Consider the following 144,179-nt stretch of genomic DNA (forward strand, 5'->3'; position numbering starts at 1 on the left):
TATCATGCATTAAGGACTGAAAGACTGAAGGTGCATTAGAAAGGCCGAAAGGCATTACTAAATGCTCAAAATGGCCCTCAGGCGTATTAAATGCGGTTTTCCACTCATCCCCCTGCTTAATTCGCACCAAATTATACGCCCCACGAAGATCAATCTTAGAGAACCACTTAGCCCCCCTTATGCGAGCAAACAAATCAGTCAGCAAAGGCAACGGATACTGATATTTGACTGTAATTTTATTCAGGAGTCGATAATCAATACAAGGCTTCAGAGAGCCATCCTTTTTAGATACAAAGAAAAAACCAGCTCCTAAAGGAGATGAAGAAGGACGAATATGTCCCTTTTCCAGGGACTCCTTAATATACTCTCGCATAGCAGCATGTTCAGGTACAGATAAGTTAAACAAACGACCCTTTGGAAATTTACTGCCAGGAATCAGATCTATGGCGCAATCACAATCTCTGTGGGGAGGGAGTGAACCAATTTTTGGCTCCTCAAAAATATCACGATAATCAGACAAAAATGCCGGAATCTCAGAGGGAATAGATGACGAAATGGAAACCAAAGGTATGTCCCCATGAGCCCCCCGACATCCCCAGCTTAACACAGACATTGTTTTCCAGTCAAGGACTGGGTTATGAGATTGTAACCATGGTAATCCAAGCACCAAAACATCATGCAAATTGTACAACACAAGGAAGCGAATCACCTCCTGATGGTCTGGAGTCATACGCATAGTCACTTGCGTCCAGAATTGTGGTTTATTACAAGCCAAAGGCGTAGAATCAATACCCTTCAGAGGTATAGGGACTTCCAGAGGCTCTAAATCAAACCCACAGCGCCTGGCAAAGGACCAATCCATAAGACTCAGAGCGGCGCCAGAGTCCACATAGGCATCCACGGTAATAACTGATAATGAACAAATCAAGGTTACAGACAGAATAAATTTAGACTGTAAAGTGCCAATTGAAATAGACTTGTCAACCTTCCTTGTACGTTTAGAGCATGCTGATATAACATGAGCAGAATCACCACAATAGAAGCATAACCCATTTTTACGCCTATAATTCTGCCGCTCGCTTCTGGACAGAATTCTGTCACATTGCATTTTCTCTGGCGTCTCTTCAGAAGATACCGCCAAATGTTGCACGGGTTTGCGCTCCCGCAAACGCCGATCAATCTGAATAGCCATTGTCATGGACTCATTCAGACCTGTGGGCGCAGGGAACCCGACCATAACATCTTTAACGGCATCAGAAAGGCCCTCTCTGAAATTTGCCGCTAGGGCGCACTCATTCCACTGAGTAAGCACAGACCATCTACGAAATTTTTGGCAGTATATCTCAGCTTCATCTTGCCCTTGAGATAGGGCTATCAAAGCTTTTTCAGCTTGAATCTCCAAATTAGGTTCCTCATAAAGCAACCCTAAAGCCAGAAAAAACGCATCCACATTGAGCAACGCAGGATCCCCTGGTGTCAATGAAAATGCCCAATTTTGAGGGTCACCTCGCAGCAAAGAGATTACAATCTTAACCTGCTGGACAGGATCTCCAGAGGAGTGAGGTCTGAGAGAAAGGAACAATTTACAATTATATTTGAAATTCAGGAACCGAGATCTATCTCCGGAAAACACCTCTGGTGTAGGAATTTTAGGTTCAGACATCGGAGTATGTATAACAAAATCTTGTAAATTTTGAACCTTGGTAGCAAGATTATTTAAACCTACAGCTAAACTCTGAGGGTCCATCTTTAAACAGGTGAGATCAGAGCCATTCAAGGATTAGAAGGAGAGAAAGGCAAAGGCTGTAATTAGAGCTGAAATACAACTGATCCAACTATGGAACAAGCATAGGGGGAAGAAAAAAAAATCTACAGACTTCTTTTTTCTCTCCTTTCTTCTGCCAATAACTTTAACACGGGCCGGTCATACTGTCATGATTCCCAATGGCAGGGAAACATCAGAACACAAAAATAACGGACGAGCTCTGGGTGATGGAATCTCGAGCTGACCGTGAGCTAAATCTACCACACAACTAATAGTGGCCAGGGAGCATACCTACGACTTCCTAGATGCCACGCGCCAGCCGGAGGACTAACTACGCCTGGTAGAGGAAGGAACAGACCTGGCTTACCTCTAGGGAAATACCCCAAAAGATGATAGCAGCCCCCCACATGTAATGACGGTGAGGCAAGAGGAAAAGACATACACAGTATGAAAGTAGATTTAGCAAAGTGAGGTCCACTTACTAGATAGCAGAAGGATACAAAAGAGGACTTCACGGTCAACTGAAAACCCTTTCAAAAAACCATCCTGAAATTACTTTAAGACTCCTGTGTCAACTCATGACACAGGAGTGGCAATTTCAGCCCGCAAGAGCTTCCAGCTACAGAAAATAACAAAACTGCAAACTGGACAAAAGATACAAAACAAAAGGACAAAGTCCACTTAGCTGAACAGCAGACTAGTAGCGGGAACATGCAACCGAAGGCTCTGGTTACAATGATGACCGGCAAGGAAATGACTGGAGAGCAAGGCTAAATAGGAAACTCCCAAACACTGATGGGAACAGGTGACCTGAGACAGCAAAGCACACACAAGTCACCAGTACCACCAGCAACCACCAGGGGAGCCCAAAAAGCGGATTCACAACACTAGCCATTAGGCCCCTGACCATGGCACCAAATTCTAAAGCTTCCACACAAGTTCTTCTCTACAAAATCCCATGTGATCTCTAGGCAACAGGCTTCCTGCACTTTCCCCGATATAAAAGCTGCCAACAGTCCAGAAATAACAGGACAGTCCAGAAAAATGGGGCACTTTTTTGCCCAACTTGTAAAAAAAAAATGAAGGCTGCAGTCCCTGAATTTTACTCATCCCATCCTACCCCAGGTATATGGGGAGAGATATCTATTCCTGGGGGAAGGAGAGTTTTTGTGGAGTGGAAGAATAACTTCTGGTCACCTGCAAAAAAACAAACAAAAAGAGATAGACAGGATGACTGAGACATAATTGTCACCTCAGGCCTCTGCCTATCCGGTCAAAGAACACTCTATGCCTTGTATAAATGGTCAGATAGTTAGGAGAATCACCCAACATGTTCCGTGGACACCTGAAAAAGTGAAGGGATTTCTCTCATCGATCACCAAACCACAGAGCAATCCATATGCATTTGAAAATGAGCTGTATAACATTAGTCAGTTACAACCCCACATGGAGAGACTTGTTGCAGAAAATTAAAACAATAGCTGGACAGATTGATGCTTCTGCCATCTGCACAAGACTTATTCTGCCATCTAACCCAAATCAGCAAGAAAACTCCTCTCAAAAAGCATTGGAGTATCCAAAGCAAAATGGGAGAGGTTTTTGCTCCCCAGTCCTGGGTAAGGGTGACAAATATTCATCAAAAGGCGAAGTAAACAGTTAAGGATTACATTGAGAGATTTAGGCCGGCAGTTGAGGAGACAGTAAGGAGCCTGAAGGACCAAGGAATGGGAAAAATGTTGATTGCCATCTTGGTGCCTGGATTGAATAAGGAGACTCATTCATTTTTGATCATGCTGATTGGCATGAGAAGTCAGTCCCAGCACTGAGTTTGGCTAGTTCATTTCAAAGGAATGTTCAAGAAGTGGAGGAAAAGAAATTCCAGAAGGTAATAATTAAAATGCCTATAAACAAACAATGGGAAAGATCAGGCAAAAAAGGGTGTTCCCTGGAAAGGTGGACCTCGTTAAGGTGAAGTGCTACAATTGTGATGAACTGGGCCACTTCTAGAAGCAAGTGTAATGCCCCAAAGAGAAAACTGCAGGAAAGGAGCAATTGACATGAAGGGCTTCCAGTTCTACCACTCATCTCTGAAACTAGGGGTGTGATGCCTTTGTTCACTTTACCCTCTCTGGTATGCTCTTTACCACAATAGAGTGTCTGGTGGACACCGTAGCAGCCTACAGGGTCCTGCAGAAATCTGAAGTCTCTACTCTGAAGGCCACAGGATTAATTGAAGTTGTAGGCCTAGATGGTAAACCCATTATACAAGAAAACAGAAACCCCAATAATGATAGAACTCATCACTTCACTCTCTTTCATCCTATGAGGCTAGTCACTACTCATGACTAGCCGTGAGGCAGAGTGGTCAAGAGGTTCAAGGTCAAAAGCCAGGAAGGTATGTCAAAGACCGAGGGATAAGACAAACACATAGTCAGGGGCAAAGTCCAGGGTCTGGTAATTAAAGTCAGAATACGTCAAAGGCAAAGGGATTATACAAGCGGGTAGTCGAAGGCAAATCCTAGGTCTGGCAATGATAGATCAGAATAACAAAAGACCGAGCTCAGCATCAACACACCACTGAGCTTGAAGCTACAATTGTCAATGATCTGACATTGTCAGTCAGCTAAATAGCCTGGCAATTATCCAGGATGGAAAACACCTGTAGGAATCTAAAACTCAGAACTAACAGCCCGATACACCCCTGCTATCCATAGGGCGGCTGAGTGTCACTCACAGCCAGGGCCGGGACAAGGTACTTTATTTTGGTGACATAGGCAAATTAAGCTAACCGCACCCCCATCATAACCCTGATGAACCCTCAGCTCTCAAGTAAAGGAATGAGTTAGAGACTAAGGTAAAAGGATTCCTTAAGTACCCCTTCTTTTTCACTAAAAACATACAAAAGTAAAAAAAAGTGATGAACTTTAGGGGTGCGGCTCAATAGAGAGTGCGTTTTCAAAGTTAGATATGAAACCAGTGTCGGACTGGGTTGCCAAGGGCCCACCAGTAACATTGACTTGGGGGGGGCCATTTTTCACCTCATACAATTATTACACTTCCCTCGGTCACAAATTTACCTGTATCTCTATATAGTAATAAACTGGGTAGTTTGGTTAATGAATGATAAAATGCTGCTTTTTTTCTGTACAGAGTGAATCAAGTGAATTATGCCAAGCACTGCCCATACAGTGGGGTTGGGGGCCCAGATCTACACAAGGACCCACCGGGGGATTCCCCTGTTACCCTATTGGCCAGTCCGAGCCTGTATAAAACAGTCATTGTTTGTGGACCATTTACACAATACAAGGGATAAATAGCGATATTCATCCCTGACGTCCTATATTTTGCATGTCAGGCCCAAGGACAGTCATGGAAAATAATATGAATTAACTATAATGGAGCTGTTTAATTTCAATTAAAGTTTCCATCATTTGGCAGATGTCCTAATGGAATCTAAACAGAGGGATACAGATATGTATGATTGTTTTTAAAGAAGTACTCCCATCAAATTGTTTATCCTTTTAAAGCCAAGTTCACACGTTCAGTATTTGATCAACATTTTACATCAGTATTTGTCAGCCAAAACCAGGAATGGGTGATAAATACAGAAGTGGTGATTGTTTCTATTATACTTTTGCTCTGATTGTTCCACTTCTGGTTTTGGCTTACAAATACTGAATGTGTGAACATGGCCTAAAGGGGACATCCGAGACTTTCTGAAAAGCAAAGTCTAAGCACTATAACAGGCAGGTAGTTGTTACTTACTTGCTTGTTGTGCCTTTACGCCGTTCTTCCCCAACACAGAGCAGTCATAGACAACTCCTGCCGGAGATTCAGCTACCTCTGCTCTGAGCAGTGGATTCTTCCTCACTCTGCACTGTCAACGAGGCGGGACAGTTAAGCAGCAGAAATCCTGCTGTCAATCAGAATGATGTTGAAAGTCCCACCCAGTGAATAGAGCAGAGTGGAAAAGAATCCACTGATTTGTCAACGTGACGTCAGCAGAGGCCGCTGATTTGCTGGCAAGAGCGGTCTGCCATTATCAGCTATAACCGCCACACCATCCGCCCTTATGAACAATGGCCTATATCATGGAGGGGACCTGCTGCTGACACTGTTATAGGGGAAATGTCTCCCAATTCTGTACTTATGTCCCCCGCTATTGGCCCCTTCTAGGTAAGTCCCCCATGCTGGTATATATGACCCCCCATCCTGTTATACAGTTGTGTGAAAAAGTGTTTGCCCCTTTCCTGATTTCCTATTCGTTTGCATGTTTGTCACACTTAAATATTTCAGATCACCAAATAAATTTAAATATTAGACAAAGATAACACAAGTAAACACAAATGTAGCTTTTATATGAGGGTCTATATTATTGAGGAAAAAAAGTAATCCAAACCTACAGAGCCCTGTGTGAAAAAGAGATTGCCTCTTCCCTTTAAAACATTAATTGTGGCTTATCACATCTTTGGGAAGCGGAGTTCAAATTCCCTTGCCACACCTAGGCCTGATTACTGCCACAAATGTTCTAAATCAAGAAATTGCTTAAACAGGACTTGCCTGACAAAGTGAAGTAGACCAAAAGACCCTCAAAAGACCCTCTATACATCATGCTGCGATTAAAATAAATTTTGGAACAAATGAAAAACAAAGTAATTGAGATCTATCAGTCTGAAAAAGGTTTTAACCCCTTAGTGACGGAGCCAAATTTTTGAAATCTGACCAGTGTCACTTTATGTGGTAATAACTCTGGAACGCTTCAATACATCCCAGTGATTTTGAGACTGTTGTTTCATGACACATTATTCTTTATGATAATGGTAAATTTAGGTCAATATGTTTAGTGTTTATTTATAAAAAATATCTAAAATTTGAGAAAAATGTAAAAAAAATTTGCAATTTTCTAAATTTGAATAATTATCCCTTTAATCCAGATGGTCATACCACAGCAGACCATGAATAAATAACATTTCCCACATGTCGGCTTTACATCAGCACCATTTGTAAAATTTTATTTTATTTTGTTAGCATTTTAGGAGGTTTAAAAATGTAGCAGCAATTTTTCATTTTTTCAAGGAAATTTACAAAATGTATTTTTTTAGGGACTTATCCATGTTTGAAGTGACTTTAGGGGGTCTCATATATTGGGAAACCCCCAAACATGATACCATTTTAAAAACAGTACACCCTGACATATTTTAAACTGCTGTCAGGTAGTTTATTAACCCTTCAGGTGCTTTACAGGAATTAATGCAAAGTGGTATGACAGAAATGAAAATGTGTATTTTTACCACCTAAATGCCGCTAACTTCTGAACAGATTACTACAGCCGTCTGACTCTAAGGCCGCTATTTGGTTGTGAAGTGCCATGGCAAACATCAGGACCACACAATCATGATCTGAGGGCACCAATTTGGATAAAGTGGAAGCTCTCACACTCTGTTAACCATTTATAATGATGTAGTCACTATTTACAGCAGCATCTAAGGGGTTAAACAGATTTGGATGGTGCAAACACTGATCGTGGCAGATACAGCAAGTTGTCAGCTATAGTGTACAGCTGACAGCTGCTGGATTGTCATCTGTATGGGGAGGCTATTCTCTTATATATCAGGTCAGTTAAAAGACGTATTGGCTGTCATTAAGGGGCTCTCAAGCTTTGGGACTCCAGCAAACCACAGTGAGAGCCATTATCCACAAATGGCGAAAACATAGAACAGTGGTGAACCTTCTCAAGAGTGGCATGCCGACTAAAATTACCCCAAGAGCACAGCGACGACTCATCCAAGAGGTCACAAAAGACCCCACAACAACATCCAAAGAACTGCACGCCCTACCTAAGTTAAAGTCAGTGTTCATAAGAAAGAGACTGGGCAAAAATGGCCTACATGGTAGAGTTCCAAGAACTGGGGGCTAAAAAATAATTTTTGTGGGAAACAATTTTTGCTTTATTTTTACGGCTCTGCATTATAAACTTCTGTGAAGCCCTTGGTGGGTCAAAGTGCTCACCACACATCTAGATAAGTTCCTTAGTGGGTCTACTTTCCAAAATGGTGTCACTTGTGGGGGGTTTCCACTGTTTAGGCAAATCAGGGGCTCTCCAAACGCGACATGGCGTCTGATCTCAATTCCAGCCAATTCTGCGTTGAAAAAGTAAAACAGTGCTCCTTCCCTTTCGAGCCCTCCCATGCACCCAAACAGGGGTTTACCCCAACATATGGGGTATCAGCGTACTCAGGACAAATTGGACAACAACTTTTGGGGTCCAATTTCTCCTGTTACCCTTGGAAAAATGCAAAACTGGGGGCTAAAAAATAATTTTTGTGGAAAAAAATATTTTTTGTTTGCACGGCTCTGCGTTATAAACTGTAGTGAAACACTTGGGGGTTAAAAGTTCTCACAACACATATAGATAAGTTCCTTGGGGGGTCTAGTTTCCAATATGTGGTCACTTGTGGGGGGTTTCTACTGTTTAGGTACATTAGGGGCTCTGCAAACACAATGTGACACCTGCAGACCGTTCCATCTAAGTCTGCATTCCAAATGGCGCTCCTTCCTTTCTGAGCCCTCCCATGCGCCCAAACGGTGGTTCCCCCCACATATGGGGTGTCAGCGTACTCAGGACAAATTGGACAACAACTTTTGGGGTCCAATTTCTCCTGTTACCCTTGGGAAAATACAAAACTGCGTGCTAACAATAATTTTTGTGGAAATTTTTTTTTTTATTTGCATGGCTCTGCGTTATAAACTGTAGTGAAACACTTGGGGTTAAAAGCTCTCACAACCCATCTACATGAGTTCCTTAGGGGGTCTACTTTCCAAAATGGTGTCACTTGTGGGGGGTTTCTACTGTTTAGGTACATTAGGGGCTCTGCAAACGCAACGTGACGCCTGCAGACCATTCCATCTAAGTCTGCATTCCAAATGGCGCTCCTTCCCTTCCGAGCCCTCCCATGCGCCCAATCGGTGGTTCCCCCCCCACATTTGGGGTATCAGTGTACTCAGGACAAATTGGACAACAACTTTTGGGGTCCAATTTCTCCTGTTACCCTCGGGAAAATACAAAACTGGGGGCTAAAAATAGTTTTTGTTGGAAACAATTTTTGTTTTATTTTTACGGCTCTGCATTATAAACTTCTGTGAAGCCCTTGGTGGGTCAAAGTGCTCACCACACATCTACATAAGTTCCTTAGTGGGTCTACTTTCCAAAATGGTGTCACTTGTGGGGGGTTTCAAAGTTTAGGCACATCAGTGGCTCTCCAAATGCAACATGGCATCCCATCTCAATTCCTGTCAATTTTGCATTGAAAAGTAAAACGGCGCTCCTTCCCTTCCAAGCTCTCCCATGCACCCACACAGTGGTTTACCACCACATATGGGGTATCAGCGTACTCAGGACAAATTGTACAACAACTTTTGGGGTCCAATTTCTCCTTTCAATACATGGTATTAAGAAATGAGGTATGTGAACTTTTGATCAGGGTCATTTGGATGTTTTGGGTTGTCATTATGATTTAAAAAGATAAAACGCAGTAGATTGACAATAAATGGCTTTACCCAACCACTAACTATGAGTGGAGAAAAAGTTTTGGTGTTATCATTTGTATTCTCTGAAAAAAGGCCAAGAAAGCAAAAATTCTGCCGGGACATGTAAACTTTTGAGCATAACTGTACATGTAACTATGAAGGAAAAAAATGTTTCTTAGCAAAAAAATTTATGTTTGGTTTGGTAGGTCTTCTTATAAATCCATAAAACCGGTGCAATAGTCTGACAACATTATTCACAGATACCGTATGTGTTTCATTGTCTACCTCTTGAGACACTAGTTGCTGTTCCCCATATGTCGTCTTCTTCTGACAGTGGTTGCTCAAATATTTAGGTATCGCTACACATGATCTTCTCATGTCCTTCTGGCAAGAGGCCAGAATCAATAAATGGAAATGTAAAGAGCTCTTGGAGTGTCCGAGTGTGGAATCACTTGTCTCCTGGGACTCACCATGGTATGACGAAAGAGGATCAGGGTGAGGATTCTGTGGTCAAGACTCCTGGTTATTGAGACTGGACCGTGTGGAAAACGGGAAATGCTGGTATACATACTGGAAGCATTATCTGCCATTTAATCGACTACCTGTTTGCACTGTTCGGGCTTTAAGAGTGGTGTCCTGCAACCCCCTGCAAAGTGGGAAAGGAAGTTATGTCTCATGGATGAGCGTGTTTGTTGTGTTCCCGCAGCACGCACAGTTTTACCTGGCCCATGGCCTCAGCCCCTGCAAGCACCATCTGCAGCACATAAACTTTTCTGTCCCTTACTCCACGCCTTGTGCTTTTTTAAATTAGGTATATATTATAAGCTTGCAAATTTTCCTGTATTAATAGGGAAAAGAAAATATATAGCCTTGAAAAGGACTTTTGTTTTTCGGTTACAGCTAGTGTTGAGCGATACCTTCCGATACTTGAAAGTATCGGTATCGGATAGTATCGTCCGATACCCGAAAAATATCGGATATCGCCGATACCGATACCCGATAACAATACAAGTCAATGGGACTCAAGTATCGGAAGGTATCCTGGATGGTTCCCAGGGTCTGAAGGAGAGGAAACTCTCCTTCAGGCCCTGGGATCCATATTGATGTAAAAAATAAAGAATTAAAATAAAAAATATGGATAAACTCACCCGTCCGGGGGCCCCTGGACCTTACCGATAGTAACCGGCAGCTTCCGTTCCTAAGAATGAGCAGTTTAAGACCTTCGATGACGTCGCGGCTTGTGATTGGTCGCGTGCCGCTCATGTGACCGCTCACGCGACCAATCACAGGCCGCGACGTCATCGCAGGCCCTAAACTCCTCAATGAGGAGTTTAGGACCTGCGATGACGTCGCGGCCTGTGATTGGTCGCGTGAGCGGTCACATGAGTGGCACGCGACCAATCACAAGCCGCGACGTCATCGAAGGCCCTTCGCGCGCTCATTCTTAGGAACGGAGGCTGCCGGTTACAGGTCCAGGGGCCGCCGGAGAGGTGAGTATATCCATATTTTTTATTTTAATTCTTTATATTTTACATGAATATGGATCCGATTCCGATTTCCGATGTCACAAAAGTATCGGAACTCGGTATCGGAATTCCGATACCGCAAGTATCGGCCGATACCCAAAACTTGCGGTATCGGAATGCTCAACACTAGTTACAGCAGCAGTATACCTATGGAAGGACTGTAAGGCAATAAACCCTACCTATATTCCTCTAATCCAAAACTATCCCTCCTCCACCAGCTATCCCTATACTGAATGCCGATAACAGCAGTTTTACTAGAGAAAGCGCAGTATGTAGCCCTGAAAAGGACTTTTGTTTTAATGGTGCAGCAGCCGGTATACAAGTACAGCAATAGCAATTAAACACTGCCTATATGCCTGCTCTAATCTCAGCTCTCCCTCCCAGATCCACTCTCCCTTAAATGCTTCCAGAGGACATTGTGCCGAGCATCGCATCATCAGGTCTCATATAAGACCCAATGACACGATGCGGCTGTCCAATCACAGTAATGCCAGTAGCCAACATGGCTATGGCATTACTGTGTATGGCAGGCAATTATCGCATGTTTATTAGCTGTCTAACAGTTGCAAAACATGTGGAGGGGGACTTGAGAAAGGCGCTTGAGGACCCGCGATACTTGACCGATCAACGAGTGTAGCCAAGCACCGCGACGCTTGATCAAAGTATGAAGCCGTGGCGAGCGCGTTTTCTCATCACTTCTAGATACACCTCTGGCTCATAATGTATATAGGGGGCCATGTGTGGTCTCATAATATATGCAGAGGGCTATGTGAGGGCTCATATTGAATATAGAGAAGCTATGTGGGGGCTCCTACTATATATAGAGGCTATGGGAGTTCTTACAATGTATGTAGAGGGGCTATGTGAGGACTCATACTGTATGTAGGAAGCTAGGTGTGAGCTCTTACAGTATATAGAGGTATACAGGGGAGCTGTACATGGGCTCATATGGTATGAAGGGGGTGTCAGCATGCATAATTCTGCTCAATATTAAGTTATGCAATAATTCTTAATATAAAATAATAATTGTAATTATCATGTAAATATTAATATTGAGCAGAATTAATGTCAAAATATACTTTCCCACAGCGTGGTTCCAAGAGCGGTATTTTCCTGTATACTGGCCCTTGGAATACTTCTATGTGAGGACATACGTTCTTTTTTCTTGCGGACTCGCTTTAATACTAGTGGCATAACGACTGGTGTCTGAGTGCCGTTTTGAACTTTAACTATTTTTATTCTAATTTTTACTTCTCGACAACAGGTGGTTGTTGTCACCCAAACAGGCAGCTAGAATCCCCAAAGAACCTTGTGTCTTACGCCAGTAGAATATATATATATTTCAGAATTAATTTCAGCCTATTGATTCCCCCCTCCACATCAGTCACTGTCTGTCATGTAGCCCCTTGGGAAAATTAATTGTCTAACCCCGGAATTTATAGTAACATACAGTTATAGTGTCCTCTCCTATTTACTGGCCATTTATCCTACAGTACATTTTATAGCAATAATGACATTGTATAAAAGTTTTAAGAGGTCAAGGTGGATAATTAGAGTTAATTTCATTTATATGGTAATGAATTGCTTGTGTGGCCTGGTCCCTTTATATAACAACTGCTGCTCCTGTTGATGATGTCACGGAATGTTGTGGTTTCTGGCTCCGCCCCCTTGCATTATGACATCACACACATTGTGTAAGGAGCCGCAGAGCCAACATTCCATTTGACAGTTGCAGACAGCGGAGAGAGAGGTAAGTCGTCTCTATGTCATCTCTTGTTGTGTCCTTCATTCTCTTCTATCATCTATTTCTCATTTAATTTTTATTCATTAAGTAGTCTGTATACTATATAATACAAGCACGTCCAAAACAAAGAGTGAACCCCTCAGATTAGGTGATGTCCAAGTTTTACAGCATCTCTTCCAATAGTAAAGGGAGATGTGACAGGATTTATCTTCAAGTACAGAAATGACAATGACTTCCCGATTATCCATCACATTTTATTGGTTTCTGACTTTCTTGCTCATCAGGTCCATAGATTAGTTAAAATTGAGAGAATCCCCGCAGCCATAACTGGAACATGACGACTTCTTGACTTTTAGGCCATGAATTGTTATAGAATCATGCAAATCTGGGAGATTATAGTTATATCCTGTAAAACGAACACATGTAACCTGGAGATAATTATTGGGAAATTCTTGTACCACACCGATGTATATACATATTAGCACCATAGGTACTGAAACTATTCAAATATTCCCCCATATCGGTAGGATTCATATTGTTTGATGCCTAGTATATTGGGCAATGCACTTCAGTGGAAGCCAGCAGTAACAGCCCACACTTGTAAGGTCACGGAATGTGGTGGTTGTTGGCTCGGCCCACATTAGCTGTTGCTTGTTATGTCTTAGAGCAGGGGTGGGGAACCTCAGGCCCCAGGGCCATTTACGGCCCTCGATGGCCTTTTATCAGGCTCCAAGCTGATTCTCAGGGACCGCGTTCTTGGGCAAGGAGCTGTATTTTGATTGCCACAAGCTCATTATTTTCTTCTTGCTCTGTTAGCACACATGCAGTGTTCACCACTGAACACTGAAGGGCATGCAATGAAAGATTACGTCCTGATACTAATGCCATAGTCAGGATGTACTTTGTGGGCGGACTTTGTACGGCCCCCATGGATGGTATTAATATCCAAATCGCCCTTCGCAGAAAAAAAGATTCCCCACCCCTGTCTTAGAGTGTTGGGATTGTTGATTCTGCCCCCATTAGATGCGTCATATGATGTCAAGGATTGTGGTGGTTGTTGGCTCCACCCACATTAGCTCTTATTTGTCATTTCACCAAATGTTTTGGTTGTTGGTTTTGCCCCCATCAGCTTCTACTTCTGAAGTCACCAAATAGGGATGGTGGCCCTTCAGAAGAGAATGGTTCTTGACTACCTGTTAGCAATTAAAAGGGGCACCTTTGCTGTTATAGGTGAGGAATGCTGCTCCTAGATTGAAGATGCACATGATTCAATAGAGAAACATGGATAAAGTAAAGGAGCTGCAATAAAAAAGCTAGAGATATATCCAAGGAGGGATGGAATCCCTTTTTCTGGATGGGGTTTATCAGAGTTAGGTTAAACATTATATTGTCAACTTTGCTAAAGCCCATAATGGTAGTGATAGGATTGATTGTATTGAGCTTGATTGCCTGGAAATTACTAATGTGATGTGATTCTCATTGCAGGAAATTAATTATACATTGGAGCTACTGGCAGACACAGACAGAAGAGGATCTATATGCAAGAACAATATATGAGCCCTTTGCAGCCCACTAACTCATCATTAAGCACAATATCATCTGCTTTGGATGTGGAAATGGGTCCCCTTACCTCATGGCCCGTGTTCAGTTGCACAAGTTGCAACAATAACATGTACGCCCCTGTCCACCCCTGAATGTAACCATAGGAAGGATGACTACAGCTACAGAGGTGACCGTCTGATAGCCTAGCTCAACTACCCACCTCTCCTGAATACCCTTTCAGCTTTTTGAGACTTGGGTGGAGGACATCATCTCTGAAAATAGGGTCCCACAGCTGCACCCCAACAGTTTGAGCAGCACTCTTAGTTGAGTAAATGCCCTAAGAGCAAAGGGAGGCGCCTAGCCTCTTGCTTTGTGATGACCCACTGAGGATGATTTCATACTCTGGGGAGATTACTCCTGGACTGTTACTTGTGGTGGGATGCAGGTCTGGACAGCTGTCGTCATCCTATTAGATAGATAAGAATTAATATATGTGTGTTTATGCTTTAAAGGGAATCGGTCGCAGCTGAGATGTATATGACCTATTAATATGGGCATACAGGTAATAGAAATGTTAAGCTAGTCCTAACTGTGTGCCTCATGTTAATGGTCCTGTTGTTGAAAAATATTATGGAAGCCTGGAAGAAATCTTTCACACAGACAGTATATAGCATTTCTCCACAACACAATCTTTTTTTTTTGCTGCCTTCTCTTTTGTTATTGGCACTGCAATTTTTCTCATTATATAATTGACCAAAGGATTTAAACTAAATGACTCTTATGAAAAATAGATTTAGTTTGCAAAATATTTAGTGGGAATGTGTTATGAAGCTTTTATGTTTTGGGCATTGACCACTCTCTGGTTATTTTTAAGCATTGTGTTTGTGAGATGATTAAAAGGCACTTAGTGCAGAAATTCAGCATAGCCTATATTTCTATTTCCCATATTTCACATTTGGTGCCGAAATTCAAAAAAGGCCATATTAATAAGAGCTCTACATCTCAAACACATTCCTCAACAATAACCAGAAAATTGCCAATCCTTTTAATCATAGTTTAAAGTTAAGCAAGAATTTACTTTAAAGTTTGTCACCCCTTATATCATAAAATAATAAACAGAAACTGATTTTCTAATAGACTGACATGTCCAGAAGAGATCCCTTATTAGCAGTCACCTCATTATCATAACAGGCAGGATTACAATGAGAGATAACAGAATTCACCATTCACAGTATGTAGTGTCACAGCTCACCTCTTCCTCCAAAATGACATCTGCATGCCACTAAAACATAAGAACATGAATAGAAAACTCTCCCAAAGAAATAGAGCTCCCTATAATGTCTTATGAAATATACAGTATACTGTATATATATATGTATATGCCCAATGTCCTTATCTCCAGACAAGAGAGCAGCTTTCATAAATGTACAGGAAACATAATTCAATAATCTGCAATCAGAAATACAGATTATAAAAAAGATTATCATAATCTGATTTCAATTTAGTTTTAAAAATGTATGTAGCACATTCCCTTAAAGAAAAATAATGAAAAATATACCTAAAAAGAGTATTGGATATTTTAAGAAATGTTTAATAGGTTAGAGTAGAGTAGAGTAGGGCCCTGCCAAAAGAGTCTACCTTGTCGTGGTGGCAGGCTTAAAAAAATCTGTTGGTCAAAACAAAAGCTGATGGTTATGTATGTGATATTGGTCCATGGGAACTGTTACAGTGTAATTGGTTTGAACGGGGGGGCAGAAGAGTTTTTCCAAGGGTGGGCGGTGGGACTGTGGAAAGTTCGACGGGTGGAGGCGCAACTGGGGTGGAGCCCGGAGCCTCAAAGGAACCTGAAAATGTTGCCAGTATGGGGCCCTGAAATTCCTTTTGGCAGTTCTGATCAGGAACATAGCTAGCTTACATGTGATAATGAAACTATCAAAATGGTGAGATATTGTGTAAGAAATGAAAATTCCATTGTCTTATCCTTGATCTTAATATCTCTTGGTACATGTGTATCAGAGATAGAATAATTGTTATTGCTTTCCAATAGTTCCTTCTCCCATTATCCTTACTTTTCCAGTTTCCCCATATTTTTCCTTCATGTTGTTTAACTCCATTTTGTATAATAATTAGAACATTTTCAATAAAACAATTTAAACAAGAAATAGAATATCTGCTTAGTAAAAAAAAATGCTTTTGTGCTCCTTCGTGAACATCATGTGCTAAAGAAGAGCCACGTCCAGCTGTACCAAGCTGAAGGATGATAATGTACTTTATTTGGTCACTTCACAAAAATTCTTGATGATGCCCTTCAGGAGGTGACCAGTTGGCATTGCTGAGATTTTTCTTTTCTCATGCCGAATTAGAATGAGAAAAAAAAATTACAGATCTGCTCTGCCCCATGGTATAACTGTAAGGAGGTGGCGAAGAACCTCATTGCTTCCCCTCTCTCTCCTATGTGATGCTCTCTTATCCCATGCCCTTGTATTATGTGTATTAATGTTTTACTGTAATGTTTGCAATGTGTCTGTGTTTGCCCTGTTTTGATGTGCTGCCAGGTAAGTTAGCTTAGGGAAAGGAACTGGTTAACTTTTTGGGCTGGACTTGCAGCCTCAAGGGAGCTGGAAGCTCCTGCTTGAGTTCAGAGATCCTGGACATGTTTGCCCAGGGCAGAAGCTTAGCAACAGCCGGAGCATGGCCAGACCCCAGGAGGGAATAGAATCTGTTGCCCTGAACTTAAGGACAGTAACAAGGGCCCAGGAGTACTTAAGGGCCCCGCCAAAGGGACCAAAAGCATCCAGATTCCAGCGTAAGGACTACTGCCTCTTTCAGTCGCCGTGGCTGTTGTGGATATGGCCGTGGACAAAGCTAGGGAGAGGGCAGAAGGAATCCAGTGTTCGTACTTTATTCATTTCCTTTTATTAAATTGTTTCCCTGTTGGAGTGCAGCTGTGTCTAAAATGCGTTTGTGCTGCCTATCTCTGTACAAGGTTCGGGGGTGTATACTGACTGTGGCTTAGTTGTCTCGGCTGAGACTACCACCCCAGGCCACCTTGTTGCATAACATCAGGCCTATTGCTTTATGATATGTATTCCACTGCCGCATGTCCATGTTTTTGCATGTCCTGTTCCACAGTACATCTTTATGTGGGACATTTTTTGTATATCTCTGTTTCGCCCCTCACCAGTGTTCATTATATTTTAATAATAAGGTTTTGTAATTTTGCTATTTATATGGACCTAGGTATCATCATTTTTGAACAGTGTTATTTATATGATATATGATGATGGTCATAATAGTCTGACTAGTATTGCACATGGCCCCTAGATAGTATGATATAGGGCAATTATCTTCAACATGTGTAATTGTTATATAAGCTGTTATGGTCCATATGTGGGGTAAACCACTGTTTAGGCGCATGGCAGAGCTCAGAAGAGAAGGAGCGCCTTTTGACTTTTCAATGCAAAATTGACTGGAATTGAGATCGGACTCCGTGTCGGGTTTGGAGAGCCCCTGATGTGCCTAAACAGTGGAAACCTCCCACAAGTGACACCATTTTGGAAACTAACCCCCCCTAAGGAACTTATTTAGATGTGTAGTGAGCACTTTGAACCCTCAAGTTCTTCACAGAAGTTTATAACGTAGAGCCATAAAAATAAAAAAATCACATTTTTTTCACAAAAGTGATCTTTTTGCCCCCAATTTTTTATTTTACCAAGAGTAACAGGAGAAATTGGACCTCAAAAGTTATTGTGCAATTTGTCCTGAGTACGCCGATACCCCATGTTTGAGCACATGGCAGAGCTCAGAAGGGAAGGAGCGCCAGATTTTACTGTTATGGTTTGCAGGTGCCATGACCCACTGGGAGAGCCCATGAGGTGCCAAAACAGCAGAACCCCCCCCCCATCCCCCCATAAGTGACACCATTTTATGAACTACACCTCAATGAATTCATCTAGGAGTGCAGTGATCATATTGACACCATGGGTGTGTCACAGAATTTTATACCATTGGGCAGTGAGGACAAAATAACTACATTTTTACCACCAAAATGTTGTTTTAGCCAAGGATTTTACATTTTCACACAAGAAGTGGGTAAAAATGGCAACAAAATTTGTCCCACAATTTCTACTGAACGTGGCAATATCCCATATATGGCTGTACAGTACTACATAGCCATGCGGAGAGACTCGTGAGGAACAGAGCGCTATATGCCTATTCAATTGAATGGGTCTGTGCACGTCAGTGTGTGCAAAACACGCTGATATGTCAATTTTTTTATGTCAGCACGGACCATAAAACGTCCCGCACACGTGCATACACATAACACACATGGATGTCATCCGTGTGACACGCATCGGCGCCGGGGAAGAAGCGTTACAGTAAGCACTGCTCCCCGTCACCGGATGCTGAACACGGCTCATCATTCTCCCCTGCTCTGCCGGCGATTGGCGCAAGCAGGAAAGAATGAGGAGAGTTACATTTAAGTAATAAAAGAGACAACAGGTGGCGGCTGCTGGGAATATTACTCCCATCAGCCTACCCATGCTTCTGCTAATAAAAGCGACAGCAGGCGCGGCGGATGGGAGTATTCATCTGCCGCTCCTGCACTGTAAATAAATACGGCGTAGGTCCTCCTCTATTTATGATAACCAGCCAGACAAAACTCACAGCTGGGGGCTGCAACCCTCAGCTGTCAGCTTCAGCAAGGTTGGATATCAAAACAGAGAAAAATGACACCTTTTATTATTCTTAATTAAACCATACTTACTGCAACGTCTAATCCAAGCGATGCCCTTGATCTCCTGTAATAAAAGTAAAATAAAAAAACAATATACCCATACCTGTCTGTCGTTCTGTCCCACGCCCGTAATCCATATCTGTGGAATATACAGTTTACAACCTGGACGGTGCACAGATGCCACCATCCCGGATGAAAACCACTGGTGAATGAGCTGCTTGGAAGCGGAGCTTCAGTGACCGGGGGTGACGTCATAGAGGTTACGTCTAGTCACTGATTTCCGTTTCCAGCCGATCACGATGACGTACTGTTCCATCCATGGGAAGTAAGTCCTAGGTCACATGGACAGAATAGTACGTCTGATGGCAGAAAGGGGTTAAGCAAGATGCACCACAAACCAAACAACACCATTAAGACAAAGGAGATCTACAAACAAGTCAGGGACAATCTCTGATGATCCCCTGGAGTATCGTCAAATCCATTATCAAATGAAAAGAACATGGTACCATAAACTTTTGAACCAAAATAAAAATAATACCCCTAAAATATAACTTTTAATATTCTCAAGCACATTAGCACTTTGGATAACGTTGGTGATGGTGTTTCTTTGTTAGTTCCCCTCCTAGGGTCTCAAGGGAGAGCTGTCGTTGAGTGGGGGCGCCATGTAGAACTTAGGTAGTAAGGTAGGGTGAGAAAGAGAAAGATCACCCCCTCACCATATTTACCTCTATCCTTTTTTAGTTCTGTTAAGATTGCGTATTGTTAACATTGTTATTGTCTCCTGACCCTACTAAAAGGGTAATTTTACCTAAGAGTATTAAAGTTAAAAGTTATTTTTTAGGGATATTATTTTTAATTTTGGTTCAAACCTTGATTTATACTCCAGTGTCAATTAGTTTTGGTACAATTTACCATAACAAACTTGCAAAGAGGGCCGCCCACCAAGACTCTCATCCCAGACAAAGACTACATTAATCAAAGAGGAAGCACAGAGGCCAAAGGAGCTGCTGAGTTCCCAAGCAGAGACTGAGTATTTGTCCATATGACCACAATAAGCCGTACATTCCATAGTTGTGGCCTTTATGGAAGAGTAGGTAGAAAAAAGCCTTTACTTACACGCAAAAATTGTAAGGCTCATTTTCAGTTTGATAAAACATGTGGGAAACTTCCCAAATATATGGAGGAAGGTGCTGTGGTCAGATGAGACCAAAATTGAACTTGTTGGCCACCAAGGTAAACGCTATGTCTGGCGCCAAACCAACACAACTCATCACGCTGAGAACACCATCCGTACAGTGAAACGTGGTGGCAGCATCATGCTGTGATGATGTTTTTTGACAGCAGGGGCAGAAAAAAATGGTCAGAGTTGAGGGAAAGATAGATGGTGCAAAATACAGGAATATTCTTGAGCAAAACGTGGTTCAGTCTTTCAGTGAATTTAAACTGGGACGAAGAAGTGTAAATGTTTTGGAGTGGCATAGTGAAAGCCCAGACCTTAATTGAGAATCTGAGGTCAGACTTAAAGATTGCTGTTCACCAAAGGAAGCCATCTAACTTGAAGGAGCTGGAGCAGTTTTGCCTTGAGGAATGGGCAAAATTTACAGTGGCAAGATGTGGAAAGCTCATAAAGACTTATCCGAAGCAACTTGCAGCTGTAATTGCCGCAAAAGTAGGTTCTACAAAGTATTGACTTTAGGGGTGGTGAATAGTTATGCACACTGAAGTTTTCAGTTATTTTGTCCTATTTGTTGTTTGCTTCACAATAAAACGAAAACCAGTAAAACTCCAGGTTGTAAGGTAACAAAACACGAAAAATACCAGAGGGGAGAATACTTTCGCAAGCCACTGTATGAAGCTTTCAAAGGTGAACATACTGTACATTATATGTGGCTGAAAGAATTTTAAACACAATAGTATTGTATTTTTATGTCGCCTTTATTGTCCTATTGAAAGTAAAAAACTTTGAATTAAAATTTATAAAAAATAAACTGAAAGCAACGATATTTTTAAAGTAAAAACAAAAATTTTTTAAAGTGAACCTTCCATGACCACTTAGACACTATTCATTTTTTTTCAGTATTGTCTTGAAAATGCAGACAATTTTTCTCAAACACAAGCAATCATCTTTCCGTTTGTATTGTTCCAAAGCAAGACATAAGCAAAGAAAAAATAAATGTGACTTTTTGCATATGACGCCCATGGTTGGTATGACAGATAAACATTTTTTGAACCCAAGCATACTTACAGTCCAGTGCCTGCCTGCTCCACACTATGAGGATTCACAAGTCTGTAGTCACATAAAGTGATTGCAGACTTGAGCCCAAAGCCTGGACAACCCATTTAAAATCACAAATAAGCAACTATTGCCAAATAGTTTAGTACTAACCAAGAATGCACATGCTGACTGACCTAGTCAGAAAGGCTTCTGTGGTCAGAACAGAATTGTAGGTAGACAATATTAGGGTCAGTAGGACCATCTGATTGATAAGCTATCAGCTACTCATCGACTTGTATAGCAGAAACATCTGCTAAAAGCCTGGTAGGGTTAGGCATCCCTAGAAGTATGTTGGGGTGTTTTTATGGCTTAATGTGCCAATGAACTACTAAAAAAACAAAACAATGGAAAGGAACATAAAGCGACATATTGGGAATTTGTTGGGGATCCTCACCAATCGTTGGAGCTGGTGGCAAAGCTTTATATGGAGACACTTACACATTAGCACTTGACCAAACTTTACACTTAAGATATAATATGAAATATAAACCGTATAGTCCCTTATAAAGTGAGTAATAAGGTAGAAAAGTAATATAACAATAACTAAAATGTCAACTATTGACAATATATTCTTCTAAACCCACCATTATCACCACCAACAAAAAGAAAAAGGTGATAGATAATGTCAGACACATAATCTTTATGATAATTTATAAACGTATTGGTACATGACATGGTATCTCAATAAAAAACACCAATGGAGGATACACTAAAAGAAAATAAGCAAGTGCACCATCTAGTAATGCATCAAAGAGTAGAAATCCTGATTACTTACGTGTCGACTAGACATTACTTAACTGTACATAAAAAATATGGTACTTAAAAAAAATTGTACTAATTTCTGAGAAACCATGTGTATGATAATGAGCACAGATGAAGTATATTAAGTACAGTACTAATCGAATGTTCCCAATTGAATTGAATCACTCATTACAACATCATACGGCAGAGAGTTCCATAGTCTCACTGCTCTTACTGTAAGAGCAGTGAGACTATGGAACTCTCTGCCGTATGATGTTGTAATGAGTGATTCATTACTTAAATTTAAGAGGGGACTGGATACCTTTCTGGAAAAGTATAATGTTACAGGGTATATACACTAGATTCCTTGATAGGGCGATGATCCAGGGAACTAGTCTGATTGCCGTATGTGGAGTCGGGAAGGAATTTTTTGCCCCAATGTGGAGCTTACTCTTACCACATGGTTTTTTTTTAATTTCCTCTGGATCAACATGTTAGGGCATGTTAGGTTAGGCTATGGGTTGAACTAGATGGACTTAGTCGTCCTTCAACCTTAATAACTTTGTACAATTGCAAGGCAGCACATTGAGTTGTCAATGGTTGCAACAATGTACAAGTTCAAAAAATACAAAGATTTAAACCAGTCGATGACTCCTGGGAGCAATAAACTTAACTTTCTCCTGGTAGTCACTCTTTCAGAGGCAGCCAGACAGCATTGTGACGCCATTTACGCAAAGATTAACCCGCAAAGATGAGGAAAAAGCCAATCTGCTAAATGACTTTTTTTCATCAGTATTTACAAAAGAAAATCCCATGGCAGCCAATATGATTAGTGATAATAATTCCCAATTTAATGTTACCTGCTTAACCCAGCAGGAAGTACGGCGGCGTCTAAAAATCACAAAAATTGACAAATCTCCGGGCCCGGATGGGATACACCCCCGAGTACTGCAGGAACTAAGTACAGTCATTGATAGACCATTATTTGTAATCTTTAAAGAGTCCATAATAACAGGGTCTGTACCACAGGACTGGCGTATAGCAAATGTGGTGCCAATATTCAAAAAGGGGACAAAAACTGAACTTGGAAATTATAGGCCAGTAAGTTTAACCTCTACTGTGGGCAAAATCCTGGAGGGCATTCTAAGGGATGCTATACTGGAGTATCTGAAGAGGAATAACCTCATGACCCAGTATCAGCACGGGTTTACTAGGGACCGATCATGTCAGACTAATTTGATCAGCTTCTATGAAGAGGTAAGTTCCGGTCTGGACCAAGGGAACCCAGTAGATGTAGTGTATATGGACTTTTCAAAAGCTTTTGATACGGTGCCACACAAAAGGTTGATACATAAAATGAGAATAATGGGGATAGGGGAAAATATGTGCAAGTGGGTTGAGAGTTGGCTCAGGCATAGGAAACAAAGGGTGGTTATTAATGGAGCATGCTCGGACTGGGTCACGGTTAGCAGTGGGGTACCATAGGGGTCAGTATTGGGCCCTCTTCTTTTTAACATATTTATTAATGACCTTGTAGGGGGCATTCAGAGTAGAATTTCAATATTTGCAGATGACACTAAACTCTGCAGGGTAATCAATACAGGGGAGGACAATTTTATATTACAGGCTGATTTATGTAAACTAGAAGCTTGGGCTGATAAATGGCAAATGAGCTTTAATGGGGATAAATGTAAGGTCATGCACTTGGGTAGAAGTAATAAGATGTATAACTACAGTTAGGTCCATATATATTTGGACAGAGACAACATTTTTCTAATTTTGGTTATAGACATTACCACAATGAATTTTAAACAAAACAATTCAGATGCAGTTGAAGTTCAGACTTTCAGCTTTCATTTGAGGGTATCCACAATAAAATTGGATGAAGGGTTTAGGAGTTTCAGCTCCTTAACATGTGCAACCCTGTTTTTAAAGGGACCAAAAGTAATTGGACAATTGACTCCAAGGCTATTTCATGAACAGGTGTGGGCAATCCCTTTGTTATGTCATTCTCAATTAAGCAGATAAAAGGCCTGGAGTTGATTTGAGATGTGGTGCTTGCATTTGGAAGGTTTTGCTGTGAAGTAAACATGCGGTCAAAGGAGCTCTCCATGCAAGTGAAACAAGCCATCCTTAAGCTGCGAAAACAGAAAAAAACAAGCCGAGAAATTGCTACAATATTAGGAGTGGCAAAATCTACAGTTTGGTACATCCTGAGAAAGAAAGAAAGCACTGGTGAACTCATCAATGCAAAAAGACCTGGGCGCCCACGGAAGACAACAGTGGTGGATGATCGCAGAATAATCTCCATGGTGAAGAGAAACCCCTTCACAACAGCCAACCAAGTGAACAACACTCTCCAGGAGGTCGGCGTATCAATATCCAAGTCTACCATAAAGAGAAGACTGCATGAAAGTAAATACAGAGGGTTCACTGCACGGTGCAAGCCACTCATAAGAATCAAGAATAAAAAGGCTAGACTGGACTTTGCTATAAAACATCTAAAAAAGCCAGCACAGTTCTGGAATAACATTCTTTGGACAGATGAAACCATGATCAACCTCTACCAGAATGATGGAAAGAGAAAAGTATGGCGAAGGCGTGGTACAGCTCATGATCCAAAGCATACCACATCATCTGTAAAACACGGTGGAGGCAGTGTGATGGCTTGGGCATGCATGGCTGCCAGTGGCACTGGGTCACTAGTGTTTATTGATGATGTGACACAGGACAGAAGCAGCCGAATGAATTCTGAGGTATTCAGAGCCACACTGTGTGCTCACATCCAGCCAAATGCAGCCAAACTGATTGGTCGTCGTTTCATCCTACAGATAGACAATGACCCAAAACATGAAGCCAAAGCAACCCAGGAGTTAATTAAATCAAAGAAGTGAAATATTCTTGAATGGCCAAGTCAGTCACCTGATCTCAACCAAATTGAGCATGCATTTCACTTGTTAAAGACTAAACTTCAGACAGAAAGGCCCACAAACAAACAGCAACTGAAAACCACCACAGTGAAGGCCTGGCAGAGCATCAAAAAGGAGGAAACACAGCGTCTGGTGATGTCCATGAGTTCAAGACTTCAGGCAGTCATTGCCAGCCAAGGGTTTTCAACCAAGTACTAAAAATGAACATTTTATTTAAAATTATTGAATCTGTCCAATTACTTTTGGTCCTTTTAAAAACAGGGTGGCACCTGTTAAGGAGCTGAAACTCTTAAACCCTTCATCCGATTTTAATGTGGATAACCTCAAATGAAAGCTGAAAGTCTGAACTTCAACTGCATCTGAATTGTTTTGTTTAAAATTCATTGTGGTATTGTCTATAACCAAAACTAGAAAAATGTTGTCTCTGTCCAAATATATATGGACCTAACTGTATGTGCTTAATTCTAAAACTCTGGGCAAAACCGTCAATGAAAAAGACCTGGGTATATGGGTGGATGACAAACTCATATTCAGTGGCCAGTGTCAGGCAGCTGCTACAAAGGCAAATAAAATAATGGGATGCATTAAAAGAGGCATAGATGCTCATGAGGAGAACATAATTTTACCTCTATACAAGTCACTAGTTCGACCACACTTAGAATACTGTGCACAGTTCTGGTCTCCGATGTATAAGAAAGACATAGCTGAACTGGAGCGGGTGCAGAGAAGAGCAACCAAGGTTATTAGAGGACTGGGGGGTCTGCCATACCAAGATAGGTTATTACACTTGGGGCTATTTAGTTTGGAAAAAAGAAGACTAAGGGGTGATCTTATGTTGATGTATAAATATATGAGGGGACAGTACAAAGACCTTTCTGCTGATCTTTTTAATCATAGACCGGTGACAGGGACAAGGGGGCATCCTCTACGTCTGGAGGAAAAAAGGTTTAAGCATAATAACAGACGCGGATTCTTTACTGTAAGAGCAGTGAGACTATGGAACTCTCTGCCGTATGATGTTGTAATGAGTGACTCATTGCTTCAATTTAAGAGGGGACTGGATACCTTTCTGGAAAAGTATAATATTACAGGGTATATATATTAGATTCCTTGATAAGGCGTTGATCCAGGGAACTAGTCTGATTGCCGTATGTGGGGTCGGGAAGGAATTTTTTTTTCCCATGATGGAGCTTAATCTTACCACATGGGTTTTTTTGCCTTCCCCTGGATCAACATGTTAGGGCATGTTAGGCTATGGGTTGATCTAGATGGACTTAAAGTCTTCCTTCAACCTTAATAACTATGCAACTATATCTCTGCAGGTTAATAGCTTTTGAGGTAATGACAGATTCCCTTTAATTGGAGCTATACATGGTTTCTCGTAAATGAGAACAATCTTTTGAGCGAGCGCCATATTTATACGTACAGCAAAGAAATAAAGTTTGCTGCTCTATCTATTTACCTTCCATGGCTAGTTAGTGCATGTTACTTATATATTTCTCTTACTTTATCCTTCATTGGTGTGGTTAGTTCCCCTTTATTGAGATACCTAGTTATTTACAAAATAATATTTCAATTATTTAAGACATATCTAGCACCTTTTTTCTTTTGTTGGTGGTGATACGCAGTTACTTTAGGTGCCTCTCAATTATTTTCTATTTTTCCAAAGCCTGTTAGGTGACATTTAAGTTGGTATAAACCCAACCATTGTCTATCTCATAATCCAGGAAAATATTTGCCTCTTCGGCGAATTCTTGGAAATTTCTCAAAACGTTTTCCTCATCAGCGTGATCTACCGAATATGGAAAAAAATCACTATAATAAGATGTTTCACATTCTGGGTATGAAGAGGTTTCTTCAGGTCTATCACCAGTCATGTGGCTAGAATTTTTGCCAGAAAACTTCTCTCCTGAGTGTGTACTCCTGTGGGTGGCAAGAGTGGAGCTACTAGAGAATGACTTCCCACATTCTGTACATGTAAACGGCTTCTCTCCTGTGTGGATTCGCTGGTGTCTGAGAAGATGAGGCTTACTGGTGAAATACTTGCCGCAGTCCAGACAGACAAAAGGTTTCTCCCCAGTATGAGTCCTCAAGTGTTTCAAAAGATTTGAATCTTGATTAAATTTCTTTCCACATTCCGAACACTCAAAAGGTTTCTCCCCTGTATGGATTCTCTGGTGTCGAATAAGATGAGGGTTACGAGCAAAACTTTTCCCACACTCCTTACAAGCAAATGGTTTTTCTCCTGTGTGTGTCCTTTGATGCATGATGAGGTTTGAACTGCTGGAGAAAAATTTACCACATTCGAAACATTCATACGGCCTTTCCCCTGTGTGTGTCCTCTGATGCCGGATGAGATGCTGACTATCAGAAAAACATTTCCCACATACTAAACAAATATATGATTTGTTTCTTGTTATGCTTGAGTCGTTTAAACAGTTTTTGTATGTGACCAATGACAGATTGACGTCTGCTGGTTCTCTACTGCTGTCTTTGTTTCCAAAAGGATCCTTTGTGAATGAATTTACTAAGGGAATATAGAAGTCTTTACTAAACTGTTCATTGGTAAATGTTGATTCATTACTACTGTTGGAGGACTTGTGAGAAGTTGTGTTGGAGTCTGTGAAGGTTCTACCAACACATGAGAAAGGTTCCTCCTTAATAAGAGGAGACAGAACTCTAAGATGTGTGGATGAATACATTTTACAATCTTTGAGGCTTCTTTCATCACATGATGCTTGTTCCTTCTTAATATTGGTTTGATATTGCTGTATATGATCTGTAGGTGTATAAATCTGGGGATGCGAGAAATTTATGCCATCATATATGGCTGGTTCTTCCTTAATATAAGGAGAAGGTTCATGATGTGTATGATTTATAGGTGTAGAATTTTCAGGTTCTGCAACATTTTTCTGAAATGTTTCCTTTACATGCTGAGAAGTATATAGTTCAGTATTGTCCTTCGATATTACATTGTTTTGATTTGTGAGGTTTAATTCATCAGAGGAATCTAACTTTTCTTTTATATGAACAGATGGGTATTTTTCTGTGTGATCTTTAGAGGTGTGGCTGTTGGCATCTTTAAGTTGTCCTCCATCACATGGGACTTGTTCCTCATTGCTATGAGTCAATGGATCTTGTTTAGTGGCAGCTTTAATTAGGTCTGAAGGAAAGAAGCACAAAGGTGTTAGTTCAGATCCATTAATCTTCTATATATCTTGGTGATCAATCATCTTCTTACCCAGTGATATTATGGACTGCTGGTCCTCCATCATGATGTGATTGTACAGATTCTTGTGTCCTTCTAAATACTCCCACTCCTCCATGGAGAAATAGACAGTGACATCCTCACACCTTATAGGAACCTGACACACAATAATACAGTCAGACACTTCCCTTGGTACAATGTCCCAGTGTTCCCAGCAGCGCTCACCTCTCCAGTCAGCAGCTCAATGATTTTGTTAGTGATGTCTAGGATCTTCTGATCATTGTTCCTTACGTCTATCATTGATTTATGTGGAGACACCATAAGGGAAGACTGTTCATAATCAAAGACAAAAAGGCACATATATCAGGTCACCAAAACAGGTCTTAATTTTTTAAACATGTTTAACTAATTTTAGGAAAGGTTATCTGGCAATAAACTTCTAATTCATTAATTAAAAGGGTATTCGCAAGTTATTAATTTGCTTTAATTAGTTAGACAGCATGAAAATAAGCAAGTTTTTAATTGACTTGCTTTTTTCTATGTGCTGTCATTTTCCTGCAATGAGAGATTTTATTTTTCCTAGTATAAAGTTCGTTTTCATGGAGCTTGGTCACTTGTACCTGCACAGACCCTGGCCCAGTGTGCCTTAGTTACATTCAAGGAGAGAAGTTAACTCTTCACATACCAGCCACCTCTCTCCAGCCCACTGATTTTTCTACACCAGTTATCTGCTCACCTGCCTCCCCAGCTCCTGACTGAGCTGCCTATAACTCTTGCTCTTATCGATCTTCTAGAATCACAATCCCCAGCAGCCAGGTCACTGCTTTCACGGTTTAGAGCATTTTGCGTGTTCAAATACCGTTCTCTGTTTAAACATAGTGATGGCAGTGTAGCCTCCAGAACAAACCATTTATAGCTGTATGTGTTACAGCAGACCTTGTGCTGAGCTTTATAGTTCTACTAATACTGCAGCTCTGCTACTCACCAGAACTTTTACTCAAGGAAGACTGCCTGCTAGGAACCAAGAAGTGAGGAGACTGTAAGAATACGACATTGCTCTGAGCTGCTCAATAGATAACTTGAGAATAACCCTTTAAAGAAACATTGTAATATCTATATTAGGTAAATCTAAGTAAGTGTGTGTGTTATTTAGTGTGTGTGTTAATATGCTCAACAGCAGCCATCTTCTTTGGTTTCCAGGACTGCTCCGATCCTCTTCTGGGGCACATGACTTCAATTCCGACTTAGTGGATCACACTGGGTTTTATGTGTGAGCCGGAAGTTGCTTTTACAGTGTAAGCCTTTGGCGCAGGAGAAAAAAGGAATGTAGTCAGCTTACCGGTCTTAGACGAAATCCCCAGACCTGCCAACGCCCAGCATGGTTCGGGGTGAGCGCCCACAGCAAATGAAGACAAACAGAGAAATGATCCAGCTGGAAGTGGAGGCAGTTCAGACTTTGTGAGACTTTATTAGACAACTAAAGCGATAAATAGTTCTTCAAAAAGAAAAATGTTTACATAGCAAACACCTGGCACACCAGTGAGGAGGATCAACGCGTTTCAACTAAGATGATGGCGCAGGGGATGGTAACTTAAAGCCTGCCGGCCATTTACAGCCTGGAGCATCACTTACTCTTCCCTTAGGCAGTCCCCTATGGACCACGGTGCTTAGACCGCAGGCCCACTTTTGCTGGCAATCAGACCTTTAATTTTACCTTAGGCTGTGAGTATGTGCATGCAGCATTCACTACTGAATGATGCAATATATGCATCACTGGATTATGCACTGATGCTGGGCATTTGTGGGCAGAGTTAGCTCGCTCCCTGCTCCCATCCCACTCTTGACATGAAGGCTGTAGTCTCAGTGTGTCCTATGTCATGTATCTAAAGCAGTCTCAGCATCTCTTATGTGATGTATACCCAACAGGCCCAGTGTAAATTGTGATATATACACCAGTCCCAGTGTCTCCTATGTGATATATGTATACCAGCCCCAGTATATTCTTTGTAATGTATATATAACAGTCCCAGTATATTCTATGTGATGTGTATATATAACAGTCCCAGTATATCCTATGTGATGTGTATATACAACAGTCCCAGTATATCCTATGTGAAGTGTATATACAACAGTCCCAGTATATCCTATGTGATGTGTATATACAACAGTCCCAGTATATCCTATGTGATGTGTATATACAACAGTCCCAGTATATCCTATGTGATGTGTATATACAAGAGTCCCAGTATATCCTATGTGATGTGTATATACAAGAGTCCCAGTATATCCTATGTGATGTGTATATACAAGAGTCCCAGTATATCCTATGTGATGTGTATATACAAGAGTCCCAGTATATCCTATGTGATGTGTATATACAACAGTCGTTGTTATAACGTAATTAGATCATAATGGGAACTTGAAAAAACAGTGGTGAACATAAATTCCCTTAAAAAAACAAATTTTATTAAATAACTATTTAAAATTACACCACCCCAGTGTTCTCCAGGCAGAAAAAAGAACTCTGCCAAAAATAGCTAAAAGTGACCACGACTAGCGCATACCCTGCAATGTCCTAACTGTCACCTGCCTTGCTGTGGAGGTTGGCACCCTAGATAACGCTTTTTTGGCGCCCCCACTCAACGTGGACTACCCCTCACTGCCCTTTCTCACCCTCATATAAAAGGTGGGAAAACAATGATAAAAGAACAGAAATGAAAAAAGCAAAAAAAATGGTCACAAAAAAAAAAATCAGAAAAACTGAATATAATCAAAATTAGCAAAAAGACCAAAGCAGGACAAATAATGCAATCATATATGGTTACAATCCTTGCATCAACATGATTGCCAATTGCTATTCAATAACAATGGGTATGCTGCCAGGTTCGCCATATACAGATATCAATACGGCATCAAACAGTATCAATAAACAAAAAATAGAATTATTCTTACCGTTAATTCGGTTTCTAGGAACCTTCCACGACGGCATATGGAGGTTGTCTCTTTGCCCTAATGGGGAACAGGAAACACAGAGAGGTTAAAAGGACCTCCCACCTCCCACTTGCCAGTGACTTACAACTGAGACCATAGCACTGGTTTACCTTCAGAATCCCAGAACTAATCCAGGAATATGTATCGGGTGGGAAATTAGTGCCGTCGTGGAAGGTTCCTAGAAACCGAATTAACGGTAAGAATAATTCTATTTTCTCTAGTCACCTTCCACGACGGCATATGGAGGAATACCAACTAATTTGGCACTAGGGAGGGACAACGGCCTGGAGTACTTTACGGCCGAAGGCTAAGTCCTTATTGGACAATACATCTAGTCTGTAATGTTTAGAGAAGGTATGGAGTGAAGACCACGTTGCTGCCCTGCAAATCTGCTCCGGAGATGCGCCTGCTCTTTCTGCCCAGGAAACCGATGTAGATCTGGTTGAATGGGCTTTGATTCCTACTGGAGGCAATTTGTTTTGAGCGAGGTAGACTTCCGTTATAGCTTTCTTGATCCATGTAGCGATGGTACTTTTGGCTACTTTTTTCCCTTTGTTTTGTCCTGAGAGATGGACAAATAGGTTATGATCAATTCTAAACGAACGGGTCAGGTCCAAGTACTGTAGAAGAATAACCGGACATCCAAGGTGTTGAATCTTCTTTCTTCCGAGTTTGCTGGATTGTGGCAAAAAGTTGGTAGGAAAATCTCTTGAGAACGATGAAAGTCAGAGATCACCTTCGGAAGAAAAGACGGATCAAGACGGAGCACAATTGAATCATCTCTTACTAGAAGATAAGGTTCTCGTATAGACAAGGCCTGTAATTCACCAATCCTTCTAGCTGAAGTAATGGCTACCAAAAACACCGTTTTGTAGGCTAGATTTTGTGGAGAACAAGAAGATAGTGGTTCAAAAGGTGGACCTGTCAGACCTTGGAGTACTATATTGAGATCCCATGGGGGAACTATGATCTGTTTTCTAGGATTCATTCTAGTAGCTGACGTCATGAACCTTTTAATCCAGCGATGACCCGCTAAATCTTGGTCAAAAACCGAGCTAAGTGCAGAGACCTGTACCTTGAGGGTACTGGGTCTAAGACCTATTTCTAAGCCTTTTTGTAAAAAATCCAAAATGATGGGTATATTAGGCTTGAGAGGGTCTGGAAGGTTAGGCAGACAGAATGAAGAAAACCTTTTCCAGATTTTATTGTAGATGGCGTTGGTTACCGGTTTTCTCGATTTTTGGAGAGTAGCTATGACAGGGAATGATAGTCCTTTAGCTCTTAATACCTGGGCTTCAGCAACCACGCCGCCAAGCTCCACTTCTGAGGGTCTGAGTGGAGAATGGGACCCTGAGAAAGAAGATCGTGCTTTATCGGTAACATTACCGGTCCATCCACTTGTAGTTGGATAATTAAGTTGAACCAACTTCTTTTGGGCCACAATGGAGCTATCAGTATAGTCGGAGTCCCTTCTAGGCGTATCTTCCGTAGAACCTTGGCAAGGATTGGGATTGGTGGAAATGCGTAAGCCAGGCGAAACTGCCAATCTTGGGTTAGAGCATCCAACCCTCTGGGATTGCCTCTTGGGTTCAAGGAAAAAAAGGTTTTGACTTTTGCGTTCTGGTGAGAGGCAAAGAGGTCGACGTCTGGATGACCCCATCTGTGTACTAACATGTTGAATGTTTGAAGCTCCAGGCTCCATTCGCCAGGATGAATATCCTGGTGGCTTAGGTAGTCCGCCTGAATATTTACAGTACCCTTCAGGTGGATTGCCGTCAGGGACAGTAGGTGTTTTTCGGCCCAGGAAAATATTCGAGCGGAGATCTTTTTTAGACTGAGGGTCCTTGTACTGCCCTGGTGCCTGATATGAGCCACCGTGGTCATGATGTCCGAGTATATCTGGACATGTTGTCCAGAAATCTGATGACTTGCCACTAATAGGGACTCTTCCACAGCTTTGAGCTCCCTGAAGTTTGATGATCTCTCGGTGATCGACTGGCTCCAATGACCTTGATAGGGGACATGGTTTACTATGGCTCCCCAGCCCCTCTTGCTGGCATCTGTTTTGATCGTGGATAGAGGGGATTGAATCCAATATACACCTTTCAGAAGGTTCCTGGGATTCATCCACCATGTTAAGGAAGCTTTCACTCTGCCCGGAGTGTGGATCCTCTTGGTAAGAGTGCCAGGTCGACCATCCCAATTGTCTAGAATATGGGCTTGGAGAGTCCTTGAGTGAGCTTGAGCCCAAGCCACCGACTGTATGCAGGCTGTCATGGAGCCCAAAAGCGACATTCCTTCTCGTAGAGTAGGGGACCTCATCTCTTTGAACTTCCAGATTTTTGTTACTAAGGGAAGTCTGTGATCGTCCGGGAGGAAGGACATTTGTTTTGCTGAGTCCAGAATTACTCCCAGAAATCTCCTTGTTTTTGCAGGTTGAAGTTGAGATTTTTCTAGGATTGGAATCCAACCTAGGGATCTCAGAATCTCTAGAGTGGTTGAGACATGGGATATTAGGGTTATCTCAGTGGAAGCTACTATCAGAAGATCGTCCAGATAGGGCACTATGCAGACACCTTGTTTCCGGATGAATGACACTACTTCTGCCATCACCTTGGAAAACACCCTCGGTGCTGAGGAGATGCCGAAGGGAAGGACTCCAAACTGATAGTGCTCCACCCGATGACTCCCCTGTATCGCAAACCTGAGATATTTTTTGTGTCTCTGGTGAATAGGGATGTGGAAATACGCATCCTTGAGGTCGATGGTTGCCATAAAGGAGTGATGTTCTATCAGAGGAATCGCAGATCTTACGGACTCCATCTTGAACTTGCGATATTTCACATGCTGATTCAGACCCTTTAAATTTATAATAATCCTGACGTCTCCCGAAGGTTTGGGAACCAGAAAGAGTCGGGAGTAGTGTCCCTTTCCCCATTCTGATTGTGGGACTGGGGAGATTACATTTGATCTCATAAGATCCTTGAGACCCAAGGACAATAGACTGCGATCCCTTGATGTTGGAAGGGAAGTGATCTTTAGACCCTGAGGGGGGGGGGAGAAATTAACTATTAAAAGGCCCTCCTTGATGACGTTGAGAACCCAGTGGGAACTGGTGATATTTTCCCACTGATCCACATATTTCGAGAGTCTTCCCCCCACCGGGTCGGAGTCATTGTTTGTCCTGTTGGGACTGCTGCTGCTGCTGCTGCGGGACAAAAATATTTTTTCCCCTACCCTTTGCGTAGCTCCACCTGCCGGTTTTTCCTTTACCTCTTGTTTGAGAGGGCTGAGGTTGTGGGCCACGAAAAAAACGTTTTCTAGGCTGTTTTTGCTCCGGGAGCGCTTTCTTTTTGTCGGTAGCCTTATCGAGAATATCGTCTAGGACGGGACCAAAAACGTAATCTCCTTTAAAGGGTATGGCGCAGAGCTTAGCTTTAGAGGTGATATCCCCACTCCATAGCTTAAGCCAGAGGGCTCTTCTGGCAGAGTTGGAAAGTACAAGGGATCTGGCGGCGACTCCAGAGAAGCGTCTGCCAAAAATCCTGTAGCTTTATGCAAAATGGGGAGGGAATCCAATATCTCGCCTCTTGAGGTACCTTGAGATATGTGATTTTCTAATTTCTCAAGCCAGCAGGAGAGGGCTCTAGCCACGCAGGTGGAGGTGACGTTAGCCTTAAGGACAGACGTAGAAGTTTCCCATGATTTTCTGAGGAGACTTTCGATTTTTCTATCCATGGGATCCTTCAATTGTGAAGAATCCTCAAAAGGGAGTGCAGTTCTCTTGGCGACTCTAGCCACCTGCACATCTACCTTGGGAATGTCCAATTTAAGATCATCCTCAAGTGGAAATCTGTGCTTCATTTCTGAAGGGGTACTGAGACGCTTCTCAGGTAGTTCCCATTCCTGATTAATCATACTGACAATGTTAGTATGAACTGGGAAGCCCACTCTCTTCTCCGATGAAAGACCACCAAACATCTGATCCTGTATGGACTGCGGTACAGGTTCCTCTTCTAGTCCCATGGTGTTACGGACAGCAGAGACCAGATCCTCAATATAGTCTGAGGAAAAAAGGTATTTCCTGACCTCAGCTTTAGGTGATACCGGATCCTCCCAGCCAACAGATGAGGCATGAGAGAGGTCTGAATCAGAGTCGGATTCCACAATCTGAATCTTCCTCTTCTTAGCCGGGGAATGAGGTTGCGGCTGCGGAGGTGGGGGTGGAGGTGTAAAAGCTGCCAGGGAAGATTGTACCTCCTGTTTTACTAGTGAGCGAACCTCATCTAACAGAAATGGCTGCTCAGCTCTTATTATTCTGTCAGTACATGGCTGACAGGAGTTTCTTATCCCAGTTAGGAGGGCATTTAATGGAACAGACAGGGCACTTCTTCCTATTGGCACCTTTAGGGGCAGGTTTTTCTCCCTGAAATATACAAAGGGAGAGAGGGGTGAGGACTTCTAACCCCTGCTACACTCCTCCCGGATCCCATCCCTGCAAACACTCACAGAGGCAGGGGTGGCGCTGGGCTCCGCAGATACAGGGCATGAAGAACCATCCATACTGGGGGAAATAGCCTTACCTCAGTGGTGGTTCAGCAGGCTTTTATGGACGCCGTCCTAGCACCTGCCTCCAGCGATCATCCCCCTCCGGATCCAGGTGAGGGAGCTCTAAGGTCCGACACGCTGGCCGGCGAAACCCGGAAGTACCGGCTTCTCAGTGTATGGGGAAAACCGGAAGTAACGCGTCACTTCCGGAACGCCGAGCCGACAGCATGGAGGAGGAGGATGCCGGGCAGCTCCAGGAGGAGCTCGGTCAGGGAACCCAGGCCTGCTTTGCCCTCGTGGGGGCACGGGAAGGCCAGGAGGGGGTCCCGAGGTACCTGCGAGCAGGACGACGGGAGCAGCGTAAGGAGGAGGCTTGAAGCGACCGTCTGCTGCCCGGCTATACAGGCAGAGCCTGCGAAGGTACCATAGCCGCCGGCCACTACAGCACATGGAAAACCTCTCCCTGTCCCATGGGGAACAGGAAAGATACTGGCAAGTGGGAGGTCCTTTTAACCTCTCTGTGTTTCCTGTTCCCCATTAGGGCAAAGAGACAACCTCCATATGCTGTCGTGGAAGGTGACTAGAGAAAAAGAGAGAAAGAAAGTGCCCATAAAATACTATACTATCCAAAATCTAGTTGAAATGGTTATCTAACAGTCTAGATTATGCCCATAGATGGGGCCCGCAACATCAGTAATCCATACAAGATGCGCCCTTAATATATATAATAGTAAAGATGGAAGACACTTATCCAGATATTGTGCGCCTCAACGCGTTTCCCCGTGGTGCGGTTCATCAGGAGGCCCATCATATATGTCAGATATCAGATGCCATAGATAAAAAGCATAACCGGCGGTTCACATCGGGCGGAGTTATATACCCCCGTCTATACAGTCGCTCCAATCAGCGCCATCGCTAATCAGTGATGGCCGAAAAACTGGGTAATTAGATGTTTACCTGCCATGTCCCAAAGCGGATTCCCAATTGCAGCGTGGGTCCCAGAGTACTACACATGCCCGGAAGTGTTTCCCCCGTTCAGCATGACTCACCACAGCGTACCATCCCGCAGCGTGCGTTCCAGTCTAATGCGCAAGACCGGAAGTGGTATCTCCTTTCCATCTGCCTGTGACGCATAGCGTGGGCCCCAGGGTACTGCGCATGCCCGGGGGTATTCCCCCGTATAATACATATCCCTACAGCATTACTTCTTGCAGTGTGCGTCCCACTACACTACGCAGGACCGGAAGATAAGCCTCCTCTCCATCTGTCTACGATACATATTACCACTGAGACCCATCTGTTAATTCTAGTGCGTACAATCTCATGAGGTCCCGGAATGATCTAATAATGATACCGAACATCTATCATTCCTTATTTGACCCTGTCAATGCTGGAATAAATAGGGGAACCTTTTTCAAGAGAATAAAATTCATTATCAAAGGACAATGGCAGTCTAATTAATAGAAATATATAACCGATACACAAATACAGATTCTGATAAACAAAACCTACAATAAGGCGCATGTACAAACATGCCATAACATGCAGTTTTAATTCAAAGGTATACCCCCCAACAAGAACACATTTCGAGAGCACATAAATGGACGTCATCCATCAGAGATAAGGAACTATCAGATAAAGCAGGTATATGAAAGATATTCATTAAGCCCCTTCGGGGATAATGATTGCAACCTATACATCCATTCTGTTTCCTTCCGTTGGATGGCTCTATCCAGGTTACCACCCCTTATTTTAGGTCTAATCAATTCCACCATATTAAAGGTAATTTCTTTCAAATTGCCCCCATGTACTTCATTCATATGACGGGCAAAAGGGGTGTCCCTTTTATTCCTTATATCGCACACGTGCTCTCCAACCCTTAGCCTCAGTTCCCTAATCGTCTTACCAATGTAATCTTTCGGGCAGGTGCACGTGGCTTTGTATACCACACCAGTTGATTTACAGTTACCAAAATCTCTGATATAATATACTCTACCATTTGCCGCACTGCAAAAGGTCTTACACTGTGTCATCATTGTGCATCTCGAGCAGTTACCACATTTGAAAAAACCATTTGGTTTTCTGTCAAGCCATGTACCTTCCTTTTTGGGCTTCTCATATAAACTGTGGACCAGGGTGTCCCCAATGGTCCTCCCTCTCCTGTACGTGATGCTCGGTTTAGGAGATACCAAGTTACTTAAATTGGGGTCTGCAAGCAAGATCCCCCAGTGCTTGCGAAAGATCTGAAATACTCTGTCCGACTGCCCGTCATATGTACCGATCATTCTGACTATATTCTCTGTAGTTTCCCGATCCCTCTTTACCAATAGGGACTGTCTATTAGTCGTTAATGCCTCTCTGAACGGGCCATCCAACACATTTTTTTGGGTAACCTCTTGCTCTGAACCGCCCATATAGGTCCTTTGCCTGTTTCCTAAAGATCCCCACATCTGAACAATTCCTCCTAATACGTAGGAACTGCCCTTTCGGTATTCCTCTCCTTAGGGGCAAAGGGTGATAACTCGTCCACCTTAACAGGTTATTGGCCGCAGTAGGTTTCCGAAAAGTACATGTATTGATCCCTCCATCCTGTTTTTTCGAAATGGTCAAATCAAGAAAATTTATACTATGCTCATGATACTCGGATGTAAATCTCAAGCCGATCATATTGATGTTAATACTCTCAACAAAACTGCAGAACTCACTTGCAGAGCCCGACCAGAAAATCAGAATGTCATCGATATATCTGGCCCAAAGAGTGATGAACGGGCTCCAACATGTTTCCTCCTCCACAAAGATAAGGGTTTCCTCCCACCAGCCCAGGAAGATATTAGCATACGTGGGGGCACAAGGGCTCTCCATCGCTGTACCCCTGAGCTGGTGGAAGTACTTCCCGCTGAACAGGAAGTAGTTGTGGGTCAGGACAAACGACAATAATCTCAGAACAAAAACATTATGCTCACCGCACTCCACCGCCCTTGTCTTTAGGAAAAGTGTCACAGCCTTCCTCCCATACTCATGTGGGGTACTACTGTACAACGCCTCTACGTCTATCGACGCTAGCAGTATGTCATCTCCCAGTCTCAGTGGTAATATGTATCGTAGACAGATGGAGAGGAGGCTTATCTTCCCATGTGACCATTTTTTTTGCTTTTTTCATTTCTGTTCTTTTATCATTGTTTTCCCACCTTTTATATGAGGATGAGAAAGGGCAGTGAGGGGTAGTCCACATTGAGTGGGGGCGCCAAAAAAGCGTTATCTAGGGTGCCAACCTCCACAGCAAGGCAGGTGACAGTTAGGACATTGCAGGGTATGCGCTAGTCGTGGTCACTTTCAGCTATTTTTGGCAGAGTCTTTTTTCTCCTGGGAGAACACTGGGGTGGTGTAATTTTAAATAGTTATATACAACAGCCCCAGTATATCCTATGTGATGTGTATATACAACAGTCCCAGTATATCCTATGTGATGTGTATATACAACAGTCCCAGTATATCCTATGTGATGTGTATATACAACAGTCCCAGTATATCCTATGTGATGTGTATATACAACAGTCCCAGTATATCCTATGTGATGTGTATATACAACAGTCCCAGTATATCCTATGTGATGTGTATATACAACAGTCCCAGTATATCCTATGTGATGTGTATATAGAACAGTCCCAGTATATCCTATGTGATGTGTATATAGAACAGTCCCAGTATATCCTATGTGATGTGTATATACAACAGTCCCAGTATATCCTATGTGATGTGTATATACAACAGTCCCAGTATATCCTATGTGATGTGTATATACAACAGACCTAGTATATCATAAGTGATGTGCATATACAACAGTCCCAGTGTATCCTATGTGATGTGTATATACAACAGTCCCAGTATATCCTATGTGATGTGTATATATACCAGTCCCAGTGTATCCTATGTGATGTGTATATATACCAGTCCCAGTGTAGCCTACATGATAAATACAGCAGCTTCAGTATCTCTTATGTGATGTATATACACCTATCCCAGTGTGTACTATATGAAACATATATGACAGTCTCAGAGTCTCCTGATGTATCTGCATCAGTCTCAGTGTATCCTAAGCTACATATATGTAAATATTTATATATAAATCCCAGTGTAGCTTACATAAAATATATATATATATATATATATATATATATATATATATATATATATATATATATCTATATCTATATATATATATATCTATATATATATCTATATCTATATCTATATATATATATATATATATAGCAGTCTGTATCTCTTATGTGATGTATAAACACCAGTCTCTGTGTCTCCTATGTGATGTACATAGTGCAAACCTCCCACTGCTCGAGTTCTATAAATGTAACATGAGCAGTGATGAATTTGCCACCTTGAGCAGACCTACAGTGTAATATACATCTGTGTTCGGAACAATTTCCTGCTGCGAGTTCTTTCCAAATCATAGCAAAGAGTTGAAACCTCTCAAGACTGACACAAATCTGGAAAAGCAGTTAGTAACATGATCATTACCATCTAACATCACACTGCACAAAAGAGACGCATTTCCAGTTATCAGATTTGTTGAATTAATTGTTTGACCAAATATACCTGGATTATTTTCAAGTTGATAATTTTGTACGGCCCCCGGAATGATAGCTTAAATATCAAAGTGGCTGTTGGCATAAAAACGGTTCTTAACCCGGGCAGGAGTCTTGTTTTGAAACTCTATAGGCTTGCATTGTAAAAACACGTCCAGCTCGCACATAAACCCCAGTGTGATCCGGCAAGTTGGGAAAAGAAGTAATATGAGTTAGAAGAGGACCAGATAGCAGAAAATAGCAATATCTAAACCAAAATGTGTAAATTCAGCAGATGAGTCCAAATAGGATAACAGGAAACACAGCAAAATGGACTAAAACGTAACTTTTACTCGTATTAAATAGATAAAAAGTGAAAAATGTGTCACCCAAAATATTAAATGTAAAAATGGGGTAAGGTCCTGCAATGAGACTTAACCAAAAAGACCCCAATTAGGATTCCAGACAACTCCGCCTGTACAAGTCTTTGCGGAGTAAACGCTGACCAAAGTATGGTTTTGAAGCCACAACTACCAAAAGTACTAACATATAAGTGGCAGGGCCATACTCCATACAAATGGTTACATGCAAGAAAATTATCACTATTTATTAAAAATTGCAGCAAACATATTGCTAGTGATTAATACAGTACAGCGGTAAAGGAACAATCTCACCGGTTTCAAGATGAAAGGGGCTGGAGCACCGGAAAACCTCTGGTCAGGGAGTAATCCGGATCTTGGTAAGTAGGGACGACAATGCCCTGTCATTCCCTATGGGGCTACAAATATACTAACCCCAGAGCTCCCGCCCTTACAAGGGCAGTCCACAGCTACCCCTGCAATATCATGCCCTGCACTCTCCCTGTAGTCAGTCCCGACGCGTTTCCTCCAAGCCAATCATCAGGGGACCTGCTTGTGCAGAGAGATGAGTGCCTACGTGCTAGAAAAGGGAGACAAATGGTGCTGCCACCCCCTATGCTGTCTTGCAGAGGACCAGATAGCAATCGGTGAGCAAATTAACACACTTACACTATATTACACACCTTACACAGGTTTAGCGAAAAAAAAAAAATATATATTGGGTGAGCTACTTTAAGGGCCTATCCAACATCAGGAAACAAAATTTCTCACTTCTCCGGTCAGCAAGTAGATGATCTCCAGGGCAAGGTGTAGTATCTTCTCTGTCATCTGACTATTCTTTTTGTCCATCGTTTGTTCTTTGGAAAAAGGGTTGATAGCTTTGCCTGGTTTCTGTGGCATATCATGAAGGCACCTAAGAAGAAAGTTTATTATTGTATACTGCTATTTTTGCAGGCAGATAATAATTCTACAGATATCTTCTGAATTCTCCAGGTTCAACTGCAAAGTTTAATTGCAGAATTTGTATTACGCGTTTAAGGAGAATTAGACAGCTTGGAATAGCAAAGCTGTTTACCCCTTTTTTATCTTCCTGCCCTGTCACTCAATATTATATTGCAGCAACATTGCAATTTAAAGGGTTAGACAACATTTACGGTACATTTAATTTTTAAAAAAGCAAATAAAATAAACCACCTATTTTTTTCCACCAGGCACCAAAGCTTCCTTATTTATTATTTTTAAGAGGTGCAAGCATGTGATTGTTGCAGCTAAAAAATGGCTGAGATAACCCCTTTAATGTGAACCATATAAAAATAGTTTGCACAATGCCACGGGCTCACCATAATTTACGGCAGCTTATACAGCTCACTACCGGCACTATGAGCCATGAAATGGGGTAACTTTGAAATGTTTAGATGTTGCGAATAATTCAGACTGGTAGCTACAGGAAGTGTTTATTCAGACAAGAAACAATACATGTAATGGCAGCCAGCTCATACACCTGTCTGCCATGCGCATAATCCCACAGATCTAGACATGGACCCATTCATGTCCGCAACGCAAAGATGTGACAGGCTCAAGAATTTAAACACTGACAAGCATAATAAACTTACAGTACAAAAGTATTGCAATGCTTTATAGAAGTGTTCAAAGGATCAATATTTATACAAATGGAAAAAAAGTCCATTGTATAATATTGATGATTTTTGAGAAGTTAAAATTAGAACTCCGGCTCCTCATGTTGAGTTTCAGGGGTAGTTGGGAGGAGGGTTGGAGAATTGGTGGTTATGAGTGTTGATATATGATTGGTCTGATTGAAGACTTGTTTCTGTTGTTGGTGCACAGGTTTCTCCGATACATTTACTATCAATATTACAATTAAATGCCCTTTTATTGCGCTCACCAAAGTTTAACATAGTTAACTAGTATTTTTTGATTATATCTATTGTTTTACATATTTGGTATCGCCGAGTTCAGAATTGCCCGATCTATCAACACAAAAAAAGGATTAACCTGATCGCTAAACGGCGTAGCGAGAAAAAAGTAAAAATGCCAAAATTACGTTTTTTTCATCGGCGCGACATTGCATTAAAATGCAATAACGGGCGAGCAAAAGATCATATCTGCACCAAAATGGTATAATTAAAAACATCAGCTTGGCACGCAAAAAAATAAGCCTTCATCCAACCCGAGATCATGAAAAATGGAGATGCTACGGGTATCAGAAAATGGCGCAATTATATATATATATTTTTTTTTTTAAACAACGTTTGTAATTTTTTTTCACCACTTAAATAAAAATGAACCTAGACATGTTTGGTGTCTATGAACTCACAATGACCTGGAGAATCATATTGGCAGGTCAGTTTTAGCATTTAGTGAACATAGTAAAAAAGCAAAACAAAAAACAAATGTGGGATTGCACTTTTTCTGCAATTTCACCGCACTTGGAATTTTTTTCCCGTTTTCTAGCACAAGACATGGTAAAACAAATGGGGTTGTTCAAAGTACAACTCGTCGCACAAAAAACAAGCCCCACATGGCCATATTGACGGAAAAATAAAAAAGTTATGTCTCTGGGAAGAAGGGGAGCAAAAAACAAAAACAGAAAAACAAAAATACCTCCGGGGGTTAAGGAATGTGTCCAGTCAACAGCCATGATTTCCAGCTCAAGCATCATTGAGTTAGTAAAGATGGCCTTTCTCCTTCAATAACTGTTGGCTAAACACTCCTTTAGTCGATAGTTTTTTCATCCTGTATGATTAGTTCGGACAAGCATGCATGTGTTTGAAGGGAAAATGGGGAAACCTCTGCCAGTGCCTTATCTCCTGTGAGACAACGGATCCGGCATATTGAAATCCAACTTGCCCGATTCTTCTTTCCTCTTGGAGAGTCAGAACACCCATATACGTTAGATGCTTAGATCGTCCTGCTGAAATTGGAGGGCTGACGAAAGCTCTTCTAATGTGTATACGCTCCTTAGGATAATGACCAGAAACACATTTTACCTACATATGATTGAACAGAAAAAAATGACTTCTCAGCAGCCTTATCAAAGCCTACCTGAGTCCTGTTTAGGTGCTGTAATAGCAAATCAAATGAAATCTGTCACCACCTTTTTTATGTGAGCCACGGGGTTACAGAGCAGAGCCAGAAGACCACAGCATCTGCTCCTACTCCTATGCTGAAAAGAAGCACTCCACCTTATTTTTATATGGTGTACATTTCTTTTGGCAGTACAAGGGTTAATTGGCCATATTGGGAGCTCTGGGAATCTGAGCTCTCAGCTGAGCTAGATTTGGCACTCCTATCCCCTTTATAATCCTGATTTACTGACACACATCGTCAGAGCTAGCTTATGCTGCATGGCTGGGATGATAGTAGTGGTTATATGAGGTTTATCAGTGACTGTTGCTTGGGTTTGTAAATGTGATAATTCCCTTTCCTTCTCCTACTTTGTTTTTTTCCCATCCTCCACTCCACGATGCATTCCTCTGTTATATGTGAGTGAATATTTGTATGCCTGGTATTTTCAGTTGCCCCTGTTCGTGTTGCCTTGTTATTCCGGTTGGTGTACTGCTGTGCACGGTTACTACCCTCTTCCCTGGGTGGAGGAAGGGTTCAGAGTGCAGATACAAGAGATAAGGCAAGTTACATGGCCACGGCATCTTCACCTTCAGAAGTAACCCAGGTAATAAGGCGAACTAGGTTGCCCCCTAGCGTTAGGGACAGGGAAGGAGCCCCTGGTCTAGGGACACCTGGTTATGCACCAGTTCAGACTATATTGCTGTTCAGTCAGTTTTCTTATATTTACTATGTACTATATTTTCTGACTTGAACGCTCCGCCCTTCACCATGCTGTGATTTTAATTACATCCAGACACAGTTGGTTCTGAGCTTCCTATAAAAGCAGGCTTTACCATGTTATTAGCCATAGGTAAGTGTTCACACTAGGCAGTCAGCTCAGGTACCCATCCGTTTTGAGATTACCTTGACGTTTGGTGGATGGGCTCACAACTTTTGGCCAAATCTTGTGCTAAGAATCTCATGTGTTTTTTTCATAAATTTCCCAAGCCATTATGCTATTCACATTTCATGTCTTGCACATTTCCTTGCCTTAGCACAGTAAATTTTGAGTGCAGCCATTGATCTATTTGCTAGGGACACCAGACAACCGAGTCTTGACATTAGCTTTGACTGAATTTTTTTTTTTTATCCATTATGGATCCTATTACTGCTCTGACAGTGCATCTGCAACAGCTCAGTGTGGAGGTGGCATATCTATGCACTTTTTGCAGCTCCCTAACACATCAGGTGTGGGAATCATGACTCCCAGGCAACCCGTAGTGGAGCTCAAGATCGCTTTGACTGACAGGTTCTCTGGGGGGCATGACAAGTTTGTAGTTTTCAGGGAGGCCTATAAACTGTACTTTAGGTTACATGGTTCCTCAGGTACAGAGGAGCAACGTGTGGGGATAATAATCTTGCTCCTTCAGAGGGACCCGCAAGCATGGGCTTTTTCTCTCTCCTCTGACTCCCCGACGCTTTAAACAGTAAAGGAATTTTTTCTGGAGCTGGGTCTTATATATGACGAGTCCTACCGTGTTTCTTTGGCAGAGTCCACACTGTGCCAGCTCCATCAGGGAGACCGGTGATCCACAGACACTAAGTGGAATGACCCTGCACTCTGTAGCCTGTTCTGTGAGGGGCTATCAGTAAGGGTGAAGGATGCCTTAGCCCTGTATGAGACTCCAGTCTCCCTTGAGGTGGCCATGTCTCTGGTTATCTGGGTTGATTGCCGTCTTCGCCAGAGACATAGGGAGACATCCCAATTTGCGGAAGGTCCTGGACCAAGGGAGATCGGGTCTGAGTCATCTGAGGAACCGATGCAGGTGGGTGCGGAGTCTCATCCTAGAAAATAATCTGAAAAGGGGGATTGTGCTACTGCGGCAAAAAGAGCCATTTTGTGGTCACGTGTCCTTCCCGACATCACAGTAAAACAACTGCCGAAAAACTAAGAAGCCTGGGTTGGGGAGAGGTTTGCAACCAGGGTGTACTTATCGCCTCCATGGGTAGGATACAATTTTTTATGTCACCTGAGATTCACCTGGGTGAAATTACGGTGGTTGTGTCTGCATTTCTGGATAGTGGGTTTAACTTGATTGGCTTCCAGGTCTGGGGCCTCAATCCACATACAATGTCCAGACCCATATCTATAATCGCCATCAACTCCGCTCCCTTGAAACGGGGATTTTATTCAAGACGTCCGAGGTTTACATCTTCAGGTAGGGGACATGCACTCTGAAGTAATAGACTTATGAGCTAGAGGATCTGCCCTCTCCTGTGGTTCTTGGACTTCCTTGGCTCACTCTGCACAATCCTGTTGCAGATTGGCAGACTCAGAAAGTGGTAAAGTGAAGTGAGTATTTTCAAGGAGACTGCTATTACATTGATATTAATTGTAATTAGTGTGCTTAAAGGGGCTTGCAGCCTTATGTGTCTTTCACATCTGAGGTTACTTTTTTTGTTATTATTGTTTCATTAGTTCATTTTAAAGAAATTAGTAAAATACAAATTTTATGATTTCGAATTTGTGCATTTCTGTTCACTCCTTGGTGAATATTGTAGTGTAACGGACGGAATATGATAGTATAATCTGACACATTATAAGGCCGGGATCACACATACGTGAGATACGGCCGAGTCTCACAGGTGAAAACCCAGCTCTGGCGCCGGCACTCCGGAGCGGAGCGTGCAGCCGCACAGCAATACATGGAGCTGCACGCTCCGCTCCGGAGTGCCGGCACCAGAAGAGGGTTTTCACTTGCGAGACTCGGCCGTATCTCGCGTATGCGTGATCCCAGCCAATGAATCAGATTGTAGGCGCAAAATGGTTTTCAAAACTGGACCTCAGGGGGGCGTATAATCTCAGTCACATTAAAGAGGGTGATGAGTCGAAAACAGCTTTCAATACGCCTGAGGGACAATATGAGAACCTAGTGATGCCATTTGGGTTAACGATCGTGCCCGCCGTCTCTCAGCATTTTGTAAATGACACCTTTAGTCACCTGGTAGGTAGATTTATGGTAATCTATCTTGATGACTGTCAGGAATTTGATATAGTTGATTCTATATTAAAAAGCACACTGAGCTCTGCTACATCCATTAGGTCTGTGTGAGACACGCTGCAGCTGCGGTTTCCCCCACAGCCCCTCCTTCTCACTGCCTAGAAAGCTTTTCTTCTCACTCTGCCTGCATGTGTAATCCTATACTCCTTCCCCCCTCCCTCAAGAATGCGAGTAAGCAGCATCCAGCTCTTTGTCTGAAACCATGTGCTTCTTTGTGTATCAGAGAGTTATCTAAGATGGAATAATTCGACCCCAGGTAGGGAGATAGGTGTGAAAGTTACATATTTGGGATGTGTCAGGGTAGAGCGACACGCAGTGTTTTCTAATGTCCCGTACCAGAAAAAACTGAGACATACAATATTGCTTACCCAAGATACATAGGCAAGTCATGTTTAGACTTAATAGAACGCTACTCTCGAACCAAGATCAATGGCGGTCATGTCGTCGTGCCACGAGCTTGCACCACCAGTTCATTAAATTACGGAAGTTTTGGTTGTTTAGAAAAGAGGAGTGCTTTCATAACTCAGCCCACTCAGTGATGTCATGACCCAGGGGGGTATAAGATAGAGGGAGCTCATTTTACACTAGTTCTTGCCCAGGGAGCCGCTACAGAGAGACTCTGTGATGCATTTTGATGTCACCCCTTCCCCAAGCCGCATGGTCAGGCATGATAAAACAGATGTAAGTTTATATTCACCTTTAATCCCTTTTATTTTGTAATTGTCTGTACATACGATAATTGTCTCACCTAGTAATATCTTTTTATACCTTTTGTAAACACTGCCTTATCTTTTTTTGGAATAAAAGTTATAATATTTACTAGCTTCCTTTTCCTTGCTCTAATACGTACCTCCAACGTCCTCTGAAATAAATTTCGCTACTAACTGGATTGGCTCCTGACCCATTATTAATCTTAATAGGAGCTAGTGGCAGAGAAGTGTCATGCGCTGGTAGGTAAAGCTGGCAGTGACGAAACGGGGTTTATAAGTGTATTGCTCGGCTGCGGCTGGGAATAATTACATCACCCTCACGGCAGCGTGCTCAATAGCCAGTACACAGCCGGGCAGCCTTTCTGGCGACTAATTATCCTAGTTGCAGTTCCCTGACTGACCTGAGGGTAAGGGGGGAGCTCGAGAGCTGCAAGTTCCAAACTGTAACTGGGATAAATAAGTCCCTGCAGTACGAAGTGGGGGCAACCAAACCCCCCGGTTCATGACAATGACATATTAATTTACTCACCTGACCTTTAGTCACATCAGGTATGTCAGGTAGGTTTTGCAAATACTCAGACAAATTATTTCTCAAACCGAAGAAATTTATGTTTTCAGTTGAGGTCCCTTTTCTAGGATATGTGTTATAGTCCACCGGTTTTCGTATGGATCTGGCTAAAGTACAGGCGGTACTGGATTGGGGTCGTCCTGAGGATTTGAAGGCGTTACAAAGGTTTTTATGTTTTGCCAACTACTATCGTAAGTTTATCAAAAACTTTTAGGTAGTAGCCAAACCTCTGACGGATATGAATAGGAACGGGATGGACTTTTCCTAGTGGTCCAGTCCGGTCAGGTCATTCGATACCTTGAAGAGGTGTTTTGCATCTGTGCCGATCCTCATACAGCCTGACGTCACTCAGCCTTTTATCGTCGAGGTTGACACGTCTGAGGTGGGAGTGGGGGCTGTATTGTCGCAGAGTGTGTGTCTCCTCGTAAATGGCATCCATGTGCATATTTTTCGAAAAAACTGTCGTCTGCAGAGAAGAATTATGACATTGGTAACAGGGAACTTTTGGCAATCAAGTGGGCTTTTGAAGAGTGGCGTCATTATTTTGAGGGAGCAGTTCATCCGGTTATAGTGATCATGGATCATACGAATTTTGTATATTTAGAATCTGCGAAACGTCTAACACCTCTAAATAATCGTGAACCGGTACCTATTCTACAAAAAATTATTATAGCGTCTATATGATCTGATCTTGAAAAAGAGGTTGTTGACGCTCAGAGGGACACCCCCTACTGCCTGTCCATTAGGTAACCTGTTTGTACCTGTGAATCTGAGTCTAAGAATCCTTAGTGAACATCACAATTCGGTCTGGGAGAGGACATCTAGATAATAAAGCCACCAGTGATCTTCTTAGGCCGGTTTCACATTTGCGGTTGTGTCCGCAGCGTTTCTTCCGCAATTATCCGCATGCATTGTGTTTTCCTATATTTAACATTAGGGACGCATGTGTCTGCGATCGGCTGCGTTTTGCCGCGTTTGACGACGCATGCGTCGTTTCGTCGTCTGCGGTTTGGCGCGGTAAACGCAACATGTAGTAATTTTAGAGGCGTCAATTTGCCGCCTAGAAACGTATGCGGTTGTTAGCGCAAGGAATGCGGCAAAAAAACGCATTACTATCTATGGGAACGCATGCGTACACATGTCTTTGCGTACGCATGCGTTTGATGCGCTTGCGTACTTCGGACTGCGCATGCCCATTAAAGACACACCCTCCTGGAAAAATCAAACGCATGCGCATAAAAAGCGCAAACACATGTAAAAACGCATGCAAACGCTGCATTATTTTTAGCATCATGCGTAAGCTGATGCGGATAATAAACGCTGCGTAATCAGACGTTTGCATGCGTTTTTGCATGCGTTTGCGGTTGAGGATGATACACTGCGGATTCTAACTCAAATGTGAAAGTAGCCTTACTCAGTGTTTTTGGTGGCCAGGGGTTCATCAGGATGTCCGGGAGTGTGTAGCCGCCTGCAGTGTCTGTGCGTGTTCTAAGACTTCTCATACTCGTCCGTCGGGGTCTCACCAACCATTGGAAATTCCCAGTAGACCTTGGACTCACTTGTCGGTCGATTTTATCATGGATCTACCAGTGTCAGTGGGGAATACTGTAATTTTGGTGGTGGTGGATAGATTCAGTATAATGTCTCATTTTATTGCATTGTATGCTTTACAGAACGCCAAGTCCTTGGCGCAAATTTTTGTCAAGGAAATTGTAAAATTACATTACCGATATTGTTTCCAAGCTTTGGATGGCGTTTTGCACCCGTCTGGGGATCCATCTGTCATTCTCTTCTGCATTTCACCTGCAGTCTAATGGGCAAACTGAACAGGTTAATTAGAATTTGGAGACTTATCTTAGGTGTTTTGTGTCTGAGAATAAGGAGGATTGTGTTACCTACTTACCGCTAGCCAAATTTGCAGTAAATAATTGTCGTCATGAGTCTACTGGTAAGAGAGTTGAGCGAATTTGCTCGTGTCCCTGCTTATTCGGCATGCTGTAGCGCTTACCGAATAAGCTGCAGAGGGAACCCGGCTTCCTGGATCGCTCCGGCTGATCAGCTGTTCGGCTCCGCAGCTGCATGTGTTGCGGCTGTGTGACTGTCATGACACATGCATGGAGAGCCTGTTTGTTGGGCTCTCAATGCATGTGTCGTGACTGTCACACAGCCGCAACACATGCAGCTGCGGAGCCGAACACCTGATTAGCCGGAGCGATCCAGGAAGCCGGGTTCCCTTTGCAGCTTATTAGGTAAGTACTATAGCTTGCCGAATAAGCAGGGATCCGAGCAAATTCGCTCAACTCTACTGGTAAGTCCCCGTTCTTCGGAGTGTACAGGTTTAATTTCAGTTCAGCTCATTTAATAAGAATCATTCTTCTGGATACCTGGGCGTCCCCTGACGAAGGAGCCTGTGCTCCGAAACGCGCGTCGGGTCTTGACGTGCGGGCCACACATCGGACACCTGTTTATGTACCACCCCGGACCAGGTAATATTTATTTGAACAGCATGAGTTGTCTGCTGTATGGGCGATATCGGCACCATCCTGGTTCAGTTTTTGGTGGGATGTGTTATGAATATAGTAATGGCTGTTTTTTGATGTGTAATATTGTCAGTCCTCCCTGGACATCTTTGTTATTATACTTGAACTCCTCATACACAGTGATTCAGTAGCCTCTTTTTGAGGGATACATGTTGGTGGTGCGGTGTTCCAGGGGATCATGATGTAATGTAGTGCACTATGTTCATTACAGCCATTCTCTTCTAGTGGTGTCCACTCCCCATACTTACATCTTTTATATTTAGGGAGATACTGTTGGGCCTGCATGTTTTGTATCTACACGGCAGTATTCGTGTTGTGACCTGTGCCATTTTTTTCCCTATCTTTGTTCCATGTTTGTATGTACATTTTAATGTTTGCATTAATAAAGGGTTGTTTTTATTGCTTATAGTTTTTGCCGTATGGTCGTTTTTCTTGTGGTTTCCACATCTCTCCCTTATTGGTGGGGATACGGTCCTGAGGAGAGGCTATGGGTACCAGCATCTGACGTCAATGCGGCCAAACTTATCTGGCCTTTTCACATGGCACACCCTGATAAACCCGATCCTGAGGTTCCAGAGGTCCCTCGTAGAAGGGGGGGGTGGACTGTCACGGGGTGACTGCGACAGAGCGGAGCCAGAAGACCACAGCATCTGATTGCTTTAACTCCTGGGCTGAAAAGCACTTCACCTTCTTTTTACACAGTGTAAATTTCTTTTGGCAGTACAGGGGTTAATAGGCCATGTTGAGAGCTCTGGGAGTCTGGGCTCTCAGCTGAGCCACTACTATCCGCTATATAATCTGGGTCCTGACTGACACACATTGTCAGAGGTAGCTTATGCTGCATGGCTGGGAGGATAGGAGTTAGTGGTTATATGAGAAGGCGTATGGTGGGTTTACCATAGTTACATAGTTATTAAGGTTGAAGGAACACTTTAAGTCCATCTAGTTCAACCCATAGACTAACATGCCCTAACATGTTGATCCAGGGGAAGGCAAAAAAAACCCATGTGGCAAGAGAAAGCTCCACCATGGGGAAAAAAATTCCTTCCCGACCCCACATACGGCAATCAGACTAGTTCCCTGGATCAACGCCCCATCAAGGAATCTAATATATATACCCTGTAACATTATACTTTTCCAGAAAGGTATCCAGTCCCCTCTTAAATTTAAGTAATGACTCACTCATTACATCATACGGCAGAGAGTTCCATAGTCTCACTGCTCTTACAGTAAAGAATCCGCGTCTGTTATTATGCTTAAACCTTCTTTCCTCCAGACGTAGAGGATGCCCCCTTGTCCCTGTCACCGGTCTATGAATAAAAAGATCATCAGAAAGGTCTTTGTACTGTCCCCTCATATATTTATACATTAACATAAGATCACCCCTTAAGGTACCTTCACAATAAGCGACGCTGCAGCGATATCGACAACGATGCCGATCGCTGCAGCATCGCTGTTTGGTCACTGGAGAGCTGTCACACAGACAGCTCTCCAGCGACCAACGATGCCGAAGTCCCCGGGTAACCAGGGTAAACATCGGGTTGCTAAGCACAGGGCCGCTTTCCAGCCGACACTGACACACTCAGTGCAGGAAGCTCTGAGCAGCAGCGCGGACGCTGGGGGATGTGACAGACATCAGAGGGTGAGTATGTAGTGTTTTTTTTTTTACTTTTACAATGGTAACCAGGGTAAATATCGGGTTACTAAGCGCGGCCCTGCGCTTAGTAACCCGATATTTACCCTGGTTACCATTGTAAAACATCGCTGGCATTGTTGCTTTTGCTGTCAAACACGACGATACACGCCGATCTGACGACCAAATAAAGTTCTGAACTTTCAGCAACGACCAGCGATATCACAGCAGGATCCTGATCGCTGCTGCGTGTCAAACACAACGATATCGCTATCCAGGACACTGCAACGTCACGGATCGCTATCGTTATCGTTGTAAAGTCGCTTAGTGTGAAGGTACCTTTAGCCTTCGTTTTTCCAAACTAAATAGCCCCAAGTGCAATAACCTATCTTGGTATTGCCGACCCCCCAGTCCTCTAATAACCTTGGTCGCTCTTCTCTGCACCCGCTCTAGTTCAGCTATGTCTTTCTTATACAGCGGAGACCAGAACTGTGCACAGTATTCTAAGTGTGGTCGAACTAGTGACTTGTATAGAGGTAAAATTATGTTCTCCTCATGAGCATCTATGCCTCCTTTAATGCATCCCATTATTTTATTTGCCTTTGTAGCAGCTGCCTGACACTGGCCACTGAATATGAGTTTGTCATCCACCCATACACCCAGGTCTTTTTCATTGACGGTTTTGCCCAGAGTTTTAGAATTAAGCACATAGTTATACATCTTATTACTTCTACCCAAGTGCATGACCTTACATTTATCCCCATTAAAGCTCATTTGCCATTTATCAGCCCAAGCTTCTAGTTTACATAAATCATCCTGTAATATAAAATTGTCCTCCTCTGTATTGATTACCCTGCAGAGTTTAGTGTCATCTGCAAATATTGAAATTCTACTCTGGATGCCCCCTACAAGGTCATTAATAAATATGTTAAAAAGAAGAGGGCCCAATACTGACCCCTGTGGTACCCCACTGCTAACCGCGACCCAGTCCGAGTGTGCTCCATTAATAACCACCCTTTGTTTCCTATCCCTGAGCCAGCTCTCAATCCACTTACACATATTTTCCCCTATCCCCGTTATTCTCATTTTATGTAACAACCTTTTGTGTGGCACTGTATCAAAAGCTTTTGAAAAGTCCATATACACTACATCCACTGGGCTCCCTTGGTCCAGTCTGGAACTTACCTCTTCATAGAAGCTGATCAAATTAGTCTGACATGAACGGTCCCTAGTAAACCCGTGCTGATACTGGGTCATGAGGTTATTCCTCTTCAGATACTCCAGTATAGCATCCCTTAGAATGCCCTCCAGGATTTTACCCACAGTGGAGGTTAAGCTTACTGGCCTATAATTTCCGAGTTCAGTTTTTGTCCCCTTTTTGAAATATTGGCACCACATTTGCTATACGCCAGTCCTGTGGTACAGACCCTGTTATTATTGACTCTTTAAAGATTAAAAATGATGGTCTATCAATGACTGTACTTAATTCCTGCAGTACTCGGGGGTGTATCCCATCCGGGCCCGGAGATTTGTCAATTTTTGTGATTTTTAGACGCCGCCGTACTTCCTGCTGGGTTAAGCAGGTAACATTTATTTGGGAATTTTTATCACTAGTCATTTTGTCTGCCATGGGATTTTCTTTTGTAAATACTGATGAAAAAAAGTCATTTAGCATATTGGCTTTTTCCTCATCCTCATCCACCATTTCACCCAGACTATTTTTAAGGGGGCCAACACTATCATTTTTTAGTTTCTTACTATTTATGTAGTTAAAGAATATTTTGGGATTATTTTTGCTCTCTCTGGCAATGAGTCTCTCTGTCTCAATCTTTGCTGCCTTGATTTGCTTTTTACAGAATTTATTTAATTTTTTGTATTTATTTAATGCCTCCTCACTTCCGACTTCCTTTAATTTTCTAAATGCTTTTTGTCACTTATTGCGCCCCTTACAGCTCTATTTAGCCATATTGGTTTCCTCCTATTTCTAGTATGTTTATTCCCATACGGTATATACTGTGCACAGGTCCTATCCAGGATGCTAATAAACGTCTCCCATTTTCTTTGTGTACTTTTATGTCTCAGGATATCGCCCCAGTTAATTGCACCAAGATCCTCTTTCATCCGTTGGAAATTTGCCCTCCTGAAGTTTAGTGTCCTTGTCACCCCTCTACTACACATCTTATTAAAGCATACACGAAAACTTATTATTTTGTGATCACTATTCCCCAAGTGACCCCCAACCCTTATATTTGCTATGCGGTCTGGCCTGTTGGTTAATATTAGGTCTAGCAGTGCCCCCCTTCTTGTTGGGTCCTGAACCAGTTGTGAAAGGTGATTGACAACTATGAGAGACAAAAACCGATTACCTTTGCTGGAACTGCAGGTTTCTGTTCCCCAATCTATTTCAGGGTAGTTGAAGTCCCCCATAATAATGACTTCTCCTTGAGTCGCAGCTTCATCTATTTGCTTTACGAGGATATTCTCCATTGCTTCCATTATTTTTGGAGATTTATAACAAACCCCTATCAGTAATTTATTATTTTTTCCCCCTCCCCTTATCTCCACCCACAGAGACTCTACATTTTCATTAGATTCACCTATATTATCACGCCGGATGGGTTTTAAGGTCGATTTTACATACAGACACACCCCACCCCCTCGCTTATCTGTACGGTCATTTCTGAAAAGGCTATAGCTCTGCAAGTTAACAGCCCAGTCAAGGCTCTCATCCAGCCATGTTTCAGATATCCCCACCATATCATAATTATGTTCCAACAACATTAGTTCTAATTCGTCCATTTTGTTGGCGAGGCTTCTGGCATTAGTATACATGCACTTGATGTTCCTCTCTGTACCTCTATTCTTTCTGAAATTACTAACTGTTCTAACCCCACCCCCCGTGCCACCGCCACCCCCAACTTCCTTATTTGTGCCCAGGTCTCTATCTGCACTATCTTCCCCTCCTATAAAATGAATACCCTCCCCCCAATCGCTAGTTTAAACACTCCTCCAACCTTCTAGCCATTTTCTCCCCCAGCACAGCTGCACCTTCCCCATTGAGGTGCAGTGATTGTTGCTTGGGATTGTAAGTGTGATAATTCCTTTTCCTTCTCCTACTTAGTTTTTTTCCCCATCCTCCACTCCCAGATGCAGTCCTCTGTTATATGTGAGTGAATATTTGTATGCCTGGTATTTTCAGTTGTCCCTGCTCATGTTGTCTTGTTAGTCTGGTTGGTGTACTGTGGTGCACTGTTACTCCCCTCTTGCCTGGGTGGGGGAAGGGTACAGACGGAGGGCGGATACAGGATAAGGCAAGGTACGCGGCCCCGGACTATACACCTTCAGAAGTAACCCGGAGAATAGTGTGAGCTAGGGTGCCTCCTAGCATCAGGGACAGGGAAGGAGCCCCTGGTCCCGGATCACCCGACAAACAAGTTGTGACAATATGTAAACTACAGTAAGTGTTATATAGTGCGTCAAAAAACTAAGTAAGAATATGTATTTTTTGGTTGTTCATTGGGGGACACATGAGACCATGGTGGTTCTCTGCTGCCGTCTGGAGGCAGACACTAACAATTACAACTATGAAAAAAAGTTGGCTCTGCCTCGCTAGGCTACAACCATCTACTGACAATCATGCTATTCACTTTAGCTTAGTTATCACTAGAAGGCATGCACAGGTCTGAACCTCCAGACCAGTTTCTGCCAAAAATTTATTTTAGTTTTTTCTTTCATTAATCTTCTCTTACGGGCAACAGAAAGGGTTGGGCCACTCTGATTACCCGACAAGAGGACAGAGAGCACAGTTTGCAAATGGGGCACTCTATATCTGCTCTTTTCTGAGATGGCAGGACCTTTTTTCCTACCAAAGCAGTCGGCATTATGTAGTGATGTGTATAGTGCGGACGTGCCTTTGCTTTTTCTTCTACTACCCACTTCGCCCCCAAGAGCAGGCATGTGCATGAAGCGAAGACAGAGCCGAAGATCAAGCTGAAGACCAGGATCATCCGAAGATTAACAACCCGGAAATCATACCTGTGGAGAATACAACATTCATCCTTCATCACAGGCAACTGGTTCCCCTCCCATGCAGCAATGTTTTTTTCCTCTATCTTTCTATATTTCAATAATTTCTCCGATCTTTTTCTGCCTCTTTTCTCCTTTCTGAGGCTTCCTCCATACTCCTCCACTTTCTTGTGATTTAATCACAGCCTAAGTGGCCTTTTGGAGTATCTCCTGGGATAGGGTCTCAAATTTAGTTCCCGGCTTCAGTTGTTGCCTGGTGGAACGGGTAGGCCATGACCCTTCTCAGCCAGTTAAGACACTTGCACAGGTAATTAACCAGCCCTTCAGTGTCTCCACCCTCTCTTCCTTCCTGGGTAACTCCATTTTGCCCTCCTGCACAGTTATACATACCTCCATCAGCATTTCATGTGAGTCTTCTTCCCTCATGTAACAGGACACCGCCTTCAGAGCTCCTCTCCCCTAAAAGACAGGTCTCCGCAACAGATAGGCTGCCTACTCTGGAAGCCCAGATAACCCCCCAGCTAGTCTCCTGCCTCTCCTGACAACAATTAACCTGTTCCTGCCTGTAATTATCTTCTTCATTTTTTTCCTCTAATTTTTAACCATGACTGGCCCCATAGAATGATGTACACTCCAGTACTTGATGGTCGGGTACTTTGCTTGTGTATCCTGTTAGAAAAATTCTCGACAGGCCAACTCGCAGCGACCTGCGCTGCCTGCTATCAGCAGCCTTCAATAAAAGTGTGCTCCCCCTCAGCCTGGGCGATTAACCAAGGTGTATTGGACACTGGTCACCATCATGGAGCGATTATCCATTGCCCACCTCTGCACCGGGTACCTTGAAGACCATCCAGAGTGAGACAGACGCACCTACTACTATGCACCAGCATGGCAGAGCTCGTTAGCGTTCCAAGCCATACAGAACGGCTATCAGACATCCGGATCTTCTGATTTGTCTTCCTTCTTGGTTCAGACAGTCTCTATTATGGTGGTGGGACACGCCCCTAATTTTTCTAGGTTGTTCCGTCCTCTCTCGGTTGGGGAGCAGTCTTCTGTAATTTTACAGTGCAATCAACATCCTGGAACTCAGGGCAATTAGTCTTGCCATAATGAGTTGTCAAGATCAGCTGTCAGGCCTCTCTGTTCGGATCCAGTCCGACAATGCCACCACTGTGGCCAACATCAACTAACGCAGTCTTCAAGCAATATCAGATCTCTCAGATTCTCAGCTGGGCAGAACAAATAATCACAGCTATTTCAGCAGCACACATCCTGAGAGTGCACAACTGGGCCACAGACTTCCTAAGTCCTGTGGGGCTAACCGCGGGAGAGTGGTCCCTACATCCAGCATCTTTGAACAGATCTGTCTTCAGTGGGGCACTCCAGACATCAACCTGATGATATCGAGACACAATCACAATGTGCCACGGTTCGTGTACAGAGCTTGTGATCCTCTAGCAGTAACATCCGACACCCTGGTGATTCCTTGGTCCCAGTTCTCCCTTCCTTGCCTACTCCCACCACTGGAAGCCATCCTCATTGCGCATCTATTACTGTAACTGGTGTAACACCATTGCCTGCGTCATTGCATGGCTTTCCATCCTCTACCATGCAGGGACACCAACTTCCTCACCACTTCTGGGCATGCTGTGAGCTCCTTGTCCTCTGCTTGCTGTACATGTTTCCTTGCAGCATGCTTACGGCACACACACATTGAATTTAATGCCTCAATGGGCTGAAATGAGGAAAACGTGTGCGTATTTGTCGCAAGCTAAACGGATGGTCCGTGTGGTGTCAGAGTTTCTCGCACCCATAGGCTTGCATTGGTGAGTCTCGGACGATATACACGTACAATCACAGCATGCTGCGATTTTACACGCACGTCAAATACGCCAGAGAAAAAATACAGTGATGTGAGCTGCCCCATAGAGTAACACTGGTCCGAGTGCTATGCGATGTTTTCTCACATACCACTCGCCTGTATTCTACGGTAGTGTGACTCCGGCCTAACAGTAATGTCAGAGTGCAGAAGTAGAGTAGTGTGGTGCTAACAATTAAAAAATACAGTAGTGTGGGGTGCTAGTAATGTCAGAGTACAATTGTTCAGTAGTGTCAGAGTATAGTAGTGCTAATAATGTCAGTGTACAGCAGTATAGTGGTGCTAATAATGTCAGTGTACAGCAGTATATTAGTGCTAGTAATGTCAGTGTACAGCAGTATAGCAGTACTAGTAATGTCAGTGTACAGCAGTATAGCAGTGCTAGTAATGTCAGTGTACAGCAGTATAGCAGTGCTAGTAATGTCAGTGTACAGCAGTATAGTAGTACTAGTAATGTCAGTGTACAGCAGTATAGTAGTACTAGTAATGTCAGTGTACAGCAGTATAGTAGTACTAGTAATGTCAGTGTACAGCAGTATAGTAGTACTAGTAATGTCAGTGTACAGCAGTATAGTAGTACTAGTAATGTCAGTGTATAGCAGTATAGTGGTGCTAATAATGTCAGTGTACAGCAGTATAGTGGTGCTAGTAATGTCAGTGTACAGCAGTATAGTAGTGCTAATAATGTCAGTGTACAGCAGTATAGTAGTACTAGTAATGTCAGTGTATAGCAGTATAGTGGTGCTAATAATGTCAGTGTACAGCAGTATAGTAGTGCTAATAATGTCAGTGTACAGCAGTATAGTAGTGCTAGTAATGTCAGTGTACAGCAGTATAGTAGTGCTAGTAATGTCAGTGTACAGCAGTATAGCAGTACTAGTAATGTCAGTGTACAGCAGTATAGTAGTACTAGTAATGTCAGTGTACAGCAGTATAGCAGTACTAGTAATGTCAGTGTACAGCAGTATAGCAGTACTAGTAATGTCAGTGTACAGCAGTATAGTAGCGCTAGTAATGTCAGTGTACAGCAGTATAGTAATACTAGTAATGTCAGTGTACAGCAGTATAGTAATGTCAGTGTACAGCAGTATAGTAATGTCAGTGTACATCAGTATAGTAGCGCTAGTAATGTCAGTGTACAGCAGTATAGTAGTACTAGTAATGTCAGTGTACAGCAGTATAGCAGTACTAGTAATGTCAGTGTACAGCAGTATAGCAGTACTAGTAATGTCAGTGTACAGCAGTATAGCAGTACTAGTAATGTCAGTGTACAGCAGTATAGCAGTACTAGTAATGTCAGTGTACAGCAGTATAGCAGTACTAGTAATGTCAGTGTACAGCAGTATAGTAGCGCTAGTAATGTCAGTGTACAGCAGTATAGTAGTACTAGTAATGTCAGTGTCCAGCAGTATAGCAGTACTAGTAATGTCAGTGTACAGCAGTATAGTAGTGCTAGTAATGTCAGTGTCCAGCAGTATAGCAGTGCTAGTAATGTCAGTGTACAGCAGTATAGCAGTACTAGTAATGTCAGTGTACAGCAGTATAGCAGTACTAGTAATGTCAGTGTACAGCAGTATAGTAGCGCTAGTAATGTCAGTGTACAGCAGTATAGTAATACTAGTAATGTCAGTGTACAGCAGTATAGTAATGTCAGTGTACAGCAGTGCTAGTAATGTCAGTGTACAGCAGTATAGTAGCGCTAGTAATGTCAGTGTACAACAGTATAGTAGCGCTAGTAATGTCAGAGTACAGCAGTATAGCAGTGCTAGTAATGTCAGAGTACAGCAGTATAGCAGTACTAGTAATGTCAGTGTACAGCAGTATAGTAGCGCTAGTAATGTCAGTGTACAGCAGTATAGTAGCGCTAGTAATGTCAGTGTACAGCAGTATAGCAGTACTAGTAATGTCAGTGTACAGCAGTATAGCAGTACTAGTAATGTCAGTGTACAGCAGTATAGTAGCGCTAGTAATGTCAGTGTACAGCAGTATAGTAATACTAGTAATGTCAGTGTACAGCAGTATAGTAATGTCAGTGTACAGCAGTATAGTAATGTCAGTGTACATCAGTATAGTAGCGCTAGTAATGTCAGTGTACAGCAGTATAGTAGTACTAGTAATGTCAGTGTACAGCAGTATAGCAGTACTAGTAATGTCAGTGTACAGCAGTATAGCAGTAGTAATGTCAGTGTACAGCAGTATAACAGTACTAGTAATGTCAGTGTACAGCAGTATAGCAGTACTAGTAATGTCAGTGTACAGCAGTATAGCAGTAGTAATGTCAGTGTACAGCAGTATAGCAGTACTAGTAATGTCAGTGTACAGCAGTATAGCAGTACTAGTAATGTCAGTGTACAGCAGTATAGTAGCGCTAGTAATGTCAGTGTCCAGCAGTATAGCAGTGCTAGTAATGTCAGTGTACAGCAGTATAGCAGTACTAGTAATGTCAGTGTACAGCAGTATAGCAGTACTAGTAATGTCAGTGTACAGCAGTATAGCAGTAGTAATGTCAGTGTACAGCAGTATAGCAGTACTAGTAATGTCAGTGTACAGCAGTATAGCAGTACTAGTAATGTCAGTGTACAGCAGTATAGTAGCGCTAGTAATGTCAGTGTACAGCAGTATAGTAGTACTAGTAATGTCAGTGTCCAGCAGTATAGTAGTGCTAGTAATGTCAGTGTCCAGCAGTATAGCAGTGCTAGTAACGTCAGTGTACAGCAGTATAGCAGTACTAGTAATGTCAGTGTACAGCAGTATAGCAGTAGTAATGTCAGTGTACAGCAGTAGTAATGTCAGTGTACAGCAGTATAGCAGTACTAGTAATGTCAGTGTACAGCAGTATAGCAGTACTAGTAATGTCAGTGTACAGCAGTATAGCAGTACTAGTAATGTCAGTGTACAGCAGTATAGTAGCGCTAGTAATGTCAGTGTACAGCAGTATAGTAGTACTAGTAATGTCAGTGTACAGCAGTATAGTAATGTCAGTGTATAGCAGTATAATAATACTAGTAATGTCAGTGTACAGCAGTATAGTAATGTCAGTGTACAGCAGTATAGTAATGTCAGTGTATAGCAGTACTAGTAATGTCAGTGTACAGCAGTATAGTAGCGCTAGTAATGTCAGTGTACAGCAGTATAGTAGTACTAGTAATGTCAGTGTACAGCAGTATAGCAGTACTAGTAATGTCAGTGTACAGCAGTATAGCAGTACTAGTAATGTCAGTGTACAGCAGTATGGCAGTAGTAATGTCAGTGTACAGCAGTATAGTAGTACTAGTAATGTCAGTGTACAGCAGTATAGCAGTAGTAATGTCAGTGTCCAGCAGTATAGTAGTGCTAGTAATGTCAGTGTACAGCAGTATAGCAGTACTAGTAATGTCAGTGTACAGCAGTATAGCAGTAGTAATGTCAGTGTACAGCAGTATGGCAGTATAGTAATGTCAGTGTACAGCAGTATGGCAGTACTAGTAATGTCAGTGTACAGCAGTATAGTAGTACTAGTAATGTCAGTGTACAGCAGTATAGCAGTAGTAATGTCAGTGTCCAGCAGTATAGTAGTGCTAGTAATGTCAGTGTACAGTAGTATAGCAGTACTAATAATGTCAGTGTACAGCAGTATAGCAGTAGTAATGTCAGTGTACAGCAGTATAGCAGTACTAGTAATGTCAGTGTACAGCAGTATAGTAGTACTAGTAATGTCAGTGTACAGCAGTATAGTAGTACTAGTAATGTCAGTGTACAGCAGTATAGCAGTAGTAATGTCAGTGTCCAGCAGTATAGTAGTGCTAGTAATGTCAGTGTACAGCAGTATAGCAGTACTAGTAATGTCAGTGTACAGCAGTATAGCAGTAGTAATGTCAGTGTACAGCAGTATGGCAGTATAGTAATGTCAGTGTACAGCAGTATAGTAGTACTAGTAATGTCAGTGTACAGCAGTATAGTAGTACTAGTAATGTCAGTGTACAGCAGTATAGCAGTAGTAATGTCAGTGTACAGCAGTATAGCAGTACTAGTAATGTCAGTGTACAGCAGTATAGTAGTACTAGTAATGTCAGTGTACAGCAGTATAGTAGTACTAGTAATGTCAGTGTACAGCAATATGGCAGTATAGTAATGTCAGTGTACAGCAGTATAGCAGTACTAGTAATGTCAGTGTACAGCAGTATAGTAGTACTAGTAATGTCAGTGTACAGCAGTATAGTAGTACTAGTAATGTCAGTGTACAGCAGTATGGCAGTAGTAATGTCAGTGTACAGCAGTATAGCAGTACTAGTAATGTCAGTGTACAGCAGCATAGTAGTACTAGTAATGTCAGTGTACAGCAGTATAGTAGTACTAGTAATGTCAGTGTACAGCAGTATGGCAGTAGTAATGTCAGTGTACAGCAGTATAGCAGTACTAGTAATGTCAGTGTACAGCAGTATAGCAGTACTAGTAATGTCAGTGTACAGCAGTATAGCAGTACTAGTAATGTCAGTGTACAGCAGTATAGCAGTACTAGTAATGTCAGTGTACAGCAGTATAGCAGTACTAGTAATGTCAGTGTACAGCAGTATAGCAGTACTAGTAATGTCAGTGTACAGCAGTATAGCAGTACTAGTAATGTCAGTGTACAGCAGTACTAGTAATGTCAGTGTACAGCAGTATAGCAGTACTAGTAATGTCAGTGTACAGCAGTATAGCAGTACTAGTAATGTCAGTGTACAGCAGTATAGCAGTACTAGTAATGTCAGTGTACAGCAGTATAGTAGTACTAGTAATGTCAGTGTCCAGCAGTATAGCAGTGCTAGTAATGTCAGTGTACAGCAGTATAGTAGTACTAGTAATGTCAGTGTACAGCAGTATAGCAGTACTAGTAATGTCAGTGTACAGCAATATAGTAGTACTAGTAATGTCAGTGTGCAGCAGTATAGTAGTACTAGTAATGTCAGTGTACAGCAGTATAGCAGTACTAGTAATGTCAGTGTACAGCAGTATAGCAGTGCTAGTAATGTCAGTGTACAGCAGTATAGCAGTACTAGTAATGTCAGTGTACAGCAGTATAGCAGTAGTAATGTCAGTGTACAGCAGTATAGTAGTACTAGTAATGTCAGTGTACAGCAGTATAGCAGTACTAGTAATGTCAGTGTACAGCAGTATAGTAGTACTAGTAATGTCAGTGTACAGCAGTATAGCAGTACTAGTAATGTCAGTGTACAGCAGTACAGCAGTAGTAATGTCAGTGTACAGCAGTACAGCAGTAGTAATGTCAGTGTACAGCAGTACAGCAGTAGTAATGTCAGTGTACAGCAGTATAGCAGTACTAGTAATGTCAGTGTACAGCAGTATAGTAGTACTAGTAATGTCAGTGTACAGCAGTATAGCAGTACTAGTAATGTCAGTGTACAGCAGTATAGTAGTACTAGTAATGTCAGTGTACAGCAGTATGGCAGTAGTAATGTCAGTGTACAGCAGTATAGCAGTACTAGTAATGTCAGTGTACAGCAGTATAGTAGTACTAGTAATGTCAGTGTACAGCAGTATAGCAGTACTAGTAATGTCAGTGTACAGCAGTATAGTAGTACTAGTAATGTCAGTGTACAGCAGTATAGTAGTACTAGTAATGTCAGTGTACAGCAGTATAGCAGTACTAGTAATGTCAGTGTACAGCAGTATAGTAGTACTAGTAATGTCAGTGTACAGCAGTATGGCAGTAGTAATGTCAGTGTACAGCAGTATAGCAGTACTAGTAATGTCAGTGTACAGCAGTATAGCAGTACTAGTAATGTCAGTGTACAGCAGTATAGCAGTACTAGTAATGTCAGTGTACAGCAGTATAGTAGTACTAGTAATGTCAGTGTACAGCAGTATGGCAGTAGTACTAGTAATGTCAGTGTACAGCAGTATAGCAGTACTAGTAATGTCAGTGTACAGCAGTATAGCAGTACTAGTAATGTCAGTGTACAGCAGTATAGCAGTACTAGTAATGTCAGTGTACAGCAGTATAGCAGTACTAGTAATGTCAGTGTACAGCAGTATAGCAGTACTAGTAATGTCAGTGTACAGCAGTATAGCAGTACTAGTAATGTCAGTGTACAGCAGTATAGCAGTACTAGTAATGTCAGTGTACAGCAGTACAGCAGTAGTAATGTCAGTGTACAGCAGTATAGCAGTACTAGTAATGTCAGTGTACAGCAGTACAGCAGTAGTAATGTCAGTGTACAGCAGTATAGCAGTACTAGTAATGTCAGTGTACAGCAGTATAGCAGTACTAGTAATGTCAGTGTACAGCAGTATAGCAGTAGTAATGTCAGTGTACAGCAGTATAGCAGTACTAGTAATGTCAGTGTACAGCAGTATGGCAGTAGTAATGTCAGTGTACAGCAGTATAGCAGTACTAGTAATGTCAGTGTACAGCAGTATAGCAGTACTAGTAATGTCAGTGTACAGCAGTATAGCAGTACTAGTAATGTCAGTGTACAGCAGTATAGTAGTACTAGTAATGTCAGTGTACAGCAGTATAGTAGTACTAGTAATGTCAGTGTACAGCAGTATGGCAGTAGTAATGTCAGTGTACAGCAGTATAGTAGTACTAGTAATGTCAGTGTACAGCAGTATAGCAGTACTAGTAATGTCAGTGTACAGCAATATAGTAGTACTAGTAATGTCAGTGTGCAGCAGTATAGTAGTACTAGTAATGTCAGTGTACAGCAGTATAGTAGTACTAGTAATGTCAGTGTACAGCAGTATAGTAGTACTAGTAATGTCAGTGTACAGCAGTATAGCAGTACTAGTAATGTCAGTGTACAGCAGTATAGCAGTACTAGTAATGTCAGTGTACAGCAGTATAGCAGTACTAGTAATGTCAGTGTACAGCAGTATAGCAGTAGTAATGTCAGTGTACAGCAGTATAGTAGTACTAGTAATGTCAGTGTACAGCAGTATAGCAGTACTAGTAATGTCAGTGTACAGCAGTATAGTAGTACTAGTAATGTCAGTGTACAGCAGTATAGCAGTACTAGTAATGTCAGTGTACAGCAGTACAGCAGTAGTAATGTCAGTGTACAGCAGTACAGCAGTAGTAATGTCAGTGTACAGCAGTACAGCAGTAGTAATGTCAGTGTACAGCAGTATAGCAGTACTAGTAATGTCAGTGTACAGCAGTATAGTAGTACTAGTAATGTCAGTGTACAGCAGTATAGCAGTACTAGTAATGTCAGTGTACAGCAGTATAGTAGTACTAGTAATGTCAGTGTACAGCAGTATGGCAGTAGTAATGTCAGTGTACAGCAGTATAGCAGTACTAGTAATGTCAGTGTACAGCAGTATAGTAGTACTAGTAATGTCAGTGTACAGCAGTATAGCAGTACTAGTAATGTCAGTGTACAGCAGTATAGTAGTACTAGTAATGTCAGTGTACAGCAGTATAGTAGTACTAGTAATGTCAGTGTACAGCAGTATAGCAGTACTAGTAATGTCAGTGTACAGCAGTATAGTAGTACTAGTAATGTCAGTGTACAGCAGTATGGCAGTATAGTAATGTCAGTGTACAGCAGTATGGCAGTACTAGTAATGTCAGTGTACAGTAGTATAGCAGTACTAATAATGTCAGTGTACAGCAGTATAGCAGTAGTAATGTCAGTGTACAGCAGTATAGCAGTACTAGTAATGTCAGTGTACAGCAGTATAGTAGTACTAGTAATGTCAGTGTACAGCAGTATAGTAGTACTAGTAATGTCAGTGTACAGCAGTATAGCAGTAGTAATGTCAGTGTCCAGCAGTATAGTAGTGCTAGTAATGTCAGTGTACAGCAGTATAGCAGTACTAGTAATGTCAGTGTACAGCAGTATAGCAGTAGTAATGTCAGTGTACAGCAGTATGGCAGTATAGTAATGTCAGTGTACAGCAGTATAGTAGTACTAGTAATGTCAGTGTACAGCAGTATAGTAGTACTAGTAATGTCAGTGTACAGCAGTATAGCAGTAGTAATGTCAGTGTACAGCAGTATAGCAGTACTAGTAATGTCAGTGTACAGCAGTATAGTAGTACTAGTAATGTCAGTGTACAGCAGTATAGTAGTACTAGTAATGTCAGTGTACAGCAATATGGCAGTATAGTAATGTCAGTGTACAGCAGTATAGCAGTACTAGTAATGTCAGTGTACAGCAGTATAGTAGTACTAGTAATGTCAGTGTACAGCAGTATAGTAGTACTAGTAATGTCAGTGTACAGCAGTATGGCAGTAGTAATGTCAGTGTACAGCAGTATAGCAGTACTAGTAATGTCAGTGTACAGCAGCATAGTAGTACTAGTAATGTCAGTGTACAGCAGTATAGTAGTACTAGTAATGTCAGTGTACAGCAGTATGGCAGTAGTAATGTCAGTGTACAGCAGTATAGCAGTACTAGTAATGTCAGTGTACAGCAGTATAGCAGTACTAGTAATGTCAGTGTACAGCAGTATAGCAGTACTAGTAATGTCAGTGTACAGCAGTATAGCAGTACTAGTAATGTCAGTGTACAGCAGTATAGCAGTACTAGTAATGTCAGTGTACAGCAGTATAGCAGTACTAGTAATGTCAGTGTACAGCAGTATAGCAGTACTAGTAATGTCAGTGTACAGCAGTACTAGTAATGTCAGTGTACAGCAGTATAGCAGTACTAGTAATGTCAGTGTACAGCAGTATAGCAGTACTAGTAATGTCAGTGTACAGCAGTATAGCAGTACTAGTAATGTCAGTGTACAGCAGTATAGTAGTACTAGTAATGTCAGTGTCCAGCAGTATAGCAGTGCTAGTAATGTCAGTGTACAGCAGTATAGTAGTACTAGTAATGTCAGTGTACAGCAGTATAGTAGTACTAGTAATGTCAGTGTACAGCAGTATAGCAGTACTAGTAATGTCAGTGTACAGCAATATAGTAGTACTAGTAATGTCAGTGTGCAGCAGTATAGTAGTACTAGTAATGTCAGTGTACAGCAGTATAGTAGTACTAGTAATGTCAGTGTACAGCAGTATAGCAGTACTAGTAATGTCAGTGTACAGCAGTATAGCAGTGCTAGTAATGTCAGTGTACAGCAGTATAGCAGTACTAGTAATGTCAGTGTACAGCAGTATAGCAGTAGTAATGTCAGTGTACAGCAGTATAGTAGTACTAGTAATGTCAGTGTACAGCAGTATAGCAGTACTAGTAATGTCAGTGTACAGCAGTATAGTAGTACTAGTAATGTCAGTGTACAGCAGTATAGCAGTACTAGTAATGTCAGTGTACAGCAGTACAGCAGTAGTAATGTCAGTGTACAGCAGTACAGCAGTAGTAATGTCAGTGTACAGCAGTACAGCAGTAGTAATGTCAGTGTACAGCAGTATAGCAGTACTAGTAATGTCAGTGTACAGCAGTATAGTAGTACTAGTAATGTCAGTGTACAGCAGTATAGCAGTACTAGTAATGTCAGTGTACAGCAGTATAGTAGTACTAGTAATGTCAGTGTACAGCAGTATGGCAGTAGTAATGTCAGTGTACAGCAGTATAGCAGTACTAGTAATGTCAGTGTACAGCAGTATAGTAGTACTAGTAATGTCAGTGTACAGCAGTATAGCAGTACTAGTAATGTCAGTGTACAGCAGTATAGTAGTACTAGTAATGTCAGTGTACAGCAGTATAGTAGTACTAGTAATGTCAGTGTACAGCAGTATAGCAGTACTAGTAATGTCAGTGTACAGCAGTATAGTAGTACTAGTAATGTCAGTGTACAGCAGTATGGCAGTAGTAATGTCAGTGTACAGCAGTATAGCAGTACTAGTAATGTCAGTGTACAGCAGTATAGTAGTACTAGTAATGTCAGTGTACAGCAGTATAGCAGTACTAGTAATGTCAGTGTACAGCAGTATAGTAGTACTAGTAATGTCAGTGTACAGCAGTATGGCAGTAGTACTAGTAATGTCAGTGTACAGCAGTATAGCAGTACTAGTAATGTCAGTGTACAGCAGTATAGCAGTACTAGTAATGTCAGTGTACAGCAGTATAGCAGTACTAGTAATGTCAGTGTACAGCAGTATAGCAGTACTAGTAATGTCAGTGTACAGCAGTATAGCAGTACTAGTAATGTCAGTGTACAGCAGTATAGCAGTACTAGTAATGTCAGTGTACAGCAGTATAGCAGTACTAGTAATGTCAGTGTACAGCAGTACAGCAGTAGTAATGTCAGTGTACAGCAGTATAGCAGTACTAGTAATGTCAGTGTACAGCAGTACAGCAGTAGTAATGTCAGTGTACAGCAGTATAGCAGTACTAGTAATGTCAGTGTACAGCAGTATAGCAGTACTAGTAATGTCAGTGTACAGCAGTATAGCAGTAGTAATGTCAGTGTACAGCAGTATAGCAGTACTAGTAATGTCAGTGTACAGCAGTATGGCAGTAGTAATGTCAGTGTACAGCAGTATAGCAGTACTAGTAATGTCAGTGTACAGCAGTATAGCAGTACTAGTAATGTCAGTGTACAGCAGTATAGCAGTACTAGTAATGTCAGTGTACAGCAGTATAGTAGTACTAGTAATGTCAGTGTACAGCAGTATAGTAGTACTAGTAATGTCAGTGTACAGCAGTATGGCAGTAGTAATGTCAGTGTACAGCAGTATAGTAGTACTAGTAATGTCAGTGTACAGCAGTATAGCAGTACTAGTAATGTCAGTGTACAGCAATATAGTAGTACTAGTAATGTCAGTGTGCAGCAGTATAGTAGTACTAGTAATGTCAGTGTACAGCAGTATAGTAGTACTAGTAATGTCAGTGTACAGCAGTATAGCAGTACTAGTAATGTCAGTGTACAGCAGTATAGCAGTACTAGTAATGTCAGTGTACAGCAGTATAGCAGTACTAGTAATGTCAGTGTACAGCAGTATAGCAGTAGTAATGTCAGTGTACAGCAGTATAGTAGTACTAGTAATGTCAGTGTACAGCAGTATAGCAGTACTAGTAATGTCAGTGTACAGCAGTATAGTAGTACTAGTAATGTCAGTGTACAGCAGTATAGCAGTACTAGTAATGTCAGTGTACAGCAGTACAGCAGTAGTAATGTCAGTGTACAGCAGTACAGCAGTAGTAATGTCAGTGTACAGCAGTACAGCAGTAGTAATGTCAGTGTACAGCAGTATAGCAGTACTAGTAATGTCAGTGTACAGCAGTATAGTAGTACTAGTAATGTCAGTGTACAGCAGTATAGCAGTACTAGTAATGTCAGTGTACAGCAGTATAGTAGTACTAGTAATGTCAGTGTACAGCAGTATGGCAGTAGTAATGTCAGTGTACAGCAGTATAGCAGTACTAGTAATGTCAGTGTACAGCAGTATAGTAGTACTAGTAATGTCAGTGTACAGCAGTATAGCAGTACTAGTAATGTCAGTGTACAGCAGTATAGTAGTACTAGTAATGTCAGTGTACAGCAGTATAGTAGTACTAGTAATGTCAGTGTACAGCAGTATAGCAGTACTAGTAATGTCAGTGTACAGCAGTATAGTAGTACTAGTAATGTCAGTGTACAGCAGTATGGCAGTAGTAATGTCAGTGTACAGCAGTATAGCAGTACTAGTAATGTCAGTGTACAGCAGTATAGTAGTACTAGTAATGTCAGTGTACAGCAGTATAGCAGTACTAGTAATGTCAGTGTACAGCAGTATAGTAGTACTAGTAATGTCAGTGTACAGCAGTATGGCAGTAGTACTAGTAATGTCAGTGTACAGCAGTATAGCAGTACTAGTAATGTCAGTGTACAGCAGTATAGCAGTACTAGTAATGTCAGTGTACAGCAGTATAGCAGTACTAGTAATGTCAGTGTACAGCAGTATAGCAGTACTAGTAATGTCAGTGTACAGCAGTATAGCAGTACTAGTAATGTCAGTGTACAGCAGTATAGCAGTACTAGTAATGTCAGTGTACAGCAGTATAGCAGTACTAGTAATGTCAGTGTACAGCAGTACAGCAGTAGTAATGTCAGTGTACAGCAGTATAGCAGTACTAGTAATGTCAGTGTACAGCAGTACAGCAGTAGTAATGTCAGTGTACAGCAGTATAGCAGTACTAGTAATGTCAGTGTACAGCAGTATAGCAGTACTAGTAATGTCAGTGTACAGCAGTATAGCAGTAGTAATGTCAGTGTACAGCAGTATAGCAGTACTAGTAATGTCAGTGTACAGCAGTATGGCAGTAGTAATGTCAGTGTACAGCAGTATAGCAGTACTAGTAATGTCAGTGTACAGCAGTATAGCAGTACTAGTAATGTCAGTGTACAGCAGTATAGTAGTACTAGTAATGTCAGTGTACAGCAGTATAGCAGTACTAGTAATGTCAGTGTACAGCAGTATAGTAGTACTAGTAATGTCAGTGTACAGCAGTATGGCAGTAGTACTAGTAATGTCAGTGTACAGCAGTATAGCAGTACTAGTAATGTCAGTGTACAGCAGTATAGCAGTACTAGTAATGTCAGTGTACAGCAGTATAGCAGTACTAGTAATGTCAGTGTACAGCAGTATAGCAGTACTAGTAATGTCAGTGTACAGCAGTATAGCAGTACTAGTAATGTCAGTGTACAGCAGTATAGCAGTACTAGTAATGTCAGTGTACAGCAGTATAGCAGTACTAGTAATGTCAGTGTACAGCAGTACAGCAGTAGTAATGTCAGTGTACAGCAGTATAGCAGTACTAGTAATGTCAGTGTACAGCAGTATAGCAGTACTAGTAATGTCAGTGTATAGCAGTACTAGTAATGTCAGTGTACAGCAGTATAGCAGTACTAGTAATGTCAGTGTACAGCAGTATAGTAGTACTAGTAATGTCAGTGTACAGCAGTATAGCAGTAGTAATGTCAGTGTACAGCAGTATAGCAGTACTAGTAATGTCAGTGTACAGCAGTATAGCAGTACTAGTAATGTCAGTGTGCAGCAGTATGGTAGTACTAGTAATGTCAGTGTACAGCAGTATAGCAGTACTAGTAATGTCAGTGTACAGCAGTACAGCAGTAGTAATGTCAGTGTACAGCAGTATAGCAGTACTAGTAATGTCAGTGTACAGCAGTATAGCAGTACTAGTAATGTCAGTGTACAGCAGTATAGCAGTAGTAATGTCAGTGTACAGCAGTATAGCAGTACTAGTAATGTCAGTGTACAGCAGTATAGCAGTACTAGTAATGTCAGTGTACAGCAGTATAGCAGTACTAGTAATGTCAGTGTACAGCAGTATAGTAGTACTAGTAATGTCAGTGTACAGCAGTATAGTAGTACTAGTAATGTCAGTGTACAGCAGTATGGCAGTAGTAATGTCAGTGTACAGCAGTATAGCAGTACTAGTAATGTCAGTGTACAGCAGTATAGTAGTACTAGTAATGTCAGTGTACAGCAGTATAGCAGTACTAGTAATGTCAGTGTACAGCAGTATAGTAGTACTAGTAATGTCAGTGTACAGCAGTATGGCAGTAGTACTAGTAATGTCAGTGTACAGCAGTATAGCAGTACTAGTAATGTCAGTGTACAGCAGTATAGCAGTACTAGTAATGTCAGTGTACAGCAGTATAGCAGTACTAGTAATGTCAGTGTACAGCAGTATAGCAGTACTAGTAATGTCAGTGTACAGCAGTACAGCAGTAGTAATGTCAGTGTACAGCAGTATAGCAGTACTAGTAATGTCAGTGTACAGCAGTATAGCAGTACTAGTAATGTCAGTGTATAGCAGTATAGCAGTACTAGTAATGTCAGTGTACAGCAGTATAGCAGTACTAGTAATGTCAGTGTACAGCAGTATAGCAGTACTAGTAATGTCAGTGTACAGCAGTATAGTAGTACTAGTAATGTCAGTGTACAGCAGTATAGTAGTACTAGTAATGTCAGTGTACAGCAGTATGGCAGTAGTAATGTCAGTGTACAGCAGTATAGCAGTACTAGTAATGTCAGTGTACAGCAGTATAGTAGTACTAGTAATGTCAGTGTACAGCAGTATAGCAGTACTAGTAATGTCAGTGTACAGCAGTATAGTAGTACTAGTAATGTCAGTGTACAGCAGTATGGCAGTAGTACTAGTAATGTCAGTGTACAGCAGTATAGCAGTACTAGTAATGTCAGTGTACAGCAGTATAGCAGTACTAGTAATGTCAGTGTACAGCAGTATAGCAGTACTAGTAATGTCAGTGTACAGCAGTATAGCAGTACTAGTAATGTCAGTGTACAGCAGTACAGCAGTAGTAATGTCAGTGTACAGCAGTATAGCAGTACTAGTAATGTCAGTGTACAGCAGTATAGCAGTACTAGTAATGTCAGTGTATAGCAGTATAGCAGTACTAGTAATGTCAGTGTACAGCAGTATAGCAGTACTAGTAATGTCAGTGTACAGCAGTATAGCAGTACTAGTAATGTCAGAGTACAGCAGTATAGTAGTACTAGTAATGTCAGTGTACAGCAGTATAGCAGTACTAGTAATGTCAGTGTACAGCAGTATAGCAGTAGTAATGTCAGTGTACAGCAGTATAGCAGTACTAGTAATGTCAGTGTACAGCAGTATAGCAGTACTAGTAATGTCAGTGTGCAGCAGTATGGTAGTACTAGTAATGTCAGTGTACAGCAGTATAGCAGTACTAGTAATGTCAGTGTACAGCAGTATAGTAGTACTAGTAATGTCAGTGTACAGCAGTATAGTAGTACTAGTAATGTCAGTGTATAGCAGTATAGTAATGTCAGTGTACAGCAGTATAGCAGTACTAGTAATGTCAGTGTACAGCAGTATGGCAGCAGTAGTAATGTCAGTGTACAGCAGTATGGGAGCACAGTAACCCCTCACTTTCCCAGCTCTTACATGGAGGGGCTGCTAGTCCCCCCAGGGTGCAGGCTCCTATATGCTGCCCTGTAGCACCGGCCCCCTGCAGGCCTGGGACACCACAGTATACACAGTGCAGGTGACCCAGCGCCACAGACTCGGGCAGCTGATGCCATACTGCAGCATATGAAGCATAAAGTTGTGCCGCTGCTGACACCACTGCACTGCCCGACATCCTGCGAGGAGACCCCGTTATGTAACCTCACAGCACACTATAGAATAACACTGCTGATCGTACATCCCAGCATGACAACGGTCTGTGTCACGACATAACAACACGCGACATGTATTACCTGTCACCAGCACAGCAGGCTGAGGCTATAGTGGAGTCGCTCTTGTTAGCCATGACGTCACGGGAAGGGGCGGGATCTTGGGAGAAAGGGCGGGGCTTCAAGGGACACCGCTCATAACAGGAAGCCGTAGTGGCAGCTGTGTGCACATGTGTACTGGACACACTGGCAGGTACGGGGGCTTGTTATACTGGGGAGGAGGGGATTCTCTATTACATGGGACTGTTTGCTGGATACTGCTGAAGGGAAGGGGTGGTGATATGTACATGGGACTGCAGGTTGGATGGAGCTGAATGGAGGAAGGATTATGTTCTTTACATGGGACTGTATACTGCTGAAGGGAAGGGTGGTGATATGTACATGGGACTGCAGGTTGGTTGGAGCTGATGAGAGGAAGGATTATGTTCTTTACATGGGACTGCAGGCTGGAGCTGCATGCTGTAAGGGTTGCAGGAAAGGGTGTGATGGTCTTTACTTGGGGCTGAATAGAGCAGAAAGGAGAGGAGGTTAGGGACTGAATTTCAGAGGAGGGGGTGAGGCTATTTACATGGGAATGTATGTTGGACGGGGATGAAGGGAGAGGAAGTGATGTTCTGTACATGGGCCTGCATGTTGAATAGTGCTGAAAGGAGTGTAGATTATTTACATGGGACTGTATGTGTGTGGGGGCTAAAGGAGGGGAGGGGTTAAATGGTACTGTGGACAGGGCTGCCATCCATCCAGAAATTCCAGGACAGTCTGTAAAAATAAGGCTACTTTCACACTAGCGTTAACTGCAATCCGCCACAATGCGTTGTTTTGCCGAAAAAAAGCATCCTGCTTTTATAATAATAATAATAATAATAATCCTGCAAAAGTGTTTGCAGGATGCGTTTTTTCCCCATAGACTAACATTAAGCGACGTATTGCGACGGATTGACACACGTCGCAACCGTCGTGCGACGGTTGCGCCGTGTTGTGGCGGACCGTCGGCACAAAAAAAGCTACATGTAACGTTTTTTACTCCCGACGGTCCGCTTTTTCCGACCGCGCATGCGCAGCCGGAACTCCGCTTCCCCGCACCTCACAATGGGGCAGCGGATGCGCTGGAAAAATGCATCCGCTGCCCCCGTTGTGCAGCGGAGACAACGCTAGCGTCGGGAACCTCGGCCCGACGCTAGTGTGAAAGTAGCCTAAGGCGTTTTTTTATTTATTTATTTATTTTTGCTCTGTCTGTAAAAAAAAAATAAAAAAAAAATGGTGGCCTGTAAGCTCCTACTCAGGAGACGCTGATCTAATGCCCTGTAATGCAAAACCATTGCAGAGTATTAGATAAGGGCAGGAAAAATGTAACAAAAAAAAAAATTGAAAATTATTTAAAAAAAAAAAAAAAAAGCATGAATGTTTGCAAAATAGAGAAAAAACACATTAGTCTAATAAATATATATATGCAGTATTTATAAATCTAATATATAAAGCTGAATGTGTGTATGTCCAGGATTGGCATCTGCACCGTCGCAGCTACAGCCACAAAATTTTGCACAGTCACACGTCTGTACCCCGAGAGCGTCATAGGCTATGTTGTGAGGTGAAACTTTAACCCCGCGCTCTCCAATTCACCAAACAATTTTACCCCTATTTACATAATGGGGGAAAAAGTGAAAGGAAAAGTGTTGGAGGCAAATTGACAGCTGCCAGATGTGAACAAGGGGGACTTAAAGAATGAGAGCGATGGCGCCAAAGAGTATATACTGTACAGTTGCTAAGGTGGGGCCCCGACATGGGATACTCACCACACACGGGGATATGAACACACACACAAAATGCACCACACACTACCACGTGCTTGAACACATATATCACCCTCAGCACACATTTCACCACACATACGCCAACCTCGCCACATCAAAGTCAAAACACAAAAGTCGCCACTCAAAACTCGCCACGCGCAAAATTCGCCACATGGGATTTATCAGGCTGCCAATTTAGCTTACAAATACTGAGGTAAAAATACTGACCAAATATGTGTGAACGAGGTCTAATACAGGAGGAGATGACATACAGGTACATACTATATACAGGGGAGATGACATGCAGGTATATACTATATACAGGGGAGATGACATGCAGGTATATACTATATACAGGGGAGATGATATACAGGTATATACTATATACAGGAGATGACATACAGGTGTATACTACATATAAGGGAGATGACAAACATGTATATACTGAGGGGAAAATGAGGTGTGAGGTGAAAATGAAAAGGTGTGAGTGCAAAATGAGAGGAGTGAGGGAAAATAGTGGAGTGATCGGAAAATGACAGATGTGAGGTCGAAATGACAAGTGTTAGGGGGGAATAAGAGGTGTGAGGGAGAAAATGAGAGATGTGAGGGGAAAATGAGAGAAGTAAGGTGCTATAACTAACCACAGATATTTACTATGCCCAGGCAACGCCGGGCTCTTCAGCTAGTATATTTATATATGTGGTTATCATCCACAATTGGCATTTTTGTAGCAATGAGAGACCCCTTAAAGGGCCACTGTCACCCCCCCCAGCCGTTATAAACTAAAAGAGCCACCTTGTGCAGCAGTAATGCTGCAGTCTAACAAGGTGGCTCTTTTAGTTTTTGATTCATTTATTACCTCAAAAAAGCGTTTTAAAAATTGTCCACAAATGCCAGATATTATACCTGGAGGCGGTCCGAAGCGTCCTGTATGAATCCCCCAACTGCCGTCACTCATCTCTTCAGGGCCAATGGTACCCGTCCCCTGAGCGCTGTTATCGTCTGAAATCCGGCGCCTGCGCTGTGCGTGCCTGCCTGGGGCCTGCGCAGTGTTCATTGTCAGTGCGGCCACCCTGTTACTGAATCCCCGCCCCGCACTGTGTTATTCATTATGCACAGTGCGGGGCTGGGGTTCCTGGGCATGCGCACTGCGCTGTTTAGACGCTCCCCAGCTCCGACGCTCCCCCGCCTTCCCAGGAACCCCAGCCCCGCACTGTGCATAATGAATAACAGTGCGGGGCGGGGGATTCAGCAACAGTGTGGCCGCACTGACAATGAACACTGCGCAGGCCCCAGGCAGGCACGCACAGCGCAGGCGCCGGATTTCAGAAGATAACAGCGCTCAGGGGGCGGGTACCATCGGCCCTGAAGAGATGAGTGACGGCAGTTGGGGGATTCATACAGGACGCTTCGGACCGCCTCCAGGTATAATATCTGGTATGTGTGGCCAATTTTTAAAACGCTTTTTTGAGGTAATAAATGAATCAAAAACTAAAAGAGCCACCTTGTTAGACTGCAGCATTACTGCTGCACAAGGTGGCTCTTTTAGTTTATAACGGCTGGGGGGGGGTGACAGTGGCCCTTTAATTTATGTGTTCTATGTCTGCATAATAAAGTGCTAGGTGCAATATATGGGCTCTGGAATGTACTGGGCACCACAATGGCAGATTAGCAGTTTTCACTCCAACATTCACTGCTGCTTGGTTCTGGCAAATAAAGTCAGAAAATCGTCACTTGTAGATAAATTCCCAGATGGGTGTAGTTTCCAAAATTGGGTCACTTGAAGGGGAACATTTTGCTCATGTGGCACTTGGCGGCTCTATATATAGAGTTTGCAAACTCTTCTACAATAATTTGTTTTCATCGAGTGAAATAGCGCTCTTTCTCTATCCCCATGATGGCACCACGGAGAGAGGGGTCCGCCCCCAGGGACAGGAAACCTACAGGTGAAAAAGGGCGTACCTCTCTCCCACATCAGTTGGTTTCCTGTCCCTGACGGGGAACCTACAGCACGTCCAGGGGCTGGTACAGTCGACTTCATGACAGGGGGCGCCCTGTTACGGCTGGATCAAGCGGTTTTTTCCCCTCTTTTTCTCCCTTGCCTGAAGCACCACCACAGAGGTCGGCGGGCCTCATGGGTGAGTGGAGGGAAGGCAGTGAAAGGATCAAGTCTGCCTTCCTCAGAAAAAAAAAAAAAAAGAGGGGATGAAGGAGCGGGTGACGGCGGTCACCGTAGGGCTCTACAAATAACATGGAGGTAGCGGCGGCTATCTTCCATAAAGCCCAGCTGAGTTCGGGGAGACACCCGTGGGCAGAGACGCCGGCGCCATCACCGCCAAGTCAAAAGACCAAGGGGGTACCAGGTCGCAAACACTGATGGAAGAAACCCGATCCATCTTTCATATCGCAGAACACAATCTGAAGTCCCTAACAGCCCTTTACATAAAGGGTTCAGAAAACCAGACCGCAGACTTCCTCAGCAGAACCCGCTTGAAACAGGGGGAGTGGGAGCTGAAACAGTCGGTGTTCAACCAAATAGTGAGGCGTTGGGGAGAGCCAGAAATAGACCTATTCGCGGACTATCAAAACCGGAAAGTGAGAAAGTTCTGCTCAATCGATCCCCGGGGAGGGCCAGTAGCTCTGGACGCTCTTACAGTCCCCTGGAACTATCGTCTCGCCTACGCGTTCCCTCCAATATCCCTCATTCCCCTAGTCTTGAGGAAAATTCGGGAGGAGGGGGCAACAGTGATAATAATAGCTCCATTCTGGCCTCGCAGGATATGGTTTTCTTGGCTGAGAAAGATGTCCATAGACAGCCCGTGGGTTCTACCAGACACAAAAAATCTGTTGTCCCAGGGCCCAGTGTGTCACCCCAGTGTAAAAAGCCTACATATGACAGCTTGGCTTTTGAAAGGAAGCTATTAAGCAACAAAGGGTTTTCATCCAACCTGGTGTCCACATTACTACAGAGTAGGAAACTCGTAACCACCAAAATATATGGCAAAGTGTGGAAAAAATTCATGTCTGTATCGGGGGCTGACCCAGGGGGGGAAATCCCAATAGGGAAAATTCTCGAGTTCCTGCAAAAGGGTTTGGAAAAAGGTCTAGCTACAAGTACACTAAAGGTTCAGGTAGCAGCCTTGGGGGCGCTGTATAATTATGATTTAGCCAGAAACCGATGGATCGTGAGATTCATCAAAGCCTCGGGTAGATCAAGACCTGTTCCTTTGCATAATGCCCCTCCATGGGATCTAAACCTTGTTCTAAATGCGCTAACCAAATCTCCTTTTGAACCCTTGGCAGACGCACCCCTAAAGATTCTATCTTTAAAAACAACACTCCTAGTGGCCCTAACCTCAGCCCGCCGCGTTAGTGACATACAAGCATTGTCCGCGTGTCCTCCCTTCACTCAAATTCTCGAGGACAGAGTCATTCTAAAAACAGACCCGGCTTACCTCCCAAAAATCGCGTCACAATTTCACAGGACACAAGAGATCTCCCTGCCCTCATTCTGTCCCAACCCCAAGAATGAGGGAGAAAAAACACTACATACCCTTGATGTTAGAAGGTGCCTACTCCAATACTTGTCAGCCACTAGGGAGTGCAGGAAGGATAGGGCTCTGTTTGTCTGCTTCCAGGGTCCACGGAAAGGACAGAAAGCGTCAAAAGCTACGCTAGCGAGGTGGATAAGAGATGCCATTGCCTTATCCTACTCATCCAGCGGGGCGGCCATCCCGGAGAATATAAAAGCGCACTCGACCAGAGCAGTAGCATCATCCTGGGCGGAAAGAGCTGGCGCTTCAATACAACAGATATGTAGAGCGGCCACTTGGTCTTCCCAGTCTACATTTTTCAAACACTACCGTGTTATGAAATTGGATTCTGGGCTCCCCCGGTGGCCACTGGTGGAATTGAACTTGTGTGCATCATCCCCTCTGTTCACCTGTTCTTATCAGGATGTGGGAGTCGCTATTTAACCTTGCTCCTCTGTTAGTTCCATGCCGGTCAACAATGTAATCAGAAGCCTTTCTGTGCATGTTCCTGCTTCTAGACAACTTCCAGCTAAGTTGGACTTTTGTCCTTGTTTGTTTCTTGTATTTTGTTCCAGTTCACAGCTGTTGTTTCGTTTCTGTGTCTGGAAAGCTCTTGTGAACTGAAATTGCCACTCTGGTGTTATGAGTTAATACTAGAGTCTTAAAGTAATTTCAGGATGGTGTTTTGATAGGGTTTTCAGCTGACCATGAAAGTTCCCTTTCTGTCTTCCTGCTATCTAGTAAGCGGACCTCGATTTTGCTAAACCTATTTTCATACTACGTTTGTCATCTTCATCTAAAATCACCGCCAATATATGTGGGGGCCTCTGTCTGCCTTTTGGGGAAATTTCTCTAGAGGTGAGCCAGGACTGTATTTTCCTCTGCTAGCATTAGGTAGTCCTCCGGCTGGCGCTGGGCGTCTAGGGATAAAACGTAGGCACGCCACCCGGCTACTGTTAGTTGTGCGGCAGGTTTAGTTCATGGTCAGTTTTAGATTCCATCTTCCAAGAGCTAGTTCTTTATATATGCTGGGCTATGTTCTCTTGCCATTGAGAATCATGACACTACCGCTTAGACTTGACCTCCTCTGATCTCACCTTTGGTCGAAGGGTTCTAGAGGCAGTGGTCCCTCCCTAAAAAGTTACAATCTATGTAAATCTCTCCGTGGTGCCATCATGGGGATAGAGAAAATTGTAGTTACTTACCGATAACGGTATTTCTCTGATCCCATGATGGCACCCGTATATTCCCTCCCCTTTTCACACACAGGTGTGCACATAATAATAATATTGATAATTAGTTTAGTCACGGTGCCTCTGTTAAGTTAAAATTGTTAAGCTTAATTTGTGTAAATATTAAGTTGCAGCTGAAGTTCTGTATAAGGCTCTGTAAACCAACTGATGTGGGAGAGAGGTACGCCCTTTTTCACCTGTAGGTTTCCTGTCCCTGGGGGCGGACCCCTCTCTCCGTGGTGCCATCATGGGATCAGAGAAATACCGTTATCGGTAAGTAACTACAATTTTTCCTCCCATGTGGCTAAGCAGTACTGTACAGCCAGATATGGGGTAGTGCCATGTTCAGCAGAAATTGTGGGACAAGTTTTGGTGCCATTTTTACCCATCTCCTCTTGTAACAATGTAAAATCTGTGGCTAAAACATTTTTTCTGTGGTAAAAATGTAATTTACTATTTTATTTTTTTCATATATTTTTTTGCCGACCAATGGAATAAAATTATGACACATCCATGGTGTCAATATGATCACTGCATGAATATAATGGGGTCACTTATGGGGGGTTCTGCTCTTCTGACACCTTAGGGTCTCTGCCTATTTGACATGGCAATCACAAACCATTCCTGTAAGATCTGCAGTACAATATGGCGCTTCTGAGCTTTGTCCTGCGCCTCAAAAGCAATTATTAGGTATTATTGGCGTATTCAGGAGAAATTGTGTAACATTTTGTCCTATTATTATCCCTTTTGAAAACTTGGGGCCAAGTAACATTTTAGAGGATAGGATGGTAATTTTGCATTGACTCAGCCCAATGTTATACAATTCTGTGAATCGCTCACTACACCCCTCGATGAATTCCTCAAGAGGTGTAGTTTCAAAATAGAGGTTACTTGTGGGGGTGTCTGCTGTTTTGGCACATCAGGGGCATCCACAATCTGTTCCAGCCAAAATTACGCTCCATAATTCAATTGCTTGTTCTTCCCTTCCAAGCCCTGCCATGCTCCCAAACAGTAGTTTTCCACAACATATGGGGTATTTGTGTACTCAGGACAAATCGCACAACAAATTGTATGGTACATGTTCTCCTCTTACCCTTGTGAAAGTGAAAGATTTGGGGCTGAAGCAACATTTTTGCTAGAAAAATGTATTTTTTTTTTATTTTTACTGCTCCACATTATAAAATTCTGTGACACATCTGTGGGTTCAAGGTGCTCACCACACCTCTAGATAAATTCCTTGATGGATGTAGTTTCCAAAATGGGGTCACATGTGGGGGATTTCCTCTGTTTGAGCACATCAGGAACTCTGCAAGCGCAATATGGCATCTGCTATAGATTACAGCCAATTTAGTGCTCAAAAAGTCAATTTGTGCTCCTTCTCTTCCAAGCCCTGCTATGTGCTCCAAAAGTGGTTTTCCGCTGCTTATGACTTATGAGATACCTACCTACTCAGAAGGAATTGCAAAATAAATTGTACTGTTTTTCTTCTCCTGTTACCCTTGCAAAAATGCAAATTTTGGGGCTAAATGAACATTTGTGAGAAAAATTAAAATGTTCATTTGTTTCCTTCCACACAGGAATTAATACAGTAAAGCACCTAAAAGGTTAATACACTTCTTAAATGTGGGCTTAAGCGCTTTAAGGGATGCAGATTTTATGATGGTCACTTTTGGGTACTTTCTGTCATGGTCCCCTCAAAGTCCTTCAAACGTGATGTGGCCCCTTAAAAAAAATATATATATAATTTTTAGTAGATCAGACCATAAGTTTGGACACACCTTCTCATTTAAAGATTTTTCTGTATTTTCATGACTATAAAAATTGTAAATTCACACTGAAGGTATCAAAACTATGAATTAACACATGTGGAATTATATACTTAATTTCAGCTGTTTCACACTTTTTTTATGTCTTAGATTCTAGGTTCTTCAAAGTAGCCACCTTTTGCTTTGATGACTGCTTTGCACACTCTTGGCATTCTCTTGATGAGCTTCAAGAGGTAGTCACCTGGAATGGTCTTCCAACAATCTTGAAGAAGTTCCCAGAAATGCTTAGAACTTGTTGGCCCTTTTGCCTTCACTCTGCAGTCCAGCTCACTCCAAACCATCTCGATTGGGTTTAGGTCTGGTGACTGGAGGCCAGGTCATATGTCGTAGCACCCCATCACTCTCCTTCTTGGTCAAATAGCCCTTACACAGCCTAGAGATGTGTTTGGGGTCAGTGTCCTGTTAAAAAATAAATGATGGTCCAACTAAATGCAAACCGGATGGAATACCATGCCGCTGCAAGATGCTGTGGTAGCCATGCTGGTTCAGTATGCCTTCAATTTTGAATAAATCCCCAACAGCACCCCCACACCTCACACCACCTCCTCCTCCTCCTCCATGCTTCACGGTGGGAACCAGGCATATAGAGTCCATCCGTTCACCTTTTCTGCGTCACACAAAGACACGGTGGTTGGAACCAAAGATCTCAAATTTGGACTCATCAGACCATCAGAATGTCCATTCCTTGTGTTCTTTAGCCCAAACAAGTCTCTTCTGCTTGTTGCAGTGGTTTCCTAGCAGCTATTTTACCATGAAGGCCTGCTGCACAAAGTCTCCTCTTAACAGATGTTGTAGAGATGTCTGCTGCTAGAACTCTGTGTGGCATTGACCTGGTCTCTAATCTGAGCTGCTGTTAACCTGCGATTTCTGAGGCTGATGACTCTGATAAACTTATCCTCAGAAGCAGAGGTGACGCTTGGTCTTCCTTTCCTGGGGCGGTCCTCATGTGAGCCAGTTTCTTTGTAGCGCTTGATGGTTTTTGCCACTGCACTTTGGGACACTTTCAAAGTTTTCCCAATTTTTCGGACTGACTGACCTTAATTTCTTAAAGTAATGATGGCCACTCGTTTTTCTTTACTTAGCTGCTTTTTTCTTGCCATAATACAAATTCTAACAGTCTATTCAGTAGGACTATCAGCTGTGTATCCACCAGACTTCTGCACAACACAACTGATGGTCCCAACCCCATTTATAAGGCAAGAAATCCCACTTATTAAACCTGACATGGCACACCCGTGAAGTGAAAACCATTCCCGGTGACTACCTCTTGAAGCTCATCAAGAGAAGGCCAAGAGTGTGCAAATCAGTCATCAAAGCAAAAGGTGGCTACTTTGAAGAACCTAGAATATAAGACATATTTTCAGTTGTTTCACACTTTTTTGTTAAGTATATAATTCCACATGTGTTAATTCATAGTTTTGATGCCTTCAGTGTGAATGTACAATTTTCATAGTCATGAAAATACAGAAAAATATTATATCGTATATATGTGATGATCTGGTTGGAATAATGAAGAAAAATTAAAAATTGCCTTTTATTGTCTCAACACAAGAAATATAAAAACCGGCCACCTAATAGGATGGCATGTATAGAAACCGACACGTTTCAGCGAAGTGCCTTAAATATTAAGGCACTTCGCTGAAACGCGTCGGTTTCTATACATGTCATTCTCCTACTTGGCCAGTTTTTATATTTCTTGTGTTGAGATAATAAAAGGCAATTTATTATTATTATTATTATTATTATTATTATATTTTTTTTATTATTCAAACCAGATCATAAATTTATATAGTGGATATTTGCTGCTGGAGGGACCTCCTTCATCTTTGATTTCTTTCCACGTCCTGGATTGCGATGACTCTGTGCGACTTCACCTGATACAGTAAGGTTCTCCTGGATGTGGTGAGCTGACTTCCATTCCCATTGCCTTCTTTGGGTTTAAAAAAAAAAAAAAAAAAAATGGGTTTTGTAAATTTTGGTAATTTCTCATTTTCCAACAATCAACTTTTAACCCTTCTAACTTCCTAACAAATGAAGTTTTTAAAAAAAATAATGCTGATGTAAAGAAAACATGGTAAATGTTATTTGTAAATAATTTTGTACAGCATGACTAACTAGCTTAAAGGGCCACTGTCACCCCGGGGTCTCCAGCCGTTATAAACTAAAAGAGCCACCTTGTGCAGCAGTAATGCTGCAGTCTAACAAGGTGGCTCTTTTAGTTTTTGATTCCGTTATTCCCTCAATAAAGCGTTTTAAAATTTGCCCTAACTACCTGTCTGCAGACCTGGAGGCGGTCCGAAGCCTCCTCTGTGAATCTCCCAACGGCCGTCACTCATCTCTTCTGGGGATGTGGTCGCCGCCCCCTTCGCGCTGTTTCTTCTTAAATCCGGCGCCTGCGCTGTGCGTGCCTGCCTGGGGCAGGCGCAGTCTTCATTGTCTTCATGCTCCCCCAGCTCATACGCTCCCCCGCCTTCCAGCGTTGTTATTTGCGGCTGCTTCATTCCAAACGCTGGCAAGGATTACTGTATATTACGGCAACGCTGGAAGGCGGGGGACCGTCTGAACAGCGCAGTGCGCATGCCCAGGAACCCCAGCCCCGCACTGTGCATAATCAGGGCCGGACTGGGACTAAAATTCAGCCCTGGCATTTGAAGTTACACAGGCCCACTTGTCACATGGTGACTGTATAATATCTTTGTACACTTGTAGGCAGGGCTGGTTTTAGGCAAAGTGGGGCCCTAGGCAAAGTTTAAAATGGGTCCCCAAATGCTAACATATTGCACATCACACAGAAGCCTTTCTGTTGTATTTACGTGCGCTGAGTTCAGGCCGCTAAATGAGTTTGATCGACAATACTGAAGTTGTTCAACGCTTGTTTCCCGGCCTCTTTCCACCAGCTGAGGAATAATGAGACAGAACGATCACTAATAGATCACCATACAGTATCATGTTTTCAGCAGCACATCTACAGTTTACACTGGCAATGTGCTGCTGACAACCAGGCTTTTTGTTCCAGCAAAAACAATCCGAATATGCAGCATTTTACTTGTTTAGTAAAATACACCCCATAGTCCTCCATATATTATAATGTGCTCCATAGTCCTCCATATAGTATAATACCCTCCCTATAGTCCTCCATATATTAAAATACACTGCTCAGTCCTCCACATAGTATAATACACTCCTCATAGTCCTCCATATAGCATAATACAATCCTCATAGTCCTCCATATAGCATAATACAATCCTCATAGTGCTCCATATAGTATAATGCACCGCCACAGTCATCCATGTAGTACAATTCACTTCCCATAGTATAATGCACCCCATAGTTCTTCATATAGTATAACGTATTCCCCATAGTCCTCGATACAGTATAATGCAGCCCACATATAGTATAATGCAGCCACCCCAGAGTATAATGCAGCCACCCCAGAGTATAATGCAGCCACCCCACAGAGTATAATGCAGCCACCCCACAGAGTATAATGCAGCCACCCCACAGAGTATAATGCAGCCACCCCGGAGTATGTAACCCCCATAGAATATAATACAGCCCACCTCCCCATAATATATAATGTAGCCCCCCATAGAATATAATGCAGCCCCCCATAGTATATAACGCAGCCTCCCCCATAGAATATAATATACCCCCACAATAGTATATAACACAGCCACATAGTACATAACATGGCCTCCCCCATAGAATATAATATACTCCCCATAGTATATAGCAAAGCCCGCATATTATATAGCACAAACCGCATAGTATACAACACAGCCTGCATACTATAGCACAGCTCGCGTAGTAGATAACACAGCCCACACAGCAGTATTCAGCAGACCACACAGTAGTATACAGCACAGACCACACAGTAGTATACAGCACAGCCCACGTAGAAGTATACAGCACAGTCCACACAGTAGTATACAGCACAGCCCACAGAGTAATATATACAGCACAGCCCACAAAGTAATATATACAGCACAGCCCACAAAGTAATATATACAGCACAGCCCACAGAGAACTATATACAGCACAGCCCACAGAGAACTATATACAGCACAGCCCACAGAGAACTATATACAGCACAGCCCACAGAGAACTATATACAGCACAGCCCACAGAGAACTATATACAGCACAGCCCACAGAGAACTATATACAGCACAGCCCACAGAGTACTATATACAGCACAGCCCACAGAGTACTATATACAGCACAGCCCACAGAGTACTATATACAGCACAGCCCACAGAGTACTATATACAGCACAGCCCACAGAGTACTATATACAGCACAGCCCACAGAGTACTATATACAGCACAGCCCACAGAGTACTATATACAGCACAGCCCACAGAGTACTATATACAGCACACAGTAGTATACAGCACAGAGCACAGCCCACAGAGAACTATATACAGCCCACAGCAGTATACAGCACAGAGCACAGCCCACAGAGAACTATATATAGCACAGAGCACACAGTAGTATACAGCACAGAGCACAGCCCACAGAGAGCTATATACAGCCCACAGCAGTATACAGCACAGAGCACAGCCCACAGAGAACTATATACAGCCCACAGTAGTATACAGCACAGCCCACAGAGAACTATATAGAGCCCACAGCAGTATACAGCACAGAGCACAGCCCACAGAGAACTATATACAGCCCACAGTAGTATACAGCACAGAGCACAGCCCACAGAGAACTATATACAGCCCACAGCAGTATACAGCACAGAGCACAGCCCACAGAGAACTATATACAGCCCACAGCAGTATACAGCACAGCCCACAGAGAACTATATACAGCCCACAGGAGTATACAGCACAGAGCACAGCCCACAGAGAACTATATACAGCCCACAGGAGTATACAGCACAGAGCACAGCCCACAGAGAACTATATACAGCCCACAGCAGTATACAGCACAGAGCACAGCCCACAGAGAACTATATACAGCCCACAGTAGTATACAGCACAGAGCACAGCCCACAGAGAATTATACAGCCCACAGTAGTATACAGCACAGAGCACAGCCCACAGAGAACTATATACAGCCCACAGTAGTATACAGCACAGAGCACAGCCCACAGAGAACTATATATAGCACAGTAGTATACAGCACAGCCCACAGAGAACTATATACAGCCCACAGCAGTATACAGCACAGCCCACAGAGAACTATATACAGCCCACAGTAGTATACAGCACAGAGCACAGCCCACAGAGAACTATATACAGCCCACATCTCTTCTCTTCCTCCCCTCACCTCCTCCGAGAATGGCCCCACAGTCCAGAAAAAAAAAAAACTCTCCTCACCTCTCCTCGTGCCCAGCGTTGCTTCCTGGTTCCTGCTCCTGTCTCAGCAGCTGCAGTCTGCACGGGACACAGCAGGTGCGCGATGATATGACATCATCGCGCACCCGCAGTGTCAGAGGCAGAGCGGGGAATGATGGGAGAGGAGCGTCTGTAGACGCTCTCTCCTCCATCATTGCATTCAACTGTACCGGCGTCTATACGCCGGTATAGTTGAATGCGACGGCGGGGGCGGCGGATTGAGCGGCCCACCACTGGCACCGGCCCTTCTGGCATTTGCCAGAAGTGCCCTATGGCCAGTCCGGCCCTGTGCATAATGAATAACACAGTGCGGGGCGGGGATTCAGCAACAGGGTGGCCGCACTGCCCGCACAGGCGCAGTCAGGCACCCTGCATCTGACCTATGACGGACAATGAAGACTGCGCCTGCCCCAGGTAGGCATGCACAGCGCAGGCGCCGGATTTAAGAAGAAACAGCGCGAAGGGAGCGGCGACCATCGCCCCAGAAGAGATGAGTGACGGCCGTTGGGAGATTCACAGGGGAGGCTTCGGACCGCCTCCAGGTCTGCAGACAGGTAGTTAGGGCAAATTTTAAAACGCTTTATTGAGGGAATAACGGAATCAAAAACTAAAAGAGCCACCTTGTTAGACTGCAGCATTACTGCTGCACAAGGTGGCTCTTTTAGTTTATAACGGCTGGAGGGGGTGACAGTGGCCCTTTAAGGATATAAAAATTGAAAGTTTGAAAATTTCAAATTTTTTGCCTAAATTCCGTTAATTTCACCAATAAATCTAAAAAAATTTCAACTTAAATGTACCACTAACCTAAAGTACAATGTGTCTTGAAAAAAATCTCTGAATGATTGGGACACGTTGAAGCGTTCCAGAGTTATTCCCACATAAATTGACAGTGGTCCAAAATGTGAAATTTGGCCTGGTCAGGAAGTGAAAACAGGCTTCTGGGCGAAGGGGTTAATAAAATTCTATTTAACCCCTTCGCGACCTTCGCCGTACTAGTACTGCGTTACAGGAGATAATAATAATATTTATTTAGCGCCAATATATTCTGCAGTGCTTTACAGTTAAACCGTTTCAAACACAACAGTCATAAGTAAGTGTTTTCAATAATATGATTAAAGCAAAATAAAACAACCCTGCTTGTGAGCTTAAAATCTACAGTGAGGTGGGGGAGATACAAAGTACAGGTGTGTTTTTACAATGATGTGTTTACAATGATGGTCCAGCCATCTTCAGGGGGTGGGGGATAGATGGAAGTATTGAATGGGCTACACACACACAAACATAAAATGACTTTGATTAGGGAATGTGGTAGGCCGCTCTGAACAAATGTGTTTTGAGGGAGCGCCTAAAGCTATGCAAGTTGTGGCTGCTCCTATTTTCTTTGGGTAGAGGATTGGAGCAGCACGGGAGAAGTCTTGGAGTCGGGAGTGGGAGGTACGGATTAGTGCAGAGGTTAGACCGATAGACAGAAATGAGGAAAGAGATGTAAGGGGGTGCCGCACTGTGGAGAGCTTTGTGGGTGAGAACAAGTACTTTGAATTGTATCCTGTAATGAATGGGCAGCCAGTGTAACGACTGGTGAAGAGCGGACGCATCTGAGTACTGATTAGCCAGGTAGATGACCCTGTCTGCCGCATTAAGAATGGACTGGAGAGGAGAAAGTCTAGTAACGGGGGAGGCCAATTAATAGAGCATTGCAGTAGTCCAAGCAGGAGTGGATCAAGGCGACAGTGAGGGTTTTTGTTGTTTCTATGGTGAGAAAAGGGCGGGTTCTAGAGATGTTTTTTTTTAGGTGTAAGCGGCACGAGCGGGCAAGAGATTGTATGTGGGAGGTGAAGGAGAGATCGGAGTCAAACATAACACCCAGACAGCTGGGCAGATGGAGGCATGCTGCGATTGTCTCGGACCGAGGAAAACTCTGGGCTCACTAGCACCCATATGAGCCTATGGGTGCGAGTGAGACAGCGCACATCACTCAGATATCATCCAAGTGATGTGCGTTATAAGCGGACCCCAGCAATGGAGCAGAGGGAGAAATTCATTTCTCCGCCTCCTCCGCAGCTGTGCTCCGATCTGCTCTGTGCGAGAGAATCGGAGCACAGACGCATGACACTCGCAGCAGAGCAGGAGCCGAGGGTCATTAGCATATCGCATCCGATGCTCTCGCATCGAATGTAATACGCTAGTGTGACCCCAGCCTAACTGATAAGATGGTAACAAATTGCAATCTTTCGAGACTACGCATGTCCCTTCATCAGGCTTAGACTAATACAAATTCTGAAAACCTTCCATCACCCGCCAAAAGAAATTCTGCAAATTCTCCTCTCCCAAATACAAATGCCCCCTCCCTTCTGAGCCCCATTGTGCCTAAACAACATTTAGCTCCCACATGTTTGGCATGTCTGTAGTGATGAGAGCCCGCCTAATTTAAAAGTGCAAGTCTCCAGAAGCACAGGCTGGACAAAATGTACTGAAAGGTTCATAAACTTCTTGAATGTGGTTTTGAGTACCTTTAGGGGTGCAGTTTTTAGAATGGTGTCATTTTGGGGTATTTTCTGTCATATAGGCCCCTCAAAGTCACTTCAAGTGTGAGGTGGTCCCTTAAAAAAAAAAAAAAAAAATGCAAATTTTGTTGTAAAAATTAGAAATCGAATTGTTTCCAAAATTGTGCTGATGTAAAGTAGACGTGTGGGAAATGTTATTTATTAATTATTTTGTGCGATAAGATGCCCTGATTTAAGGGCATAAAAATTAAGTTTGAAAATTGCGAAATTTTCAAAATTTTACCCAAATTTCCGTTTTTTTTTTTTGTGTGTTTTTTTTTTTACAAATAAACGCAAATCATATTGAAGAAATTTTACCACCATCGTAAAGTACAATATGTCACGAGAAAACCATGTCAGAATCACCGGGATCCGTTGTAGTGCTCCAGAGTTATGACCTCATAAAACAGTGGTCAGAATTGTAAAAATTGGCCTGGTAATTAAAGGGAACCTGTCACCCCCAAAATCGAAGATGAGCTAAGCCCACCGGCATCAGGGGCTTATCTGCAGCATTCTGGAATGCTGTAGATGAGCCCCTGATGTATCCGGAAAGATGAGAAAAAGAGGTTAGATTATACCAATCTGGGCAGGCGGTCCGATCCGATGGGCGTCTCGGTCCGGTCCGGGGCCTCCTATCTTCATAGGATGACATCCTCTTCTGCTCTTCACGCTCCGGCGCAGGCGTACTTTGTCTGCCCTGTTGAGGGCAGAGCAAAGTACTGCAGTGCGCAGGCGCCGTGCCTCTCTGACCTTTCCCTGCGCACTGCAGTACTGCCCTCAACAGAGCAGACAAAGTACGCCTGCGTCGGAGCCGCAGCATGAAGACATAAAGAGAACATCCTCTTAAGAAGATGGGAGGCCTCGGACCGGACCGTGACGCCCATCGGACCGGACCGCAGCGGGACCGCCCCTGGGTGAGTATAATCTAACCTCTTTTTCTCATCTTTCAGGTTACATCGGGGACTTATCTACAGCATTCTGGAATGCTGTAGATAAGCCCCTGATGCCAGTGGGCTTAGCTCACCTTCGATTTTGGGGGGAACAGGTTCCCTTTAAGGTGAAAACAGGCTTTGTCTCAAAGGGGTTAAAGGAATAATTTTTTTTTTCTTGCTCATTGGCACCATTGATAAGATTATTTCTTAATGTATACTTTCTTATTCATTACAACTAACATCAAATGTATAATCATTCCTCTTTGTACAGGCAATACTCTTACAGTATAGTCTCCATATGATCTCCTCCACAAGACAATGGCTCTTGTTGTGACTGATCCACAGAGGATGGACAAGGAAAGGGCAAAAATAACTGAAACAATATTCAATATTACCTTGGAGATTATCTACCTGCTGACTGGAGAGGTAAGGGTGAACTTATGTTAATGTCACCTGCCATAGCCTTTGGGTTGGAACAAAACTAAAATCCTGGAAGGAATTTGTTTTTCTGGGAATGTCCTTGGGGGAGTTCCATCAGGGAGACCCGACCTAACTTACTGATATGAAGAGTGTCTGTCTGAGCCCCTGCATAGTGATGTTCCGCTTTTCTTGAAGGATTATATTGTTGTGAAGAACACCTCTAGTCATAGTAAAGGATGGAGCAGATTCCAGGACCCCATCATAGAGCCTCCACCTGATTCCTTAATATCTGTGAAGAACAATGAGCAGAAGATCCTGGACCTCACCAACAAGATGATTGAGCTGCTGACTGGAGAGGTGAGCACTGCTGGGAATACTGAAACATTAAGTAGTAACACAGGAGTTAATGTGTCTGGATGATGACTTATCATTTCGTTGTACTGCTACAGAAGATGTAGGTCAGATAGTTCTACGGTACTGATGAATATGGTTAAAATCCATATTAGCAGAATTTTACATCAGTTACTTGATTCAGTGCAGGATTGCTGCCTTTATTAGATTTAATGAAGACTCTTGTCCGTAAACCAATAGACTATTTATTGCAATTGTGCCCATGTTCATCAGCAACACTTTCTGTCCTCAATCTTCTGCACAAGACTTGTGGCCCGAGTGATGATGCCTGTAGAGAATATTGGAGATATAATTTCATGCCAATCCTTTGTATCCTATGTGGCATTGGATTTTAACCCCCCCCCCTTCAGTGTGCAGTTGTAACTGAACACATCTAGACTTCCTTCAGTGTTTAGATAGTGATAGCAGCAGATGGGCCAAGCCTCAAAGGTTGTAACAGATCTCTCACCTTGAGCCAGCTTAACTCAGAACAAAAGGCTTGCTTGCCATGTGGATACTATGCAGCTAAATTGTTTTGTTGAATCAGCTATGATTCCCTAAAGTTATGGAGATACTATTCGTTCTAGCTGTACATCGTGTATATTTCCGAGATCCCCAGATCCCCCGTCTGGGTCTCGACCTGTTCTAGCTCTCAGGGTATGGGGATACATAGAACATCTAGTAAAATCCAGGTAGCGAAAGCTTGTTTGGTGCCCACACGTAGCAGGGACCCAACTGTATCTGATGGATACACTAGTACCATCCAGAAAGGTGTAATGATCTTTCATAGGTTTTGGAGTTTTCAGCTGCAGAGACAAGGGGAGGGGATTTAGGTTCACCCAGAAGGCATAAGAGGAGTGACCCAAAGCGGATAAAGACTAGTGTAAGGTCATGCGTTTGCTCGGTTATGCATGCTGTCCACTTTGACACAGTGGGGATTGCGTTGAGTAACGTTCTTTTGGAGGACCTAGGAGCCAGCTGGCAGCCCATGCCCTCTTGTGGCCCAGCGCACCCATGCTCTAACATCACCCAATAATTGGCATTTATGCTTATATCTTTTGTCCTACCACTATCTGTATTTGCATATATGACAGTTGTATTTGTGTAACCATTATGAATACAGTGTATTGTTTAATGTGCCCTTAAGGCGATTAATTATATATTTAAATGTTGGGTTGCTCTTTTATGTCGGATCTACGAATCCACACGTCCGTTTCTCATTTTAATATTCCATGCTACTGGGGCTGGTTTCTTGCCCGATGTAATCCCGTTAACGGACCGGGCTTATATCTAACGAGGAACTGGAGGTAGTCATACAAGATTAGCAGCCCTCTTGTTTAGCTGGTGCTACTGAAAGGGACCTCTCAGCCTGTTGGGGTTGTTAGCAAGTGTGATGCCACGTCAGTGACTGCGTGGGCCATATCCACTCACTCCTGTGCCACCCTGGACTTGTGTGTACAAGAGGTGTGCGTGCGTGTGTGTAAAACTTCACCAAGCTGACCATGCATGTCCCCAAGGGGTGCAGAACTTCACGTTGGTGCATGTGAGGAGACCATACCAATTGATCTCGCTGATGTAATAGTGAGGTCGGGCGGGGTGCCAAAATGCAGGTTCATCACATATGATAGCAGCAGAGGGATTCTGCGTGATATCTCCGGTGTTATTACACTATCATTGTGTGTCAGGTTCCTATAAGATGCGATGATGTCACTGTCCATTTCTCCATGGAGGAGTGGGAGTACGTAGAAGGAAAAAAGAGTCTGTACAAGTATTTAATCATGGAAGATCACCATCCCCTCTCACTACTAGGTAAGAGAAGGTTTTTTTTATGGTCTGGAGGGTTACCTAGCTCTCTCCATTATCTGATAATCACAAATACATAATGTATTCAGTCACTGTGTGTCCTACAGATGGAACCAAAATGAGGTCTCCCTTTGCCATGTCTACCCAGGATTATCTAGAGGAAAATCTCTGTTTCGGACGGGATCATAAGGTAGATACATCTCATGTCTCACTTCATTTTTTTTTTTTGTATGAAGGATTAAAACTGTGTGTACCTTTTACAATTCATTCAATGCCATGTCATTGCATATCTTAGATTTAAAGACTGAATATTTGTTGCTGCATTTCTGTAATAGGACTTGGTGGGTGGGATAGTGGTTTGGTCTGGATTAATGGTGTCCTCGGTTCTTATCTGTCATGCAATAACCTCAGGGAGGTGTCTGCTCCAAATGTATTCTGAATCAAGACAACAACCCCAAACACAACCAATGTCATTGACAACTATTTTCAGCATAAAGAAGAACAAGGTGGAGTCCTGGAAGTGATGATATTGCCCCACAGAGCCATGATCTCAACATAATCTGTCTGGGATTACATGAAACTACAAAATGATTTATGCAAGCCTTCATCCATAGAAGACCTGCGTTTAGTTCTCCAAGATGTTTGGAATAATCCCTTTGCTGAGTTTCTTTAAAAACTGTGTGCATGTTTACATTGAAGAATAGATGCTATTTTGCAGGCAAAGGACGATCACACCAAGTATTGATTTTATTTAAATTTTCTTGTGTTTATTCATTTTGTAAATTACATTTTATTTTATTTTTTTAAATAATTCTTTCTAGCATTTTTCCACACTTGTCTAAAACTTTTGGAAAGTACTTTGTGTATGTACCATACTATATATACGAGAGACACAAAATCTACACACTTGTGTTTAAAAAAAACAGGTTTGTCATGTAATAAATAAACAACAGATTACACCAAGAAGAGTCACTTCAGAATGTTTTCACCTTTTTAATGTCGCCCATAATCTGTACAATGCAATTGAGACAGAGTGAAATAAGTATTTGAGGGAGAAAATAACTAAAATGTGGTTGCGTAATTGAATGCCAGCTTATAATTGGTGATATAGTTGTGTTCGGACTTAGCCGATCACTTTTATACTCAAGGTAAATAGTAGTCAGCACACAGCTGCCAACATTTACAGTGATTTTGATGACCCACGTATAAAGTTTAGCTGTTCTAGTAGGAGGTTCCAGACATTTTCTTAGTTGCATTTTATAGCTAAATATGGGCTGTAACCAGCTAACACTGCAAAATGATCTCATTATTACCAGTCAGGAGAAGGGTACAAAAAGTTTTCAAGGCATTACATCTAGCTTGGAACACAGTAAAGATGGTCATCAGGGAATGTCTTAAATTTGACACATCAGTGACCTAGAACTGGACATCCCTCAAAAATTGAGGGAAAAAAAACAAGAAAATTGGTCTCCCAAGAGTCCTACAGTAACATTAAAGAAGCTACAGAGAATACTGGTTGTGTTTTGCATGTGACTACAATTTTCCTTATTCTTCAAATGTTTGACTTTGTGGTGGCAAGACAGAAGCCTTTTCTTACAAAAGAAAAAAAGTCCAACTTTTGTCTGTTTTGTCAAAACCTACATCAAGTCTGCCAAAAGCATGTGGAAAAAACTTGTTATGGTCTGATGAGACCATGGTTGAGCTTTTTGGCTGTAATTACAAAAGGTATTTTTGGGGCAAAGCCAACACTGAGCTTCACCAAACGAACACCACATACCCACAGTGAAGCATAGTGGAGGTAGCATTTTGCTTTGGGGCATTTTTTATTTTTTTTTGAAAGCTGTAACTGGGACTGTAGTTAAAATGGTGGGATTTAGGAGTAGGTCCAAGTATCAGTTAATTTTGCAACAATACCTTTAGGCCTCTGGTAAAAAGCTGAAGATCAAGAAGAATTTCATCTTTCAGCATGACAATGAACCTGAGCATACCTCCAAATCAACAAAAGAATGGCCTCACCAGAAGATCAAATTGGACAGGCCCAGACCAAGAATAGAAAATCTGTGGGTGCCCTGAGCAGTGCGGTGTACACAGGAGATGCCCACGGAATCTAACAGATTTGGAGTGCTACTGCAAAGTGGTCAAAGATTGCTAATTTAAGATGTGCAGTGCTGTGAGACTTCAACCCAAAAAGACTGAATGTTGTCATAAACTCAAAGGGTATTTAAACAAAGTATTAGGTTAATGGTGTTCATATTTATGCAACCACGTTATTTTTTTTGTTTCTTTTTCTTTTTCCAGGTTTCAGATTTCACTGAAGTTACAGTTGAGGTCACAGCAGAGGCTGAAGAGACTTGTGTGATGGTTGAGCAGAAGTGCGAAGAGGAAGGAATACCTGTAGTTATCATCCATGGTGAGTTAATTGCTAAAAACTCAAGGGTTACATTTTTCCTTGTTTAGAATGATACGTTTTTTCTGGGCAATTAGATAGATGCAGGTCCCACTTCTGGACCCCATACCTATTTTTAAATGAGTGTCCACTGATCCTAGTACCACCTAGTGAGATGGCTACTGGCCACCACATCCATGCAGAGCATGAATGGTGAGATGGCCCTTCACGAGTAGGCTCTCTGTATCCCACTCCTATGGGAGTTAGCTGAACAAGTGTATTAATTGGTTTCCAGTTATACAAGCAAGTTTTTCCTCACTTCCATACAAGTGAATGGAGCCAGCGACCACTTTAGCAGACATGATGAGGGTTAGGAATCAACTGTTCTAGAGATAATAAAGTACCGTCTCTGAGCCCACACCTATTAGGTCTTCACAGCATATGTTCTGGGGATTGCCTCAAAGCTTAAACGGTAAAGCTATATGGGAACTCTATTGCTGTATGGGGGATAACTGTGAACAAAATTACAGTTTTAAATCATATGTGAGACTTGGTGCTTGGACACTCCCAGAGCACTTAAGCACTTCCCAGGCCCCTGCCTCCATGGCTGCATGCTCTGCCCACTCTCGTCTTCCTATGCTTCACTGACCGCTCACTGGCTTGACTGCACGGTGCCTCATTGTTGCTGCTACATGTGCTTTTTATAGGTAATTTTGGAGATCAGATAGTAGGCTTTATAGATATTATGATCATCTTTGGTATATACAGTATTTTCTAGTCATAGACTGAGATTTTCTAATGTTTTCTTCCTTCGGTAGTAATGTAAGAAATTCTACTTTCATTACCCTGATTAAATGAATGGAATTTTTAGTTGTAGTTATATAACCCAAATAGATATGCGCCCCATGTCTGCTATGCTGAGAACTTCCTTAAACCTTTTAATAAGTGCGTCTATATTTTAGTATTGTTTTTCATGATGTTTAAGGGTATGTTTCCACGTTCAAGATTGCATCAGGATTTGACGCAGGTAAAATCTGCACCTGAGGTCACTGGCAGGTCAACTGCGTTCTTCATGTGTTTTTTTTCCAGTCCACCACCACCTGACCGCACCATTGGAGGACGTCCTTCTTATCCGCAGTGGGACAGGAACCACAAGTTAAAAGGACCCTCCCCACTCCACCCACCAGTGTTTTTCCTGTCCCACTGCGGATAGGAACTGCAAGACGTAGCCTCCGACGGTGCTGTGCAGATGGTGGGGATCGGGGGGCCCAGCCTTTCCCTTCCCCCGCCGCAAGATATCTGCGGCTGATACCTGCGATGGGGGGTCCCTCAACCTCCCCAGTGTAGCGCTGCTCCTGGGGCCAAGGTCTGTTTCTCCAGGCTGGGGCTCTCGGTCCGGGCGCTGTCTGCTGGAGCGGCGCCTTTCCCGCATGCGGCCGCGGCCATTTTCGGCGAGGGTTCTCTGTGCGGCGGCCGCTGCCGGCTCCAGGACACGCGGCCGCGTCACTTCCGGTCGACGGCCGCGTCACTTCCGGTCGCGGCGAGCATGGGACCGGGGGACACCAGCGGCGGCGCCGGCCTTCAGGAAGGCCCCTTTCAGCATGGTCGACCGCGCGGGGCGCAGTAAGGAGGCAGGATCAACCAGGTAAAAACCTATATAAACATATTATGGGGGTCGTTATCCCGCCGGCTATCCTGACAAGGGTGTACACGGCTATATTGTGTTATTATCCTCATGAAGGACACTACCAGACCTGAGGGGACTGACCAGCTTCAGGGGCACGTGAGTAGGCTATGTAAAAGCCATACCACAAAGCCCACCCCTCCCCCCTGCTCCTCTACTTACAGCCACGTATGTCTATTTACCCTAGGCTGAGCCTCCCATCCCCACAATGGAAAGGAAAAAGTAGGGGAAAAATAAATGCCCGATTTGTGCCACTAAGTTTCCAGAAAATTGGCGGAAACCATTGTGCAGATCGTGCACATCCAAAATTGTGGGTGATGAGCAGACGGCGCTACTATCCAACATGAGGACCATGATTCGACAGGAGGTTCAGGCTTCTATCTCAAACTTGAATCTTTCCCAGGCTCAGTCAGAACCGCAGACTTCACGGAAAAGGCCAAGGGAGTCTAGCCCCTCCTCCGAGGGTGAGGTTTCGGAGGGTTCTGACCAGGAAGAAAGAGACGGATCTGTGGGCAAGGGGAAGAGATATCTCTTCTCCGCCGCAGACACAGAGGAACTTCTTTATGCTGTACGTAACACCATGCAGCTACAAGATACACCAGAGGAAACCTCGATCCAGGACGAGATGTTTGGCGGATTACATGCCCAGGTGACAAAAGTCTTCCCCGTCAACAACCACATCCGTTCCATGATCCTGGAAGAGTGGCAGGAAGCAGAGAAGAAGCTAGTGATTCCAAGGGACTTTAGACTTCGTCTGCCCTACAACCCTGAGGACATTAAAGTGTGGGATGAAGTTCCCAAGATCGATGTCCCACTAGCAAAGGTGGCGAAGAAGACCTCAATTCCATTTGAGGACTCTTCCGCATTAAAAGATCCTATGGATCGTAAAGCAGACGGTTTGCTAAGGAGAACTTGGGAGTCCTCCGCGGCAATAATACGGGCCAATATAGCGGCAACCTCCGTAGCCCGGTCAATGCACTTATGGATTGACGATTTAGAGGATCACCTCAAAGCCAAGACTTCCAGAGACGTTATCCTTAAATCATTGCCATTGCTCAAACTCGCAACAGGCTTTATGGCAGACGCTTCTGCCGAATCTGTACGGTTTGTGGCTAGAAGCGAATCCCTGTCTAACGCGGCCAGAAGAGCCATATGGCTAAAGACCTGGTCGGGGGATCTCCAGTCGAAAAATAAATTGTGTGGAATCCCATTCTCAGGAAATAAAGTATTTGGGCCAATTCTAGACGATATTCTAGAAAAGGCCTCAGATAAAAAGAAGGGTTTCCCTGAGGAGAATACCAAAAAATATCAGCCCTTTCGTAGGTCCCGACCTGGTCAGAGGACAGACTACAAGGGGAAAGGGAAGACTGGGAGGTGGTCTTATCCCAAGGGTGGAAAAGGTAGAGACTCCATCTTCCCTAGTGCAGGTACACCAAAGTCAAATAAATGACATAAAGGTGGGAGGTCGATTACAGAAATTTCTAGGGGGTTGGCAGAAGGTGTCCCAGAATCCTTGGATTCTACCGGTAATTGCACAGGGATACAAATTAGAATTCTCCGGCAGTCCCCCAGAAAGATTTGTAGTAGCCCGACCTTGCCCGCTCTCCGACTCCTCCATGTGGGCAAACATCCAGGAGCTGTTGGAATTAGAAGCGATTGTGCCATTTCCCATCTCAGAAAGAGGCGAAGGCCATTATTCCCATTTATTTTCAATAAAGAAACCGTCCGGGGACTCCCGGACGATTATAAATTTAAAACCATTAAACAAATGGGTCCGGTACAAAAGATTCCGGATGGAATCTATAAGATCCACGACGCCTCTAATAGACAAAGACATGGTAATGTGTACCCTAGACCTAAGCAACGCATACTATCATGTCCCGATACACATCTCCTACCAAAAATTCCTGAGGTTTGCCATAATGAACAGGGGGATTGTACATCACTTTCAGTTCAGATGTCTCCCCTTCGGGCTTGCTTCAGCGCCCAGGATCTTTACCAAGCTGATGTCGGAAGTGGTGGCCTATCTGAGGAATCAGAATGTGACCATAGTCCCATACCTGGACGACTTCCTGATAATGGCGAAATCACAGAAACGCCTCAAGATAGACTGCACTTTCACCCTTTCCATCCTACAGGAGCTGGGGTGGATTGTGAACTGGAAAAAGTCCTGCCTGGTCCCAAATTCCAGAATAAAATTTTTGGGGGTGATCTTGGATTCCAATCTAAGAACATCTTTTTTACCAGAAGACAGACAAGAGGCCTTGATCAGGCACATCCATCAATTCAGAAGTACCCCCTCCATAAGAGAGGCAATGAGGATACTCGGCTTCATGACAGCATGCATACCCTGTGTGAAATGGAGACAATTCCACTCGCGGGAGTTGCAAAGAGAAGTCCTAGGATCCTGGAACAGGAAACTGAGTTCCCTAGAGAGGAAGATGCTTGTGTCTCCGTCGGTGAAGAGATCCCTAACCTGGTGGACCACACCGAGGAACCTGAGAGAGGGAGTACCGTGGGTACTCGATCCCTGTGTTACGGTTACCACAGACGCCAGTCAATATGGATGGGGCGGTCATATAGGAAGAACATACTACCAGGGAGAATGGACTCCTCAGATTGCGGCAAGATCATCGAATTTCAGAGAGCTGTATGCGATCTGGAAAGTGTTGGGCCAGGCCCAGTCATTGGTCCGGGACAGACACGTGAGAATACTGTCCGACAATGTCACAGCAGTGGCATTTCTGAGACACCAGGGAGGTCCGAGACCTCCACCACTGCAACACTTAGCAGACCAGATTTTCAGGTGGGCAGAAAGATCTGTCAAATCCATCTCGGCAGTTCACCTGGAAGGTGCCAAGAATCAGCGAGCAGATTTCTTGAGCCGAAAGTCGGTACATCCCGGAGAGTGGGAACTGAACCCGGAAGTATTCAGCGGTCTATGCCAGAAATGGGGCACACCTCAGGTGGACCTCTTTGCCACCAGGTCAAACGCAAAGAGCAGAGCATTTTTTTTCTCTGAATCCTCTAGATGGAGCCACAGGAGTAGATGCCTTGTCTCTGTATTGGGGAGAAGCTCTCCTGTACGCATTTCCACCTCTTCCTCTGATACCGAAGACACTCAGGAAGATACGAGACGAGAGAGCAACCGTAATCCTGGTGGTTCCTTTTTGGCCGAAAAGAAGCTGGTTTTCTCTACTGTCCAGGATGTCAACAGAAGAACCAGTCTTTCTACCGAACAGGCAGGACCTTCTACTTCAGGGTCCGGTGTTCCACAAGAATCCAGACTCTCTGCACCTATCTGCTTGGATCCTGAACGGCAAACCCTAAGATCCAGAGGCCTGTCAGAGGAAGTCATTACCACACTCCAGGCAAGCAGAAAGCCGGTGACTTCGGCGATTTACAACAAGGTCTGGAAGCGGTATTGTTCCTTTCTGGGAAAAGGTCATGTGGATACTTCAAAACCAGATATCCCTAAAATCCTAGATTTCCTGCAACTCGGATTTGACAAGGGCCTTCGGCCTAGTACTCTAAAAGTACAGATTGCAGCACTTAGTATATTTTTTGATACATCACTAGCCTCTCATCCCTGGATAGCGAGATTTTCCAGGGCCACACAGAGAATGAGGCCACTTGTGAGGAAATCAACTCCTTGGGACCTAAACCTGGTCCTTAACACTTTATGTAAAACCCCTTACTTACTGTCAGAAGATATGGACATAGCCAGTCTCTCCTTTAAAACCGCCTTCCTAATTGCCATCACATCAGCTAAAAGGCTAGGGGAGATGCAGGCTCTTTCTATCCAGAACCCATATCTTCAAATCTTTGACGACAGAATAGTCTTCAAACATAACCCAGCTTTCCTCCCCAAAGTAGTATCATCTACCAATATAAATCAGGAGATAATCCTTCCTTCTTTCTGCCAACACCCTAAAAACGCAAAAGAAGGGGTCTACCATAACCTTGACGTTAGGGAGACTGTTCTAAAATACCTGGGGGCGACAGAAAGCTGGAGACAGGACACTAACTTATTTATACAATACGGTGGTCCAAATAGGGGTTGCAAGGCAGCAAAATCAACCATTGCTAGGTGGATTAAAAACATGATTAGCCTAGCATATACAAACCAAGGGAAAGATCCCCCGGACACTCTTAGGGCCCACTCAACACGAGCCATTTCTACATCATGGGCAGAGAAGGGGGGTGCCTCAGCTGAGCAAATCTGTAGGGCGGCGACTTGGACTAGTCTTTCTACCTTTACTAGACACTATAAATTAGATGTCGTATCAGACCAATTAGCCTTTGGTAGAAAAGTCTTACATGCAGTAGTCCCACCCTAGCTAAACATCCTTTGGTATTCTCCAATGGTGCTGTCAGGTGGCGGACTGGAAAACGGTAATTAGTTCTTACCGGTAATTGTATTTCCAGGAATCCACCTGACAGCACTACTAGTTCCCTCCCACTGCAAACTTTTACTACTGACTAATGTGATGTAACATTGGTGTGTAATTGTAAATAAACTCTCTTTTTTGCATCCATCCAGATGTGGTACTTAGAAAATCACTGGTGGGTGGAGTGGGGAGGGTCCTTTTAACTTGTGGTTCCTGTCCCACTGCGGATAAGAAGGACGTCCTCCAATGGTGCTGTCAGGTGGATTCCTGGAAATACAATTACCGGTAAGGACTAATTACCGTTTTTATGTGTCTTTCATGCGCATTTTTGTGTGTTTTTGTAAGCTCAATAAAGATATATATATATATATATATATATATATATATATATATATATTTATTTGTGATGTCATCTCTTGTCCAACCTCTTCATTTACATACTCCATTGAAGAATAATGTTTACGCAGACAGATAGATGGATAGATCTATCGTATCGTATCTTATTATCTATCTATAAAAATATCTATCGATAGATATATCGATAGATAGATAAGATACGATGGATAATACCAAGCCCGATGTTTAGTATACCTATGTATCTATAGATATATCTATCTATAAATATATCGACAGATAGATAGATAGATTATCCATCTATATAAATAACCGTCTAAGGGTCTATTTGTCTATAACGGAAATCCCGCGTCGCTGATTGGTCGGGGGCGGCTGGCGCGACCAATCAGCGACAGGCACAGTCTAGCCGCGAATTGGCGTGAGATTTAAACCACGCTTCTCTGGTCGCGCCCAGCTGGCTGCGACCAATCAATCAGCGATATTGCAGCGAGATTTAAACACCGCTTTGTAAATAAACTACCTACATATTCTAGAATACCCGATGCGTTAGAATCGGGCCACCATCTAGTAGATATGTAATAGCAAGGCCGATGTTTATTAATAAGCATTTAATTTAATAAAAAAAAAACGGGAAAGAAAATGGCGTGGGCTCCCGCGCAATTTTCTGCGCAAGAAGGGGAAAGCCATCAGCCGGGGGCCAATATTTGTAGCCTGGGAAGGGGGTAATACCCATGGCCCCTCTCTAGGCTATGAATATCTGCTCGCAGCTGTCTGTGTAGCCTTTAATGGCTATTAAATTACGGGGACCCCCATAAAAGGTGGGGTCCACCCCTATATTTTATAGCCAGAAAGGCTACACAGATAGCTGTGGGCTGATATTCATAGCCTAGAGAGGGGCCATGGTTATTGGCCCCCCTGGCTACAAATACCAGCCCCCAGCCACCCCAGAAATGGCGCATCTGTAAGATGCGCCAATTCCGGCACTTAGCCCCTCTCTTCCCATTCCCCTGTTGCCGTAGGATATGGGGTAATAAGGGGTTAATGTCACCTTGGTATTGTAAGGTGACATTAAGCCCGGTTAATAATGGAGAGGCGTCAATAAGACGCCTAATCATTACTAATCCTATAGTAGTGAAAGGGTTAAAAAAAAAAATACACAGCCAGAAAAAAAGTATTTTAATATTCTTAATTTAACCATAATTGCCATACTCTATCTCCTGCAAAAAAAATTAAAATAATAAACCAACCGTATACTACCTGTTTGCCATAGTCCAATTAATAACGAATGTCCCACGACGATCTCCCCTATAGAACAGTCACATCAGGTGATGTCACTGCTCTATAGACCTTCAGTGACACACTGATAGGAGACAATGGCTCCTGCAGTGTATCACTGAGGTTACTTTAGTTCCGAGTCTCACTTTTATGGCAAAGCTGCATGGGAATTTTCCCACACAGCAGTGCCACAAGTGAGACTAGGGACTATTTCTCACAGGGGCGGATAAATACATTGCAGAAGGATACCTTCCGTCATTGTATTCCTGGAGCCCCTGGAGAGCAGTCGCGTCAGCTGATGTGGCTGCTCTCCACGGGAAATCGTTGTGGGACACTCGTTTTAATTGGATATCTGCGGATCAGGGAGTATATTGTTTGTTTAATATTTTTTACAGGTGACAATGGCTTCGGGGATCAAGGTAATGGTGAGTATGTACTCTATGTTGTATGTACTGTATGTCTATATGTATGTTGTATGTAGTTTATGTATATGTCGCATGGTGCATGTTGTATGTTGCATGGTGTATGTTCAATGTTGTGTGTTGTATGTGCACACAGTCTAAACGAGTCCAGCTCTGCTACATCTGGATGCCTGACATCCAGATGTAGCAGAGCCTGTAGATGATCGCCAGAGAACTCTCCAGCGACTAGTGACCGGAGATGACTCCCGGTCACGTGCACGGCAGTTCTCGCGATAAGATAAGTTATCGCGAGAACTGCAGTGGACGAGGGACTTCCGGCGGCGGGGCAGGTAAGCCCGCATGTAAATTAGGAGACATGCGTAGTAAGCTGTGTTTACGCAGTTACTACGCATGTGATTAATCATTATCTATGGGTAATTTACGGTGCGGCGACGTAGCGTCGCCGCATTGTAAACAGACATGCTGCGTTCTGAAAAGACGCGCCGCATGTCCGTTTACGCGGGTCTGCCGCCTACGTGTTTTAACGCATAGTGGAGATGGGATTTCAGGAACTCCCCTCCACTATGCTTTAACATCTGGACGCTACGTGTTTAACGCTGCGGCTCTACGCAGCGTCAAACACGCAGCGTTTCCTGACCGTGGAAACACACCCTTAGACTTTCAAGGACTAAAATAAAAGAAGCAAATTAAGTCAATTTTTTAATTTGCACATTGATGGAATCTAGTGAGCCACAGTAATGGTTGTGGCGCCTTAGAATAATGTTTGGAAATCTTGGGCTACACACAAGCTTTATAGTAGCACTGGGCCTTTTCTCAATACTCTTCATTTTTTTTTCCTCTAAATTGCAGCTGTCTTATTCAGATGTGCCAATTTTTTTTAATAAATGCACAGTTCACTCACATTTTTTTTTTTCTATTTCTTGTTAACCCCCTCCCAAGCCTGTTTTTTTTTCTCCTTCCAGATCAGGCCAAATGTTACAATTCTGACCAGTGTCATGTTAGTAGTAGTGTTGAGCGATACCGTCCGATACTTGAAAGTACGATACCCGATACCAATGCATTTCAATGGGACGCAAAGTATCGGAATGGTTCCCAGGGTCTGAAGGAGAGGAAACTCTCCTTCAGGCCCTGGGATCCATATTCATGTGTAAAATAAAGAATTAAAATAAAAAAATATGGATATACTCACCTCTCCGGTGGCCCCTGGATCTTACCGCTGTAACCGGGATGACGATGACGTCGCGGCTTCTGATTGGTCGCGTGAGCGGTCACGCGACCAATCAGAAGCCGCGACGTCAGCCGCGACGTCATCGAAGGTCCTTCACGGGCTCATTCTTAGGAACGGAGCCTCCCGGTTACAGCGGTAAGGTCCAGGGGCCGCCGGAGAGGTGAGTATATGGATATACTCGGCTCTCCGGCGGCCCCTGGACCTTACCGCTGTAACCGGGAGGCTCCATTCCTAAGAATGAGCCCGTGAAGGACCTTCAATGACGTCGCGGCTTCTGATTGGTCGCGTGACCGCTCACGCGACCAATCAGAAGCCTCACGCGACCAATCAGAAGCCGCAACGTCATCGAAGGCCCTTCACGCGCTCATTCTTAGGAACGGAGGCTCCCGGTTACAGCGGTAAGATCCAGGGGCCACCGGAGAGGTGAGTATATCCATATTTTTTATTTTAATTCTTTATTTTACACATGAATATGGTTCCGATACCGATTCCCGATACCACAAAAGTATCGGAACTCGGTATCGGAATTCCGATACCGCAAGTATCGGCCGATACCCGATACTTGCGGTATCGGAATGCTCAACACTAGTTAGGAGGTAATAACTCTGGAACATTTCAACAGATCTGTGATTCAGAGACTGTTTGTGTTTTTTTTTTTTTTTTGTTTTTCTGTGAGGCATTGTACAGTACTTTTAGTGGTAACTTTAGCATGATACTTTTTTGCATTTATTTGTGAAAATATCAGAACATTTTGAAAATGTAGTTTTCAAGCTTTTAATTTTTGTGCCCTTAAACCGGAGATATGTCACAGAACATAGTTAATTAATAATATTTTTCATATGTCTGTTACATCCGCATCATTTTTGAATTTTTTTTTTTTGTTAGGACATTAGAGGGGAATAAAAGTTGAACAGAAATTTCTGGATGCATTTTTTTTTTTTTTTTTAAAAGACCTCATCACATTTGAAGCAATTTTGGAAAATGCCCCAAATTACCGTATTTTTCAGATTATAAGACGCACCTCAAATTTTGGGGTGAAAAATAAGAAAAAAATATTTTTTAACACCTTCATGACCCAGCCAATTTTACCTTAATGACCTGGCCATTTTTTCCATTTCTGACCAGTGTCCCTTTATGAGGTAATAACTCAGGAACGCTTCAACGGGTCCTAGCGATTCTGAGATTGTTTTGTCGTGACATATTGGGCTTCATGTTAGTGGTAAATTTAGGTCAATTTTTGCGTTTATTTGTGAAAAAATTGGAAATTTGGCAAAAATTTTGAAAATGTCGCAATTTTCAAATTTTGAATTTTTATTCTGTTAAACCAGAGAGTTATGTGACACAAAATAGTCAATAAATAACATTACCCACATGTCTACTTTACATCAGCACAATTTTGGAAACAACATTTTTTTTTTTTTTTGTTTTGTTAGGAAGTTATAAGGGTTAAAACTTGACCAGCGATTTCTCATTTTGACAACAAAACTTACAAAACCTTTTTTTAGGGACCACCTCACATTTGAAGTCATTTTGAGGGGTCTAGATGATAGAAAATACCCAAGTGTGACATCATTCTAAAAGCTACACCCCTCAAGGTGCTCAAAACCACATTCAAGAAGTTTATTAACCCTTCAGGTGTTTTACAGCAGCAGAAGCAACATGGAAGTAAAAAAAAAGTGAACATTTAACTTTAGTCACAAAAATGATCTTTTAGCAACAATCTTTTTATTTTCTTAAGGGTAAAAAAAGAAAGTCGACCCCGAAAGTTATTGTACAATTTGTCCTGAGTATGCTGAAACCCCATATGTGGGGAGGAACCACAGTTTGGGCACAGGGCTCAGAAGGCAAGGAGCGCCAATTGACTTTTTGAATGAAAAATTAGCTCCAATTGTTAGCGGACACCATGTCGCGTTTAGAGAGCTCCTGTGTGCCTAAACATTGGAGCTCCCCCACAAATGACCCCATTTTGGAAACTACACCTCCCCAAGGAACTTATCTAGATGTGTGGTGAGCACTTTGAACCCCCAAGTGCTTCACAGAAGTTTATAACACAGAGCCGTGAAAATAAAAATAATTTTCACTCAAAAATGATTTTTTTTTGCCCGCAATTGTTTTATTTTCACAAGGGTAACAGGAGAAATTGGACCACAAAAGTTGTTTTCCAGTTTGTCCTGAGTATGCTGGTTCCCCATATGTGGGGGCGGGGGGGACAACCACTGTCTGGCAACATGTCGGAGCTCGGAAGGGAAGTAGTGACGTTTTGAAATGCAGACTTTGATGGAATGGTCTACGGGCGTCATGTCGCGTTTGGAGAGCCCCTGATGTGCCTAAGCAGTGGAAAGCCCCCAATTCTAACTCCAACCCTAACCACAAACCTAACCCTAACACACCCCTAATCCCAACCTTAACCCCTAACTTTAGCCCCAGCCCTAACTTTAGCCCCAACCCTAACTTTAGCCCAACTCACTTTAGCCCAACTCTAACCCTAACGGGAAAACTGGGGCGGGAGGGGTTGATCACTGGGGCAGGGGGGAGATCAGCGGGGCAAGGGGGAGATCCGCGGGGCAGGAGGTTATCACTGGGGCGGGGAGGTGATCACCGGGGGCAGGAGGGGGCAGTCAGGCCCGCGCGGGGGTCTGAGGGGATGCAGCAGCAGATGGAGGAGAGAGAGCCGGTGGCAGCAGCAGTAAGGGGGGGTGATCACCGGGGCGGAGGTCAGGGGGTGTGGAATCGGACGGCGGAGGGCAGCAGAGGGGAGTACCTGGCGATGGCGGAGAGTATGTGGCAGGGCAGCAAGCAGGCACCTCGATCTCCAGCTCCCACGGACAGGAAGAGGCCGGAGAGCGAGGCAGCCATCGTTTACTCCGCCCCTCCACATCTGAATGGAGAGATAGCGTCACATGGACGCTAGCTCCAACCAGATCTGGGGGGTGTGACAAAAAGGTCACCAGAAGCCATTGTAGCCAAGGGGGGGGGCTAAGCCCCCCCCCCCTCCCCGGGCTCAAGTCCAAGTCCCCCTGTACCTGCAAGTCAGGTGACATTTCAGTTAACCCGTTCACCCTACCTGCAGGAACGCGATCCCGCCATGACGCCACATAGGTATCACAGGTCGGATTGGCACAGACTTTCATGATGCCTATGTGGCGTCACAGGTCAAGAAGGGGTTAATAAAATGGTGGTGCTTCTTATAATCCATGCGTCTTATTGCTTGCCGAGGGTGGGGTCCTAGGGTCGCTGCTGGAGGAGGCAGGAGTGGGGTGATGCCGCAAGCTAGGATGAGGGGGGGGCTCCGATGTGCTGGTGTGGGGGTCTTGTGCTGGTGCTTGTTCGGTCCTGCTGCAGCAGGTGTCTCCGGGTGCCTGGCGGTTGCTGGCTGGTGCTTCGGGTGTCTCTGGTGCCCAGCGGTGCTGCATGGGTGTCTGGCGCTGCCCGGGGCTCTGCCGACACATTTTGTGACAGGCAAGAGCTGCGGTAATTCCACAGTTCCCTGTGCGGTGGACTCCAGGAAAATGGCCGCCGCCGGGAAGCGGCGCATATGTAGATGGTGATCTCTGGACAAAGATCTCAGCGCTGAAATCTCATCTCTGGAGATCTTAGTCCCGAGATCACATCTGCGCATGCGCCACCCCCCAGCGGCGGCCATATTCCCGGAGTCCACCGCACATGCACAGGGAACTGTGGAATTACCATGTCTCTCTGTCGCAAAATGTCGGCAGAGCCCCGTGCAGCGCCGGCCACCCACGCAGCACTGCTGGGCACCGGAGGCACCCGCAGCATCAGCCAGCAACCGCCGGGTACCCGCAGACACCCCCTCATCCTAGCATGCGGCCTACACCCTCAGTATCGGTAAGGCATGTACGCTTTGTAAGACGCACCTCCCATTTTCCCTCCAACTTTGGGGGGGGGGAAAGTGCATCTTACAAAGCAAAAAATACGGTGTATACCATTTTGTAGAGGTTTGTACTCACTCGGATGCACTTGAGATAGGCACAGGAGACGGTTTTCAGGCAAGTTTATTTAACTTTATAAACCACTCCGGATGGCAAAACAAAGCCTTTTCTGGCACAAAGTGAAAACAAACTGAAAAGAAATAGGCCATATGGTATCGCGGATTCGCCCGCTCAGGTCAGTGCCTTTAGCAACACAGTGAAGGTACACACAAACTGCAGGTAAATTGTCCATATAGGCCTGTGGATCCGCCCGCTCAGGTCAGTGTCTTTACACACACTGGAGGTCTCCACACCTCCAGACACAGACACTGAGTGAGAGACTCGGCCTCCATTTTATCTGCCAAATCACGCCCTTGCAGCAGTCATTCCTACCGAATTCTTATGACCGCTTGTAAAACCCGGCCCTGGAATAGCCCAAATAACTCTCTCAGCTTTTATAGGTGCTGGAGCATACATCCGAGCTCACATCATCGCAGCTAACAGCCGCGATGACACCTATTTCCCCTCAAGGACTTGTCTGGCGGCCATCTTACATATTTTAAAAACTGCACCCTTCTGAGAGTGAACTCTGCTGCTGTTCCTGTCTCCGGTGCGCAGACTCTCCGCAGTACACATCTGATGTGATGAAATTACATAATTGCGTCAGCTGTTTCACACTCTGATTGGTGGAGGAAGTGGCTGGAAGCCCCTACTGCACCAGTGAAGTGAGCGCTGTTGGAGACCGCGAGCACGGAGTTTTCCAGCTTCTCTACTGTCTGTGTCCGCGGGCCGGACTGAGACAGCACTTTGCCCAGGTCTGTCCTAGATGCATGTCATAATTGGCAGCTCTGATCCACATCTTGTGGATTTGTCCACTCCTAGAAAGGTTTTGGAAGCAAGTATCAGTAATTAATAATGTTTATTCTTCAAAGGTTTTCATCATGTCCCTGGGGTAGTAATGTAGATTCTGGGGTATGTGGAAAACCTCTAGACTAGACTGATGAGTTGGGTAAGACTACAGTGGCAAGAATGTTTATATGGCAAGGAAGCTATTAGCACAACATTGGATAGATGAGAGGTCCCCAACTGTACAACAACTTAATACGATAAACTGGCTAATTCTGGAGAAAGGAGTGTATGATAAATGAGGTGCCATTGCAAAATTCAAGAAATTACACATTGATGCATGTAGAATAGTTTCTATAGAATTGACTGTTATGGTTAGACAGAAATAAGTGGTACATTAACTCCTTTACGCCCAAGGGTGGTTTGCACGTCAATGACCGGGCAAATTTTTACATCTCTGACCACTGTCCCTTTATGAGGTTATAACTCTGGAACGCTTCAATGGATCCTGATGATTCTGACATTGTTTTCTCGTGACATATTGTACTTCATGGTAGTGGTAAAATTTCTTTGATATTACCTGCGTTTATTTGAAAAAAAAAAAAACGGAAATTTGGCGAAAATTGTGAAAATTTTGCAATTTTCCAACTTTGAATTTTTATGCCCTTAAATCACAGAGATATGTCACACAAAATACTTAATAAGTAACATTTCCCACATGTCTACTTTACATCAGCACAATTTTGGAAACAAAATTTTTTTTTTTGTTAGGGAGTTATAAGGGTTAAAAGTTGACCAGCAATTTCTCATTTTTACAACACCATTTTTTTTTAGGGACTACATCACATTTGAAGTCCCTTTGAGAAGTCTATATGATAGAAAATACCCAAGTGTGACACCATTCTAAAATCTGCACCCCTCAAGGTGCTCAAAACCACATTCAAGAAGATTATTAACCCTTCAAGTGTTTCACAGGAATTTTTGGAATGTTTAAAAAAAAAAATGAACATTTAAATTTTTTTTCACAAGAAATTTACTTCAGCTCCAATTTGTTTTATTTTACCAAGGGTAACAGGAGAAATTGGACCCCAAGAGTTGTTTTGCAATTTGTCCTGAGTACGCTGATACCCCATATGTGGGGGTAAACCACTGTTTGGGCGCATGGCAGAGCTCGGAAGGGAAGGAGCGCCATTTGACTTTTCAATGCAAAATTGACTGGAATTCAGATGGGACGCCATGTTGCGTTTGGAGAGCCCCTGATGTGCCTAAACATTGAAACCCCCCACAAGTGAGACCATTTTGGAAAGTAGACCCCCTAAGGAACTTGTCTAGATGTGTGGTAAGCACTTTGACCCACCAAGTGCTTCACAGAAGTTAATAACGCAGAGTCATGAAAATAAAAAATTTTCCACAAAAATTATGTTTTAGCCCTTAGTTTTGTATTTTTCCAAGGGTAACAGGAGAAATTGTACCCCAAAAGTTGTTGTCCAATGTGTCCTGAGTATGCTGATACCCCATATGTTGGGGTAAACCCCTGTTAGTCCGCACGGGAGAGCTCGGATGGGGAAGGAGCACTGTTTTACTTTTTCAACGCAGAATTGGCTAGAATTGAGATCGGATGCCATGTCGCATTTGGAGAGCCCCAGATGTGCCTAAACAGTGGAATCCCCCCAATTCTAACTGAAATCCTAATCCCAACGATAACCCTAATCACACCTCTAAGCCTGACACACCCCTAACTCTAATCCCAACTGTAAATGTAATCCTAACCCTAACTTTAGCCCCAACCCTAATCCTAACTTTAGCCCTTACTTTAGCCCCAACCCTAACCCTAGCCCTAGCCCTAATGGGGGGAAAAAGGGAAAAATAATACAATTTAAAAAATTTATTTATTTCCAAACTAAGGGGGTGATGAAGGGGAGTTTGATTTACTTTTATAGTGGGTTTTTTAGCAGATTTTTTATGATTGGCAGCTGTCACACACTAAAAGACGCTTTTTATTGCAAAAAATAGTTTTTGCGTCTCCACATTTTGAGAGCTATAATTCTTCCATATTTTGGTCTACAGAGTCATGTGACACCTTGTTTTTTGTGGGACGAGTTGATGTTTTTATTGGAACCATTTTCGGGCACGTGACCTTTTTTGATCGCTTTTTATTCCGATTTTTGTGAGGCAGAATGACCAAAAACCAGCTATTCATGAATTTCTTTTGGGGGGGGGCCTTTATCCATTTTACCAAACGCGGAACGGTATAAAGTAGTTTTATTGTTCGGGTCAGTAGGATTACAGCGATACCTCCATTTATATCATTTTTTTATGTTTTGGCGCTTTTATGCGATAAAAACTATTTTCTATAAAGAAATAATTATTTTTGCATCGCTTTATTCTGAGGACTATAACTTTTTTATTTTTTCGCTGATGACGCTGTATGGCGGCTCGTTTTTTGCTGGAGAAGATGACGTTTTCAGCGGTACCATGGATATTTATATCCTTTTTTTTTTTTGATCGCTTGTTATTCCACTTATTGTTCGGCGGTATCATAGTGCCGGATGTCAGCTGTGATAGTCAGCTGCCACTCGGCCGCACTCCCCCCGTGAGCGCGGCTGATCGCATATGACGTACTATCCCGTCGGTGGTCATACGGGCCCACCTCGACGGGATAGTACGTCTGTCAGAAAGGGGTTAATAGTACATGTTGACTTCTCATGTGGGGAGGAAGATGCAAGTCAGTGCACTTGTCTTTTAATCCTTTTTTTAGGAGTTATTAAATATGTTATGTATTTTGGAGTAGAAGGAAGGTGGGGGTGTAAATTTGCTAAAGGTTTATCATTTGTCTTTTCTTTTTCTTGTATGTATTACATAACCTTTTTAAATTGTTGTTTATATGCTGTATTTTCCCTACCGTAACCTTATTAAACATTCTACAGATGCTTGAAGATCAAACTAGATGACACAGTGGCACAGATTCATTAGCCTACTAAAGCTCCGAGTAGGATGGGTTGCTCATGTCACCTGTAGAAATCCCAAATGTAGACATTTAGATATTGTTACCTACATTGTTTTATTTAGCTGACATAGATTACCTAACAAGGTATGAAGTGACACATAGGTAAATAAAAGTAAAATTATCTTTATTGACATATTATTTTAAAATTACAAATCTTTAAAAGACAGGATGATGGAAAAGTAGGATCTCCAAACAGAACCAGGGAGTGACCTTATGACCCAGATGGTAATATATTTTTGGAAATTTATATATAATGTTGCTATACTTAAGGTAGTATCCCTATAGGAAGAAATAAAGGACTAGCAATATGGGTGGATGTAAAACATCTCTTTAAAAGGACCACATGGCAGTCTTATATCCAATTAAAGGGTATAGACAAAAAAAAAAAAGCAACAAAAAAAATAAAATAAATATATATATATATATATATATATATATATTTATTTTTATTTTATTTTTTTTGTTGCTTTTTTTTTTGTCTATACCCTTTAATTGGATATAAGACTGCCATGTGGTCCTTTTAAAGAGATGTTTTACATCCACCCATATTGCTAGTCCTTTATTTCTTCCTATAGGGATACTACTTTAAGTATAGCAACATTATATATAAATTTCCAAAAATATATTACCATCTGGGTCATAAGGTCACTCCCTGGTTCTGTTTGGAGATCCTACTTTTCCATCATCCTGTCTTTTAAAGATTTGTAATTTTAAAATAATATGTCAATAAAGATAATTTTACTTTTATTTACCTATGTGTCACTTCATACCTTGTTAGGTAATCTATGTCAGCATTCATGATCGAAGTGCTAATTATTTGCCTATAAAAATTTTTTGGGGATTATTGTTTTATTTAGATCTAAAAGTCCCTTGCACACTAAAGTTCCTATACACTGTTCATTTGTCAGCTATCTTCCACGACTCCCTCATACCCGGGAACATTTGTTCCTCTGCCCTTTTTAGAGAGCCACTACCAGACTTTTTTGGCAGTGGCTTATCTCCTGTAAAGCAAAATACCACTCATTGGAAATCCAACAGGCCTGATCCTTCTTTTCCCCGACAGTCTTCCAGGAATCCATTCCACCCCCCCACCCTCATACATACTGTATTAGACTATTGGTTGAGCATACTGATCTCAGCAGCTTTGAACGACTTCACTCTACTGTGTTTGGGGGGAAGGGGCGGAGGCTTTACATGCATCTTATTTGATTTAAGCCTATGGGTTGCTGCAAGATAATCTTTTATTGCGTAGATATATTTTTTAAAACCATGAATGATACAATCTGATTTTAATTTTTTTTTTTTTTTTTTTTCAACAGATGACTGCACCAAAAGCTCAGAAGAACCTCTTGATCTAGCACTAGGCTGCGGATTAGAAGATGACAATAAAATAGATGATCTTTATTTTGAACATCTCCATACCACCAATCTGAGCTCAATTTTTGATCATAGAGATTTCTTATCTAACCCTTATTGTAAAGAAGCATTTTCTGAGAAATCGCAGATTGCTAAACAAACTGTTAATCACAGGGAGGGTAAATTATATCTATGTTCAGAATGTGGGAAAAGTTTTATCCAGAAATCAGATCTTGTTGTACATGCGCGCAGTCACACAGGGGAGAGGCCGTACTCCTGTTTAGAGTGTGGGAAACGCTTTAGCTCTAAATCAGTTCTTTTTCGACACCATAAAACTCACACAGGGGAGAAGCCATTTTCATGCTCAGAATGTGGAAAATCTTTCACGCAGAAATCAAATTTTGTTGCACATCAGAAGGTTCACACAGGAGAGAAGCCCTTTTCCTGCACTGTGTGTGTGAAATCTTTTACCCAGAAATCACATCTTATAAAACATCATAGGACTCATACAGGAGAGAGACCATTCTCGTGTTCGGAGTGTGGGAAATGTTTTACACAGAAAGCACATTTTGTTGAACATCAGAAAATACACACAGGGGAGAAGCCATTTTCATGTCCAGAATGTGGGAAATGTTTTATCCTTAAATCAGTTCTTATTGAACACCAAAGAAGTCACACAGGGGAAAAGCCGTTTTCATGTTCAGAGTGTGGTAAATGTTTTGCACGGAAAAATGTTCTTTTGAACCATCAGAGAACTCACACAGGGGAGAAGCCTTTTTCTTGTCCAGAATGTAAAAAACATTTTACTCGGAAATCTGTCCTTTTTGACCATAAGAGAATTCACACTGGGGAAAAGCCTTTTTCGTGCTCCGAATGTGGCAAATGTTTTACCAAGAAATCGCATTTTAGTAAACATCAGAAACTTCACAAAGGCGAGAAGTCATTTTCATTTTTGGATTGTGGAAAATCTTTCACCCAGACTTTACATCTTCTTAAACAGCAAGGTACTTCCACCATGGAGAAGCCATTTTAATGGTCAGAATGTGGGAATTCTTTTACACTAAAAGCATATTTTATTCACCAGCTCACTAAAAGCACAAACCTTTTTGTGTTCAAAACTGGAGAAAAGTTGTACCCTGAAATCATCATGGTTTATTTAATATCAGGAAATTAATTTCAGCAGATGTTTTTTTTTTTTTTTTTTAATGGTTCAAGGGGGAGAACCTGTTAGCTCTTCACTATCAGTATGCACTCCAATTCTTGGATTCTAATAAGGTTCTTCACGTGCCACACTTGAATGTAATCATTCAAGAGTCAACTTTTATTCTACAGCATTGTAGACACTAGTCGGATGGATATCCCTTACCTTGGGCTACTCCTGCTTCAGATTCTCTTATCGGGCTTTTCGGGGTTGGAATGAAACATTCCATAATGGCCCTACCGTAATGGGGAGTTAACTATAGGCTTTCAATCACGCTCAAGGAGGCTCAGTTGGAAGGTTTAAGGGAGGTCACTGCAGATTAAAAGTTAATTCTTAAATGACTGCATTATTAGTGTGGTATGAAACACCTGATTAGAATACAGGAATTGTCATATATGCCATGATCATATGGTTAACAATCAGGTACCTGATGACAACTTCCCTTAAATTGGAGTCCACAAAAACTTTTGTTCCTGATAGTGATCAAGTATCAAGTAAAAAAGCAGCCAGTTACATTTTCAGTTTAAGGGTGCTTACACACTACGTTTAGGCCCCCCATTCGGTGGCCCGGTCGGCCTTCTGAACGGGATTTGGCCATATGCGCCCACTGGGCCATAGACTATAATGGTGTCGGCAGAGCGAATGTGCACTAATTTTTGGGCTTATCTGCTCACTAGAGGCAGACACTCAGACGCAGTTTATGTTTGAGTGTCCGCCTCCTGTAGGTGTACACTCCTGAAAATGATGCAAGGCAGAACGCATGGTCACTCTGCCGCCACCATTCTAGTCTACGGCCCCGTCCATGCATAAGTCTGAATCCTGTTTTGTGGGGGTAGTTCGGATGCAATCCTCAATGAGACCTATATACGTGAAGATAAACTCAATGGGAAAGCACACTAACTGAACAAATTTTTTTTTTTTTAAAAAGTAACTTGTTGGTGCTATTTTGGCTGTGCCACAGTTTTAGGCATGTATGGGTAAAAATCCTGTTAAGGAAGCATGCTTTCAGAAATAGCGTTAATAGTTTATTTTTATCATGTCACAAAATGTAGAATGAATGGAGAAAAAAAAAGTTAAACCTAAATTAAATCGTTTTGCCTTAAAAATAGCATCAATACTGTGAGGGCTTGTATTTTATGGGACAAAGTTGTACTTTTGAATGTCGCCATTGATTTTCTTTTAATGTACTGAAAAACAGTGAAAAAAAATTCCAAGTGCGGTGAAATTGCAAAAAAATTGCAATTCAATAATTGTGTTATTGTTTGTTTTTGGTTTTTTTTGCCATGTTCACGAAATGCTAAAACTTAAAATGATGATGATGAATAATGGTATGCACATCCTTATAGTAAAATTGGAAATAGAACTTTATCTCACCTTGAACACAATGAATAAAAACATTTAAAATACAAACCCAATAACCCTCACCCCTATGAAGGCAGGTTAGGTGGACCTATAAATGAGGCCCATACATGCAAGGAAAACGCAACTGTAATAAGCCATGCCCATAACAGGTATAATATACACCATAACCTTCAAAAAAACATGTACCATATCAATCATAAAAAAATAAAATGATTCAGCTCACCCTTGTGATGGTATTTTCACAGCCCATGAGAAATTTGATCCGAGCACGGAAACGTCTCGGCTTGACGCCAGGTACTTGTGCATGAAAATGACACCAAAAACTAAGGACTAAGAGCACTATACGTGTTCGAAACGCGTCCAGTTATTCAAGACATTCCTTCCTCCAGTATGCACTTGTTTGTCAAGCAGCTTACTTTTTAAATTTGTCCAAATAAAGACTTTTGATTTTATTTCCTGAGCTGGATACCTTCATTTTCATGCACCATATCAATCATGACCAGAATATTGATGAAACAGAATAGTAAATGGAGCCCAAAATAGCCATGAGGTCCTAAATATTCACCACATAGTCACCATATATCCCGCTCCACTCAGACCCAGGATAGAGCCATGATTGAAACCACATGTCCATGTGAGAGAAGAAAAGGGGGGTGAAGAGCGTGCCCTATGCGTATCGCTGCTATAAAGGAGCAGCTTCGTCAGGGGAAGTGAGTGCAGGGGGAAATAAACAGGTTTATATACACATGTTAAGTACATACGAATGTGTGAACGCCGACCAGATTGGTAAAGGCGGGGCCCGAGCACCTGGAGCCAGTGAACACATGCGAACACGGTCTGCCAAGCTGGATGTAACCGCCATTACTATGGTAAACATTGCGCATGCGCATACAGCACTGTCAGTGATGACACAACAAAATATGTTGCGCGTGCCTGCTATCATGAGAAAGAGAGGCAAAAAAGGGCCTGCGCAGGTACCAGCCACTGATGGGATGTAAAATCCACCAACATATATCTCATTGCGCGTGCGCAGCCAGAGTAACCAATAAGGGGGAGGGGAAAGCTTAAGGAGATATCATTACACATGCCAATAAGTCCCATAAAGCAATGGCACATTGGAAAAGTGTACAGAGGTTGAGATGGGTACAATCTAAAGCATTTGTCACTAGATAGAGCCTATCCATGATGATGAATATGGTTGTGGCTATAATAATAGACATATAATGTAGACTAAAGACATAATGGCCGAAGTGTTATACTTAGTTTTGCATTTACATATAATTAAGTTGTATGAGCGCTCGCTACATTAAACATCCTACTGAGTCAAAAATAGGGATGAGTCCAATAGAATGTCCTGTTGAAGACCTGGACTGTAATGAATAAAGGACTCATATAAAGAAAACATATGCTAAAGCCAGATATAATGGCTATAATAATCAACAGGATCTACCATTTATACCGGACATATAAACCCCACCATGTATGGGGGTGGCAAAAAATCCAAAACTAACTACGTTGAAACAGGTAAATAAATGTAGTCTAAGTAAACTGTTGTATATAATTTCAAGTTCTTCTAATGTCGATAAAATACTCCATGTTAACCCTTAATAATACATGGACACCCAACCCAGTTGGACCCAGACTAACAACATATAACGAAAAGGTGTATAGCCCGAGAAAAGGTCGTATCCTCAGGTAAATGCGATAGGACACCAATATTTAAGAAATACTCCAATATGCCCAGCCCAAGCAGTAATTCCATAGTATCTAACACACGGTCCCTTCATATATAAAAAAAAATTCGGCTCCCATCCAGATTGGACCAAGAACCCAATACAGTGCAACAGGTACATAAAGTACGATAGCCTGGCAATGTTCCTAAGTTCTGTCTTCCACATTCTATGGAGACCCACCGATCGATCAAATGTCCAGAGTTATTTTCTTGTGATGGAAATAATCCACCAATCCTTCCGGAGTGTAGGATGTAGAACAAAAAATGCTTCTGCCCCGTACAAGTCAGACCGTTTGGTCTCATTGATTGAAGTGCTTGTAGTTGCCATTAGCATATATACCACCGCCCAATTCTAAGTCTTCTTTAAATCCTAATGGTTCATACAATTCCAGAAAGGCCATGACTTGTACATCCAATCGCGCCGACAGAGTAGAGACCATTCAGATTGTCCATCCGATTCCTGAGATGCCAGAGCCCAAATATCCAATCCAGCGGACCAAGTAAAAACCATGAGGGACCCAACAAGATTGCCTCCAAACTAGTTGTCACGAGTATGTGATGAATTCCATACCACTGTAAAAAGAAAAAAAAGGGGTTCAGGGATGAGTAATGGTACATGTTTTTTGAAGGTTATGGTGTATATTATACGTGTTATAGGCATGGCTTATTACAGTTGTGTCTTGCATGTATGGGCCTCATTTATAGGTCCATCTAACCTGCCTTCATAGGGGTGAGGGTTATTGGGTTGCATTTTGTATTTTAAATGTTTTTATTCATTGTGTTCAAGGTGAAATAAAGTTTTTTTCAATTTTACTATAAGTATGTGCATACCATTATTAGTTCAGTCTTTTTTCTGTTTTCATATAGAAATGCTAAAACTGACCTGCCATTATGGTTCTCCAGGTCAAGTTCGCAGTTGCCAAACATGTATCGGTTAATTTTTTATTTAAGTGGTGAAAAAAAAATCCAAAGTTTGTTTAAAAAATAAAAGGTGCCATTTTCCCAAGACCCATAGCATCTCCATTTTTGGGGGGCTGGGTGAGGGGTTTATATTTTGCTTGCCAAGCTGACGTTTTTGATACCATTTTGTGTAGATACAATGTTTTGATCGCCTTTTATTGCAATGTTGCAGGCACCAAAAAATTTAATTCTGATGTTTATTTTTTTTCTCGTTAAACCATTTACCGATCAGATTAATTTGTTTTATATTTTGATCTGGCGTTTCTGAGCTCAGATGCCAAATGTGTATTTTTTTATTTATTTTTTGAATGATGGCAAAAGGGGGGTGATTTGAACTTTTATAATTGTTTAATTTTAATATTTTTTAAAACCTTTTATTCACTTTTTACTAGCTTCAATAGTCCCGTTAGGAGACTTGAAGCTGCGATCTTCCAATCGCTTGTGCTACACATAGTAGAGCTTCAGCCCTGTTCTGTGTAGCAGACATGAGCAGCTATGAATGCCGGCCAAGGGGCGACGTTCATTGCAGATCTGCAATGACAAGCACAGGGCTCTCCAGCAGATGGGCGTGGATTGTGACACACTTCCGGCGCTCACATGTTAAATGCCGTTGTCTGAGATTGACAGCAGCATTTAACACTTTAACAGTCACGGATGGATCGCGATTCCAAATGCGGCTGTTAGGGGCACATGACAGCTGATCAGATCAGCTGTCATGTGTCTGAAAAGATGCGGGCTCAGTGTCGGAGCTGACAACAAAGGTACGTCATAGGTTGTAAACGGGTTAATGAACTCTGCCCGGAGGTTGTCCCAAACATCTTGGAGAACTAACCACAGATCTGTGGATGTAGGTTTGTGCAAATCCTTCTGTCTCTCCATGTAATTACACACAGACTCGGGGCGGATTGTTACATCCATGCGATCGTGCACTCACACAGGCTGCTAGGTGACACTAGGTGCCAGGAGCGGTCCCACACCGCTCCCGGCACTTTAACCCCCTAAATACTGCGAATGCAGTCGCATCCTGGAGCAGGCCGAGGGAGGATATCCCCTATGCCATTGGATCAGAGCCGTGGGGTCCCGATCGTTGCCATGGTGACCTGATGTCGTCATGACAACATCCAGGTCACCAGACCTAGTAAAGTTACTAGATCATGCACAGTACATGATCAGCAACTTTCTCTGTCAGTGCAGAGCTGACAGTTTGCATAGTATGGGGTCATCCGCATCAGCTGGCTTGCAGAGCACAAGAACTTCCAGGTTAGTGTACGCACACATTATATATATATATATATATACATATATATATATATATATATATATATAGATATATATATATATATAGATATATATAGATATATACTAGCTGAAGAGCCCGGCATTGCCTGGGCATAGTAACTATCTGTGGTTAGTTATAGCACCTCACTTCTCTTGTTTTCCCATCACGCCTCTCATTTTCCCCCTCACATCTTTCATTTTCCCCCTCACATCTCTCATTTTCTCCCTCACACCTCTCATTTTCCCCCTCACACCTCTCATTTTCCCCCTCACTCCTCTTATTTTCCCCCTCACTCCTCTCATTCCCCCCTAACACTTGTCATTTCGACCTCACATCTGTCATTTTCCGATCACTCCACTATTTTCCCTCACTCCTCTCATTTTGCACTCACACCTTTTCATTTTCACCTCACACCTCTCATTTTCACCTCAGTATATACATGTTTGTCATCTCCCTTATATATAGTATACACCTGTATGTCATCTCCTGTATATAGTATATACCTGTGTCATCTCCCCTGTATATAGTATATACCTGCTGTGTCATGTCCCCTGTATATAGTATATACCTGTATGTCATCTCCTCCTATATATAGTATATACCTGTATGTAATCTCCTCCTGTATATAGTATATACCTGTGTGTCATCTCACCTATATTTAGTATATATCTGTGTGTCATCTCCTCCTGTATATAGTATATACCTGTATGTCATCTCCTCCTATACATAGCATATACCTGTATGTCATCTCCTCCTGTATATACTATATACAGGTCCTTCTCAAAAAATTAGCATATAGTGTTAAATTTCATTATTTACCATAATGTAATGATTACAATTAAACTTTCATATACTATAGATTCATTATCCACCAACTGAAATTTGTCAGGTCTTTTATTGTTTTAATACTGATGATTTTGGCATACAACTCCTGATAACCCAAAAAACCTGTCTCAATAAATTAGCATATCAAGAAAAGGTTCTCTAAATGACCTATTACCCTAATCTTCTGAATCAACTAATTAACTCTAAACACATGCAAAAGATACCTGAGGCTTTTAAAAACTCCCTGCCTGGTTCATTACTCAAAACCCCCATCATGGGTAAGACTAGCGACCTGACAGATGTCAAGAAGGCCATCATTGACACCCTCAAGCAAGAGGGTAAGACCCAGAAAGAAATTTCTCAACAAATAGGCTGTTCCCAGAGTGCTGTATCAAGGCACCTCAATGGTAAGTCTGTTGGAAGGAAACAATGTGGCAGAAAACGCTGTACAACGAGAAGAGGTGACCGGAACCTGAGGAAGCAGTGGAGAAGGACCGATTCCAGACCTTGGGGAACCTGAGGAAGCAGTGGACTGAGTCTGGTGTGGAAACATCCAGAGCCACCGTGCACAGGCGTGTGCAGGAAATGGGCTACAGGTGCCGCATTCCCCAGGTAAAGCCACTTTTGAACCATAAACAGCGGCAGAAGCGCCTGACCTGGGCTACAGAGAAGCAGCACTGGACTGTTGCTAAGTGGTCCCAAGTACTTTTTTCTGATGAAAGCAAATTTTGCATGTCATTCGGAAATCAAGGTGCCAGAGTCTGGAGGAAGACTGGGGAGAAGGAAATGCCAAAATGCCTGAAGTCCAGTGTCAAGTACCCACAGTCAGTGATGGTGTGGGGTGCCATGTCAGCTGCTGGTGTTGGTCCACTGTGTTTCATCAAGGGCAGGGTCAATGCAGCTAGCTATCAGGAGATTTTGGAGCACTTCATGCTTCCATCGGCTGAAATGCTTTATGGAGATGAAGATTTCATTTTTCAGCACGACCTAGCACCTGCTCACAGTGCCAAAACCACTGGTAAATGGTTTACTGACCATGGTATTACTGTGCTCAATTGGCCTGCCAACTCTCCTGACCTGAACCCCATAGAGAATCTGTGGGATATTGTGAAGAGAAAGTTGAGAGACGCAAGACCCAACACTCTGGATGAGCTTAAGGCCGCTATTGAAGCATCCTGGGCCTCCATAACATCTCAGCAGTGTCACAGGCTGAGTGCCTCCATGCCACGCCGCATTGAAGCAGTCATTTCTGCCAAAGGATTCCCGACCAAGTATTGAGTGCATAACTGAACATTATTATTTGATGTTTTTTTTGTTTGGTATTAAAAAACACTTTTATTTGATTGGTCGGGTGAAATATGCTAATTTATTGAGACAGGTTTTTTGGGTTATCAGGAGTTGTATGCCAAAATCATCAGTATTAAAACAATAAAAGACCTGACAAATTTCAGTTGGTGGATAATGAATCTATAGTATATGAAAGTTTAATTGTAATCATTACATTATGGTAAATAATGAAATTTAACACTATATGCTAATTTTTTGAGAAGGACCTGTACCTGTAGGTAATCTCCTGTATATAGTATATACCTGTGTGTCATCTCCTCCTGTATATAGTATATACCTGTATGTCATCTCCTGCTGTATGTAGTATGTACCTGTATGTCATCTCCTGTATATAGTATATACCTGTGTGTCATCTCCCCTGTAAATAGTATATACCTGTGTGTCATCTCCTGTATATAGTATATATCTGTATGTCATCTCCTCCTGTATTAGACCTCGTTCACACGTTATTTGGTCAGTATTTTTACCTCAGTATTTGTAAGCCAAATTGGCAGCCTGTTAAATCCCCAGCCAACAGTAAGCCCACCCCCTGGCAGTATATATTAGCTCACACATACACATAATAGACAGGTCATGTGACTGACAGCTGCCGGATTCCTATATGGTACATTTGTTGCTCTTGTAGTTTGTCTGCTTATTAAACAGATTTTTATTTTTGAAGGATAATACCAGACTTGTGTGTGTTTTAGGGCGAGTTTCGTATGTCAAGTTGTGTGTGTTGAGTTGCGTGTAGCGACATGCATGTAGCGACTTTTGTGAGATGAGTTTTGTGTGGCGACATGCGTGTAGCAACTTTTTGTGTGTCGAGTTGCATGTGACAGGTTAGTGTAGCAAGTTGTGTGCAGCAAGTTTTGCGCATGGCGAGTTTTGCGCATGGCGAGTTTTATGTGTGGTGCCTTTTGAGTATGTGCAAGTTTTGTGTGAGGCAACTTTTGCATGTGTTGCATCTTTTGTGCATGTGGCAATTTTTCCGCGTGTGCAAGTTTTGCACGTGGCGAGTATTCCATGAGGTGAGTTTTGCACGTGTGGCGAGTTTTGCATGTGGAGAGTTTTGCGCGTGGCGAGTTTTGAGCGGCGACTTTTGTATGTGTGGTGAAATGTGCGCTGAGGGTGGTATATGTGTTCGAGCACGTGGTAGTGTGTGGCGCATTTTGTGTGTGTGTTCATATCCCCGTGGTGGTGTGGTGATTATCCCATGTTGGGGCCCCACCTTAGCAACTGTACAGTCTATACTCTTTGGCGCCATCGCTCTCATTCTTTAAGTCCCCCTTGTTCACATCTGGCAGCTGTTAATTTGCCTCCAACACTTTTCCTTTCATTTTTTCCCCATTATGTAGATAGGGGCAAAATTGTTTGGTGAATTGGAAAGCGCGGGGTTAAAATTTCACCTCACAACATAGCTTATGACGCTCTCGGGGTCCAGACGTGTGACTGTGCAAAATTTTGTGCCTGTAGCTGCGACGCCTCCAACACTTTTCCTTTCACTTTTTCCCCATTATGTAGATAGGGGCAAAATTGTTTGGTGAATTGGAAAGCACGGGGTTAAAATTTCACCTCACAACATAGCCTATGACGCTCTCGATGTCCAGACGTGCGACTGTGCAAAATTTTGTGGCTGTAGCTGCGACGGTTCAGATGCCAATCCCGGACATACACACACACACACACACACACACACACACACACACACACACACACACACACACACACACACACACACACACACACACACACACACACACACACACACACACACACACACATTCAGCTTTATATCTATAATATAACGCTGGGAGCGTCACTCTGTCCGAAGCCTCTATAGACTGCGCAAGCGCACGCGCCGGCGCAGTCTAGGCCCCACAGAGCGACGCTCCCAGGAGATCGCGGTATGCGTAAACACTGAACGCACACCGCGATCTCCAACGGAGAAGCAGGGACCGCCGGGAGGGCAAGTATGATATATTTACCTGTCCCGTTCCTCCGTTGCGCGCTGCCCCTCCGTCCTCCGGTCCACCTCCTCTGCCTGTGACGTTCACAGTTCAGAGGGCGCGATGACGCGCTTAATGCGCGCCGCCCTCTGACTGAACAGTCACAGCCAGAGGACCCGGAAGACAGACCGGCGCGCAGCGCTGGATCAGGGCCAGGTAACTATAGCAAGTGCCGGGGGCCTGAGCTAGCGGCGACTCCGGCACCTGACCCTCACAGCGCGCCTGTGTCCCCGCCTGCTCAGGCCCCCAGCACTGCCGCGCACAGCCTGAGCCACCGCAGCCAGCACGGCCTGAGCCACCGCACCCAGCACGGCCTGAGCCACCGCACCCAGCACCGCCTGAGCCACCGCAGCCAGCACGGCCTGAGCCACCGCAGCCAGCACGGCCTGAGCCACCGCACCCGGCACCGCCTGAGCCACCGCACCCGGCACGGCCTGAGCCACCGCACCCGGCACGGCCTGAGCCACCGCACCCGGCACGGCCTGAGCCACCGCAGCCGGCACGGCCTGAGCCACCGCAGCCGGCACGGCCTGAGCCACCGCAGCCGGCACGGCCTGAGCCACCGCAGCCGGCACGGCCTGAGCCACCGCAGCCGGCACGGCCTGAGCCACCGCAGCCGGCACGGCCTGAGCCACCGCAGCCAGCACAGCCGCCCACAGCCACGCACAGCCGCCGCACCCAGCACAGCCTGAGCCACCGCACCCAGCACAGCCACGCACAGCCGCCGCACCCAGCACAGCCACGCACAGCCGCCTGCACTCAGCACCGCCACGCACAGCTGCCCGCGCTCAGCACCACCACGCACAGCCACCCACGCACAGCCACATACAGCCGCCCGCACTCAGCACAGCCGCCTGCACTTAGCACAGCCGCCCGCACTGATGGGGGCGCAGGATGGAGCAGCACATGATAGGGTGGAGCAGCACATGACAGGATGGGGGCGCAGGATGGAGCAGCACAGCCGCCCGCACCCAGCACAGCCGCCAGCACCCAGCACAGCCTGAGCCACCGCACCCAGCACAGCCACGCACAGCCACCGCACCCAGCACAGCCACCGCACCCAGCACAGCCACACACAGCTGCCGCACCCAGCACAGCCTCCCGCACCCAGCACAGCCACGCACAGCCGCCTGCACTCAGCATAGCCACGCACAGCCGCCTGCACTCAGCATAGCCACGCACAGCCGCCTGCACTCAGCATAGCCACACACAGCCGCCCACGCACAGCCGCCCGCACTCAGCACCGCCACGCACAGCCGCCCGCACTCAGCACCGCCACGCACAGCCGCCCGCACTCAGCACCGCCACGCACAGCCGCCCACGCACAGCACAGCCACATACAGCCGCCGCACCCAGCATAGCCACGAACAGCCGCCGCACCCAGCACAGCCACGCACAGCCGCCCACACCCAGCACAGCCACGCACAGCCGGCCACACCCAGCACAGCCACGCACAGCCGGCCACACCCAGCACAGCCGCCCGCACCCAGCACAGCCGCCGCACCCAGCACAGCCGCCCGCACCCAGCACAGCCTGAGCCGCCGCACCCAGCACAGCCGCCGCACCCAGCACAGCCGCCGCACCCAGCACAGCCACCGCACCCAGCACAGCCACGCCCACCCAGCACAGCCACGCACAGCCGCCCGCACCCAGCACAGCCACGCACAGCCGCCCGCACTCAGCACCGCCACGCACAGCCGCCCGCACTCAGCACCGCCACGCACAGCCGCCCATGCACAGCACAGCCACATACAGCCGCCGCACCCAGCATAGCCACGCACAGCCGCCCGCACCCAGCACCGCCACACACAGCCGCAGCACCCAGCACAGCCGCCCGCACCCAGCACAGCCGCCTGCACTCAGCACAGCCACGCACAGCCGCCTGCACTCAGCACCGCCACTCACAGCTGCCCGCACTCAGCACCTCCACGCACAGCACAGCCACATACAGCCGCCCGCACTTAGCACAGCCGCCCGCACTGATGGGGTGCAGGATGGAGCAGCACATGACAGGATGGGGGCGCAGGATGGAGCAGCACAGCCACCGCACCCAGCACAGCCACCGCACCCAGCACAGCCACCGCACCCAGCACAGCCACGCACAGCCACCGCACCCAGCACAGCCACCTGCACCCAGCACAGCCACGCCCAGCCGCCCGAACCCAGCACAGCCACGCGCAGCCGCCCACGCACAGCACAGCCACATACAGCCGCCCGCACTCAGCACAGCTGCCCGCACTCAGCACAGCCGCCCGCACTGATGGGGGCGCAGGATGGGAGCACATGACAGGATGGGGATGCAGGATGGAGTAGCACATACCAGGATGGAGACCATATACCAATATAAATGCTCGCCACCCGGGCGTAGAACGGGTTCAATAGCTAGTATTAGATATATTAGATTGTGGCCCGATTCTAACGCATCGGGTATTCTAGAATATGCATGTCCCCGTAGTATATGGACAATATGTCTATGGATGATGATTCCAGATTTCGCGGCAGACTGTGCCCGTCGCTGATTGGTCGAGGCAACCTTTATGACGTCATCGTCGCCATGGCAACCATTATGACATCTACGTCGATACTGTGCCCGTCGTTGATTGGTCGAGGCGAATTCGCGGCAGACTGTGCCCGTCGCTGATTGGTCGAGGCAACCTTTATGACATCATCGTCGCCATGCTGGATTTCCAGGACAGACAGACAGACAGAAAAACCCTTAGACAATTATATATATAGATATACACTACCGTTCAAAAGTTTAGGGTCACCTAGACAATTTTGTGTTTTCCATGAAAACTCATACTTTTATTAATCAAATGAATTGAAAATCTAGTCCAGACATTGACAAGGTTCAAAAAAAAGATTTTTACTTGCAATATTTATTTTTTCCTTCAAACTTTGCTTTCGTCAAATAATGCTCCCTTTGCAGCAATTACAGCATTTCAGACCTTTGGCATTCTAGCAGTTAATTTGCTGAGGTAATCTGGAGAAATTTCCCCCCATGCTTCCAGAAGCCCCTCCCACAAGTTGGTTTGGCTTGATAGGCACTTTTTGCGTACCATACGGTCAAGCTGCTCCCACAACAGCTCAGTGGGGTTGAGATCTGGTGACTGCGCTGGCCACTCGATTATATATAGAATACCAGCTGCCTGCTTCTTCCCTAAATATTTCTTTCATAATTTGTAGGTGTGCTTTGGGTCATTGTCCTATGTAGGATGAAATTGGCTCCAATCAAGCGCTGTCCACAGGGTATGGCATGGCGTTGCAAAATGGAGTGATAGCCTTCCTTATTCAAAATCCCTTTTACCTTGTACAAATCTCCCACTTTACCAGCACCAAAGCAACCCCAGACCATCACATTACCTCCACCATGCTTGACAGATGGCGTCAGACACTTCCAGCATCTTTTCAGTTCTGCGTCTCACAAATGTTCCTCTGTGTGATACAAACACCTCAAACTTGGATTTATCTGTCCATAACACTTTTTTCCAATCTTCCTCTGCCCAATGCCTGTGTTCTTTTGCCCATATTTATCTTTTCCTTTAATTAGCCAGTCTCAGATATGGCTTTTTCTTTGCCACTCTGCCCTGAATGCCAGCATCCCGGAGTCGCCTCTTCACTGTAGACATTGACACTGGCGTTTTGTGTGTACTATTTAATAAAGCTGCCGGTTGAGGACCTGTGAGTTGTCGATTTCTCAAACGACAGACTCTAATGTACTTGTCTTTTTGCTCAGTTGTGCAGCGGGGCCTCCCACTTCTCTTTCTACTCTGGTTAGAGCCTGTTTGTGCTCTCCTCTGGAGGAAGTACTACACACCGTTGTAGGAAATCAGTTTCTTGGCAATTTCTCACATGGAATAGCCTTCATTTCTAAGAACTAAAATAGACTGTCAAGTTTCACATGAAAGTTCTTTTTTTCTGGCCATTTTCAGAGTTTAATGGAACCAACAATTGTAATGCTCCAGATTCTCAATTAGTTCATATGAGGTTATACCAGCAGGGGGCGCAGCACCGCAAGTCTAGATAGCTACGTTCCCCTGCTTTCCATTCATTCCCCAGTTTTTACAGTCAGGAGCACAGCTGCATTAGCAGGCTCCTGATTGTAAAATTATTTAACCCCTTCTGATGGATTTACATCATGGAACATGACTGTAGCGGCAGAGAGGTATGGGATATTGTTTGTTTTTATTACCTTTTTTTACAGAAGGCAAGGGTTGTCATTTGGATTGAGCATATAATAAACATATTACAACACCCTGTGTATTTATTTCATTAACCCCTTCCCGACCCATGACGCCTATGTGGCGTCATGGAATGATCGCATCCCTGCAGATCGGGTGAAAGGGTTAATTCCTATTTTACCCGATCTGCAGGGAGAGGGGGAGTTGTACTTCAGCTTAGGGGGGGAGGCTTTGCCCCCACATGGCTACGATCGCTCTGATTGGCTGTTGAAAGTGCAACAGCCAATCAGAGCAATTTGCAATATTTCACCTATGAAAATGGTGAAATATTGCAATCCAGCCATGGCCGATGCTGCAATAGCATCTGCCATGGCTGGAAATCATGTTCTGGCCCCCCCCACCGCCCCCGATCTCCTCCCCAGTCCTCCGTTCTGTCCGGTACCCCTCTCCGTCCCCCTGTTCGCTCCCCCGTGCTCCTGTCCGCTCCCCCGTGCTCCTGTCCGCTCCCCCGTCCTCCGATCCCCCCCCCCCCTGTGCTCCGATCCACCCCCCCACCATCCCCTCATACTTACCGATCCTCCCGAAGTCGGTCCGTCTTCTCCCTGGGCGCCGCCATCTTCCAAGATGGCGAGCGCATGCTCAGTGCGCCCAAAGAATCTGCCGGCTGGCAGATTCGTTACAAGTACATTTTGATCGCTGTGGTAGGTTCTACCACAGCGATCAAAATAAAAAAATAATAAATAAACCCCCCCCCTTTATCACCTCCATAGGTAGGGACAATAATAAAATAAAGAAAATATTTTTTTTTCTTTTTCCACTAGGGTTAGGGTTAGAACTAGGGGTAGGGTTAGGGTTACGGGTAGGGTTAGCGGTAGGGTTATGGCATGTGCACACAGAGCGGATCGGCCGCGGATCCGCAGCGGATCGGCCGCGGATCCGCAGCGGATCGGCCGCGTATCCGCAGCAGATTGGCCGCGGATCTGCAGCGGATTGGCAGCGGATTGGCCGCGGATCTGCAGCGGATTGGCCGCTGCGAATTCGAAGCAGTTTTCCATCAGGTTTACAGTACCATGTACACCTAAGGAAAACCAAATCCGCTGTGCCCATGGTGCGGAAAATTCCGTGCAGAAACGCTGCATTGTATTTTCCGCAGCATGTCAATTCTTTGTGCGGATTCCGCAGCGTTTTACACCTGTTCCTCAATAGGAATCCGCAGGTGAAATCCGCACAAAAAAACACTGGAAATCTGCTGTAAATCCGCAGGCAAAACGCAGTGCCTTTTACCTGCAGATTTTTCAAAAATCGTGCGGAAAAATCTCACACGAATCCGCAACGTGGGCACATAGCCTTAGGATTAGGGTTGGAATTAGAGTTAGGGTTGGAATTAGGGCTAGGGTTTGAAATAGGGTTAAGATTAGGCTTGTGGTTAGGGTTACGGATAGGGTTAGGGGTGTGTTGGGGTTACAGTTGTGGTTAGGGTTGGGATTAGGGTTACGGTTGGGATTAGGGTTAGGATTAGGGTTGGAATTAGGGTTACGGTTGTGTTGCGGTTAGGGTTGTGGTTAGGGGTGTGTTGGGGTTAGGGTTGTGATTAGGGTTATGGCTACAGTTGGGATTAGGATTAGGGGTGTGTTGGGGTTAGTGTTGAAGTTAGAATTGAGGGGATTCCACTGTTTGGGCACATCAGGGGTCTCCAAACGCAACATGGCGCCACCATTGATTCCAGCCAATCTTGCATTCAAAAAGTCAAATGGTGCTCCCGCCCTTCCAAGCCCCGACGTGCGCCCAAACAGTGGTTTACCCCCACATTTGGGGTACCAGCGTACTCAGGACAAACTGGGCAACAACTGTTGGGGTCCAATTTCTCCTGTTACCCTTGCAAAAATAAAAAATTACTTGCTAAAACATAATTTTTGAGGAAAGAACAATTATTTTTTATTTTCACGGCTCTTCGTTATAAACTTCTGTGAAGCACTTGGGGGTTGAAAGTGCTCACCACACATCTAGATAAGTTCCTTGGGGGGTCTAGTTTCCAAAATGGGGTCACTTGTGGGGGGTTTCTACTGTTTAGGCATATCAGGGGCTCTGCAAACGTAACATGATGCCCGCAGACCATTCCATCAAAGTCTGCATTCCAAAACGTCACTACTTCCCTTCCGAGCCCCGGCATGTGCCCAAACAGTGGTTTACCCCCACATATGGGGTATCAGCGTACTCAGGAGAAACTGGACAACAACTTTTGGGGTCCAATTTCTCCTGTTACTCTTGCAAAAATAAAAAAATTCTGGGCTAAAAAAATATTTTTGAGGAAAGGAAACACATTTATTATTTTCACGGCTCTGCGTTATAAACTTCTGTGAAGCACTTGGGGGTTCAAAGTGCTCACCACACATCTAGATAAGTTCCCTTGGGGGTCTAGTTTCCAAAATGGAGTCACTTGTGGGGAGTTCCTACTGTTTAGGCACATCAGGGACTCTGCAAACGCAACCTGATGCCCGCAGAGCATTCCATCAAAGTCTGCATTTCAAAACGTCACTACTTCCCTTCCGAACCCCGACGTGTGCCAAAACAGTGGTTTACCCCCACATATGGGGTATCAGCGTACTCAGGAGAAACTGGACAACAACTTTTGGGGTCCAATTTCTCCTGTTACCCTTGGAAAAATAAAAAATTGTGGGCTAAAAAATCATTTTTGAGAAAAGAAAAATTATTTTTTATTTTCATGGCTCTGCGTTATAAACTTCTGTGAAGCACTTGGGGGTTCAAAGTGCTCACCACACATCTAGATTAGTTCCTTGGGAGGTCTAGTTTCCAAAATGGGGTCACTTGTGCGGGAGCTCCAATGTTTAGGCACACAGGGGCTCTCCAAACGCGACATGGTGTCCGCTAATGATTGGAGCTAATTTTCCATTCAAAAAGCCAAATGGCGTGCCTTCCCTTCCGAGCCCTGCCGTGCGCCCAAACAGTGGTTTACCCCCACATATGGGGTATCATTGTACTCAGGACAAACTGGACAACAACATTTGGGGTCCAATTTCTCCTATTACCCTTGGGAAAATAAAAAATTCTGGGCTAAAAATCATTTTTGAGGAAAGAAAAATTATTTTTTTATTTTCACGGCTCTGCGTTATAAACTTCTGTGAAGCACCTGGGGGTTATAAGTGCTCACTATGCATCTAGATAAGTTCCTTGGGGGGTCTAGTTTCCAAAATGGGGTCACTTGTAGGGGAGCTCCAATGTTTAGGCACACAGGGGCTCTCCAAACGCGACATGGTGTCCGCTAACGATTGGAGCTAATTTTCCATTCAAAAAGTCAAATGGCACGCCTCCCCTTCCGAGCCTTGCCGTGCACCCAAACAGTGGTTTACCCCCACATATGAGGTATCGGCATACTCAGGAGAATTTGCCCAACAAATTTTAGGATCCATTTTATCCTGTTGCCCATGTGAAAATGAAAGAATTGAGGCTAAAAGAAATTTTGTGTGAAAAAAAAGTACTTTTTCATTTTTGCGGATCAATTTGTGAAGCACCTGGGGGTTTAAAGTGCTCACTATGCCTCTAGATGAGTTCCTTGGGGGGTTTAGTTTCCAAAATGGGGTCACTTGAGGAGGAGCTCCAATGTTTAGGCACACAGGGGCTTTCCAAACGCGACATGGTGTCCGCTAACGATGGAGATAATTTTTCATTCAAAAAGTCAAATGGCGCCCCTTCCCTTCTGAGCCTTACCATGTGCCCAAACAGTGGTTTACCCCCACATGTGAGGTATTGGTGTACTCAGGAGAAATTGCCCAACAAAATTTAGGATCCATTTTATCCTGTTGCCCATGTGAAAATGAAAAAATTGAGGCTAAAATAATTTTTTTGTGAAAAAAAAGTACTTTTTCATTTTTACGGATCAATTTGTGAAGCACCTGGGGGTTTAAAGTGCTCACTATGCTTCTAGATAAGTTCCTTGGGGGGTCTAGTTTCCAAAATGTGGTCACTTGTGGGGGAGCTCCAATGTTTAGGCACACGGGGGCTCTCCAAATGCGACATGGTGTCCGCTAAAGATTGGAGCCAATTTTTCATTCAAAAAGTCAAATGGCGCTCCTTCCCTTCCGAGCCCTGCCGTGCGCCCAAACAGTGGTTTACCCCCACATATGAGGTATCAGCGTACTCAGGACAAATTGGACAACAACGTTCGTGGTCCAGTTTCTCCTTTTACCCTTGGGAAAATAAAAAATTGTTGCTAAAAGTTCATTTTTGTGACTAAAAAGTAAAATGTTCATTTTTTACTTCCATGTTGCTTCTGCTGCTGTGAAACACCTGAAGGGTTAATAAACTTCTTGAATGTGGTTTTGAGCACCTTGAGGGGTGCAGTTTTTAGAATGGTGTCACTTTTGGGTATTTTCAGCCATATAGAACCCTCAAACTGACTTCAAATGTGAGGTGGTCCCTAAAAAAAATGGTTTTGTAAATTTTGTTGTAAAAATGAGAAATCACTGGTCAAATTTTAACCCTTATAACTTCCTAGCAAAAAAAAATTTGTTTCCAAAATTGTGCTGATGTAAAGTAGACATGTGGGAAATGTTATTTATTAACTATTTTGTGTCACATAACTCTCTGGTTTAACAGAATAAAAATTCAAAATGTGAAAATTGCGAAATTTTCAAAATTTTTGCCAAATTTCCGTTTTTTTCACAAATAAACTCAGAAATTATTGACCTAAATTTACCACTAACATGAAGCCCAATATGTCACGAAAAAACTATCTCAGAATCGCTAGGATCCGTTGAAGCGTTCCTGAGTTATTACCTCATAAAGGGACACTGGTCAGAATTGCAAAAAACGGCAAGGTCATGAAGGGGTTAAAATACTTATTCCTGTTGCCTGTGTGTGTATATTATTAACCCTTTATTACTATTGGATTAATAATGGATAGGTGTCTTATTGACACCTCTCCATTATTAACCAGGCTTAATGTCACCTTCCATTAGCAAGGTGACATTAACCCTTTATTACCCCATATCCCACCTCTACAGGGGAGTGGGAAGAGAGAGGCTAAGTGCCGGAATAGGTGCATCTTACAGATGTGCCTTTTCTGCGGTGGCTCGGGGCAGATGTTTTTAGCCGGGGGGGGGGGGGGCAATAACCATGGTCCCTCTGTAGGCTATTAATATCTGCCCTCAGTCACTGGCTTTCCCACTCTGGTGGAGAAAATTGCACGGGAGCCCACGCCAGTTTTTGCCGTCAATTAACCCTTTATTTTAACAGCTAGAGCCCCCAAATTTTGCACACATACACTTGGAACATTATTAGTGCAGAATATGTAAAAAAAAAAAAAAAAAAAAAAGGGATATGAAATGGTTTACTGCATGTAAACCATGACTCATATCCTGTTGGGTTTGGGAAGGAGATAGCAGAAGCCGGCAATTGAATTGCCGGCTTTTCTGCCATCTAGCTCTATGAAATATAAATATACTATATAATCGTCTAAGGGTCACTTCCGTCTGTCTGTCTGTCTGTAACGGAAATCCCAAGTCGCTGATTGGTCGTGGCTGTTTTGCCGCGACCAATCAGCGACGGGCACAGTTTGGCGGCAAAATGGCCGCTCCTTCCTCCCCGCAGTCAGTGCCCGCTCCATAATCCCCTCCAGTCAGCCCTCACACAGGGTTAATGGCAGCGTTAATGGACCATGTTATGCCGCGGTGTAACGCAGCTATTAACCCTGTGTGACCAACTTTTTACTATTGATGCTGCATATGCATTAGCAAGCCTGCAATTCAGCTACATAGCAGCGATCTGATGATCGCTGCTATGTAGCTGAGCCGATCGAGTTGTGCCAGCTTCTAGGCTCCCATGGAGGCTATTGAAGCATGGCAAAAGTAAAAAAAAAAGTTAAAAAAAATATGAAATAAATTAACCCCTTAAGCCCCGAGTGGTTTGCACGTTAATGACCGGGCCAATTTTTACAATTCTGACCACTGTCCCTTTATGAGGTTATAACTCTGGAACGCTTCAACGGATCTTGGCGATTCTGACATTGTTTTCTCATGACATATTGTACTTCATGATAGTGGTAAAATTTCTTCAATATAACTTGCGTTTATTTGTGAAAAAAATGAATATTTGGCGAAAATTTTGAAAATTTCGCAATTTTCCAACTTTTAATTTTTATGCCCTTAAATCACAGACATATGTCACGCAAAATACTTAATAAGTAACATTTCCCACATGTCTACTTTACATCAGCACAATTTTGGAACCAAAATTTTTTTTTGTGACGGAGTTATAAGGGTTAAAAGTTGACCAGCAATTTCTCATTTTTACAACACCATTTTTTTTTAGGGACCACATCTCATTTGAAGTCATTTTGAGGGGTCTATATGATAGAAAATACCCAAGTGTGATACCATTCTAAAAACTGCACCCCTCAAGGTACTCAAAACCACTTTCAAGAAGTTTATTAACCCTTCAGGTGTTTCACAGGAATTTTTGGAATGTTTAAATAAAAATGAACATTTAACTTTTTTTCACACAAAATTTATTTCAGATCCAATTTGTTTTATTTTACCAAGGGTAACAGGAGAAAATAGACCCCAAAATTTGTTGTACAATTTGTCCTGAGTACGCTGATACCCCATATGTGGGGGTAATCCACTGTTTGGGCGCATGGCAGAGCTCGGAAGGAAAGGAGCGCCATTTGACTTTTCAATGCAAAATTGACTGGAATTGAGATGGGACGCCAAGTTGCATTTGGAGAGCCCCTGATGTGCCTAAACATTGAAACCCCCCACAAGTGACACCATTTTGGAAAGTAGACCCCCTAAGGAACTTATCTAGATGTGTGGTGAGCACTTTGACCCAACAAGTGCTTCACAGAAGTTTATAATGCAGAGCGGTAAAAATAAAAAATCATATTTTTTCACAAAAATGATCTTTTCGCCCCCAACTTTTTATTTTCCCAAGGGTAAGAGAAGAAATTGGACCTCAAAAATTGTTGTGCAATTTGTCCTGAGTACGCTGATACCCCATATGTGGGTGTAAACCATTGTTTGGGCGCAGGGCAGAGCTCGGAAGGGAAGGAGCGCCATTTGACTTTTCAATGCAAAATTGACTGGAATTGAGATGGGACGCCATGTTGCATTTGGAGAGCCCCTGATGTGCCTAAACATTGAAACCCCCCACAAGTGACACCATTTTGGAAAGTAGACCCCCTAAGGAACTTATCTAGATGTGTGGTGAGCACTTTGACCCAACAAGTGCTTCACAGAAGTTTATAATGCAGAGCCGTAAAAATAAAAAATCATATTTTTTCACAAAAATGATCTTTTCGCCCCCATTTTTTTATTTCCCCAAGGGTAGGAGAAGAAATTAGACCACAAAAGTTGTTGTGCAATTTGTCCTGAGTACGACGATACCCCATATGTGGGGGTAAACCACTGTTTGGGCGCATAGCAGAGCTCGGAAGGGAAGGAGCGCTATTTTACTTTTCAATGCAAAATTGACTGGAATTAAGATGGGATGCCATGTTGCGTCTGCAGAGCCCCTGATGTGCCTAAACATTGAAACCCCCCACAAGTGACACCATTTTGGAAAGTAGACCCCCTAAGGAACTTATCTAGATGTGTGGTGAGCACTTTGACCCAACAAGTGCTTCACAGAAGTTTATAATGCAGAGCCGTAAAAATAAAAATTCCTTTTTTTTCACAAAAATGATTTTTTAGCCCCCAGTTTTGTATTTTTACAAGGGTATCAGGATAAATTGGACCCCAAAAGTTGTTGTCCAATTTGTCCTGAGTATGCTGATACCCCATATGTGGGGGGGAACCACTGTTTGGGCGCATGACAGAGCTCGGAAGGGAAGGAGCGCCATTTGGAATGCAGACTTAAATGGATTGGTCTGCAGGCGTCACGTTGCATTTGCAGAGCCCCTGATGTACCCAAACAGTACAAACCCCCCACAAGTGACCCCATATCGGAAACTAGACCCCCCAAGGAACTTATCTAGATGTGTTGTGAGAACTTTGAACCCCCAAGTGTTTCACTACAGTTTACAACGCAGAGCCGTGAAAATAAAAAAATCTTTTTTTTCCCACAAAACTTATTTTTGGGCCCCCAGTTTTGTATTTTTCCAAGGGTAGCAGGAGAAATTGGACCCCAAAAGTTGTTGTACAATTTGTCCTGAGTACGCTGATACCCCATATGTGGGGGTAAACCACTGTTTGGGCGCATGGGAGAGCTCGGAAAGGAAGTAGCACCGTTTGACTTTTCAATGCAAAATTGACAGGAATTGAGATGGGACGCCATGTTGCGTTTGGAGAGCCACTGGTGTGCCTAAACATTGAAACCCCCCACAAGTGACACCATTTTGGAAAGTAGACCCCCTAAGGAACTTATCTAGATGTGTTTTGAGTGCTTTGACCCACCAAGGGCTTCACAGAAGTTAATAATGCAGAGCCGTAAAAATAAAACAAAAATTTTTTCCCACAAAAATTATTTTTTTAGCCCCCAGTTTTGTATTTTCCCGAGGGTAGCAGGAGAAATTGGACCCCAAAATTTGTTGTCCAAGTTGTCCTGAGTGCGATGATACACCATATGTGGGGAGAACCACTGTTTGGGCGCATGGGAGGGCTCGGAAAGGAAGGAGCGCCATTTGGAATGCAGACTTAGATGGAATGGTCTGCAGGCGTCACATTGCGTTTGCAGAGCCCCTAATGTACCTAAACAGTAGAAACCCCCCACAAGTGACACCATGTTGGAAAGTAGACCCCCTAAGGAACTTATCTAGATGTGTGGTGAGCACTTTGACCCACCAAGGGCTTCACAGAAGTTTATAATGCAGAGCCATAAAAATAAAACAAAAATTTTTTCCCACAAAAATTATTTTTTAGCCCCCAGTTTTGTATTTTCCCGAGGGTAGCAGGAGAAATTGGACCCCAAATGTTGTTGTCCAATTTGTCCTGAGTGCGCTGATACCCGATATGTGGGGGGAAACCACCGTTTGGACGCATGGAAGGGCTCGGAAGTGAAGGAGCGCCATTTGGAATGCAGACTTAGATGGAATGGTCTGCAGGCGTCACATTGCTTTTGCAGAGCCCCTAATGTATCTAAACAGTAGAAACCCCCCACAAGTGACACCATGTTGGAAAGTAGACCGCCTAAGGAACTTATCTAGATGTGTGGTGAGCGCTTTGACCCACCAAGGGCTTCCCAGAAGTTTATAATGCAGAGCCGTAAAAATAAAACTAAAAATTTTTCCCACATAAAATATTTTTCAGCCCCCGGTTTTGTATTTTCCCGAGGGTAACAGGAGAAATTGGACCCCAAAAGTTGTTGTCCAATTTGTCCTGAGTGCGCTGATACCCCATATGTGGGGGGAACCACCGTTTGGATGCATGGGAGGGCTCGGAAGGGAAGGAGCGCCATTTGGAATGCAGACTTAGATGGAATGGTCTGCAGGCGTCACATTGCTTTTGCAGAGCCCCTAATGTATCTAAACAGTAGAAACCCCCCACAAGTGACACCATGTTGGAAAGTAGACCGCCTAAGGAACGTATCTAGATGTGTGGTGAGCGCTTTGACCCACCAAGGGCTTCCCAGAAGTTTATAATGCAGAGCCGTAAAAATAAAACTAAAAATTTTTCCCACATAAAATATTTTTCAGCCCCCGGTTTTGTATTTTCCCGAGGGTAACAGGAGAAATTGGACCCCAAAAGTTGTTGTCCAATTTGTCCTGAGTGCGCTGATACCCCATATGTGGGGGGAACCACCGTTTGGATGCATGGGAGGGCTCGGAAGGGAAGGAGCGCCATTTGGAATGCAGACTTAGATGGAATGGTCTGCAGGCGTCACATTGCGTTTGCAGAGCCCCTAATGTACCTAAACAGTAGAAGCCCCACACAAGTGACCCCATTTTGGAAACTAGACCCCCCAAGGAACTTATCTAGATGTTTTGTAAGAACTTTGAACCCCCAAGTGTTTCACTACAGTTTATAACGCAGAGCCGTGAAAATAAAAAATCTTTGTTTTTCCCACAAAAATTATTTTTTAGCCCCCAGTTTTGTATTTTCCCAGGGGTAACAGGAGAAATTGGACCCCAAAGGTTGTTGTCCTATTTGTCCTGAGTACGCTGATACCCCATATGTTGGGGTAAACCCCTGTTTGGGCACACGGGAGAGCTCGGAAGGGAAGGAGCACTGTTTTACTTTTTCAACGCAGAATTGGCTGGAATTGAGATCAGACGCCATGTCGCGTTTGGAGAGCCCCTGATGTGCCGAAACAGTGGAAACCCCCCAATTATAACTGAAACCCTAATCCAAACACACCCCTAACCCTAATCCCAACAGTAACCCTAACCACACCTCTAACCCTGACACACCCCTAACCCTAATCCCAACCCTATTCCCAACCGTAAATGTAATCTAAACCCAAACCGTAACTTTAGCCCCAACCCTAACCCTAACTTTAGCCCCAACCCTAACTGTAGCCTTAACCCTAGCTCCAACCCTTGCCCTAACCCTAGCCCTAATGGGAAAATGGAAATAAATACATTTTTTTTTTCCTAACTAAGGGGGTCATGAAGGGGGGTTTGATTTACTTTTATAGCGAGTTTTTTAGCGGATTTTTATGATTGGCAGCCGTCACACACTGAAAGACGCTTTTTATTGCAAAAAATATTTTTTGCGTTACCACATTTTGAGAGCTATAAATTTTCCATATTTTGGTCCACAGTCATGTGAGGTCTTGTTTTTTGCGGGACGAGTTGACGTTTTTATTGGTAACATTTTTGGGCACGTCACATTTTTTGATCGCTTTTTATTCCGATTTTTGTGAGGCAGAATGACCAAAAACCAGCTATTCATGAATTTCTTTTGGGGGAGGCGTTTATACCGTTCCGCGTTTGGTAAAATTGATAAAGCAGTTTTATTCTTCGGGTCAGTACGATTACAGCGATACCTCATTTATCTCATTTTTTTATGTTTTGGCGCTTTTATACGATAAAAACTATTTTATTGAAAAAATAATTATTTTTGCATCGCTTTATTCTCAGGACTATAACTTTTTTATTTTTTTGCTGATGATGCTGTATGGTGGCTCGTTATTTGCGGGACAAGATGACGTTTTCAGCGGTACCATGGTTATTTATATTTGTCTTTTTGATCGCGTGTTATTCCACTTTTTGTTCGGCGGTATGATAATAAAGCGTTGTTTTTTGTCTCGTTTTTTTTTTTTTTTCTTACGGTGTTTACTGAAGGGGTTAACTAGTGGGCCAGTTTTATAGGTCGGGTCGTTACGGACGCGGCGATACTAAATATGTGTACTTTTATTGTTTTTTTTTATATATATTTAGATAAAGAAATGTATTTATGGGAATAATATATATATTTTTTTTTTCATTATTTTGGAATATTTTTTTTTATTTTTTTTTACACATTTGGAATTTTTTTTTTTTACTTTTTTACTTTGCCCCAGGGGGGGACAATACAGATCGGTGATCTGTCAGTTTGCATAGCACTCTGACAGATCACCGATCTGCGAGAAGTGCAGGCTGCTTCACAGTGCCTGCTCTGAGCAGGCTTCTGTGAAGCCACCTCCCTCCCTGCAGGACCCGGATCCGCGGCCATTTTGGATCCGGGTCTGGAGCAGGCAGGGAGGGAGGTAAGACCCTCGCAGCAACGCGATCACATCGCGTTGCTCCGGGGGTCTCAGGGAAGCCCGCAGGGAGCCCCCTCCCTGCGCGATGCTTCCCTGCACCGCCGGCACATAGCGATCATGTTTGATCGCGGTGTGCTGGGGGTTAATGTGCCGGGGGCGGTCCGTGACCGCTCCTGGCACATAGTGCCGGATGTCAGATGCGATATGCAGCTGACACCCGGCCGCGATCGGCCGCGCTCCCCCCGTGAGCGCGGCCGATCGCGTATGACGTACTATACCGTCGGTGGGAATTAAGGCCCACCCCACCTCGACGGTATAGTACGTCAGATGGGATTAAGGGGTTAAAAAAAAAATTACAAAAGTTTAAATCACCCCCCTTTCGCCCCATTCAAAATAAAACAATAAAAAAAATCAAACCTACACATATTTGGTATCACCACGTTCAGAATTGCCCGTTCTATCAATTAAAAAAAGGATTAACCTGATCGCTAAATGGCGTAGCGAGAAAAAAATTCAAAACGCCAAAATTACGTTTTTTTGGTTGCTGCAACATTGCATTAAAATGCAATAACGGGTGATCAAAAGAACTTACTGCACCAAAATGGTATCCCTAAAAATGTCAGCTTGGCACACAAAAAAATAAGCCCTCACCCGATCCCAGATCATGAAAAATGGAGACGCTACGGGTATCGGAAAATGGCGCATTTATTTTTCGCAAAGTTTGGAATTTTTTTTCACCATTTAGATAAAAAATAAGCTAGACATGTTTGGTGTCTATGAACTCGTAATGACCTGGAGAATCATGATGACAGGTGAGTTTTAGCATTTTGTGAACCTAGCAAAAAAGCCAAACAAAAAACACCCATGGGATTGCACTTTTTTTGCAATTTCACTGCACTTGGAATTTTTTCCCATTTTCTAGTACACGTCATGGTAAAACCAATGATGTCGTTCAAAAGTACAACTCGTCCTGCAAAAAATAAGCCCTCACATGGCCATATTGACGGAAAAATAAAAAAGTTATGGCTTTGGGAAGGAGGGGAGTGAAAAACGAACACGGAAAAATGGAAAATCCCAAGGTCATGAAGGGGTTAATCTCAAAATTGAGACAGTTGATGAGGTGGTCAAGTTGTCTGTGGTTCTGCACAACTACATAATGGCTAAAGAGCGACCCATCATTGAACTTGATGAACTTGTTTCTAACCCATTGCCAGATTACCATCATCACCCTTTCAGGACAACAGTTGAAGTTGCCCAAATGAGGAATACATTTGCGTCCTACTTTGTTTCTGGGAGTGGACGTCTGTCCTGGCAAGATTACATGGTTTAGTGTTCTTGTAATGTTGTGCAATGTTATGTACCTGTAATTATTTAAATTTACTTTAATGTTTGCTGATAATAAAACACCTATAGTTAGTCACCTGTTCCATGTGTCCTCTATATTAGAACAATAATTTTAAAAGCTTAATGAGGTGATCACCGGTTCATAACTACAGTTTTTATATAGTTCACTTGCTGTATCATGCAGATTGCATGAGACATGGATTGGATTCTAACCAAATTGGGTTATGTAACCCATGCTTTACACTACACCTCTTCTCTCTGATGTCAGTGCTATGGTAGGTGACATTGGATTAGCTCCATCGTCTCTTCAGTCTGCATTTCTCTATTTCTATATATTACTGCAGACTGAAGAGATGATGGAGCTAATCCACCTCATATCTTTACTCAGTTGCCCGTGTGTCATAACCAGTGCGCTCAGGATGCAGAAAACACTGCATCCTGAGTGCACTAGTGCTGACACCTGGGCAGGTGAGCATTGTTGACCCTTGACCTTTTTTGCTGTATTAATATATATTTTTGGAGGATTTTCAGTCCTCTCTGTGTTTTTGCCACCTGATTGCTCCATTACACACACAAGAAGCAAAGCTGCTGTGTAATGCAAATAAAAAAGAGGAGATGTAGATTGTGTGTCATGGAGCTATGAGGTGGCAAAAACACTGTGTGTATACGGCGACATGTGTGTTGACAGTGCTCAGTGTGTTGCCAGCGACGAAAGAGGCAAAGATCAAGCAGTGATTGGGGAAAACAGCACAAATTTATTTACAAAAAAAAATAAATAACTTTTACGAACCGATGAGGGGGAAATGTTATGGACCTGGGGGGTGTGGAGCTGGGAGGATTGGCTACGGGTGGACGATGAAGGGGTTCCAGGGGAAGGGGTAACTAAACTTGTGGGGTCTGGGAGGTCAAGGATGGAAGTAGACACATTAGGAGTGGAAGCATGGGATGGGAGAGACACATTGGAAGAGAGAGAAAAACTGGACAACACACACATTGGGAGGTGAGGGTGGACTTCTGCTGCCTTTAGTCCTTTTTACTTTCTGTCCAGTTTTATGTGACATCATCCTTTTTTGTGTCTCCTGGGGAGGGTGGGAGTGGTGGGGTCAGCAGGGCGTGTATCAACTCGACCCGGCCTGGTGGTGGTGGACAGCCGTGCAGGTTCTTCTGGTGGCCTAGTGGTGGTGGCGGTGGACAGCCATGCAGGTACTTCAGGTGGCCTACTGGTGGTGGCGGTGGGCAGCTGTGCAGGTACTTCAGGCGACCTACTGGTGGTGGCGGTGGGCAGCTGTGCAGGATCTTCTGGCAGCCTACTGATGGTGACGGTGGAGTGGATTGCAGCAGCACCCGGCATGGTGGTGGTGGTGTGGTAGTGTGCGGCAGGACTGGGCATGGTGATGGCCCTACAGTGGTATGCAGCAGAACTCAATATTGATGTTAAGTGTGTAATTGGCACAGGTGGAAATACCACCTGTGCTTGGTGGTAGTACCGAGTCTGCTGCATAGCCTGAACTTAAGCAGCGTTGCAGGCCTGCATCACGTTGAGCTGGAGTTCAGGCGTAAGGTGTTCCAACATGCCCTGCTCTATCTTGTTAAAAAAATGGTGTGCTGGTCTCTGGAGGTTGGCTTCCAGACGGTTAAGGCGTTGGTTGACATCCTGGAAAAGTGTGTTTAATATGGGTCAGACCACTTTCCAGTCTATCTCCCAGCGCCTTTAAGCCATTCTGGAAGACTGAGCTCAAGTGAATAAACTCGGGCTTGAGTGACCTGTCCGAAGCCTTCAGCCGCTGGCGGGAAGAACACCCCAAAAATGAGGCAGACAACTGGGACAGGGGAACACCTGAAGGACCAGCTGCCTGTTCAGAATGTGACGCCGGCCCACTTGCTGCTTCGCTGGTGGATGGCTGGGACTGGTCCATGGCAGTTCGATGAGGGACGCTCTAGATGCTCTAGAGGGTTCGAGGGTGCTGCTAGAGGTTCTGTGAAAAGAAAAGTAAAACATTACTACCAAAAAATAACAATTGTAAAAGCGCCAACTCCTGTGAAATCCAAAAATTCAGATTAGTGAATACAACACAAAAATACTTATGTATTCTGAGCAAGGACAGGCCTCAGGAAAGCCAGCATTTCCCTATCCTTGCTGCAGCACCACTGCGAACTTGGATCTCCTGTTTCAGGTCCTTGTTGAAGCGATCCTTCATCGAACGCCAACTGGTTTTGACTTTGATCACTGTGAATAGGGAGGAAAAAAAATTGTTAAACAATGCACTTTAGGCCGGGATCACACAACTGTGTGTGATGCGAGAAACTCGCAGGAGTTTATCGCATCACACACAGTTGTGTGATCCTGGCCTTCAGGTTCACTGCCGCATCAGACCACACTGCAATACTTATGAAAAGCCTTTCTGACACGTGACGTGGTGTCCCAGTCATCCATCAGCGCTTGGGCCACCTCATTCCACAGCCACCGAATCACCACAGCGTCCGAGTGCTGCTGGGCCCGGGTGTCCCACAACGGAACTCGCTCCTGCACCAGGGTGATGAGGAGGTCGTTATCAATAAAATCCTCCTC

The 144,179-nt window shown here is 43.5% G+C and overlaps 2 protein-coding genes across 6 annotated transcripts; one reads left to right on the forward strand and one right to left on the reverse strand.

Annotated features, from left to right (window-relative positions):
* Positions 1–25,214: 25,214 nt before the first annotated feature.
* On the reverse strand, positions 25,215–73,215 carry LOC143764943 (uncharacterized). Of its 3 annotated transcripts, none has more exons than XM_077251086.1 (5): positions 73,086–73,215; positions 41,249–41,390; positions 28,222–28,326; positions 28,030–28,153; positions 25,215–27,951 (listed from the first exon to the last, which is right to left on the reverse strand). In XM_077251086.1, exons 1-5 carry the CDS (start codon positions 73,136–73,138, stop codon positions 26,462–26,464), a joined length of 1,914 nt encoding a protein of 637 aa, XP_077107201.1. In that variant the 5' UTR covers positions 73,139–73,215; the 3' UTR covers positions 25,215–26,461. The 3 variants fall into 3 exon arrangements, with proteins under 3 accessions (XP_077107201.1, XP_077107202.1, XP_077107203.1); XM_077251087.1 differs by lacking the exon at positions 73,086–73,215 and adding an exon at positions 48,181–49,867; XM_077251088.1 differs by lacking the exons at positions 41,249–41,390; positions 73,086–73,215 and adding an exon at positions 40,150–40,387.
* LOC143764944 (uncharacterized) lies at positions 73,176–115,874 on the forward strand. Of its 3 annotated transcripts, none has more exons than XM_077251089.1 (7): positions 73,176–73,254; positions 90,535–90,689; positions 90,879–91,040; positions 92,759–92,882; positions 92,966–93,066; positions 95,175–95,286; positions 113,718–115,874. In XM_077251089.1, the coding sequence occupies exons 2-7, from the start codon at positions 90,582–90,584 to the stop codon at positions 114,785–114,787; spliced, it is 1,677 nt and encodes a 558-aa protein (XP_077107204.1). In that variant the 5' UTR covers positions 73,176–73,254; positions 90,535–90,581; the 3' UTR covers positions 114,788–115,874. The 3 variants fall into 3 exon arrangements, with proteins under 3 accessions (XP_077107204.1, XP_077107205.1, XP_077107206.1); XM_077251090.1 differs by having other exon boundaries at positions 92,984–93,066; XM_077251091.1 differs by lacking the exons at positions 92,759–92,882; positions 92,966–93,066.
* Positions 115,875–144,179: the final 28,305 nt, after the last annotated feature.

Source organism: Ranitomeya variabilis, chromosome 4 (genome assembly GCF_051348905.1).
Source record: "Ranitomeya variabilis isolate aRanVar5 chromosome 4, aRanVar5.hap1, whole genome shotgun sequence".
Lineage (NCBI taxonomy): Eukaryota > Metazoa > Chordata > Amphibia > Anura > Dendrobatidae > Ranitomeya > Ranitomeya variabilis.

Excerpts from the sequence above, each read along its gene's own strand:
- LOC143764943 (XM_077251086.1), bottom strand. The coding sequence starts at position 73,138 with ATGGCTAACAAGAGCGACTCCACTATAGCCTCAGCCTGCTGTGCTGGT. Across the intron at positions 28,327-41,248 it reads TCTACTTGCTGACCGGAGAA|TCTTCCCTTATGGTGTCTCC; the intron begins GTGAGAAATTTT and ends GATTATGAACAG. Across the intron at positions 27,952-28,029 it reads GCAGTCCATAATATCACTGG|ACCTAATTAAAGCTGCCACT; the intron begins GTAAGAAGATGA and ends TCTTTCCTTCAG.
- LOC143764944 (XM_077251089.1), top strand. The coding sequence starts at position 90,582 with ATGGCTCTTGTTGTGACTGATCCACAGAGGATGGACAAGGAAAGGGCA. Across the intron at positions 92,883-92,965 it reads CCATCCCCTCTCACTACTAG|TCACTGTGTGTCCTACAGAT; the intron begins GTAAGAGAAGGT and ends TAATGTATTCAG. Across the intron at positions 95,287-113,717 it reads ACCTGTAGTTATCATCCATG|ATGACTGCACCAAAAGCTCA; the intron begins GTGAGTTAATTG and ends TTTTTTCAACAG.